The 125272-nt window shown below is 39.7% G+C and overlaps 1 protein-coding gene and 1 long non-coding RNA gene across 10 annotated transcripts in view; one reads left to right on the forward strand and one right to left on the reverse strand.

Moving 5' to 3' along the window:
* Positions 1-4993: 4993 nt before the first annotated feature.
* LOC122555352 (sodium/myo-inositol cotransporter-like) lies at positions 4994-96887 on the forward strand. Of its 7 annotated transcripts, none has more exons than XM_043701278.1 (4): positions 5733-6670; positions 10068-10107; positions 11995-12120; positions 14112-19005. In XM_043701278.1, exon 4 carries the CDS (start codon positions 14431-14433, stop codon positions 16549-16551), a length of 2121 nt encoding a protein of 706 aa, XP_043557213.1. In that variant the 5' UTR covers positions 5733-6670; positions 10068-10107; positions 11995-12120; positions 14112-14430; the 3' UTR covers positions 16552-19005. The 7 variants fall into 7 exon arrangements, with proteins under 7 accessions (XP_043557215.1, XP_043557217.1, XP_043557213.1 ...); XM_043701283.1 differs by lacking the exons at positions 5733-6670; positions 10068-10107 and adding exons at positions 66134-66267; positions 96606-96887 and having other exon boundaries at positions 10118-12120; positions 14112-16479; XM_043701277.1 differs by lacking the exons at positions 5733-6670; positions 10068-10107 and adding an exon at positions 13418-13549 and having other exon boundaries at positions 10114-12120.
* Positions 96888-118537: 21650 nt separating this feature from the next.
* Positions 118538-125272, reverse strand: part of LOC122555355 — a 19331-nt gene continuing 12596 nt past the window's right edge. For all 3 annotated transcript variants that reach the window (XR_006313240.1, XR_006313239.1, XR_006313241.1), the window contains exon 3: positions 118538-119542. This is a non-coding gene — a long non-coding RNA (uncharacterized LOC122555355). The remainder of the gene's footprint in view (positions 119543-125272) is intronic.

Consider the following 125272-nt stretch of genomic DNA (forward strand, 5'->3'; position numbering starts at 1 on the left):
GAATTTCTGGTTCTAAAGATATACATGCACTAGATACACACAAAGGAAAGGATCAGTGAATCAAGTTTCAGTTTGGTTAGAAACTATCTTACATCGACAGAAACACTAGATGATGTATCCAATTGCCTATTTTAGTGTGTGTAGAAAATTATCTTTGCAGCTTGTCTAATGTTCTACTCATTGTAAAAGTATAGTACATGTCCACTTGGTGATATTGAACCTATGACAAGATAAGAATCACTCTGTTAAGAAGATGGCAGTTTGTTAAAAACCCACCTACTGGTGGTGCAAAGTAGACATGAATACTATTAGCTTTCATTGTTAATGTTTAACTCATGAATATGTACTTGTGCAATAGAGATGTTTTAAGGTGGCCTACTTATAACAGATTTAAGATATTTGAAAAGAATTATGTACAAGTTAAGCAATGACTACTCTCTACCTCTGGGCCGGGAAGTATGGGTTCAACTGAACAGGTTGATTAGAAAATCTCTAAATATGAGGCATAGAGAGCATGATAAAGAAGTTTGCAGATGATCCAAAAAATTGTCATATCGTCAACAGTGAGGGGGAAGTCTGCAAATTGCAAAAACAAAATCAGTGGATTGGTCAAGTGGGCAGAATATGAATTTATTCTGGTGAAATGATATATAATGTATTTGGGAAGGACCAACAAACAAGAGAATACTCAGTAAGTTGTAAGATGTTGTAAGGTATAGAAGAACAAAAACGCCTTGGAGTGCAGACCTGCAGATCCCTTGAGTATGCAGGACAAATAGACAAGGTAAATAAGAAGCTGTTAGAGAATATTCTCCTTTATTAGCTGAGGTACAGAATATTACGACAATGAGTTATCCGTGAACATTTTAAGTACTAGTTAGGCCTGATCAAATTGGAGCTGAAAATGTGTTGCTGGAAAAGCGCAGCAGGTCAGGCAGCATCCAAGGAACAGGATTAGGAAACTGGAGAAATCTGAGTTCATCCCTTGTGGTTGGAGGGTTCCCAGGTAGAAGATGAGGCGCTCTTCCTCCAACGTGTTGCCATGGTCTGGCGATGGAGGAATCCAAGGACCTGCATGTCCTTGGTGGAGTGGGAAGGGGAGTTAAAGTGTTGGGTTGGTTGGTCCGGGTGTCCCAGAGGTGTTCTCTGAAACGTTCCGCAAGTAGGCATGATCTAATTAGTCAATGCATTACATATAAGATATATATACTAGAGTCTGTAAGAAGGAGATTAATTAATGCTAAGTAAGGATAATTTTAGCCATAAGGAAACTTCAGAAATGGTGTTTTCTTTGGAGCAGAGGAGGTTAGAGATGATTTGATTGTGATGTATTAAAATTATGATGAGCTCGGACAGAGTATGTAGAAAGAAACTATTTCCTTTCATACAGCTGCCAGTGATGAAGGAGCTTAGATTTAAAGTAACTAGAATTACAAGGGACTTGAGAACTATTTTCACCCATCACATGGCGAGGTCTGGAACTTGCTGTATGAAAGGATATTGAGGCAGAAACCATCATGTTTAATAACTACTTGAATATGCACTGGAAGTGCTGTATTTTATAAACTATAAAGCAAGAGGAGGATTGATAATTATTTTTAAATAGATATATTGCCTAGTATAAATACAATGGACAGAATAGCCTCCTTCTGCACCATAAATATTTATGATTATGTAAGATACATTTACAAAACCTTTATCAATATGAAATTGGAGTAATTATTAAATGTGTTTGCATTGTGATTTGTATCAATGGTAATATGGTTTATTTTTACTAAAAGCTGTTCAATCAGGTTAAAATGGATGAAATATGTCATAAATGACATACTCAATGAATGTAACTACTTTCCTTTATCTTCCTTGACCTGTTTGCAGCACTCAGCCCAGCTATTTTTCATAAAAGTGCTCATTCATTTTCTACCTTGGTACAACTGCATTTGCTTGGTTCCAGTCTTACTTATTAAACAATCTTAGCCTTTTGGGCTCACACCTTTACCCCTCAATCTGTGTCTCTTCGCTTAAGAGCTTCTTTGACCAACTTTTGGTTATGCCTTTAGATACTTTATCTTTTTGCCAGATTACAGTTGTATGGAGCTTCTTGAGATCTTTTTTAAATTAATAGGAGCTATCTAAATGTGTCATTATGTTATTGCCCTGGACTTACAATGCAATACTCCATAACCACCTGATGAAGGAGCGGCACTCCGAAAGCTAGTGCTTCTAATTAAACCTGTTGGACTATAACCTGGTGTTGTGTGATTTTTAACAATGCACAACAAGAGCACAAATCTGTCGGAAACTGGTCTCCATAAGTTTTTGTTTTGGTCTATAGTTGCTCTGGTATTGGTGTATATAAGATATCAGAAACTGGAAAATTTCCACCATATGACGTATTAACTGCCTCCAAAATCTCATTTGTTTTGGCAACGAAGGATTTCCAGAAATTAACTAATATCACTCATATAGCCAAATATTGGTATTTCACAAAATTTCATTATTGTGAGATTTCTATATTTTCTACATTTTAATAAATGTATCTAAAACAAGCACAATTATTACATTCATAGACTATGCTTGTTTATCCAGTTGAAGCTCATGTAGTGCCATTCTTACACCAAAAATGAGTAGATTTAAAAACAATGATGATACAGCAAAGCACAGCCAGCAGCAAAGCACATGTTTCACACTGTTACATCTTTGCATAAATAATATGAGGGTGATAAGAGCAAAGGAAACTATACAGTACTTTGAGCCTGATCCATAATTCATAAGACCATGGTTGATTGTCAACTTCAATTCCAGATTTCTACCCAACCTCAATCCCCCTTGATTCCCTCAGAGTTCAAAAAATCTATTGATTACAGCCTTAAACATATTCAATGTCTGAGTATTGACTGTCCTCGGGTTCTGGGTAAAGAAGATTCTTACATTTCAGTCCTAAATGGCCAACCATATATCTTGACAAAGTAATCTCTAGTTCTCGGGGTATTGTCCCAACTTTTCTGCTTCATTACTGACCTTCCCTTCATCATAAAATCAGAAGTCAAGATGTTGGATAATGGTCAACATAATTTAAAACTTCTCAGAAACTGAAGCAGTCATGCCCAAATGCAGCAATAACTGGCTAAGCTTGAACAGACAGGTTTCAAGTAACATTACCTAGCACTTGTATGGTGTGAATGACCATCTCCAACAAGAGGGAATCCAATCATCATCCCGTTTCATTCTAGCCATTACTGAATTCCCCTACATCAACATCTTTGGAATTACTACTGACCAGAACTGAACTAGCAGTATAAGTACTGTAGGTCAGAGGCTAGGAATCCTGCAGCCAGTAAGTCACCTGCTAACTCCTGAAAGCTTGTTCAACATCTGTAAGGAACAGGTCAGGAGTGTGATAAAGTACTTCTCACTTGCCTGGATGATGCAGATTCAGCAATATGAAGAGCCAGACAGGCCAAAGCAGCCTGCTTAATTGCTTTCATATCCACAAACATCTAGTCCTTCCATTACCGATGCCCCAAAGCAGCAATGTGCGTACCATCTACAAGATGCACCGCAGAAATTCACTAAAGATTCTTAGACAGCCTTCGACCCACCATCTGCAAGTTCTATCCCAAGCTATTTGTCTCCTTAACATTGAATGAACAGCAATTTAATTCCGTGTCACAGAGTCAAAATCCTGAAACTCCCTTTATCTACAATAAATAAGATGCAGTACCACATCTCAAGGGCAACTTTGATACGTTTGCTGTTCAAGAGAGAAAATGTCAAACTGATATTTCATTGCAAAGCATCTTTTGCAGTTATCAAGAATGAAAGGTAAGTATTGTGAATAATATCCTTTTAAACTAGCTTCAGGGATGGTCTTTGGTGCAACCTCCTTTGAAAGGAAAATGCATACTGGAAATGCAGTCTTCCAGTGAGATGTTAAAATAAGGTGATGTCTCTCAGGGGGATTGAAAAGATCCCATAGCACTGTTTCAAAGAAGAGCCAGTAAACTTTATTCAGCACCTTGCAAATATTTATTCCTCAATGAACATTTGATTCATTTTATTAGCAAGGATAAGGAAAAACATTAGAAAATCAAAGGTATGATTGTCAAAGTTAGCCAGGAGCAAAGGTGTGTCATTAAAATTGTAGGGCAAGTTGAGAGAACAATCAATAGAGTTAATTTAAAATAGGGACATGGCGTACAAAAGCAAGGAAATTATGATAAATCTGTTTAGATTTATTTAATCACAACTGGAGTATTGTGTCCAGTACTAGGCACCAGGCATTAAGAGTGATGCGAATTAGAGAAGACTTAGAAAAGGCAGCAGTTTCAGGGATGAGGAACTTGGGTTACATGGATAGATTGGAGAATGTGGGAATGTGCTCTTTAGAGAAAACAAGGCTGCGAGGAGATTTGATAGAACTATTAAAAATCTTAAGGAACCTGGACAGAGTAGATTATAAGAAACTGTTCCTATTAATGCAGGGATTAAGAAACAAAGGAAAGAGATCAGCGTAAGAAGTAATGGGCACGAGGAAAGGCTTTTTAAAAAGTCACTGAGGGTATAGGATCTGGAATGCACTATACAGATTGTGAGAGTGGCACTAGAAGATTCACATGTGGCTTTGAAAGGAGATTTGAATCATTAGGTGAAGAGACATTTGCAAGGCTGGGGAAAACCGGAAAATGGGACAAGATGAGTTGGGCGTGCAGAGAACTAGCTGAAAATGTGTTGCTGGAAAAGCGCAGCAGGTCAGGCAGCATCCAAGGAACAGGAGAATCGACGTTTCGGGCATAAGCCCTTCCTCAGGAACTAGCACACGCGACAACTGCAGAACCTCCTATGTTGTAACAGTGCATGATTCTGTAACATCACAAAGGCCGATTATGATGTTTGTGGAAGTTTTCTGTACATAACCGTTCTGTCATTACAATAGCGCAGTGACTACACATCAATAATAATTCATGAGCTGTAAATTTAAGGTCTTTGAGAACCTGGGTTGTTGGTAAAAGGTGTTACGTAAATGTAAGTCTTCCTTTCCTTCAGAAGAATTGCCATTTAATTGGGTTACTTGAGCTTGCCTGTGTTTGCACAAATAATGTTCGCCAAAAATCAATTTTCAAAGCGGGGAAAAGATCAGCAAAGAATGGCGCCTGCACCTTTAAGATTGTGCGAGTGCGTGCGCCTTTAAGAGGCAGCGGGCCCATAGTGCTCAGCTGGAGGGGGCAGGGACTGGAAGAAACTGCTTTAGAGGCGGGGAAACGGGAGGCCAAATCTACATATAAACGAACACGCGGGAGAATAATCGCTGCAGGATCATAACAACATGCCCAGATATGAGCTTGCATTGATTCTGAAGGCTATGCAGCGGGTGAGTGTTGACCAAAACAAAAACGAAAAGAAAGAACGAGTGAAATAAAACAGTCGCCATCTTCCCGCTTCATGGGCAAACCAGCGACGAGGTGGAAATCCCCATTAACCAGGCTGGCGTGAAACGACAGTGATTTCCTCCTCTACCATTACCTATTTTCTTTTAAAAAAAACAACAAAAATGTTTTAATTCACCTGGTGTCAGGATAGTGCGTTTTGTTCTCTTTTCTAACCAAAGAGTCGATTGGTTTTTTTTGAGGCCCGACTCTACCTTCGCGCCAGCGAGCGGTGCTGCGGGTTTGCTGATTTTTCTGGAGAGAGTCGCTGAGAGCGAGAGAAACGTTAGTTGAAGAAGCCAGGTGAGCTTCGGCTGTTTGGAGAATGAAAACTAAAGCTGACCACCGCACCTTTTTCAAATCAGTGCCCCCTACCTGGCCAAGTCTGGTTGTTAGGGTTTTGGAGACGCTTGGATGAAACACTGCCCCCCCCCCCCCGACAAGAAGTTTAGGACTGCTGCATACTTAACGGTTCTTTGGTTAACGGGATAAAATGAGAACTGTAGATGGGTATCTTTCTGCAATGCATTTAAACGCGTGAAATACTGACTTTAAGTTGACAATAGTTATTCAGTAATGTTAGACATTGAGTTAATCTGTTCGCGTTATCTTGTTATATCTTACAAATTTACCATCAAATCGTATTAACAATGAAGAGGGCAAAATCAACGGGATAATGATGCTTAGTCTTCTCTTAGTTTAACTAATGCCAACAGTTAATTTAGTTGTGCAATTATGTAGTGTAAGAAGTATTTAGTAATTAAATAAAGGTCTTTAAAACTATTTGGAATAATGTGTTGGGTCAACTACGCAATCTTACTTCCACAGCTCTAGCTTTCCCTGTTGTGATAAACTTTTGGTTTACAGTTGAGCTTTTATCTTGTTGCTGTGCAGAAGGTAGGTTAATTAGTGATTACCTATGGTGGAACCTTGATCTTTTTCATCTTGGCACAATCCATCCAATGTCTATAAATCATGAACGAGTTGAGTATCAGTGGGATTTTAAAACCAAAGAACAACAAATGAGTGTTTCACATTCATTTACAGTTTTAAAACCAACTTGACATTGATTTGAAGAATTTTAGCCTCCAATTTTAATCAGTAAAGTCTACAGTCCATGGTATGAATTGCATTTTGCAGCTAGTGACTGAAACTGCTAAATTATTTGGAAAGTTATGATGCTGGACACTTTCCAAAATAGATCTGCGAAACAAACTTCTAATCTGCAGTATATAGTAGTTATGAAGGTAAATTTGTCACTTTGCTACAAGCCTACTTTTACTCTAATTGTTTTGTATTAATCGCTTGGTAAGTCAATCTGACTTTTCACTATAAAACTTGGTTCCCTCATGCTGTCATGCGTTGGTACACCTGCCAAAAAAGCCTTTTGAGGTTCTAACTTTATTTGAGGTGATGATTTCAAAAAATGGTATTTTGACAGCACTAGAATCAATTCTTTGAGTAGGAATCTACTCTCCTTTACTTGCAATCTTTGAACAGGTGAGTGCTGCATTATTTGGCAAGTTTTTAAAACGGTTTATTCTGATCTTTAATATGGGCTGTAAGTTATTATTGTTGCATTAAATCTAGTCGGAAAAGAAAGCTACTTAATATTATATTCCTTTTATGTTAACATATTTGAATAGGAAATAAGTAGATCTGTTATCTCAAGGTTCACTGTTTGCATTTTAATGTACAGTAACCTCCCCAGTTCAGAATACTTGGGACCAGTTTATTTCTAGGTTTTGGAATTTTCTGGATTATAGAATATCACTGAAAAGAAGTCATGTGGTTGAAGTTTTTTGTCTTGCTATCATCGGGGCATATGAAAGATTATCAAATTTCGAACAAATACAGAAATTTACACTACAAAATGGTTGGCATGGTTGCTGAACGAAGTTAATCGTGTGTGAATCAGCAAACACTAGATATAACTACCTGAAACATTATAAAGTAATTATAGAAATATTTTCTATATAGATGTTAAATCTTCAATGTTCTGTTACTGCAGTAGTGTACTAAAATGATGTGGATGCTGAACATAACTGGTTTCTGAGCAGTACATTTCTGGACTGGAGGGATTACAGTTTTTTTTTAAAATAACTACCACATTCACGAGAGAACATTTTTGGTGCATCTGTTTTCCACTCAGCCAAGTCTCCTGCACAGTAAATATGTAATATTCCAGTTAAGATATTGAGCTTCAGAAATTAATTTTAAAACTAAGCAAAAATATTGCTCTTAACTTGGGCTGATCTGCGCTTCAGTTCCATTTAACCATCTTTTCACAATATTTCATCTAACAAAAAATCTGCCTGCTAATCTTAAAACTGTGTTTGTCCCAAGGTGGTAGTAGATTTTTTCTAATTTTTGTTCTTGAACACCCAACTCAATTTAAAGATCACTTCCTTGCTATTCTCCCTCAGTTTGGATGTATGTGGAGAAACGTAATCCTCTATTAAATCCTTTTAACATATTTTAAAATGTGTTGTTTGTCCCTCAGTCTTCAATACAAGTGAATATGTACCAAGTTAATGCAACATGCTCTTGTTTTTTTAACCAACTAAGCTCCTGTATTTACTGGAGTACTGCTGAAAGCATTATAAAGCCAAATAATAACTTCTTTACCACTGTCCTCTAATCACCATTTGGTCCAGGCAATCTCCCTTTTACTTTTCCTATACATGTACTGGCTTTTTATGGTTTGTGGTCCTTGGACTCCTAAAACTCTGGCCACCTACAATTCCTTGATTCTCATCATTTTAAGATATATTCTCGCTTTTGTTTTGTACTCTTGCTTCCAACTGTGATCCCTCCTTTTTAGTATAGGAAATTAGATTTGATATCAGTAAGTTTTATTTTTAGTAAGACTGTTAACAAGTGCTGAAAATTCCAATGCACAATAAAGTTGAGAGCTGGGTTGGAGTCAAAACTAGAATTCTTGGAATGGGATGGGAGGTGTGTTTACTGGTTTGTCTGTCACAATGCATGAGAATTTGATATGAATAATTCTCTGGATACCTGTCCAGCCTATGCATTCCATCTTGCTGAATATGGTGACAAGCCCCCAATTTTATAATGTAATCTTGTAAGTAGTTCAAAGAGAGATCCAATAAGTTGAGAACCTGTTTCTTTAATTTCCAAGGCTTAAAAACTGCATTGAAACTTGGGAATTACTAAAAGCAATAGTTCAATTAAAACATTCACGTAATTAATAAATTGCTGCTTTCATTAACTTCTCATAACAAACACAAAATTATTTCTAATTTGAACAGAACAATAATGCTATTTGTTTTCACAAGTAATGAGAATCTGGAAGAACACAACCTGGTCAGAATTAAAAATGGCACATATAATTTCAATTTCAATTATAATTCTGTTCTCTAGTAACTGTATTTCTGTTGGTTTAGGTTTTATAGAACTGGAGAGCATTTTGTAGAACCTAATAAATGTAAAAGCTTTTGTAGTATGTAGGATGAACTCTATGCTACATTTGTAGTATAAAGATATGTTATGGTTAACTATAAGGTACTGTCATTGAATATTTTGCTTGTTATCTTCTATGTTCTCCAACAGTATTTCTTGTGGCTTTCTTTATTATCTATCTTCACTAGCGTGAGTAACACTCACCTAGAGCCGTAGAAATAAATCCATTGAGACTGGATATGTATTTTTGCAAAATCGCTATTAGCTTAGGAACATTATTAAAGATTAACTAAATATTTCCTGGCATATGTGAGATGACTTTTTTTTTTAACTTCTACTACGGTACTGGTTCGTCATTCATTCTTGTTTGCTTCCTAGTTGTATTAGTGTTTTCTGACTTCCACGTCAGTAGAGCAGTGGGTTCTGGTAATTATGAAAGATATAGACAGTTATTGCTAAAGTGTTGTCATAGTTTGAATGGGCAAGGAATGCTTACTAATTAATTTTGAGTTATCAGGAAGACCTGCCTGGCAAGGGATTATTTATGAGAGGACAAAATACTTATGGAACTTTAACTTGGCTATTGCTTTATTGCATAAGTGTTGACATTCTGTCTGCAATATCTGCTGCAGTACTGCAGGTAGGTGAGCTTGGCACACTGCAACTGTGTGCAGTTTAACTGCATTTCCTAGAATGTGATAGAATATAATTGTTAAAGTATAACATTTCCAGACAGTGGGGATTTCAAGCTGGAAAAATAGTTCTCAAGTTTTCTAAAAAATTTTAGTTTTTAATTATTTGGCAGTCAGCTTTTTAAAATTGAGAAACCAATACTTAGGAACAAAGCTGATATTTTGTGATACGGTCAAAGTAGGAAACCGGTCAATCAAATTCCATAGTTATTTAAAGGAAACAGATTTTATAGGTGAGATGGCTGTAAAAAGGGTGGAATTGGGTGGATAAAAGTTGTAGTGATGGGAAGAAGTTGTAAAGTATCTAATAGATTTGGAAGCCTTTGGAACTGATAAAGTCCAGAATGCGTACAATGGACCTTTGGTTTAAATTTAAGAAGAATGTAGAGATAAATTAGAATATTTAAATTGTATATTTGGAATTTTTAAGTAATCATTGAAATGATAAGTCACCATCCATTGACCAACTAGAAATATTAAGTTAAGAAATTAGCACCTATTCTGATAATGAGCTTTTTTCTCATAGGCTGTCCGAGCATGTGCAAGAATTTCCTTTTCTGACCAAGGTATTTGAGTCTTTCAACAAATTTTGATTTATGGGAAAAGTGAGATGTTTAATATGGGCACCATAGTTCTTAGGATGACTTTTTGGATTATATTAAATCTTCTGTTTAGTTTGGTAAAGATGGAGAAGCCAAATAATGAAGTAAAAGCAAACTATTCAAAATAATTCTACGAAAGCACTTTTGAAGGACTGAGAAAAGTCTCTACTGTTTCATTGAAATAGATGGAAGAAATTTAAGTTATTTCTGAGCAGTTGTGTACTCTGTCTGAGATTATAACATCGCATCAGGAGTGGGGGGGGGGTAACTTTTGTGGTACAGTGGTATCATCTTGGTCAAAAGGTCTGGGTTCAATCCAGCTACCTCAGACATATCAAAGTGTCTGTACAAGAGAAGGTTGTCATTCAGCTTATTTTGTCCGTCTTTGTTCATCTCATTTCATTGCTCTTTATGATCATACGATCTTTATTTTTATTCGAATGCTGATCCAACTTCCTTTTGCACATTGCTGCTTCTACCATCCTTCCTCAATGTGTACTCTAATTTTAATTTTCATAGTAGTTCTTTGACCTTCTCATTCTTTTCTCACTTTTTATAAGTCTGTTTCTTCTGGTTACTGACCCTTTTACCAGTGGAAATCTTTTCTCCCCCAATAATTATTTTAATTTTAAAGACCCGTTCAAGTCTGTTTATCTGTCTGTTCTCTAAGGACAATAATCCCTGTTTCTCTACGTAATTGTATTTCTGTATCTTGGGTGCCATTCCAGCAAATCTCTTCACACTCTTCAAAGCTCTTGTGCTCCTCTTAAAGTGGTGCCCAAAATTGATCTCCGCACTCCAGTAAACTTTCTTAAAAAGAAAGATGAAATTGAAAAAGAGGTGACGGGACAGAAAGAAAAAGTGAAAACAAACTTTTACCTAATTTTGGAGTTTTTAAGAAAATCTCACGGAATGAGACTCCACATCTTCTTTTAAAAACAATTGCACATGAATGGAAAATGTTATCTATACTGGGTAAGTACCACAACTTTTTGAATGATGAATCCCTTGGCCAGATACCATTGTATCATTGTAGAAAAGCCAGGAAAAGCAGACTTGCTAACAGTCTAGAAAAAAGGTAGCCCAGTTACCTACGTTGTTATTAAGCAACTTGCACATGTGGATATGGAAGTGGCTGTCTGCGTTACTCCTTTTTATGCTGGTGAGTGCTAAGCCTCACTATTATTCGAATTGCAAAATATAGACAGCATTTTTTTGGTGTTGAGGAATGTGCAAAGGACCCTAAAAAGTTTGATAAACAGTGGAGGATGAAACAAACTTTCTAGTATCAAATCTGAATGTTTTCAAATTTTGCCAGTTTTGTGCAGATGTTGTTGATGTACTATTGGAATTTAATGCACAATTATTATTCATGTGTCTTGTATTAAAGAATTAGCAATATAAATTGCTGGAAACATGTGCAATAAAATGTACAGTGCAATAGCAGAATGTCATAATGTTTGTATACACTCCATAACTATGAACTGGAGATGTATGGTAGGGGAATGATTTATTGCCAACCATATAGCCATTTTGAAAAAAGAAATAATCTTATACAGCGATGTTCTCAGAGCCGAGATTGGCTACAGTTTGAAAATTTTGAACTAACGTTCCAAAGTACTGATAGCAATATATTTTAAGGAAACAAATGTAAATAGTGATTAGGGAGAAATTCTGAAATTTGGTGTGTAAATTACAATTTAATGCATGGTTCTATCCTTTAACTATAAGGGTGTGACTATAACTATGTAGAAAACTATAAAATAGAGCTATGATATGTTCGCTAGATTTGATGGTAGTATTGGATCATTTAGCCTTTTGAATGCAATTACTCCAGCACTTCTGTTAAAGGTGCATTGCTGTCAATGGTACTTACAGTGCAGCTGTAAGCTTAGGATACCTGCACCATTCATGTGCTTCACGTGAACCTCAAGTGCAAATCTTTTGGAAAACCCGTGGTTTCTCCTTTCTGCATACGTGAGTAGATATATCTTCTAACCATTTACTAGTACATTCAGTTATAGTAAACTTTTATTACAAATGCACTTTGAAATGTTGAGGTTTTTACATCTAAGTATCTACTATATAATTACCACAACATTTTTTTATTACCTCTTTAAAATATTTTGAAGCAACCTTAATTCATATAATCATCCTATTTGTAATTGGCTACATCATATTAAGATTATAGAGTTGATTCTTGACTTGGTGAATTCAAGATGTTCTGAACTGTACAGTTCCCAGATCGTTGGTCTCTGAGTCAGCTCTTTTTATTTCGGGTGAGGGTGATGCACTACAGTTGGCCTCCATGTTGTCAAGGTGGGGACAGGGAGGCAACCAACTGTTTTCTGATTGCTATCTAGGGTGTCATCTCTGCTGAATCAATTGCTGACTTCATCTTGCCTCCTATTGAACTTCCACATAATTTTTTTTTTAACATGGGATCATAAAATAATGATTATCAGGAATTGGAATTCTGGTTCATTGTTTTTCTTCTGCACCCTACCAAAGGTCAAGGACATTGAGGTTAACTGTAGTACCCAAACTGTTGGATAATTTATTATCTTGGCTAATTTATTGCAGCTCGGGGATTAAATGTTGACTGTTGCATCACAGTACAAATTTCCATTCCATTTCCCTGTTAGCAATCAATGAGCTTCCTTTTTTTTTGCCTCTCTACTACCGTGTTATAAATACATTGATCAGGGTGACATCTTTTCCCACTTTTTTTCTTCAGATTTCTACTTGACTCTTTTATTTGTAACCTTGTTTTCAGTTTTAAGATACAGCCACTTACCATATTTTTGACTTGTGTGTTAAACTTTGTTTTGCAGAGTCAGCCTAAATTTAAGTATTTTCTGGTGTCACAGATGTCAGCTGTACATGGCTTTCAATTATTTTTATCAAGATACTGAGTATTTAAACGTTTAATGCTTGTGAAAGGCCTTACAATGCTAAATATAAGCTTCTTACTTTTTGTGTGTTTTTTAAAAAATCTTTACTTCCTGAAATGCTCCAGAATTATTATGGGCTGAAAATCCATGGTCTTTTAGAGAGGCAAAACAGATTAATTACTTAATTTCCCCCACATATATTTGTCCAGTACCATATATTTTTCTTTCTGTTTTGAGCAGTTTCAGCAATTAATGTGTTCATAAGATCTTTTAAAATTTGTTTAGTGGTATGTATCCACCTGCCACCAATGAAACTTTCTTTTTTTATTATAAAGAAGGACTTTTTTTTTAATGTTACACTTTCTGACTTATCTTGTTAGTTTTCAAACGTCTGGCATCAAACTATCTTTTTGAATGGTTTGACTTTTTTTTTCCTATGCATTGAATATGGACTGCTTCACATGATTGCTCCATGCATGTCAATCTCTACAACTTTCCACTAAATCCACATGGTAAGTTCATCTGAATTTGGTGTTGAGGAATTGTATGGATCAAATTTGTTGCATTTAAAGAGCATGCTTCAGGAGCCAATGGTTTGCTGAAAATGCCTTTAACGTTTTCCCAAAACAAACTAATTATATTGGAGCTTTCATAGCCCAGGTTTGTGGTACTTGTGAGTATGGGATTGGTACCACTTAGTTTGTTTCGTATAAAAATAATATACCTTCAAATTGCCATCTATGTACTTCCATTTCTTTTGATTTTTTTCTATCTGATCTCACTTTAATTATGCCACTTGAGAATGCTTGCCCTCACATCCCCTGATTCATGTGCAAGGTTGGCTTATGGAGTTGATGGAGTTTGTGATCAGTAATATTGATCACAATTCTGCAGTCACCTCTTCTGCCTTTTTCTTATTATAATAGAAATCTGATCTTTTGACATGCTCACTAGCATATATTAATTTTTAGCGATTGAGAAAATTTGCATCATGTTTTTTTTTCAGAATTGAAGTTGATTTAAAAAGTGCAATTCTAATATCCTCTTTTGTCTTTTGTCTTTGCTGTCTTGCAGGAGTGTAACTCTAGGCCTTACTAGACCTGTCAGCAACAGCTAAGAAATTCAACACCAACAAATTAAGCTGTGACGGTCTTGAGGAATGCTACTAAAAAGAGCATGAGAAATAGTCAGAAGTGAAGTAAACAAGATAAATAGTATTTGGCATCCCAGTACCTGACAACTGGAATCCTACAGTTTCAACCAAGGCAGCAAACCAAAGGACAAATATTTATCACTCCATACAGTTTTTTTTTCCCTACTTCATTAGCAATCTTAACGTGCCTGGTCATTGGATATCTTATTCTGTTAATTGAATCTCAAACATTTTATAAAAATGTTTGGCTTTATGGAACCAGCTGATCTAGCTGTTGTAGCACTTTATTTTGTCCTTGTATTGTGCATTGGTTTTTTTGCAATGTGGAAGTCCAACAGAAGTACTGTGAGTGGATACTTTCTTGCAGGACGCACCATGACCTGGATAGCAATAGGTGCTTCGTTGTTTGTGAGCAATATTGGCAGTGAACACTTTATTGGGTTAGCAGGATCTGGAGCTGCCAGTGGATTTGCAGTAGGAGCTTGGGAGTTCAATGCAGTGTTGCTTTTACAGTTACTAGGTTGGGTTTTCATCCCTGTCTACATCAGGTCTGGTGTGTTCACCATGCCACAATACCTTTCAAAACGTTACGGTGGTAACAGAATAAAAGTCTATTTTGCTTTATTGTTTTTGACATTGTATGTTTTCACAAAGCTTTCTGTTGACCTGTACGCTGGTGCATTGTTTATCCGGGCCTCACTCGGCTGGGACCTATATCTCTCTATCATCATCTTGATTGGGTTGACTGCAGTGTTAACTGTTACAGGCGGACTTGTGGCCGTCATCTACACAGATGCCCTACAAGCAATTCTTATGATTGGTGGAGCTTTAACATTGATGGTTGTTGGAATGGTCAAGGTGGGAGGCTTTGAGGAATTGAAACAGAGATACATGTTGGCCTCACCAAATGTTACAACGGTTCTAGCCTCCTTCAACCTAAGTTCTACAAACACTTGCCGCATTCACCCAAAAGATGATGCTCTCAAGATGTTACGTGAGCCGACTGATGAGGATATTCCTTGGCCTGGCTTCCTGTTTGGTCAAACGCCAGTCTCGGCTTGGTATTGGTGTGCTGATCAAGTCATTGTGCAGCGTGTCTTGGCAGCAAAGAACATAGCTCATGCCAAAGGAGCTACCCTAATGGCTGGTTTTCTGAAACTCTTGCCCATGTTTATCATAGTCGTACCTGGTATGATTTCCAGAGTTCTCTTTACTGATGAGATTATTTGCATTAATCCAGAGCATTGTATGCAAGTATGTGGTAGCAGAGCAGGTTGCTCAAACATTGCCTATCCACGACTAGTATTGGGAATCTTGCCCGCAGGCCTTCGTGGCCTAATGATGTCAGTCATGATAGCAGCATTAATGAGTGATTTGGATTCTATATTCAATAGTGCCAGCACCATATTTACCCTGGATATTTACAAACATCTTCGAAAGGCTGCCAGCTCTCGTGAACTGATGATAGTAGGTCGTCTGTTTGTTGTCTTCATGGTAGCTGTAAGCATTGCCTGGGTTCCTGTAATTGTAGAGATGCAGGGAGGCCAAATGTATCTTTACATTCAAGAGGTTGCAAACTATCTCACTCCACCAGTTGCAGCCCTCTTCCTCCTTGGTATTTTCTGGAAGCGCTGCAATGAGAAGGGCGCTTTCTATGGAGGGTTGGTTGGATCCATTTTGGGAATTATACGCTTGATTCTTGCTTTTATTTATCAAGCACCAGACTGTGACCAAGTTGATACCAGACCAAGTTTTATCAGAAATATTCACTACATGTACGTGTCAACTTTTCTGTTTTGGACCACTGTCATTACAGCCATTGTAGTAAGTCTGCTGACCCCTGCTCTTCCCAGGACATTTACTTCTAGTACCATGTTCTGGGCATTAAAAGACTTGGACACTATAAAAAGCTCTCAAAAAGAAGAATGTGATAAATTAACAGATCAAACTATAACTGAATGCAATGGCCATACCACAAGTGCTCATAAAAAGGACACCGATGGAATCGAATTAGTTCTTTTAACACCCGAAAGCGATGATTCCAAATCTTTGAATTCGCCGGTCATCTCAGAGGGACAAACAGTGAATGATCATTACACAAATGGACAAACGGTTGTTGTGGACCCAGAAACCAAAGAGGAACCAGAACTGGAAAGAAACAAATTGTGGAAATTTTTTGACTGCCTTTGTGGACTAAAAAATTATGATGTGAAGAATCCAGTTGCAAGAGTTTCTGTAGAAGATGAAATGATTTGCATACAAATGCTACAAGAAAGTCAGAAGATTAAAGTATTGTTAAATATTGGACTTCTATTTGTATTATCTTGTGGCATATCCATGTACCTTTATTTCTCTTTGTAAAATCAGCCTGAAAATTTAAGTAATTTTTTTTGTTTTTGAAGTATTTTCTTTTAAATTTCCTTTTTTTGGCACAGGTAGATAACTTATTTATAAAGTTATGGTAAAAATGGTGAGGGAGGGAGGTTAGCTAAAAGTCCATTTCACTCTGCCCAGTCTGATCTCGTGATGCAGAACATATATGATAAAATTAGCCAAAGTGCCTTATATTAAGGTGGGGCAAACTACATTGTAGTTCTGGCTCTGGTGTTTAGCAGCTGCTGTTGGGAATGTGTATGTGAGTTTCTGAAGAGGACCAAGATTAAATTCAGTTATGAAGTCACTTTATGGTTCAATATATCTCCGTCCACAATTGAGGCTCACTGGTATCTTATGGGTAATCAGAGTGTCTCCTGACCAGTAAACTATGCTAAGTGTGTGAATCCGTGGCTGAAAAATAAATATTGTAACCTTTGGAATTAAGTACGTGGTCAACTTAATTTTGGGGTTTACAATTTGTCACTAAATATTTTTATGTAGTAGATGACTTTGTTTCTTTTCTGGCAATTATTCTGTGAACAATAAGCTACAATTGATTTTATTAAAAAAAATTCTATGAAATATTTATTTTAAAGTTATTTTTCTGCCCAAATACATCATCAAATGTGTAAATGGGAGAAGGGAAATTTTAATCTGTTGATCATAAAATGCTTATAAATGTCTGAGCACTTAAATATTTTTGCCCCAAAAGTAGTTGAATGGACTGAATTAATTACTACACTTAATATTTTATAAGAAGTAAGAGCACTTCAATTTTGCACTCCTAACTATTTTCCCTCATAATTATTGCCATCCTCAATTCACCTATTCCCACACTTGCTGCCCAGTAGTCTTTGGATGATGGTGACCTCCTTCCAGATCTCTTTCACAGAGTTAGCAGGCAAAAGGTGTGCAGCAGTGGTCTTGGAATAGGTTTTTTTTTCTTCACATCTCTAATCCACCCTGTGGGAGTTGAGTTGTGTTGAACATCTTGCACAATAGGATCAGGAATTTCCTGGAATGGGCAGGGAGGTTGAGCCAATTACTTTGTATTTAGCGGATGGATACCTGTTTTTCCAGTATATAATTGTGCTGTACATGTTTGTATATGTTAAATCAATTTGTTATAATTTCTGCACTCCAAGAAATTCATTGAGATATCATTGAGCATGTAGGCCAACACAAGGATCATAGTCTTAACATTTTAAATTATGAAAAGTTTTGCTAATGTGTAATAGTTATGATCAGCCTGTTAACCCTCGTAAAGTTAGTCCTGTTTTGGCCTAAATCAAATAAATATTGTTTCTTTATTAGGTAAGTGTCTGCTTTTGGTTGTATTCAGTGATAACTATATGCATTGCGGCAATTAAATTCTTTTAGCTTATGTGGAGCAAGTAGGGTTGGTGTGATAATTAAACTGTTATGTTAACATAATTGGCTCTTAACCCCTTCCCCAGCCCCATTCTATATTTGTACTCATGAAATTTTAAAAATTTGTAAAGCATAATGATTGGATGGAGGGGAATCAGACACGTACATGTTCCCAAGTTAATTTTAGGTGTCAGTATTCTCTGTACTAACCCTGAACTAATAAGATGCCTAAGTTTTTTTTTGAAAAATGTTAGCTGCTTCTTTACCATTCCAATATCCTTGTAGAGCTGTTTTTCTCCCACCACACTTGCTTTTTGGTTTGTGTGTGTGCTTATTTTCTCCTCAGTCATTTTGCTTTTAAAATTACAATTTTATTCTAAAGTTTGATTTTTGTATTCTTTTGAATGAGCTGTTTATATTGCATCAAAACACAAGTGCAGGTATTTGTAAGAAATTCTTTAAATAAAACAGTCATGAGGAGTGAACAATAATTTGTATGTAGACAAACTGATTTTATGTCTGTATGAAAAAAATTTGTGCCAAGCTCTCTTTCATGTAGCATGACATTCCTCCATTGATGTGAGTTAGTGTCTAGTTTCCTAATTACATATTCAAATCCAAACTACCCGCACTCTCAGTTGGGAAAGGAACCCACTGCAAGTGATCATCTTGATCTACTTCGCTTTTCTTTACGTGCTGTTGACCAATTGCAAAAGTTTAAACATATAAATGGAAACAAAAAAGTGCTCACCCAAGAACTAACTTTTAACTCAGTTGCAGAATGGTTTAACATTTCAAGACAGATGCTCTTAATTCCAAGTTTTAACTTGGGAAATGCTTAATAAATGCAGAGACAAAGTCTACAAATGAAGTATTTTTCCTTGAGCATTGTATGTAAATTGTTTTTTTTTTATATGTGGCCTATGTAATTTTTCGGAGAGGAATGCACAGCTCTGGAACTTTATGTATAGAGCCTGATATGATTTTGTGACGCATGAACATCTTGTACATTTTTACTGTACCTGTAATACTACATTTTCAAAGTGAAGAATCAGTTTATTTAAACAAGTCGTCATGCTTTTCACTGTTTAGTAGAATGGATGTTGCGTTAGTTAATACACTTTTATAGAGCACTGAAACAGACCCTTCAATCCAATTCGTCCATGCCAACCAGATATCCCACCCCAATCTAGTCCCACCTGCCAGCATCTGGCCCATATCCCTTCAAAGCCTTCCTATTCATATACCCATTCAGATGCCTTTTAAATGTTGCAATTGTATCAGCCTTCACCACATCCTCTGGCACCCCATTCCACACCTACACCCCCCTCTGCGTGAAATAATTGTCCCTTCGGTCTCCTTTTTTTAAAAAATATATTTTTACCCTAAACACATGTCCACTAGTTCTGACTCCCCCACCCTTGTCTCTTTACCCTATCCAAGCCCCTCATGATTTTATAAACCTCTACAAGGTCACCCCTCAGCCTCCGATGTTCCAGGGGAAACAGCCCCAGCCTATTCCACCACTCCCTATAGCACAAACTCTCCTACCCTGACAACATCCTTGTAAATGTTGTCTGTATCCTTTCAAGTTTTACCACATTCTTCCAAAAGGAAGGAGACCCTAATTGCGCACAGTATTCCAAAGTGGCCTAACCAATGTCCTGTACTCCGTACTCTGACCAATAAAGGAAAATGTACCAAACGCCGCCTTCACAATCCTATCTACCTGTTGACCGTATGTTCAAGGAGCTATGAACCTGCACTCCAAGGTCTTTGTTCAGCAACACTCCCAGGACCTTACCATGAAGTGTATAAGTCCTGCTAAGATTTGCTTTCCCAAAATGCAGCACCTCCCATTTATCTAAATTAAACTCCATCTGCCACTCCTCAGCCCATTGGCCCATCTGATCGAGATCCCATTGTAATCTGAGGTAACCTTCACTGTTCACTACACCTCCAATTTTGGTGTCATCTGCAAACTTACTAACTATAGCTCCAATGTTCATTTCCAAATCATTTATATAAATGAGGAAAAGTAGTGGACCCAGCACTGATCCTTGTGGCATTCCACTGGTCACAGGCCTCCATTTTGAAAAACAACCCTCTGTCTTCTACTTTCGAGCCAGTTCTGTATCTAAATGGCTAGTTCTCCCTGTATTGCCTGGGATCTAACTTTACTAACCAGTCTCCTGTGGGGAACTTTGTCGAGCACCTTACTGAAGTCAAAGTGTGGTGCTGGAAAAGCGCAGCAGGCCAGGCAGCATCCGAGAAGCAGAAGAATCGACGTTTCGGGCATAAGCCCTTCTTCAGGAATGAGAAGGGCTTATGCCCGAAACGTCGATTCTCCTGCTCCTCGGATGCTGCCTGGCCTGCTGCGCTTTTCCAGCACCACACTTTTCGACTCTGGTCTCCAGCATCTATAGTCCTCACTTTCTCCTAGAACACCTTGCTGAAGTCCAGATAAATCACGTCTACTGCTCTGCCCTTATCAATCCCCTTTGTTACTTAGAACATAGAACAGTACAGCACAGAACAGGCCCTTCAGCCCATGGTGTTGTGCCGACCATTGATCTGCATGTAAGGTAAACCTAATGTACGACCCCTCAAATTTTCTTCAAAGAACTCAATCAAGTTTGTGAGACATGATTTCCCATGCACAAAGCCATGCTGACAACCCTTAATCAGTCCTTGGCTTTCCAAATACATGTACATCCTGTTTCAGGATTCCCTCCAACAACTTGACCACCACCGACATCAGGCTCACTGGTATGTAGTTCCCTGGCTTGTCCTTACCACCTTTCTTAAACAGTGACACCATGTTAGCCAACCTCCAGTCTTCCAGCACCTCACCTGTGACAGTCGATGATACAAATATCTCAGCAAGGGGCCCAGCAATCATTTCCCGAGCTTCCTCCACAGTTCTCGGCACTTCCTCCTCTGTAATATGGATATTTTTCAAGATGTCACCATCTATTTCCCTACATTCTATATCTTCCATGTCCTTTTCCACAGTAAATACTGATGCAAAGTACTCATTTAGTATCTCCCCCCCACTTCCTGCGCCTCCACACAAAGGCTGCCTTGCTGACCTTTGAGGGGGCCCAATTCTCTCCCTAGTTACCCTTTTGCCCTTAATGTATTTGTAAAACCTATGGATTCTTCTTAACCCTATTTGTCAAAGCTATCTCATGTCCCCTTTTTGCCCTCCTGATTTCCCTCTTAAGTATACTCCTACTGCCTTTATACACAGCTAAGGATTTATTCAATCTATCCTGTTTATACCTGATATATGTTTCCTTTTTCTTAACCAAACCCTCAATTTCTCTAGTCATCCAGCATTCCCTACACCTAGCAGCCTTTCCTTTCACCATAACTGGAATGTACTGTCTCTGGACTCTCGTTATCTCATTTCTGAAGGCTTCCCAGTTTCCAGCTGTCCCTTTTTTTTCGTTATTGACTGCAATTTGCAAGTTTATAAATTTTATACCGTGTAACGTTTATCAAACAGTACTGAGTTTGTATTCCGCATCATAATTCATCGCATGGATCTAATTAGAATAGATAAATACAAGATGAAATCTGTTTTGATGTCTATTTATTGCTTATTTTCCTTTCTGTTTTTCCCTTTGTGTATCCTTACATTCTTGTCTAAATTTTAGACAAACCTGCAGTGTTCTTTTCATAAATTAGCTTTCCATTTTATTGAATAAGGACCAGTACTTGAAGTATTTATTGGCTGGAAAGTAATTCTGAAATTACTTTAGCCAGTGAATTGGAGGTATTGAATATTGATGTTTGTAGTCAAAGGTTTCGGGTGAAATTCTGCTACAGGTTTTTACAAATAAATTTAAGCTGATGATCTCTCTGTGGCATTGTGAAAGGAATTACCGTGTTAGTTTTCTGTCCTGATATCAGAAGAGCTATATACATGCCCTCACTTACTAAATTTGAAGTTGCTGTCCTATTGAAAGAATGGCATTTATAATAATATTGAGGAAAAATCCAAAGGAAAGCAAGAGGCAAGGGTTGTTCCAACAAATGGTTCTCAGAAAAAAAAAGGACTACTTTTTCAGAATTCAAATTGTAAAGGAGATTAGAAAATGTAGCACAATAAAGTGGTCAGTTGAAATGTTGGGACTGGACAAAGTTGCAAATTATTGTTTTCAGTAATGAATAGATCCTTTGAAATCTGTCAATTTTTGAATCTCTTGGTTCAACTACTTAATTGTGCTGCTTTGTGTGAGAAGTTTAATGTTGAAGCATTGTGCTAAAACTTTTTTTGGTATTTTTTATGGTCATTGATCCTGGCGCAATGCAGCGGTTACCTGAGAACATGTATGAAAGTATGCATGCTTTTGTTAAAGGGAATACAGAAAATGGGGCATTGAAAAATGAGCATTTTAAATTTATAGTTCAATTGTATAAATAGAATAAAACTTTAAAACAAAAGAAGGCTGTAAATCAGGGACAACAAGATATTTTTAGGAAAGAGTTTATAAACATGCAGATTTGAATTGCTTGTTCGTGAGTGCTTAAAGGATGCAGACCCAACTTATGTTTGGAATGAATGAATCAGCTTTAAATAGATCCTGTTTCATTCCTAATCATTTGTGGTGTCTGTTATTTCAGGTGGTTCGGATTTTAATATTCTATGTTGTACTTGTGTAGTTGAGTAGAGATAATTAACTTTTATCCACGATTTCAATTTTGCTTTAACAGATTACCAAAACTAATTTAAAATTTGGATAATCTTGTTTAGTTGTGATCTATCCAAGCTGATTAATCTTCATTAATCAGTTTGGATAGTTCGCAAATTGTAAAGTGAGTGAAGGATTTGAAGCTATCCTAATTGGCAGTACTGCCATGATAGAACCATAAAGCAAGACTTTCAAAAGATGTTGGATACATGGCTCAAGTTTGTAGTGATAGTGGATTGTTTCCCAGCTACCCGTAACCATGTCCGCCTCTGTCTTGCATCTTTCTAAACAAAACCACCCATTTTTTTTAAGTGTGACAAGAAAACAAACCACCTGTTACACAAGTGACATGACTTCTTATCAGAAATTATGCAATTAAAAACTGATTTGATCCCCTGACATAACATCATTAATATTGTAAACCTTACCAGGTCTGCTCCACTAGATTTGAAAATTGCAATAGAAAGTTGAAAACTTACATGTTGAAGTTGTAATAGGAATTTCTGTATTAATTATTCTTCACATACTGGATTTGTAAAAATTATCCAGGCACACATAACCAGTAAGTATTTCAGGCAACTCTAGAACATTGATGTTCTGATGAAGAGTCCTGACTTAAAATGTCGACTTTCCTGTTCCTCTGATGCTGTCGGACCTACTGTGCCTTTTCAGCTACACATTTTATCAACTCTAGAACATTCTCCTGATTCCTATTGGTGTTGAAAATACCAAGTGAATTCTTCAGACTTTTTTTGACAGCTGTTGCTAGCTATGCTTTGAAACTATATTTTGCTGTCACCTGTTTGGCCATTAATACCTGTATAGGAAATATAGGGTAGGGGATTCTGGTTCAAAATTTGTTCTTCAAAGTGAAATGAATTTGAAGGTTATAGACCAGGACCGTTCAATATTAATTTGTATCACAATGATTTGAAAATTCAAAACTTTGTTTAGTTTAATCTTGCAAATTGCTATAAAACATTTAGGTGGGGGTTTTTAAGTGCTTTGATTTGGAAATTAAGATGTATGTCTTTGATTCAGAAACATTTAACATTCAGTCAAATGTATACAAATGAGAATATTTGACAATGATAGTGAATGTTAGAGTCTAGATTATTGCTGAATTCATCTCTAACTTAGATGGATTTTTAAAGTTGACACTGTCTGACAGGATGTACCAAATAGAGATTTTTATTTTGAAACTATTCATTCAGCCTCCAACATCACGTGATTCCAGAATGGTGGGTGAAGCAGCTGGGACAAGGTTGTTTTAAAATCTTTGTTAACCCAACCAATCTACAGCTGCAGCAGAGTTAAACGTTGTAATTGAAAAGTCTTGCAGGGAATACAGTCTTCCTTGTCAAGTTCATCCAGATTTATTTGTTGAAGTTTTATGCATTTTATGTGTAGAAACATAATGCAGGGTTTGTTATGTCATTAGGAAGTGGTGGTTTGCTTTATAATATGGGAGTCATGTGATCAATGAAGAAGTTTAAAACACCAAGTTAGATGAAATGATGCAGTTTTATTCTTGCAGGATAATTAGAATGGAATTCAATTTGGTTTTAGATTTTTTTTGTCCATCTGTAAGAAGCCTATGATTATGTAATTCACAAATTATATAAGCCAATTAGCCTTAACCAAGGAAAATATTGTTTTTACCTGTGATTGTGTAACTTGTACTTTTTAAAGTATTTTATGTACTTAACAAAATAACTAATAAAAGTTGCAAAAGGAATATTTTGCTTGTCTAGTGATACTGTTCATTCTTCATTGGATTGCATGCCGTAAACAGTGTGGAAACAGCCATTTGGCTTCATCATCCGTGTCAGGTTTTGCTCCACACAATCCCTCCAATTGTTCCTTGTCTAAATTTACTGAGGTGATCATGTTTTCCAGCAGAAACAAAACTACTACTTTTCATTAAATTTCAGTATAATGTGTAATGACTCTAAATATCAACAAAAACAGAGCGGAAAAGCAGTGTAGTACGTTTTGTTATATAATATTTAAAGTTAATGTATTATATTACTTTACATTAGAAGTTTAAAACTTTTAAATACCTTGTGAAAACGATACATTATTCTCTCACATGTCCAATTCTTTATTTGAACCACTCATGGACTTTGACCAGGAGCCAGCAGAAGTACAGAGAAGTTCTTGAGCTGGTTGTTGCTGGATCCAAAGTCATTCTGCAGCACCAGGGAGATGTAGTTTAACTCACACCGCAGTTCAGCAGATGCATCACTGCTGGATTTATGGTTGGGCTGGGCTTTGAGTGAAACAGTACTGTTCTGAACAAGTTTGCTTTTGTATTAATTCATGGGATGAACTAAACATGCAACATTTTAACCAAGCTCAGCATGTGTGGCAGTGCATAATATTCTTGTTTGTGACTATGTACATGAGCCCATGATCCAGTAAGAGAGTGAACAAAGTAGGGGAAAAGGAAAACTAGATGCTGCCTGTGTCAGTGTTTAGGTCTTTGTAGTGCAGGGAACGGTCTTCGGTTAAGAAAAAAAGTGAAGTTTGACCTCCGATTTTGTAGTTTCTTCAACTCCATTTGGGTTTCTGACCCAGAATTTGGGCAAAAGTTATCTATTCATTTTCCTGAAATGTTTGTCTTGCATTGCTTTGAGCATTTATTTGCCATTTACACAAATGTGTGTCTGGCATCTCCTCTGTTAACCAGTTCAATATTCTTACAACTCTCTTGTGTAGAAAACATCTCTTTTCCTATTATTTGCTACTAGTTATGCCCTTCTCCACGAGAGAAAGCATTGTCATTGTATCCACTCTTTATCAAAGAGGTGTAATTTTAAAGACTACTTCATGCAAAGTTCATCACTCAAACCAGCCTTCCATTGATTCCATAAAGTCTTCCCGATGCCTCAAGAAAGCAGCCAACATAATCAAAGATCCCTCCCACTCAGGTTATACTCTCCACTCTCTCTCTGCCTTTGGGAAGAAGGTACAAAAGTTTGAAAACACAAATTCAAGAATAATGTCTTCCTGCTGTTACCATCCTTATGAATGGATCTCTCATAAAAACTAAGCTTTCTCTGTGCCTTCTCTGTAGTTGTAATATTCTGCATTCTGTTATTACCCTGATGTACATAAGGTTTGATTTGTCTGGAGAGCAAGCAAAACAATACTTTTCACTATTGGTACATGGGACAATAAATCAAATCTTCAGATGCGGTAGAAAATTAGATTGCAAAGGCTAGTCAGCAGTTCTGTTAATAACAGATGAATTTTGGAAGTACAAGTATGATTTTTAGTTTCTACACGATTTATTTAAATCATTGTGGTCATATGATCATGGAAACAATGTGTGCAGGGTAAACCAAGAATTTTTTTTTAAAAAACAGTGAGTGATGGTTGGTCCCATTTGGGGATTTGGCGCCATCAAATGTTGTTATTGACCATCAATTGAACAACTAGGATCTTTAATATACAAATTTAATGCAACATTGTTACTCATGAAAATGTCATTTCCAATGTTTGTTGCTCAAACAAGTTCTTTCCACAACATGTTTGGATTATTTTATGTAAAATTGAGGTATGCGGCAAATATACTAAATTTAGGTTATAAAACATTTAAAACCTTAGTTCCACTGTAGGATTGCTTAAACAGAAAATAAAGGTCAGATTAGAACTTGCCAGTACCTTGAATAATTTAATTTCTGATTTGTTAAAGCATATTTTCTCCTTAGTTCCATGGTTTTTCTGCTGTCATGACTGCTCTGGTAATTTCCTTCTCAGCAATGGATCTGCAAGGACTTCAGTTGTTAATTTTGTATTGGCAGTTTTGAAAATGCCAGGCTTTTTTAAAACCAAATATAAATTGCACAAGTGTGTTTATCATTTATCTACTTTAGTCCTTTTTTAGTTTCTCTTTTGCTGAAGTTCTTGAATGTCTTATTGCCTCTAATGTTTGTATAGATTCATGCTAAAAGATTTTGTCTCATTTCTGTCCCTGTTATTTTATTAAAATCATTTTAACAAAAGTTAAAATGGCATTCTGTTGTCTCTTGAATTTGATAAACATTGTTGTTCACCATTTGACAGGATTGCCTGCTTCCTCCTGTTGTCTCTTTCAGCTGGATTACTCTGACTTATTTTAATTTCTGCTAACTTTAGACAGAGAATTTTCAACAATGGTGGCTTGTCCGCCCATGATTGATGCTCTGTTATCTTCCTCATTATATTCTGCCCATGACTATATTATCCATTGTCATGGATCAGGTACCAGTGTATAGCAGCATCAATCACTTTTACTTTAGCTCTACTTTTAAAACTACAGCCACTTGTCAGTGCCCAATATCTAAACTTGAGTCAGCTAAAGATTCCTGTGATCAAACATTAGATTGTGGTGGGGAAGTCCTATTTCATCTTTAACTGAATTCAACTCTGCATTCATTCATCATAAAAAAAACTACACACTGCCTCCTTCCCACTCTTCTCAAGTAAAAAAAACTTGCACGGTGGATCCTCCATCTTTCCTGAACTTACACTTATTGAAACCCCGCACCAGTCTCTTTTGCTGATCAAAGTGCCTTTCCCTAATGCATCCACTGTAAAGTTCTAATCCTCTTTATGTTTCGATTCCTCCCTCCATTTTTTTTTTCTGGTCCTGCAATCTAGTTGAAACTCTCTATTCAACTCTAATCCTCTTGTGGTATCATAGCCCCTAATTTAATCACTGTTTGAACATACCTTCTACAATCGAAGTCCTGTGTTCTGCATCCACCCCCTTTTAAATTACTGCTTTTCATTTACCTTTTTTAAGACCCACTTTATTTTGACAAAACATTTGGTTGATGCTCCTAATTTCTTTGTTTCCTCATTCATTTTTGATTGACTTCTGACAGCTGTTGAAAATCTTGCTGTATTATTACCTAATATTTTGAATTTAATATTTGCATATTAGACATTAATTGCAATGGTTTGTGCATCTCAATTTGCCATTATTTTCAATGGCCCAGCCTGTTCAACTCCATAGCTTCTTTGCATTCTTGCAACCTGGTCCTGATTTCAGTTTTTGAATAAATTTTGATTCCTGAAGAGAGATTGAGGAAACTGGGCCTATATTTTCTACAGTTTTGAAGAGCAAGAAGTGATCTAATTGAAGCTTAAGTTTTTAGGATGTAGCTGGTTGGATGCAGATGGGATTTTTCCCTTGGTTGGTAAGTCTTGAGAGCCAGTGGATTACTCTCAGAATAAATAGTAGAAAATAGGGGCAGGAGTAGGCCATTTGGCTCTTCGGGTCTGATAGATCATTTAAGATTGAGGTGAGGAATTTGTTAACTTGGAAGGTGGTGTAACCTTTGAAGTCTCTACTCCAGCACCGTGTCAGTTTTTAATGCTTTAGCCTGCTGAAGACAGAAATTAATAGATTTCCCTCAGTGTCATTAACATCTAGAAGTAGGGGTAGTGCAGGGAACAGGCTTTGAGGGTAAATGGTCATTTGTGATCTAATTGAATGGCCGAGCAGGCGCTGAGCTATTTGACGACGACAGTTCCTCTATCTGCTTTCATTCTTAAGCATTACAGAGCTAACTCAGCTTCTTTAGTCTCATGATTGAGTTGTCTTGTGTTGCAGTTGTCCTTGGTATACCAATATCAACAGTACTAATAAGCCCATAATGGAGGTAAATCACAGGCCAGACTTCACCAAGATTGCTTCATTTTGTTTCAATCAATAAAGGAATGTATGCAAAATAATGGCAAATTGAGATGTATAAAGCATTCTAACTAATCACATTTAGCACACAAATATTCAATTTGTAACGCAAATATGTACCACAGCAAGGCACTCAACAGCAGCTAGAAGTTGAACAAAGTTGTGGTGATAAGTGCATAATTAGGAACATTGACCAAATCTTTAATCAAAAAAGGTGAGGCTGAAAAGGAAGAGAGGGAACTGGAGTGGCAGTAATTTAAGGAGGGAAGTATAGACTGCATGACTTGGAATGCAGAAGGTATGTTCAAATAATTATTTAATTGGGGGAAAGGATGTTAAAAAAAAAACGAACTGCATATGCTGGGACATCAAACAAAAACAGAAATTGCTGAAGAAAACTTAGGACTGGTTTCACCATTGGAAAGAAAGAGTTAAAACCTGTTTGGTACAAACAAGGGACACAAATACCTATGGAAAAATTACTGTCGAAATTGAAAGTTGCAACATTTTGTCCAAACACTGCCTAGTTTAAAAAATAAGCCAGAAATAGTGTCCAATTAACTAGGTTTTCAAAAGAAAATCTAAAATGGGGGAAAAAAACATGCTAATTTTATGTTGGATAATATTTCATCCTATTAACAACAGTTGTAGTATATACAATAGTTTGTGTGCAGTGCTTGTTTTTGTTTTTCATTCGACAGTGAAGCAGAGCAATGATTTCATAAGTGTCAGGTGGATAGAAGTGCAAGTGCACACAAAATCTGTCCTATTGTCTTTTTTCCTAAATCTTCTCTCTGCACAGTGGTAAAGGAGTTCTCAGACTGATCAGGCTTTGGCAGGTCACCACATTGAAAACTCCTTTCATGACCATAAACTATATTTTATGCCAGTTGAAAATCTAGTAAGACCCAATGGAAGGGGCCTTGTTTACTGCCATAGCCCATACATCAGGGCGATCACTTACACTTGCCAGATGCAGGTATTTCACTCCGTATCAATCCAGTTGTAGATGGCATGGAAATTGGCTGGGAGGCTAACAGTGAGGAAGAAGATCTTAGATTATAGAAGGATATACACCAATTGGGATATATATGTGGCAGACGAAATTTAATCCTGTGGGAGGTGATATATTTTGGAAGAAGTAATGACAAGGGAGTACTCTGTGAATGGTACACTAGGAAGCTTGGAGAAACTGAGATCTTTGAGTGCTTGTCCCCAAATCCCTGAAGGTGGCAGAATAATTAAATAAACATGTCCTGTATGCCACCTTCTCAGTTGAGGAGTAGATTTTAACCTCCCTGCTTTATGTTGGAGTTGTGCAGAATTTTGATTAGGCCATTGTTCATGTAGTGTGTGCAGTTCTGGTCACCACACTATAGGAAGGATGATGTTGCATTGGAGAGAAGGTGCTGAGGGGAATTTAATCTACAGACCCAGAAAATAACAACAGTGGCCTTTTGTGGAGTGATGTATTCTTTCTGTCCAATGTAAGAAATGAGAGTTTCCGTGTTATCGATGGTTATGTCTGCAGGAAGGTTGCAAATCCTTTTGGAACGGCATTTGAAGAATTTACAGGAGCTAGGGGGTGTGCTGGATGGCAGTTGCAGGAAGGGAGAAAAATCACAGATAGTCAGATAGATGGGTTACCTCTAGGAGAGGGGGGAAGATAGTGCAGGAGTCTCCTGTGGCTATCCCTATCTCAAACAATAATGCAGTTTTGGAAAATGTAGGAGTGATGGACTCTCAGGGGAACGTAGCACTGATAGCCAGATTTCTGGTACTGAGACTTGCTCAAATGTAATGAGGGGTACACCAGGTTCCAAGCAGTTGGTTATGATAGGAGACTCTCTGGTCAGAAGCACAGATGTTTCTGTGACCAACAACGAGACATCAGAATAGTGTGTTGTCTCCCTGGTGCCAGGGTCAAGAATATCTTGGTGAGAGTGCAAATATTCTCAAAGGGGAGAGGGACCAGCAGGAAATCATTGTACACATTGCAACTAAAGACATAGGAAGAGGAAAAAAAGCTGAGATTATGAGGAGTTAATTTTGGAAGTCAGGCAGGAATTTGAAAAGGAACTCCTTGAAGGTAGCAATATCTGGATTACTCCCAGTGCCATATGTCAGTGAGTATGGGAATAGAAGGATAGAGCAGATGAATGTGTGGCTGAGGAGCTGGTGCATGGCGGAAGGGTTCCCATTTTGGATCATTAGATGCCCAGTAGAAATGATCTGTGGAAGGAGAACGGATAGGACCTGAATTAGAGGGGAGCTAATATATTGGTGGAGAGATCTGCTAGAGCTACTTGGAAAGATAAAAACAAATGGGGGTGTGGAGGGAGGGAGGAGAGAGTGGTGCTAAAGTATCTATTTGAGACTGCTGAGGAAATCCCTGATGGACTCTACCTGTACCCTCTCTCGGTTTGTCCCAGAGATCGTACTCTGTGGTCGTCTGGAATATAAAAGTCTTACCGACAGTTTAGTTTAAATTATTACCTTTATTTACCCATGGCGTCAATGTCAGACTATAACATAGATACCTAGAAGCCAGGCTTCAGTTAAGGTCCTGAAACCTTTCGCAGAGTAGCGGTGCCAGTTCTTACACCTAAGAGCTCTCTCTGGCTACTCCCCTTATTTCTACAAACAAGCAGTCTTTATATAGAATTTGATTTTAAAATTATAAAAGCGCCACACATCCTTAATCAGATAAGCAGCAATAAAATGGCAAAACTTAACAGAGGAAAAGAAACTTATTGACAGGTCTGCGCACACTTGACTAATTAAGCTACATGTACATCAATGTGGGAAACCTCGATCCAGCCAGGCCAAATGGTCAATTGCTTTGGCTCGTACATCATGAGAGACTAGTCTAAAAATGGGAAAAAGGTCATGGGGTCACCTCACTCAGCTAACATGTTCAGTATCGTTGTCCTACAAAATGGTAGATTCCCAAAATGCAATTTAAATTCATAACATTCCCAGAAAGAGTTAATCGTTCTGCCAGCTTCTGTTCTCTCTTTCTTTCTCTCCTTCTCTCTCACTTTCTGTGCTTTGAACCCTTCAGTCAGTGAATGTAATTTACGGGAGAATATTTTTGCACTCTCACTCACACGAGCATCTTCCAACTTTTAACCTTTGTTTTCCTAGCCTGCAAGGGTAATGACACGTTCACTTCCCGGAACAGTTAAGATGCGGCAGCTGAGCTTCCTAAATTCAAATCTGCTCAATCTGGTACATATGAAAATGAATCAGGATTATGTATTAAGTGCATACTCCACTCATCTTAGGAAAATAACTTGTAATTTAGTATCAAGTATGAGTTGTTAAGAGTCTTTTATATAAACAACAATTTAGTTATCTGACATTTCACTGTGTGCCTCTGGTGTGAGAAGGAAGTACTGCCACACATTCCACAAGTGAACAAATGTTATCACCTTATTTACACCGATCCATTGACACTAAGAACAGATGTCCCCGATTCTTTGGAACAAACTCCGTAAGAGAGTAGCCCTATGGTCAAGTAAGAGTTGAGTGTAGTGCTGCAAAAGCAGAGCAGGTCAGGCAGCAGCCAACTTGAAGGCTTGGGACTGGGATAATGTGGGGGGGGGGGAATGAAGAAGCAGTTGAAATCCACATTTATCTCTTGTGTTTGCTGCGTCCCAAGGCAGAATATGAGGCATTCCTCCAGGTGTCGGGTGGTAACAGTTTGGGGTGGAAGAGGCCCAGGACCTACATATCCTTGACGGAGTGGGAGGGGGAGTTGAAGTGTTCAGCCACAGGGCGGGGGGTTTGGTGGTGCGGCTGTCTCAGAGATGTTCTCTGAAACAATCTGCAAGAAGGTGTCCTGTCTCCCCAGGAGATGTACAGGAGACCACACCGGGTGCAATGGATGCAGTAGATGACATTAGTAGAGGTCCTGCAGTGAGGATTTGATTAGAGGAAAAATTCTTTCACCAGAGGATGGTGGGATCTGGAATACGCTGCCTGGGAGGGTAGTTGAGCTGGGTAATCTCACAACCTTTAAAAAGTACATGGATTATCACTTGTGTCTAAACAATCAAGGCAATAGGCTTAATTATGGAAACTGGAACTAGTGTAGATTTAGCGTAGTTTTGGTGATACCAACTCAATGGGCTGAATAGCCTCTTCTGTACTGTGAATTCAACATAGGTTCTCCTGTTGCCACTCGATGGAACTATGTGGGAGTGGGATTTGAATCCTACAACCTTCTGGCTCGGTTGGCAAGGATGTCAACAAGCCAAAGGCTTGTTCTATTTTGCCGTTGAACAATGGAGTAGCTTAGCTTTTAATGCTTTGTGAGTGCAGAAAATGTGCATACCATTTTTGAATTTTCCTGTGTAAGCATTGTATTTACTGGCAAAAGGAGTTTGAAATAACAATTTAGTGGTGACCCCATTACTTTCAATGAGTTTGGATTGTCGTCTTGGCTTTTAGTTCTTCACCAGATCTTTTGCATTCTAATGATCTTGGGCCAGCATTGTTTTTGTTCCAAAAGCAAAATGCTACTGACTATCTGAAATACAAGCAAAAGAATGGGGGAGAAAAAGCAACAAGTCAGGCAGTGTCTGTGAAGAAAGAGCAGTCCTTTCATTACTAACAGAATTTCTGTTCTTTGAATATCAATTGAATAATTGTGCCTTAAATTTTTATTTTTGGTAATAGCTTGTAAGAGCTGACTTTTATTTTTATTTTGTTCGAGTTGGAGTGGGGAAAAAACTTTCAGCAAAGTACAATTCTGTGATGGTATTAGTTTCACAATTGGAATTTAATATTTTAGTTAAAAATCACACAACACCAGTTTATAGTCGAACAGGTTTATTTGGAAGCACTAGCTTTTGGAGCGCTGCTGATGAAGGAGCAGCGCTCCAAATGGGTGAGACTGTTACAGTTGAGAAAATAGGTGAGTCAAACAATCAGGGCAGGTAGGGACAAAGCAGGGAGCAATGTAGGACTGATAAATTAAATTGCAATTATTTCAATGCAAGAGGCCTAAAAGGAGGAGGCAGATGAACTCAAAAGCATGTTTATGAACATGGGACTGGGATATCATAGCAATTACAGAAATGTGGCTCAGGGGTGGACAGGACTGGCAGCTTAATGTTCCAGGATACAAATGCTACAGGAAGGACAGAAAGGGAGGCAAGAGAGGAGGGAGAGTGGCGTTTTTGATAAATGATATCATTACAGCTGTACTGATGGAGGATATTCCCTGAAATACATCAGGGAAGTTATTTGGGTGGAACTGAGAAATAAGAAAGGGATAACCACCTTATTGAGATTGTATTAAACACCCCCTAATAGCCTGTGGGAAATTGAGAAACAAATTTATAAGGAGATCTCCATTATTTGTAAGAATAATAGGGTGGTTATGGTAGAGGATTTTAACTTTCCAAACATAGACTGGGACTGCCATAGTCTTAAGAGTGTACAAGAAATGTTTCTGATTCAGTATGTGGATGTACCTACTCGAGAAAGTGCAAAACTTGACCTACTGTTAGGAAATAAGCAGGGCAGATGACTGAGGTGTCAGTGGAGGAGCACTTTGGGGCCAGCGATCATAATTCTATTAGTTTTAAAATAGTGATGGAAAAGGATAGACCAGATCTAAAAGATGAAGTTCTAAACTGGAGGAAGGCTAATTTCGATGGTATAAGGCAAGAACTTTCAAAAGCTGACTGGGGGCAGATGTTCGCAGGTAAAGGAAGCAGAAAATGAGAAGCCTTCAAAAATGAGATAACAAGAGTCCAGAGACAGTATATTCCTGTTAGGGCAAAAGGCAAGGCAGGTAGGTGTTGAGAATGCTGAATGTTTGCAGGTAAAGGGATGGCTGGAAAATGGGAAGCCTTCAGAAATGAGATAACGATAGTCCTGAGACAGTATGTTCCTGTTGGGGTGAAAGGAAAGACTGGTGTGTATAGGGAATGCTGGATGAGTAGAGAAATTGAGGGTTTGGTTAAGAAAAAGAAGATAAAATATGTCAGGTGTAGACAGGATAGATCAAATGAATCCTTAGAGTATAAAGGCAGTAGGCAGTACTTAAGAGGGAAGTCAGGAGGGCAAAAAGGGGACATGAGATAGCTTTGGCAAATAGAATCAAGGAGAATCCAAAGGGTTTTTACAATACATTAAGGACAAAAGGGTAACTAGGGAGAGAATACGGCCCTTCAAAGATCAGCAAGGCAGTCTTTGTGTGGAGCTGCAGGAGATGGGGGAAAGGCAGTCTTTGTGTGGAGCTGCAGGAGATGGGGGAGATGCTAAACGAGTATTTTGCATCAGTGTTTACTGTGGGAAAGGAAATAGATGGTGACATCATGGAAAATGTCCATATTACAGTGGAGGAAATGCTGGATGTCTTGAAACGCACTAAAGTGGATAAATCCCCAGAACCTGATCAGATGTACCCTAGAGCTCTGTGGGAAGCTACAGAAGTGATTGCTGCGGCCCCTGCTGAGATATTTGTATCATGGATAGTCACAGGTGAGATGCCAGAAGACTGGATGTTGGCTAACGTGGTGCCACTGTTTAAGAAAGGTGGTAAGGACAGGCCAGGGAACTATAGACCAGTGAGCCTGACATCAGTGGTGGGCAAGTTGTTGGAGGGAATCCTGAGGGACAGGATGTACATATATTTGGAAAGGCAAGGACTGATTAGGGGTAGTCAGCATGGCTTTGTGCATGGGAAATAATGTCTCACAAACTTGATTGAGACTTTTGAAGAAGTAACAAAGAGGATTGATGAGGGCAGAGCAGTGGACGTGATCTATTTGGACTTCGATAAGGTGTTCGTCCAGTTTCCCCACAGGAGACTGATTAGTAAGATCTCATGGAATACAGGGAGAAGTAGCCATTTGGATGCAAAACTGGCTCCAAGGTAGGAGACAGAGGGTAGTGGTGGAGGGTTGTTTTTCAGACTGGAAGCCTGTGACCAGTGGAGTGGCACAAGGATCAGTGCTGGGTCCACTACTTTTCGTCAATTATATAAATGATTTGGATGTGAGCATAAGAAGTATATTTAGTAAGTTTGCAGTTGACACCAAAATTGGATGTGTAGTAAACAGTGAAGAAGGTTACCTCTGATTATAATGGGTTCTTAATCAGATGGGCCAACGGGCTGAGAAATGGCAGATGGAATTTCATTCAGATAAATGCGAGGTGCTGCATTTTGGGAAAGCAAATCTTAGCAGGACTTATACACGTAATGGTAAGATCCTAGGAAATGTTGCTGAACAAAGAGACCTTGGAGTACGGGTTCATAGCTCCTTGAAAGTAGACTTGCAGGGAGATAGGATAGTGAAGAAGGCGTTTGGTATGTTTTCCTTTATTGGTCAGAGTATTGAGTACAAGAGTTGGGAGGTCATGTTGTGACTGTACAGGACATTCGTTAGGCCACTTTTGGAATATTGTGTGCAGTTCTGATCTTCCTATCGGAAAGATGTTGTGAAACTTGAAAGGTTTCAGAAAAGATTTACAAGGATGTTGCCAGGTTTGGAGAGTTTGAGCTATGTGGAGAGGTTGAATAGGCTGAGGCTGTGTCCCTGGAGCATTGGAGGCTTATAGACATTTATAAAATCATGAGGGCATTGGTTAAGATAAATAGACAAGGTCTTTTCCCTGGAATGGGGCATGTCCAGAACTAGAGAGCAAAGGTTCAGTGGGAGAGGGGAATGATATAAAAGGGATCTAAGGGGCAACTTTTTCATGCAGAGGGTGGTTTGTGTATGGAATGAGCTGCCAGAGGAAGTGGTGGAGGCTAGTACAATTGCAACATTTAAAAGGTATCTGGATGTGTATCTGAATAGGAAGGGTTTGGAGGCATATGGGCCAAGTGCTGGCAGGTGGGACTAGATTGGGTTGGGATATCTGGTCGGCATGGACAAGTTGGACCGAAGGGTCTGTTTCCGTGCTGTACATCTCTGACTCTGAATGAATAATCTCTAATGTATAAGTTAAGTCTTCTGGTAACTTATGTTTTTCATAACTTGTTTAAATTTGCCGTCTAATTAATGAGGTCCACATTGCATTATCATTGCATTTAATTTTGCATTTCTCAGATGCAGTTATATATTCAATGTGTAAATTGTTTAGTATTGTAACAATACAGATGAAATCTAGGTTAATGAGTTCTTATCCTGTCTCTCACATTTTAGTTGGTCATAAATTTGAATTGAACACTAGATGTAAATAAAAAATATCACACTTTTAATCATTCACGTTTCTCTGTATGTTTTTCACTTTGCTTAATTTCTTGGGTGATTTCATCTTTCATTTGTTACTACTAGACTTCTTTTGCTCAGAGTACATTACTCATGGGAAATAATTGGGTAGACATGAATGGGAAGTTTACTGAGTATTGGGAGACTGAGAAGAAAGTGAGGGCTGCAGATGCTGGAGATCAGAGCTGAAAATGTGTTGCTGAAGAAGGGCTTATGCCCGAAACGTCGATTCTCCTGCTCCTTGGATGCTGCCTGACCTGCTGCGCTTTTCCAGCAACACATTTTCAGCTATTGGGAGACTGAATAGAGCTAATGACCAGTAGTCTAAATGACAATGTGACATAGCCTCCAAGGATGTGTGCTTGGTTACTCACTGTACTTATAGAAGACTTGGGGAACTGGAATTGGTTTGAAGGCTTCGGATTCAAATTTTATGATGATACATTGACAGCATTGTGAGCAGTGTAAATGGAAACCTAACGAAGAATTATGTGAACGTAGCAATTGGATTTCAAAGTTGGCCAATGTGAGAATGTGCACTCTCCTACCTAAAGGGGTAGAACATGATATTTTCTAAGTGAGGATCTAGAAACAGTGGAGGTTTAATAAGATTTGGGATATAAGGAACACGTCATTTTCTCATGTTAATTGAAAAGGCTAATAGAATGTAAGAAAAATATGCAGTTTTACTACAGGTATGCACATTTCCGGCAGCAAATTCTGTGCAGCTAGGAATGTAGTAACCAGCTCCAATGGAGACAATTTAGCCATCTCCCTGACTGTTAATTGGTGTTAACACCATTAAACTTTCAAACATGAACAGATTTGATGCTAATATTGACCAGAAACTTAAGTGGGTTAGCCACCTAAATACCACAAGAGCAGGGCAGAGGTTGGGAATTCTGCTGGAAGTATCTTGCTACCTGACTCCACAAAAGCTACCCACCATTTTTACTAGTCAAGTATGTGGTAGAGTCCTCCCCACTTGCTTAGCTGAGTCCAGCTCCAACAATGATCACAGCAGATAAAGTGGCCTGCTGGATTTGCATCCTATCCACCATCCTAAATATTCACTCACTAGCACACAGTGATTGCAGTGCGTACCATACACGTGATGCACTGCAGCAATTTGCAAAGGCTCAGTTGAAAGCCATTTTTCAAACCGTGATTCCCACTCAAAACTGAGAACAGCAGGCATATTCGAGCAACATTATGTGCAAGTTCCCCTCAAAGCCACCCATCATCCTGACTTGGAGCTATATCATTATTCCTTCATTGTCGGTAGGTCAAAATCCTAGAAATTAGCACTGTTGCATCTCTGTATACCATATGGGCTACAGCAATTTAAGATCATTCACTACCACCTTCTCAAGGGTGGTTGGACTTGTGAATCAAATGCTGGCCTTGTCGGCAATGTCCACATCCAACCTTAAGATATGTTGGGACTATAGCATTATTATACTAGAATGACACTTGGAGTCTAAAGAATAAGTAATGAGAAATTACTCAAATTAGGAATGTATCCCTTGAAGTTTAACAGTGAGTGAGATTGGATGAAAGTTTAAGAGAAGGTGAACAGATTACAGTAAAATCACCATTGGTTGTAAAATTAATGACTCTGGCATAGTCTAAAAAGTAACTGGACCATTCCTAAATGAACTTAAGAAACACCTATATACACAGGGTGGTAAGTTTTGGAATTTTTCTTCCTCAGTGCAATTGATGCTGCACGAATTGTTAAATCTATGAGAAAGTGAGAATGGCAGATGCTGGGGATCAGAGTCAAAACGTGTGGTGTTAGAAAAGCATTGCAGGTCAGGCAGCATCCGAGGAGTAGGAGAGTCGACATTTCGTGTAAAACCCCTTCATTAGGAATGTAGGGGTTGGAAGGGGGCATCGAGCAAACAGCTACGTGGATGACACCTTTGTCATCACTAAACAAAATAAATTAGAGGAAACCTTCAAGACCATCAATAATACCCTTACTGGCATAAAATTCATTAAAGAAGAGGAAAACAACAACAAACTGCCATTCTTAGATGTCACTGTAGAGCGAACAGCCAATGGGCAACTTCAAACCAGAGTCTACAGGAAAACAACACATACGGACCAAATAATGAACTACAGAAGCAATCATCCCAACACCCACAAATGAAGCTGCATCAGAACATTATTTCAATGAGCCAACACACACTGCAGCACAGTGGAAGTACGCCTATACTGTGTATTGAAAAAGATTGGGAACCCAAGGAACACAGTATGCCAATTTCTCAGCACAACCCAACAAGAAGTCAAAACACGTCCAGAAACCCCAGGCACTCTCCCCTACATCAAAGACATCTTGGAAATGACTGCCAGACTACTCAGACTTCTTGGCATCATGGTAGCCCACAAACCCACCAACACACTAAAACAACAGTTAATGAACTTGAAAGACCCTATACAGACAACAAGCAAAACGAATGTCATTTATCAAATACCGTGCAAGGACTGTAACAAATACTACATTGGACAAACAGGCAGAAAACTAGCCACCAGGATGCCTGAACATCAACTAGCCACAAAACGACATGACCCTCTCTCACTAGTATCCTTACAATAGACAATAGGTCCAGGAGTAGGCCATTCTGCCCTTTGAGCCTGCACCACCATTCAATATGATCATGGCTGATCCTTACATACAGATAAGGAAGGACACACCACTTCAGCTGGGGCAACACATCCGTCTTAGGACAAGCCAGAGACATGCACGAGAATTCCTAAAATCATGGCATTCCAACTGGAACTCTATCAACAAACATATAAAGTTAGACCCCATCTACCACCCCCTGAGAAAAAGAACAGGAAATGATATCACCAAACCAAAGAAACACAAACATATAAATAGAAAGAAGGAATCTTGTACACTGCTTTGCCTGAGGCCCACTGAACATGTTATGGTGATGAAACATCTGGAAATGAATCTCCCGAGCTCAGCGAGCAAACCTACATCCATTTTCCTACAAAATATAAAGTAACTTAGTTAAATAGTCGAATTTTACATTTGGACTTTTCTGCATTTGCTACTAATATTGCACATCATTTTGCAACTCAAATCTCTGCAAGCTAACTGAGTATAAATGTTCTACAAATGATGGAAGGTGTGAATAAGGCACTATGTTCTTTATACTTATCATGCATTACAGCCACTGGAATTGTAAAATACAGTTGTTACTGAGCTTGAGTAACAGCCTAGTAGTCGTAGTAAATTGTGAAATTGAATTCAATAAATCTGGTAATTTGTGAGATGGTGCTATTATAAAATAAACGGCCCTGAAAGATACCGTTTTATTGTAAGAGCCTTGATAATGCACTTCAGAGAAGGGGCTTGACTATTTCTTTCTTGTCTGGCCTCAGTGGTTCACAAACATGTCAACCTCTATAATGAGCCAGTACATCAGTGCAAAAGTCAAGGCTGAAGCATTTGCAACTATCTTCAGCCAAGAGTAAAGAGTAGATGATTCATTTAGGCCATCTTGTGAGATTTCCAGAAGCTAGCATCCTAGCAGGATAAATCCAAATGACAAAATTACAAAGCCGTTAGTCTACTTTCAACCACATACCTGTGTTAAAAACCAAACCATGCACACCAGGATCTGTTGACTGACACTCGGTTTGAGTTCCACCAGGGACACTTGTTTCCAAACCTTAGCACAGCACTGCCCAAATGTCGGCAAAAGAGCTGAATTCCAGATGTGAGGTGGGAGTGACCACCCTAAACATCAAGGCAACTTACAACTGAGTGTGGCTTTTAGGAGCCTTAACAAAGTTGAAGTTGATGAAAATTTGGAAAATTTCACAAAGGGTTGGAGTTGATTGTAGTCATTGGAGGGCAGTCATCTTAGTTCCAGGATTTCCTCAGATTAGTTTCTAATTCTAACTATCTTCAGCTACTTTAACAATTACCCCCACCCTCTGTCTTGAGGACAGAAAAGGGGATGTCTGCTGACAATTACACAATGTTCAACACCATTCACAACTCCTCAGATACGGAGAAGCTTTCTAACGCAGCAAGATCTGGATAACATGTAGAGTTGGGCTAATTAGTGATGAGTGATGTTTGCACTGTACAAGTGCAGGCAGTGCCATTTACAACAAGAGAGAATCTAACCATTTCCCAGTCACGCTCAAAGGCATTACTATTGCATCCTTCTTCATCAATATCTTATTTGATATTGTTGACCAGAATCTTAGTTGAATGGTTGTGAGGGCAGGTCAAAGGCTAATATATCTGTGGCAAATAGCTCACCTCCTTTCTTCTCAATTTCTGTACGCTCTTACAAAGTAGAGGTCAGGACTGAGACAGAATGCTTTCTACTTGCTTGGAAAGGTGCAGTTCCAGCAAACCTCAAACTCACTACCAACAAGGATAAAGCAACTTGATGGATTGGCATCCCATCCATCACTATAAATATTCATTCCCTCCACAGCGGACATACTGAGATGGAATATTTGCAATGTGTACTATTTACAAGATGCATGCGGTAACTTGCCAAACCTCCTCCAACAGCACCTTCATAATTTGTGACCTGTTATCACCTGAAGGACAAGATCTTGTAGGTACGTAAGAACTCTGTTGCTTGCAAGATTCCCCCTCCAATTTTCAGGTTACAATCAGGTGGCGAAGATTGAATTGGCCGCGCTTTTTTTTTGACCTGCCCAGAAGATCGCAACAAAGGATCCGCCTGTCTAATTTTTACACTTAACAATTTTTATCAGTGAACAGCCAATTGCAAGGTTTACTTAAGAAGAGTAAGTAATTTTATAACCTGCTAACCCTGGAAAATGATAGGTGCAACATCAAACTTGCATCCTTTGTGAATGCAGTCACTTGGGTGACATGCACACATACAGAGTCAAAAGGCAATATTTGTTCAATATGAAGAAAGATAGAGTTTTTTGTCTTTGAACTGCAACATTTATACAGTAGTGAAGATTGCATTTTCTTTAAAGCTCTTGAGCTCCATGCTGCTTCTCCTGTTTTTGCAGGCAGTTGACCAGATTCTTTAAGGAAAAGCTTCAATTCTTCCCCTACGCTCTGGAAGCTCGCCAAGTCTCCTTTGATATATTGCTGTTGTTATTTTCCAAGAGACTTTTTTTTTGATAGGTGTGTCTGTGGCAGCCATGGTGTCACTGCTCTGTACACTACGTTTGTTGATGTCTTCCTGAAACAGTAACAGGTTTTGATGGCAGCTGTCTATCTTTTCTCTCTCATTTCTGTCACACACACTGATTCTTCTGTTGCTGTGTTTTAACCTTAAGGTCATTTTATGTGATTTAGTGATTTGCTATTGGGAACAATTCAGTTCAGACTGACTTTTGTTTCATGAAACCTAGCAAACTTGTGCTGTGGCCATTTTTAAGTCAGTGTTTTGGGTACTTTGGGTACTTTAAAGTTGTTTCAATCTGTTAAAAGTCCTGGATATCAGATCACACAATATAATTCATCAATTTGTATTCTACATTATTATGGTTCTTTTGAAGAGTATACACAGGGTAGATAGAGATAAGCTTTTCCCCAGGGTGAGGGAGTCAATAACAAGAGGATGGTAGGTGCCTGGAACATGTTGCCAGCGGAGGTGGTAGAGGCAGGCACAGTAGATTCATTTAAGGTGCGTCTGGACAGATGCAGGAGTAGGTGGAGAGCAGAGGGATACAGATGCTTAGGAATTGAGCGATAGGTTTAGACAGTGGATTTGGATCAGCTCAGGCTTGGAGGGCTGAAGGGCCTGTTCCTGGGCTGTAAATTTTTTTGTTCTTTTCAATGTATTAATTTCAAAGTATAGTATCACTGGGGAAACCAGCATTCATTGCATCCCGAATTACTGTTGTAATGGTCATAGTGAGCTGCCTTTCTGAGCTGATGCAACCTTGGAAGAGTAGGTACACCCACAATGCTGTTACAAAGTTTCATGATTTTAATTTGGGGATAGTGAAAGAACACTGATACATTTCCAAATCAGAATCGTTTGTGGCTTACAGGCAACTTGCAGTTGGTTGGGCTCCGTGTACCAGCTGCCTTTCTTCCAAGTAATAGAGGTTGGTGGTTTGGAAAGTGTTATTAAATGAACCTTGATGAGTTACTGCAGTGCATCTTTGTAGGTCGGTTGTGGTACACATTTCTGGCACTGTGCTTCCATGGCAGAGGGAGTGAATGTTTGTTTATGGTAGTGGATGGGGTGTTGTTGTCCTGTGTTCAGCTTGTTGAGTACAGCTGTACATGTTTATAGACAAGTGGGGAGTATTCCATTAAAATCTTGATTTGAAACTATATCCACATTGTAGTGAGTTCAATACCTGAAACTTCCTCCCTAACAGATCTCTGGGTATACTTACATCACATGGACTGCAGTGGGTCAAGAATTTGCTCACCTGCACCTTCTCAGGGACATTTGGTAATGGGATATAAATGCTGGCTTGTCAACAGCATTCACCTCCCCTGAAAATATATAGGAAATGTTACCCCAATATTCAGATAAATGAAATACAACGCGGGAAGGTATGCATCAGTTAATCTGAAATATGCAGCAGGAAAATGCTATATAGGGTACTATCATTTCTCATCTAACAGCCCATTGGCTATAAACAGTTCAATCAGATTTAAAGTCATGGGCCAGGCGTCATTAATCTGCAAGAATTCTTTGAGGAGGTAACAAATAGTGAACGAAGAGCTATTTGGCATTTTTATAAGGTTTCACTTTTTAAAAGGGTCAAGGTTTTTGGAACTAATGAACAATTAACTTTGCAGGTTCAGTGTTCACTTGGCAATGGGAATTAGGAAATATCATAGAAAAGTATTGGCTGAAGGCATTTGCTATTGACTCTTTACAGGATTTTAATCTATGTCCCTCTTGTTCATACCATTCATAAATGATTCAAAGTATTTTCACTGTTTATTAACATGGGTAAATTATGAAGCCATTGAATACTCAGCATTTAGTAAACCTGAACCAACATAGATAATGTGCTAAGGAAAGGGAGATAAACTTTAATATAGATAAGTATCATACTTATTAGAATATGGAACAACAAACATGATTAACAGAAGAAAATTCATTTAATGATGCTGCAGAAAAATAAGTGATTGTTAATTCAGTAATTTCAGGTGACTTTAACTTACTGCTCTATTACTGATATCAGGATATCAACATAAAACTGAAACATTTGTTAGTTATTGGTGAGTAATGCAAGCATGTAGAATATAAGAACATAAGAACTAGGAGCAGGAATAGGCCGTAAGGCCCTTCAAGCCAGCTCTGCCATTCAATAAGATCATGGCTTGTCTTTTCAGACTGAAAGCCACTTACCCGTGCTCTCACCGTATTCCTTAATTCCTTTATGGTTCAAAACAAAATCTACCTTAGCTTTATAAATGCTAACTGAAGTAGCATCAACTACTTCACTGGGCAAAAACTTCCATACATTAACAGCCCTCTGGGTGAAGAAGTTCCTTCTCAATTCAGTCCTAAATCTGCTCCCTCCAATCTTGAGGCCCTCTTGTTCTAGCTTCACCTGCCAGTGGAAACATCCTCTCTGCTTCTATCTTATCTATTCCCTCCATAATTCATGAGTTTTGAGAAGATTTGATGGAAAATTTGAGAAGAAGGAAACCTAAACACATAAATAGGAAGCAGGCCATGCCACCAGTCCTTCATCCAGAGGCTCACTGATAACGTTACCTAGTATGGTGCCAAAATGTCTGAAAACGAACCTTCCAGCTCAGTGAGCAAACCTGCATCCAGTCCCTTCATAATTTTATACATTTCTATAAGATCCCCCCTCATTGTTCTGAATTCCAATGAATATAATCCCAATCTACTCAGTCTCTCCTTATAAGCTAACCCCCTCAACTCTGGAATCAACCTAGTGAACCACCTCTGCACCCCCTCTAGTGCCAGTGCACCCTTTCTCAAGTAAAGAGACCAATACTGCAAACAGTGCTCCAGTTGTGGCCTCACCTGCAACATAACCTCTCTACTTTTAAACTCAATCCCTTTAGCAGTGAAGGACAAAATTCCATTTACCTTCCTAATTACTTGTTGTACCTGGAGACCAACCCTCTGTGATTCATGCACAAGGACACCTAGGTCCCTCTGCACAGCAGCATGCCGTACCTTTTTACCATTCAAGTAATAATCCTTTTTACTATTACTTCTACCAAAATGTATGACTTAACATTTATTCCATCTGCCACACCTTTGCTCACTCACTTACTCAATGTATCTATGATCCTCTGCAAAGTTTCACAATACTCTGCACACTTTGCTCTACCACTAATCTTAGTGTCATCTGCAAACTTTGACACACTACACATTGTCCCCAACTCAAATCATCTATATAAATTGTAAATAATTGTGGTCCCAACACCGATCCCTGAGACACACCACTAGTCGCTGATTGCCAGCCAGAATAGCACTCATTTATCCCTACTCTTTGCTTCCTTTTAGATAACTAATCCTCTACCTATGCTAATACTTTACCCCTAACACCATACATCTTTATCTTATGCAGTGGCCTCTTATGCGGCACTTTGTCTTTTGGAAATCTAGGTACACTACATCCACTGGATCCCCATTGTCCACTTTGGCTTGTAATGTCGTCATAGAATTTCAGAAGATTTGTCAAGCATGACCTGCCTTTCATAAACCCATGCTGCATCTGCCCAACGGGACAATTTCTTTGAAGATAACTTGCTATTTCTTCCTTGATAATAGACTCAAGCATCTTCCCCACTACAGAGGTTAAGTTAATCGGTCTATAATTCCTTATCTTTTGTCTACCTCCCTTTTTAAACAGTGGCGCCACATTTGCTGTTTTCCAATCAGCTGGGACTGCCCCAGAGTCCAGCGAAGTTTGGAAAATTACTGCCAGTGTGCCTCCTATTTCTCCCACTAGTACCCTGGGATGCATTCCATAAAGGCCAGGAGACTTATCAATCCTTAACTCCATTAGCTTGCTCAACACTAACTCTTCTGTAATAATGATTGTTTCCAGGTCTTCACCTACCTTTGTCTCTTTGTCAATCACTGGCATGTTATTAGTGTACTCCAATGTGAAGACCGATACAAAATACCTGTTCAATGCCTTGGCCATTTCATCATATCCCACAACTGAATGCCTCTTCTCATCCTCTAAAGTAACTTTAACCATTCTTTTTTGCTTTATATATTTATGGAAACTTTTGCTATATAAATTAGGGCAGAAATTGACTGTTTGGACCTTCATGCCAGTTTTTCTTCATTTTAACAAGCCTGTCTACTTTCTGTTGTCAGTCAAGAGTCCATTAAATCAGCCATGAAAATGTTCAGTCAGGCTGACCTCATACTCTCTGGGGAAGACCCTTCCACAGGCTCCCAATTCTCACAGAGAAAAAAATAAATCTACTTATCTCCCTCTTTAATAGGCAACCCTTTTTAAAAATCATATTCCATAGTTCCTATCTGTCCCATGAGGGAAAATCAGCATTCAACCTGTTAAATCCTCTCTGGATCTTATACATTTAAGTAAAATCACCACTCATTCTTCTAAAACCGAATGGATACAACCTGAAACAGTTAAGTCTATCCTTATGTGATAATTCCCGATCCTAGGAATAAGCTGAGTGAGACTTTTCCGAAATGCTATTCTTTCTTTCAACAAAGGAGACCAATACTACACTCAATATTCCGTATATGGTCTCACTAATGTGCTGTACAATTGTGGCAAAACTTGCTTACTTGTTTTTTGTAGGAGGATGGAATATACATCAACATTCCAAATCATCTGTGTTCTAATGTTTTGTAATTCGTGTCCCATGACATCCAGACTCCCCTCTGCCTCCAGGATTTACAACCTTTCTCTATTTAAATAACCTGCTGCTTTTCTGTTCTTCCTGCCAAAATGGATGAGTTCACATTTATCCCACATCAGGTCAGATTCCCTACAGTGTGGAAACAGGCCCTTTAGCCCAACCAATCCACACTGACCCTCCGAAGACTAACCCATCCAGACCCACTTCCCTCTGACTAATGCACTTAGCACTATGGGAGCACTGTGGGAGGAAATCAGAGGACCAGTGGAAACCCACGCAGACACAGGGAGAATGTGCAAACTCCATACAGACCGTCGCCCGAGGCTGGTATCGAATTTGGGGCCCTGGTGCTGTAAGGCAGCAGTGCTAACCACTGAGCGACCGTGCCACCCATCACAATCCATCATCCAATTTTTTTGATACTCACTTAACCAATTGAAATCTATTTTGTAAACTCTTTGTGTCCTTTTACTTTATTTTCTTACCTTTTATTTGTCATCTACATATGTAATAACCAGATATTTGTTCCCTTTATCCAAGTCCTTTATTTAGATAAATAACTGAGACCCATCCACTGATCCCTGTGCCACCCCATTAGCTATTTCTTCTTCACCTGAAAGTGACTCATTATCCCTACTGTTTGCTGCTTCTTAATTAATCAGTCAATGATAATATGTTGCCTTTTTACACCATGAGCTCTTATTTTGCATTGTAGCCCTTGTGGGACCTTGTCAGATACCTTTTGGAAATCTGTGTGGCCCACATCCACAGGTTCCTTTTTATCTGTGTTACTTGTTTATTTCCTTGAAAAACTTTCCTTCACGCAAATATTATTTCTTTATCATAAAACATAGCATACAAAAGTTGATACTAATTGTTCATAAAGGAACAACACAACTATTCAAACAGTTCTTTGGGCATGATGGTCCCCAAGTGAGAGGTGGGAAGTAATGTTAAGACAAAAATGAGTTACAGCCTGAAAGTAAATAAAACTTCCTGTGATCTTGAGTAGGTAAACCATTCAGGGCCATCCCTCCCTTGTACAGTTTAAGTTATTAAGAGATATGGGCCAAAACCAGGTATATGGAGTTAGGCTGTAAATCAGGCATGATCTGGTTGAATGGTGAACAGGCTTGAGGGGCAAAATGGCCTTCTCTTGTCCCTGTGTACAGTTGATAAAGGGTTAATTGTCATCGGGAGGCAGAAATGTAGAGTATTCAGATCAGCCTTGATCTTCAGCGGTGAAGCAAGGGTAAAACCTGCCAAAACCTGCTCCTCATTTATCTGTTTTAGTGCATTTAAATCTGCTAAAATCTTCTCGAGTTGAGAATCCAGGGCTACATTCCAGCATTGTAACTGTCTGGTGTTGATGGGGAATGGTGGATAATATCCTGATGAAATTCTTCGTGGGGCAGCTGATCACCTACAGTTGTAACATCAAGTGCAATAATCTGCTGGATTTTCAAGATGAATATTATTGATTTTTAGGTAGATGAATCTTCTCCCTCAATGCACTGAATAGTAGGTTATGCCTGGAGACTAACGACGTAAACAAATATGGAGATAACATGAGGAAGTGACATTGAAAATTAACTATGAACAAATTGAAAGGTAGAACCGTTTTGATGCACCGAATGTCTGACTTCTGTTCCTATATTCCTAGTAGAAGGCATGAGCTTGATGAGTGAAATGGCCTCTTCTTACACTGAAAAACAAGCATGTGCTTGTTGTCTGTTTAAAGCAAATTAAGCTGTCTTCATGGGTTTAATTTTGAGCCTGACAGTGATACTTTTGTTAACTGTTGAAGTCATTGTAGTATATTCGATGATATGAGTACAAGAAAAAGTAACTGGGATTTAAAAGGCAGGTTATTGGTCCCTGCCAGAAGAGTCAAATTGATCTTGACGCTGTGTATAGAAGATAAATTGCTGAGTATAGTATTGTTAAAGGCTGTACATTGGTTCAGTATGCAAGCTAGAAAATGATAAATTAATATGATGCTCTCCAAGGTCAACGTTGTAGAGTTCCACGGAGATCTGGATGGGAATAAAGAGAATTTAAAAATTGCAGATGTTAAATTCTCGTCCAGTTAAGATTGTGGCCAAGTTCCACAGCCAGTCACATTGTTTTGGAAATTTATAACATGTGGAGGTAAGTTTATTCCTTATTATGAAGAATCCTAAAATATATCTGCAGGACAGCTGGCCTGGAATTTTGCAATCTTAAAGGAGAGAATGTTTTTTTCTGAAGTAAAACTATTATTTCTAGGTGCTTGGAATAAGGATAGATTCTCATTGCTGGTTGAATATAGCTAACATCATTTTGAAATCCATCAGATATGAATGAAAAAATCCAGATTTTTAAAAATGTGGTAATGAGGAGAATATTTGAACGTTTTATGGCAAGTTAATTTCTAATTGAACATCACAAGGGCAATTAATACAGCCACAACAACAATCGGTGCCTTACCAATCCACTGGAATTCTGCAATGAGATATTCACCATATTCTCATTTGTTAATTTGCTTGGATATTCAACTGTTTGACAAATCTGTTCAAAAGCTAATTTGTGTATTTTAAATTGCCTATCTCTGGACTTGAGCTTGGCTTGACAGCTGAAGCTAGAAGATAAAGGGATACGATACTCTCCAGAGATCTGTTCTGAAGCCTGGCTTTAAACTATTTATGAATGTTACTGGATAACCAAGGCTGTAAGATTTGCTGAGAATGTCAAGTGGTGTCAAAATGCTGGAATTGCCTCCGTAATAGTATTGTGGCTCTACCTGCACCACTTAGTCTGCAGCTCATCATCACCTTCTTAAGGGCAATAGAGATAGACAATAAATGCTGGCACCCTCAGTGATGCTCATATCCAATGAATGAATTAAAATTCAGGACCATGGTTTTATTCTCATTGGTGGGGACTCTGATGTAGGTCTTTTTTGGAATAAAGAGCTATTGATTCATATGAGCTGCCAGATGAGTTGGTGGAGGTTGGTACAATTACAACATTTAAAAGGCATCTGGATTGATACATGAATAAGTAGAGTTTAGAGGGATATAGGCCAAATACTGGCAAATGGGTCTAGGTCAGATTGGGATGTCTGGTCGGTGCGGATGAGTTAGATCAAAGGGTCTGCTTCTGTGCTGTATGACTCTGTGACTCATCATTGAGAGATCATTTTGATCAATTTAGATTTGGGACTTTTTTTTATATTGATGCTCCAGCTTCTTTTGAGAAAATTGATTCTTACAGGTCCTAAGTGTTCTTTTTGCCATCTTCACATGTATGTCTTGCATCCAACATTTGTTGTCCATTTCTAATAGTCCTTAAGAAAGTGATAGTGAACCACTGCTGCAGTCCATCTAGTGTAGATGTACCCAGAGTGCTGTTAAGAAGTGAGTTCCAGGATTTTCAACTTGTAACAATGAATTCACATAGCATGAACTAGGGGAAGAATAGGGTGTTCAACACTCACTGGTGGTGATATAAATTCAAGTTACAATAATGTGTAGCTTGGGGAACACAAACACTTGCACAAACCCACCAGCTATCGTTCTCCTTGTAGGCGGTGGAGGTTGCAGGTTTGGAAGGTGCTCTCAAAGTTAGTTATTGCAGATAGTGGATTGCAGATAGTTATTGCAGATAGTGGATGGTACACATCACGGCCACTAAGTGTCGGTGGTAAGGGGATGGTGATGGTGATAATAGATAGAATGTCAAACAAGTAAGATGCTTTGTCTTTGATGCTGAGCTTCTTGCTTGGACATGAACACTCAAGGGGAGAGTATTCCACCCAAACTTGTGGGTTGTAGTTTGTGGACAGACTTTGTGGAGTCAGGTGGTAAGGTTTGCTCCAGGATTCCCAGCCTCTGACCTGCTCTTGTAGCCACGATATTTTGTCTGACTGGTTCAGTTCAATCTCTGGTCAATGGTAACTTCCAGAAAGCAGATTGTTATAGTAATGCCATTGAATATCAAAGAGTAATAACTAGGTTCTCTCTTTTTGAAGATGTCTGTTGCTTAACACTTGTTTGATTTGAATGTTACTTGCCACTTATCAGCCCAAGCAGCGATGTTGTTCCAGTCTTGCTGTATTGGATGTGTTTTGATGTTGTAACTTGAAACTGTTAGACAATTTGAAATACCGAGGCCATTATAAATGATCATCTGTCCAGATACCATACCCAGAAACAAAATCTGGGATAAAATCTCACTTGCCTTTACAGCACTAACTGCTTTAGGAAACACTACCAAACCTCTGTGGTAGGCAAGAGGGAGAGCTCCTCATAATGTAAATAATTGAAATGGGAAGCTGTTCTTTTTGTGAAGCCACAAAACTATACTGTAGGATATTGAAGAATTTATTTGGGAGACAATAATAATTTAAAAACAAGAATAGGAGAAAGCTATTTTGTTATTGTGCCTCTATCACTGCAAGCTGTCCACTTTCATTCCTTCCTGTACCCTTTCAATATTTTTCTTTGAGTACATATTTCATGTTCTGACAGAGATATGCACAAGAGCCACATGTGGTAACTCTCCATATTTTAATAACCTTTCTGCGGAAAGATATCTGCTGAATTTTCATGCTTCTAGTAATTCTAATTTTATTTCATCTCTTGCTGGCATTTCATCAACAGGAAGTTGCCTGGCTCTAGTATCTTTAAGGCAATGTTTGCAGGACTTTCTCAGATGTGCTGAGAGATAATGGCCTGGATGGTCTGATAGCTAGAGAATATTGTCCAACATAAACTGAAGTTGTGCGTTGGGCCTATGGGAAAACCCCGGTGCAGAAGATTCCCTGGGAAATGCCCAGGAAATCCAATTTTCTGATGTGCAGTTCCCTAGTTTCTGGAACCTCAGAGTCCATGAAAGTCAGAGGGTTCTGTCTTACTTAAGCTAATGAGGATGCAGGAATAAAAATCTGGTCTAACTCCCAGATAACTATCACACAGAACAATCCTTTCCCTTCTTCCCGATCGAACACTGCCAAACACCAACTATGCCCCTCTGCCATGGGCCCAATATTTCAAACCATTCACTTAGCTAAATACCACCCCTCCGCCGCCACCACCAACACGCCATACCAGAGCTGACAGCCCCAACCACGACCCTGACCTTCTCTCACTAACTGGATACATCAGTTCCACACGCATCTTTCTAACTTGCATAATTAAATCTCCATCTCTTGTTCAATGGTGTTTGAAATGTTACCATTGAAGCAGGAACAGCGATGTATGTTGGGGTGGAATGTTAGGCATTTTTGTGGCATAAGGGGCAGCGAACACTGAGGTAAGGGAGGGGTGATCTTTGTTGAGGTGTGAAAAAGGTGGTGACTGGGGTTTGAGGGAGGGGGATGATCAGGTGATCATTGTCAGGGTGGTAGAGGGGGTGAAGTGGATGATGTCATGGAACAAAGAAATGGCAACACTGGGCTAATGAACAGACATGCACACAGCCTTGGGACACTTAAACTTCGCAGAATGTGGCAGCTGCAGCTGTGGGCAAAAGGGGCATGTTGTGACATCTCAAACTATCCTACATTAAGAGGGGACTGTTGGATTTCAGACACACTCCGCATTTCTGAAGGATTGAAATTGCTGATAAGAAGTGCAAAGTTCAGTACTAACGCAAAAATGTAGGAGTGGAGTGGCAACCTGGTGGAGATTGGCCTGGACAATGTATGTCAAGGTAAGAGGGGATGGTCAGAAGTTTAGTGTCTCAATTGGTTTTTAAGGATAGTCAAAAGAGTGGAGGTGGAATGATGCAGGTGCTTAGATAGGATAGATAGAGGCTTAGATATTAGCTAGAACTTAGTGTGGGTCTGGGTGACTAAAGGCATATATCCTAGCTATCATTAATATGTCCTACCAAGGTAGGGAAGGGGTTGATGGGGATACATGAAAGACATAAGTTGGTTGGGGCAGTTGTAGCATTAGATGATAGTTAGAATTAGGTAGTGGTATGGCCATGATTTTTAGATTGTTTTTTAGAATTTTAGATTGGAGTTTTACTGGTTGCAAGGCTGCAAGAATGGTTGATACATGAGTAAGGAGATGGAGACAGCAGAGTTTTAGATGAGGTAAAGTTTACAGACAGTGGAATATGGCAGGCTGGCCAGAAGAATATGAGGACAACTGAAACTGAACAAGATGAAGAGATGGATGAACATTTCAGCAGGAATGAACTGAAAGTAGAAAAGGCGACATGTAATACTGAGGAAGAAAGAAAGGTGGCCTTTGTGATGGATTGAATGTGATGTCAAAATCACAGCTTGGGCCCAAAGGACTCCTCACGATTGTGGCAAGTCTGAGAAAGTAGTGAGTGGGGTGGGGGAGAGGAGAGTTGTTAGGGCTGGGGACAGTGCAGCCACCAGCACCAATCAATGTGCAGCTGGTATTTAGCTTTCATTGCATGAATGGTAAAGTAGCAGAGAAGTTTGCCCTTGCTTCCTAGAATTTACCTGCTTTCCATTTCCATTAGATTTTATGTCATGCTTTAAAAGCAATCTGATGCTTTGCAACAGATGTCATGTAAAAATATGGCTTCTGATTTTTAAGTGCTCCACTCTTGACAATTGATAATGTTGCTGGTCCTTGATGGCCACTTTAAATGAATACGTTCAGTGATAGGTGTGCATTTGACCTAAAATGAGGAAACCATGGGATGTACCTTAGTTCTGCTGAACAATAGGCAATGCTGGCAGAACTGCAAGTTCAGAATATTTATGCTAAAAGCAGAGAACCACTTGGGTGTAGAAGTACTTGACTTTCCAGTCTCTGTTTATCAGGTGACCACTGGTGAAGCTGTTTTCACCAAATAGACCTTCTCATTCATGTTAAAATTGACTTTGACACTCCAGATTTTTCAAAAATATATCACTTCCAGCATTATGGTTCTTTTGTAGCCAAGTAAAAGCACATGTTAACATTTACCACAGGAAATCATAAGATATAAGCTTTTAATATTAGCTCAGAATGAGGACTGCCAACGATCAACCACTAACCTCACTTGGGGCTTCTCTGACATAAATCTTTGCAAAAGAAGAGAAGAAATTTGTGTTTGAACCAAAGACAATAGATTTGAATGGGAATAGAGAAGAAATTTGAACAATAGAGAAGAAATTTGTACCTGAACCAAAGACAATAGACAGCAGAAAACTAGCCTTTTTTCCAATTATGAAAGTAAAATATGTGGAGAGACAAACAAAGTATCGTTTCAGGTTCAGTAACTTTTCATCAGAATTTTTCTATGTTCTGTCAAAGAAAAAAAGCTGACACTGTCAAATCTAGAGCTCCCTGGTATTCCTAGAAAATATTAGGAGGTCCCAAAAATATTTTATCAGCACATTAATAATAAGAAGAAAACAAAGGCAAGGGGATCAGACTTATTCAAGGTTCACAAGGTGTGTAGACACAGAAAATGTTGGCAGGGTTCTTAATGAGTACTTTGTTTTCCTCCTCAAAGGAAAAGGATGATAAGACCTTCAGATTCATGAGGATAAGTATGCATTAGTAGATACAAAAAGCATAATGTAAAGCAAACTATTGGAGGGACCGACATAGTTGAAGATGGATAAATCACCATGGCCAGATTAATTACAGTATATTGAAGGCTGTTAAAGGAATCCAAGCAGGGTATGACAGGTCTTTCTCCTATCCTTACTAGATACAAGTGAGGTACTGGAGGACTGGGGATCTGTGAGTCCTATGTTTACAAAGGGACAAGGGACAGGCCAAATAATTGTTCGCTGGTCCATCTGATTTTGGTGGTGGGGAATTATTAGAATGCATTCTGATAGACAAGACAAACTGCCATTTAGAAAGGCACAGATTTATCAGCGATGGCCCCCATGGTTTACTAAAGAAGGAACATGTATTACAAACATAATTGAAATTTTTGATGGAGTAACAAAGAGGATTGATGAAGGTAGTGCAGTGGATATTGTCTTCTGACTTCTAATAAGGGATTCGTAAAATTCCAATTGGCAGACTCATCGTAATGGTTAAAAACCCATAAGTCATGGAATGTGGCATTTGCATCACAATTGGTTGAATGATGTGAAGAAAGGGTAATTCTCATGATTGTCTAGGAATTCAAGCTCCACTATTCTTCGAGTCATTACAGATATGAACATTTGATTAAACCACTGAATTGCTCAATTTAGCCTGTCTAATTCAGGTTAAAAGAACACACTCATTAGGTTACTGTACAGAACAAGAAAATAACTGTTTATTGTGAGCAAATTGTTTGTAACCAATGACAAAAATCAAATATAAATTGCTAACGTCCAACCCTCCTCAGATTTCCTCCTTCATATACAAGCACATAACGCACACAAAGCATTGAAGTTAAGGACAGGAAAAAGGCAAAGAAATCCTGGAACAACCAATCCAGCACACAATTCAATGAGTTGTTTCCCTTTCAATTCTTGATGATACAAGGTTGTTGCACAGTGATGTTCAGTTTTTTCATTCAGTGGCTTTGAATTTTTCCATTTAAGTTTTTTTAAAGGTATTTTATTCATCCATTAGTAGGGAATTTGCAGAGAGAGCAGATTGCAGAAAGTGACAAGCCAACTAGTGGTTACTGGAGACTTTCTGGTCCATCACCACACAGGACAGAGCAAAAGATTTTTTTGACTGTTCCTTTTCACATTGTAGATTTTTTTTGTTGCAGTGGGCCCACTCAGGAGCCTAAAAAAATGTTGTTGTCAAACAGTTGTGCCCTATTCAGACCCAAAAGGTCTATTCTATCTGATTTTGCTATTACTGCTCTAGAAAAAGACACTTGTATGGGACTCTCGATGCAATTCAGTAAACATGGTTTTGAAAACTGTAGCCATCTCTTTACACAGTCTCCTTGTTTTAAAACAGTATCTTCCCTTTTTAGTTCCCACATTAGGTGTTTCCAGACTTTACTCATACAGATTCCACTTCACTCGAGCTAATATCTTTCCTAAACAAAAATAGAGACTGCTAGAAAAGCTCAGCAAATCTGGCAATATCTATGAAGAGAAACCAGAGTTAATGTTTCAGGTCCAGCGATCCTTCCTCAGAACTTCATTAATATCTTTCCTATTAATTTTCTTTTTAACCACTACCACCTTTTACTTTCTGTCTGTCCTTTCTAAAAACTGAAAATGGTTTAACTATGATAGTAATGAAAGTGGGCTCTCTTTACACCAGACTAGGACAAGAGGGCATAGCCTCAAGATTAGAGGGAGCAGATTTAGGACTGAATTGAGAAGGAACTTCTTCACTCAGAGGGTTGTAAATCTATGGTATTCCTTGCCCAGTGAAGTATTTGATGCTACTTCAGCAAATGTTTTTAAAACTAAGATTTTTTTTGAACAATAAAGCAATTAAGGGATACGGTGAGAGGACAGGTAAGCAGAGCTGAGTCCACTAAAAGATCAGCCATGATCTTACTGAATGGCAGAGCAGGCTCGAAGGGCCAGATGGCCTACTCCTGCTCCTAGTTCTCATGTTCTCTCAATTTTCAACTTCCATCATCTAATTTAAATACCATGAACCTTTCATGGGCTGGTATACTTCCCTTTTCTAAAAACAAAGGGAGAAGAATTGATTCAAGGTGGCTGGAGTGATCACCTGATCTCATTGAGCCAAGCTGTGAAATCACCAGTAGTCTCAGCTTGATTATTCATGTCTTTGGATTACTCGATACAGTGTAGGAGTAGTAAAGTCTGAATAGATTGATAATTACAACACAAAAGGAGCAATATCCTGCAAAATCAACCATTGAGCAGACGTGCCCTTTAGCCAGTTACTAAATCTCGTATCTGATTTAGAATATTGTAGCTTGGTGTGCAATTTACAAAGATGTTATCCTGGTTTACAGGGAGAGAAATGCTCATTGGTGTAACAAAATATACTGACAGATGCTTGTATGCAACTTGTATACCAATTTTTACGATTTGTGACAAAAATGGTCTGATATGCAGATGTGAACACAAGGGAAAAACAAAAACATTCTATTCTGAAACTGACCAGACACTTGAAATTGAGCCAGAGCATTTGAAGAAATTGTGGAGTCAACAATAACATAGTTAATGCTGCACTACTTGCCAAGTCAAGAATTGTTTATCAGTATTGTAGTTAATGTACTGTACACAAGATACCACTGCCAGCAGTGGTCTCCAAATACATCCACCAATAAATACTCCAGCTGTAAGCAGTTTGTAAGAAATCCAAACATGTTTCTGAAGAATTGATCTTTGATGTTATTATTACATAGTTTTACTTTTAAAACTTATTCTTTAGTTAATGAGAGACAGGCTTATCAAACCTCTGAATGTGTGGCTAGCAATGCAATATTGCTTATAGAATTTCAAAAATGTTCTGTTCTGCACTGTAGGAGGACATATTTTATGACCTTCATAATCTTTTTTGTTTAGTGTAGGGAGTGTAATCATACAACACTCATGACTCATTAGTTTATTTTTAACTGTAGTTACTGTGGGGGCTTTTGAGTATTTTTTTTTCCTGTATACTTCTATTTGAGAAATGCAGTGCCATAAAAAATCATAACACCAAAACCAATGTTTAATATTGTGCCACTCAAATCAGACAATGTGTGCTTTATGCTAAATACGACAATTCAGAATGAAAGGCAGGTCTGTCCGCTGGGGAATCTGGGCCACCGTTTTTGAAGCAAACAATTGGAATAAATGCTTATTTGAATTTCGAAAGCAGTATATGGAATTTTAAAAGTTGTATAATGTCCATCAGTCCCATGAAAACTATTAAGGCACCGCAATGATCAAGAGGTTTCAGAACAGGTGGAGGCCATTTGGCCCATTGTGTCTGTGCAGGCTCCCAGGAAGGGCTAATCAGGGCTTGTCCCACTCTCCCATCCTCTAACCATTCACTACATTTAAAAAATAAAATTCCTGATCTTTTTGTTTGTTTATTTAAGAATCGCCTTAAATCGGTGTCCTCTGGTTCTTTACGCTTCTGCTAATTCTCATCTATTGTCAAGATGTTTCATGGTTTTGAGTGCCTCAATCAAACCTCCAGAACTTGTCTTTTGGTGAAGTTGGGTTGGTGCTCCTGTCTTTGCATGTAACTGAAGTCTGTTATACCTACCTGAAACTATTCTTGTAATTTTTAAAATTATACCTTCTCAAAAGCCTTTCCAGAAGTGTGGAGTCAAGAATTGGATATAATTGAGGCCAAACCTGTTAATAAAGGTGCAAAATAACTCCCTTCCTTTTGTGGGTGTTTTCTAATTAAGTTGATCAGGATCTTATTAAACATCAGTGAAGTAGGTGAGACTTGAATCCAAGCCTCCTGATCTAGAGGTAGCTGCATTACCTCTGCACTCCAGAGCATATTATCCCTTGTCATTTGATTTATAAAACCCAAGATTCCATAAATCTTTTTAACAATTTCCTCTGTCTGCCTTGCTGTCTAAGAACAGACATTGACATATATCTTAAAATGGTGCCATTGAATCGTTTACATCCACCTGAGCAGGCAGATAAGTCTTTAGTTTCAGTTGTATCCTCTGACTGTACAGCACTCTCTCAGTGCTGCATGGAAGTGTCAGCTTTGATTTTTGTGCTCAACCCTTGAAGTGGGAATTGATCCCACAATCCAGAACTGAGTTTCAACTGAAGTAATGGAGATAATTTTCATGTCAGACATGAGAATCCTTGGTTCTGTTGCATCAAACTGTATGTTTGAAATTTATTTATTGTTTATTTATTTTACCACTTCACTTGATAATTTTTGACAATCTTGCAATATTCTGTTGCATTGCTCTTTCATCTGATCCACTTCACTAATTTTCTATTACCACCATCTTTATTATATTAGGATAGTTAACATCTCCTGCTCTGTGACTACTCCTTTTAGCTGTCTTTGCAATTTGCTGACAAACTTGTTGATTTATCTTTCTCACTATTTAGAGCTCACAACTTTATAAAAACTGACCATTGTTTTTTACCTCAGGCTAAATAACTTTTCACTAATATCTACTATTTCACTTCTATTTAAAATTATTACAAGTGACTTAAAAGCTGGCATGCCTCTTTTTTGTTGCTTTTCCATTGTTCCTGAATATTTGATAAGCTGGAATGTTAGTGCAACCACATCATATTCAGATTAAAGCAAATGAAAAGCAGAGGAAACTGGAGCAGGAGTGGACCATTTGCTTTCCTCAAGCCTCCTTAGTACCCAAAATCCAATTGTTCCCTGACTAAGATATGCTTGACGACAGACATCCGCAGCAATCCGAGATTGAGCATTCTAAAGTATTCACCATTCTTGGACGGAAGTAATTTCTCCTGCTGTCAGTCCTAAAAGACTGAGCCCTTTTCTGAGTTACCTTGTTTTAGACTTGCCAGCCAGGCGAATTATCTTCCTATTAACAACACTTCAAAAATCTTTTTTCTTCATTACAATTTAATCAGCTTGCAGTCTTCTGAACCTGAGGGAATATAAACCTAATCAACCTGATTTCTCATCCCAGGAATTAGTCCGTTGAACATTTCACTCCTCCTAAGGCAATAATATCTTTTCTAAAGTTTGATATATAATGTGGTACATTATAATCTGGGTATGGTGTGACAGAATTGCATTATAATTGTAGTAGGATTTTAGTCTTTATTGAACTCCATTTGCTAATTGTTTGCTATGCCAGTGTGTGAACTTTGTGATTCATATGCAATGCAAGAATAACCAGATCCTTGTGAATGCAAACATTTTGCAGTCTCTCTTTTTAGAAAATGTTTTGTTATTGAAGTAGACAAATCTACGTTTTTCCACATATTTCATCTGCTATCTTCTTTCCCACTTAACTATTTAAATCCTTTTACAGCTTCTTTACATCTTCTTAACAGCTGCTATACCCATCCAACTGGCACGATTTGTCAAAATTAGGTACTTGCACTCTCACTAAATCATTGATCTCTACAGTAAAGAGCTGAGGCCCAAGCACTGATCCTTGTAATACTGGTTATGAACTGCCAACCCAAAAAATTCCTATTTGTTTCACTCATGCGACAATTGTGTTTGAGTTGTTATCAATGGCTTTTGACTGATTTTATGCATGACTGAAATTTTAGTTTTTAAACAAGCCAGTACATGGATTATTCAAATCATCAAACACATCAGTTTAAATTACATCAAATTTTTCAGTTTTGACTTTGTGTTAGCAATCAAAGGACCAATATTCTTGCAGGGAGATTTGCTAGTGCTACTCAGAAGGCTTTAATTTTTTTTAGATTAGATTACTTACAGTGTGGAAACAGGCCCTTCGGCCCAACAAGTCCACACCGACCCGCTGAAGCACAACCCACCCAGACCCATTCCCCTACATTTACCCCTTCACCTAACCCTACGGGTAATTTAGCACGGCCAATTCACCTAACCTGCACATTTTTGGACTGTGGGAGGAAACCGGGGCACGCAGAGGAAACCCACGCAGGCACGGGGAGAACGTGCAAACTCCACACAGTCAGTCGCCTGAGGCGGGAATTGAACCCGGGTCTCTGGCGCTGTGAGGCAGCAGTGCTAACCACTGTGCCACCGTGCCGCCCATATAGTGGGGTTGTGATGGGGGGGGGGGGGTGTGGGGAGGCGGGCAGGCGTGGGAGAGGTGGGGGGCTGTGGGGTGGGCGGGCGGAGCGGAATCAAAGCGATAGTGATAAAAAACTGAGGATGGTATAGTAGATAAACAAAGCAAGCCTTATAGTCAAGGCAGACACTAGCTTGGCAGAGAATGAGATAAGACTGATAAATTAAACTGCATTTACTGCAATGCAAAAGGTCTGACAGGTAAGGCATGGTTAGAAATATGGGATTGGGGTATCACAGCTGCTACAGAAACGTGGTTCAAGGACAGACAGGACTGTTAGCTTAATGTTCTGGGATATAGATGCTATAGGAAGGATAGAAAGGGAGACGAGAGAGGAGGTGGGTGGCGTTTTTGGTTAGGGGTGACGTTACAGCTGTACTTGGGGAGGACATTCCTCGGAGATTGTCTGGTGAAGTTAAATGGGTGGATCTGGGAAGTAAGAAAGGGATGATCACCTCGTTGGGATTGTATTATAGGCCTCCCAGTTGTCAGCAGGAAATTGAGATGCAGGATTATTACGAGATCTCAGATATCTATACAAAAAAAGGGTCATACTATCTTCTTTACAGGTGCCAAGCAGTTTCTAATATTTTAGTTTGCAAAGCTTTAGTTAATCACTAAGAAGCTCTGACGCCATTTCCAAATTATTGCAAAACAGGTTATTGAGTACCTTTTTACTAAAACATCCAAGAGCACTCTCAAACACATGACACTGAGACACATGTTAAAGAGTTTTGGCAGCTGACCAAAATTTAAATTTGTTAGAAAGGTGGAAAGAAAGATAAAAGGATAGTGAGGTTTAGGGAGGGAATTTCAGAAGTTGTTGCTGAAAGTTAGGTTGCCATTGGTGGCTTACGAAACATTAGGGTACTGAAAACCCCAGAGTTGCAGAAGCACAGGTACTGTGAAGATTTTTGGGACTGGTTGAGGTTGCAGAGACAGGGAGGGGACAAAGCTACAAATGGTGAGAATTTTAAAGTTGAGGCATTGCTTGACAGGCTAGATCACTAGGCAGAAGAGGGTAAACTTGATTGTTACAAAATAGAACACAGCAGCAAAGTCTTGGGTGATCTGATACGAAGTGGAAAGATGTCCTGTGTTGTGCTAGAAAAGTCGAATTACTAAAGATAGTAAACACATGGATGAAGGTTTCAGAAGCAGATGAACTGAGGTAGGACAAAGTTGGGCATGTTAGGGAGGAGAAAACAGTCAGTCTTTGGTGACACAGATATGTAGTCACATTCACATCTCTATCAGTTATAACTGCACATTGTACAACAGTCTGGCTATGCCTCAGGCAATTGGCAACATTTACTGTGTTTAATTTCATTTTGGCCTCAAAGTAGAGGTGGTTGTTCTGTCCTTGCAAAGATTGGATAGAATATATTTTGATGCAGATGCTCTGCTTGCATAATTCCTGTTATGGAATTAACAAAAATCTTGCAGCATGCCAATTTCTCCACCCTAACCTAACACATATAAAAAAGTGGAATTATGATGTTTAATATCAAGCCAGAAATAGGACAGGGAGATGTTGGTGCTTTGTTTATTTTCTGTAACTGGTTTAGCGTAGTTCAGGATGCTGTAAAAGCTGTTTCTAGAGCAATCCTGGATGTGGAATGAAAGGAAGAAGGAGTGGAGGCCAAGCCTAGTAATTTAACTGTTGAGAGTAGGCCAATCATGTTGATAATATGCTATAGAGCACAGCTGCTTCTTCTGCCAGTTCTGAAGATTGTCCCTCAAGTGAGTGCACTATGTTACTGATTATGTGGTTGCTAGGAACCAAATAAAGAGTAGCTTTATTTGGGAATTAATATGAATTGTTTGATGGCTGTCGTAGTCATAGAGTCCTAAAGATGGAATCAGACCCTTTGATCCAACTCATCCAACCAGATATCCTAAACTGACATAGCCCCATTTGCCAGCACTTGGTCTATTTGCCTCTAAGCCTTTCTTACTCATGCACCCATCCAGGTGCTTTTTAAATGTCGTAATTGTACCCGTCTCATCCACTTCTTCTGGCAGCTCATTCCATATGTGCGCCACTCTCCATGTGAAAAAGCTGCCCCTCAGGTCCCTCTTATATCTTTCCACTCTCATCTTAAACCTTACCCCCTAATTCTGGACTTCCCTATCCTGGGAAAAAGACCTTGTCTAGTCACTCTATCCATGACCCTCATGGTTTTATAAACCTCTGTAAAGTTATCTCTCAGCCTCTGATACTCCAAGGAAAAAAGCCTCAGTCTGTTCAGCCTCTTCCCCCTGCAGTTCTGGCAACATTCTTGTAAATTTTTTCTGAACCCTTTCACGTTTCACAGCATCTTCCTTAGAGCAGGGAGACCAGAATTGTACACAGTATTCTAAAAGTGGCCTCACCACTATTCTGTATAGCGGAAACATGACGTCTCAACTCCCCTCATCCAATTTCCGAAAAGGTGAATCCAGAGGAAACTGGCTGGTACATATTGTAGCTCAGAGTTTCCTTTACACCAGTGAAAGCCATTGAGAAGTTTAGCTTGAGTTGAGAACATTGGCCAATTGTCAATGTTAAATTGCATTAATTTTCCACTTGCATAACTCATTAAAATCCTTCCCTCGCTTCCTAATTATTTCCTCATTACCTGTTTCAAAGCAAGCACAGAATTAATTTGTGCACAGGCGCTATTAAGAATACATGAATTAGGAACAATAGGATTTAAAGCACTAATCACTGATACTTCAGTGCATGGTCCTACCAAGGTCCTCTATAATTGCAGCAAGACATCCCTGCTCCTGTATTTGAATCCCCTTGCTATGAAGGTCAACATACCATTTACCTTCTTTACCAGCATGCTTACCTTCAGTGACTTGTGTTCGAGGACACCCAGGTTTCATTGTACATTCCACTCTCACGTTTATAGCCATTCAGACAATCTGCCTTCCCATTTTTGGTACCAAAGTGGTTATCTTATATCTATCCACATTATACTTCATTTGTCATGGATTTTCCCACTCACTCAATTTGTCCAAATCACACTGCAACATCTCTGCATCCTCCTCACTGCTTGTACTTCAGCCAACTTTGTGTTGTTTGCAGATTTGGAGATATCACATTTTGTTCTGCCATCTAAATCAGTAATACATTGTGAATAGCTGGAGTCTGAGTACAGACTGTGTGGTACCCCAGTAGTCACTGCTTGCCATTCAGAAAAAAACCCATTCACAGTCCTCCTATCTCTTAGTTTCCTGTCTGGTAACCATCTCAATACAGTCCCCTAACCCTATGCACTTTAATTTTACACACTAATTTCTTATTTGGGATTTTGTGCTTGCCAAATTCACTGGAATTCTTCAAGTTTGTAACTCAGAGTTGATCGGGGAGCTAGCAGATATGGTTTGTTTGGACTTACAGATGGCTTTTAGAAAAAGTTTCCTTTCATAAACCCATTCAGCCTGTGTCCAATCCTGTCATTTTCTAAATGCTCAGCTATTAATTATTTTATAATGTACTCTAACATATTCCCCACTATTGACATCAGACTGACTGGGCTATAATTTCTATTTTTCTTTCTGCCTCCCTCCTTTTATAGAGGAGTCACATTAGCTACCCTCCAATCTGTAGGAGCTAGAGTTCCAGAGTCCATAGAATCTTTGAAGGTGACCACCATTGCATCTGCTATTTCTAAAAGAACAAGAACAAAGAAGATTTACAGTCCAGGAACAGGCCCTTCGGCCCTCCAAACCTGAGCCGATCCAAATTTACTGTCTAAACCTGTTGCCCAATTCCTAAGCATCTGTATCCCTCTGCTCCCCACCCACTTATGCATCTGTCCAGAAGCATCTTAAATGAATCTACCGTGCCTGCCTGTACTACCTCAGCTGGCAACACGTTCCAGGTGCCTACCACTCTCTGGTTCTAGGGTCACTTCCTTAAACACTCTACAATATAGATTATTGGGCCCAGGGGACTTTTTGGCCTTCAATCCCTTCCACTCCCTCAACACCATTTCCCTACTAATATTAATTTCCTTCAGTTCCTTCATCTCCATAAGCCCTGTGTTCTCCAATGTATCTGGTAGATTATTTGTATCTTCCTTTGTGAACACAGAAACAAAGTATGTATATAGTTGATCAGCTATTTCTTTGCTCCCCATTATACTCTCCCCTGTTTCTCACAGTAAGGGACCTAGATTTGCCTTCACCAATCCTTTTCTCTTCACATGCCTTCACATTTACTGCCAGTTTTTATGTTCCCTGCAAGCTTACTCTTGTACTCTATTTTCCTTTTTTTAAATCAATCTATTTGTCCTTTTCTGAATTCTAAACTCCACATACTCCTCAGATTTGTTGTTTTGTTGTGACCAGTTTGTGTGTCTCTTCTTTGAATATACTCTGTCTTTAATTTCATTTGTGAGCCATGGTTTGGCCCGTTTTACTTTTGCATCACTCAGGAATGAACAATTGTTGCAGTTCGCCCATATATCAATATGTGTCATAACTAATGGATGTTCACACTCCCCCTCCAGAATGTCCTGTAACTGCTCCGAGATATCCTTGACCCCAGCACCAGGGTTGCAACATACCATCCCAGCATCTAGTCTGCAGGAACAGAAACTCCTGTCTGTTCTCCTTATAATTGAATCCCTGTGACTGTATTATTCTTCTCCTGTGCAGCAAATTTGGCTGTTGCTGTTTTCCGCTGAGAGACCATTCCTCTCAACAGTATCAAAAAACAGTATATCTTTTGCAGGGGAATCCACAGGGTGTTCCTGCTCTGCTTGCTTAATTCTCTTGCTGTGCCTGCTGGTTACCCATTCCCTTCTTGCCTCTGGAGTTTGAGCCCACGGTGTGTCCATTTCTCTGTATGCACCATTCACAGCACTCTCCATCTCACAGATGCTCCACAGTTGCTACTCCATCTCCAAACGCACTGTCCCTTGAGCTACAGTTGGAGACACCTCCTGCACACATGCAAGCCCTGGAAATGTTCCTGGCTTCTAGAAAGAGCATACCAATGCTTTGATCTCTCCTGCCATGCAGCAAAAGCACACGATCTGTAGACAGGGCAAAAGTGAGGACTGCAGATGCTGGAAATCAGAGTCTACATTAGAGTGATGCTGGAAAAGCACAGCCGGTTAGGCAGCATCCAAGGAGCAGGAAAATCAACATTTCCTGCTCCTTGGATGCTGCCTGACCGGCTGTGCTTTACCAGCACCACTGTAATGCACGATCTGTAGACAGTCAGTCCATGTGACATTTTATAAATTCTTTCTTTGGAAATAGAACTAGTCTGACTCAAGTGTGAGGCAGACTCTAACCTCACACCTCTAATGCATTGTTTGAGCTGAGATGTCACCTGTTTTTATAAAAGCTTAACTTATGTTGGGACTGTGACTTGAAAGAAGTTCTGGGAATCACATATTAATCAAGCAAAACCTGCATCCCCATTCTAAGTGGTTAAAGACTTAACGGCAATCTAAGTTTTTTTCAATGCATCACATGAGTTGTATGACACTTTGATCTTTTACTATAAATTCTGTGTCCTTAGTTTCCTGCCCCACTGGCAACCTGACAAAGGAACAGTGCTCCAAAAGCTTGTACTTCCAAATAAACCTGTTGGACTATAATCTGGTGTTGTGTGATTTTTTTTTAACACAATAAAAATGAGCAAGGAGCATTTCTTGGTATAGAATTTGGTTTGTTGTGAGAACACGTGTACTGAAATAATCTTTGCAATGCCTTTAAAGCAGTTAAATTCTCCAGTGACATCACGAGGGATAGCTTTTCCTTCAACTTACAGGAGGTAAGTCATTTATCTAGAGGTGACCAGCAGATGATTTTTTTCCACATTGTAAATGGACATAAAAATGGTCAAATAACTTCATAGGTTCTGAATCTAGGTTCATAGTGTTTGGAATTTTCTTCCAAATATAAAATCCTTCCTTTTATGGGTGTTCTTGACTCTTGCAAAAACAAATTACTGAGTGAGAAATGTCTGGGGTTTTGAAATATGAAGTGGCGTTTTAGGTAGTGCAACTGTTGAACTCAAAAATCATTTTAATCTTTTTGCTGTAACCTTTTCTTGTCTTCCCCTCTATCCATGTGTCCTGTTCCCCTCCCCTATGGCCGCACCTCCATCCCATTATTTCTTTAACAGACTGAGACAGCTTCTGCCATACGTCGTACAGTGGAGGCATTACTGGAGCATGGAGCTGTGGTGAGGAATCTGGAGAGTTTGGGAGAACGGACACTGCCATACAAAATGTCCAAACACAATCAGCGACACAGCACTGGCGGGTATGTCTAATTTAGAAAAATGTAAGATTTGGAGATGGCTAAAAATGCTACTATATTTTGGGAGGTTTTCCCCTAACTATTCTGTGGAGTTACTGTCATTGATCACTTGAGCAGTAAACATACACAACTCATATGTCTCATGCCCCACAGTAAATCCTTATCTGTTCAGCAGTTATCTAAATGTATTGAAACACGAAGGTGAATGAATTCTTGTCTCTGAACTGCTTTTCTTTTATTATTGGGCATCACTAGCCAGAGGGCAGCTAACAGTTAAGTGCATTATGGTGGGTCTGGAGTCACATATAGGATGGCAAATTTTCTTCCCTAAAGGATATTGGTGAATTCAGATTTTACCATCTGCCATGGTGGGATTTGAGCCTCTGTTCCCAGAATTTAGCCCGGTGTTCAGTGACTTCACCGCCTACACCACTGCATCCCATGCTCTATCTCCAATTTCAGAACACCGATGTATATGCATTCTTTGGAAGTCTAAACCAAAAAGCATATTTGCTTATCATTGAGTCATTAAATAAGCAGCACTGAGTACAAACTGTACACTCATTGTAATTGTATCATTTTCTTTTTTCCTTGAACTGTCAAAACAAAGCAGATGTTTCTCTAGCATTAATACGCAATATAAATTCAATCCTTGAAAGGCAATTGCTCTCTTTTTCATGCTATTGGCTTCAATCACTGCCACAAATTCCATTTCCTACCTGCCAACTCCATCCCTCTGCCGAGTACCTGTCTCAGGCTGAACCAGACTTTTTGCAAATTGATTGTTTCACTTGACATAACACCTGAATTCAGATAAAGAGTCAATGCAATTGAAATGTTCGCTTTGCTTTCTTCCCGCAGATGCTGCCAGAGGTGCTGAGTTTCTCTAGCAATTTCTGTTTTCCTTCCACCTTTCCGCTTTTCTTTCCTCCTTTAACCTGCTCCTTAAAATCTATTCCTTTGATATTCTGCACTAATATTTCCTTATATGAATGGGCCAGTGCCAAATTTTGTTTACTAGCTCTCTCTTGAAGCACACTGGAACATCTGCTTTAAAAATACAGTTTTTTTAAGTGCACGTGGTTGTTGAATAGTGCAGTGGCTTTCATATATTATGTTATTTGCTTCAGTGAGGGATATTAGGACTGTTAACATCGGATGTCAGTTCTTGGATCCAAAATAACAATTCACATGCAGATTTGAGTTCTTTCTAATCTGTGCACGAGTGTTTCTTTTCCTCAGCCTCAGGAAAACATCTGGTACTGTATTGACATTCACAGTTTGACAATACATCATTCTGGCTTCTGAGTGAAATTACCTTTTTAGTGCCATATTGTCAAGTCTCCTGCTTTGGACCCTTATCTTCAACTGGACACTCTTTTTTTTGATTCGCATTTGACTTTCATTCCGTCAATCTGGATTGGATTCAAGGTTAGGCATTATGGGAAAGGTGTAATGATCATCAGTGGTCTATCGGTCCCTGGATGACATTATTGCCTGTGAACACTGATTTGAATTCCACCATACCACTGGTGTATGTTATTAATTGATATGGATTTGAAAACTGGACTCAGTAAAACTTTCAGTGATTGACATAAGAACCAGCTGTTTTGTTTTGGGAAAGAAATCTACCATCCTTAATTGATTTGGCCTGCATGTGATTCCAGACCCATAGCAATATGGTTGATTCTTAGCTGTCTTCTGATATGGAATGTAACTCTGTTATACCAAGCCACTACAGAATAGCCTATAGGCTAACATTTGGATAGTTGTGATGAAACAATGTGGCTCATTACTGCCTTCTGAAAGGGCAGTTAGGGATGGGCAACAAATGTGATAGCACACTCAGTTTCTGTTTTCTCTTTATGCTCCTGTACACCTATATTTATTCAACTGATTAGAAATGTTTGTGCTAGGTGCTAATACTTGCACCCTGCCATCTCTCTATTTGTAAAAATTATACACTGAATTTGTGTATTAAATATTTTGAGGTTTGAATTCCAAATCTTTCACAATAAACCACAGAAAGTTATTTATGGATTTTTCCTGGTTGAAATGTTTATGAAAATAAGCATAAAATTTATCTTAGAGTCAAAGCAAAGTGCCAGAGTTGGAAACCGGTGTTGTGAATTGAACGCATGATATTTTTGTTTTTATGTATATGCCCAAGCTGCTGAATAGAACAAAATTGGTTATTATGAAAAAAAACTGTGGTAAATAGCTTCTCTCTGCACATGTTCAAGAAATACCTATGATAGATTGTACAAGGTGATGTGCAGTGACCTTCATTTTTTTCACCTTCAGAAACTAGGCAATTGCAAAGCTTGATAAGAAGTTAAACCAGTTCCTAGTCAGGGTACAAAGTAATATCTTTTTAAGAGGCTCTTTAAATTTTCTATTCTTTGATCTTTGGGGGTTGTTTTATTTTTCAGGGTGCTTATGCATTCTCACTAATTCGTTTATTAGGTGATACAGTTTGGTTACATGGTATGTGCCTTACACAGAAACTGGAATAGAAGAACTGATTAATATCCTCGAGAATTATCAACCTTCAGTAAGCATAAAGCCATAAGACACAAGTACAGGTCATTCTGCTATAACGCATGTTTCGTTAGAACATAGAACATTACATTCCTGATGCCCAAAACATCAAATCTCCTGCTCCTCACTTTCTCCTAACTTTATAGAGTAGTACAGGCCCTTCGGCCCTGAATGTTGCGACGACCTGTGAAGCCAATTTGAAGTCTATCTTAACTACACTATTCGATTTTAATCCATATGTTTATCCAATGACCATTTAAATGCCCTTAAAGTTGGTGAGTCTACTACTGTTCCAGGCAAGGCATTCCACACCCTTACTACTCTCTGAGTAAAGAACCCATCTCTGACATCTGTCCTATATCTATCATCCCTCAATTTAAACATATGTCCCCTCATGCTAGCCATCACCATCCAAGGAAAAATGCTCTCACTGTACACCCTATCTAATCCTCTGATCATTTTGTATGTCTCTATCAAGTCACCTCTTAATCTTCTTCTCTCTAACGAAAACAGCCTCAAGTCCCTCAGTCATTCCTCGTAAGACTTTCCCTGCATACTAGGCAACATCCTAGAAAATCTCCTCTGCACCCTTTCCAAAGCTTCCACATCCTTCCTATAATACGGCGACCAGCACTGTCTGCAATACTCCAAGTGTGGCTGCACCAGAGTTTTGTACAGCTGCAGCATGGCCTAATGGTTCCGAAACTCAATCCCTCTACCAATAAAAGCTAACACACCATGCGCCTTCTTAACAGCCCTATCAACCTGGGTGGCAACTTTCAGGGATCTGTGTACATTGATACCAAGATCCCTCTGCTCATCCACACTCCCGAGAATCTTACCATTAGCCCAGTACTCTGTATTCCTGTTGCTCCTTCCAAAGTGAATCATCTCACACATCTCCACATTAAACTCTATTTGCTACCTCTCAGACCAGCTCTGCAGCTTATCTATGTCCCTCTGTAACCTACAACATCCTTCGGCACTGTCCACAACTCCACCGACTTTAGTGTAATCCACAAATTTACTAACCCATCCTTCTACGCCCTCATCAAGGTCATTTATAAAAATGACAAACAGCAGTGGCCCCGAGAAAAATCCTTGCGGTACACTATGAGTAACTGAACTCCAGGATGAACATTTCCCATCCATCACCACCCTCTGTCTTCTTTCAGCTAGCCAATTTCTGATCCAAACTGGTAAATCACCCTCAATCCCATGCATCTGTGTTTTCTGCAATAGCCTACCATGGGGAACCTTATCAACTGCCTTACTGAAATCTATATACACCACATCAACTGCTTTACCCTCAATCACCTATTTGGTCACCTTCTCAATGAACTCAATAAGGTTTGTGAGGCACAAACAACCCTTCACAAAACCGTGTTAACTATCCCTAATCAAATTATTCCTTTATAGATGATTATAAATCCTATCTCTTGCAATCCTTTCCAACACTTTACCCATAACTGAAGAAAGGCTCACCAGTCTATAATCACAAGAGTTGTCTCTACTCCTCATCTTGAACAAGGGTACATTTGCTATCCTCTAGTCTTCTGGCACTATTCCTGTAGACAATGATGACATAAAGGTCAAAGCCAAAGGCTCTGCAATCTCCTTCCTGACTTCCCAGAGATTCCTAGGATAAATCCCATCTGGCCCAGGGGACTTATCTATTTTCTCAGAATTGCTAACACCACCTCCTTATGAACCTCAATCCAGTCCAGTCTAATAGCTTGTATCTCAATATTCTCCTCGACAACGTTGTCTTTTTCCTGTGTGAATACTGATGACAAACATGCATTTAGCACCTCTTCTATCTCTTTGGACTCCATGCGCAACTTCCCATTACTGTCCTTGACTGGCCCTTGATCCTACCTGCCAAAGATTTCCTTGATCCTACCTGCCAAAGATTTCTCATATCCCCTCCTGGCTCTTAGCTCTCTCTTTAGGTCCTTCCTGGCTAACTTGTAACTCTCAAGAGCCCTAGCTAAGCCTTCAGACCTCATCTTTACATTAACCTCATTCTTCCTCTTGATAAGCGATTCAACATTTTTAGTAAACCATGGTTCCCTCACTCAACCACTTCCTCCCTGCCTGACATACTTATCAAGGACACACAGTAACTGTTTCTTGAACAAGCTCCACATTTCACTGTGCCCATCCCCTGCAGTTTCCTTTCCTACCCTATGCATTCTAAATCCTGCCTAATCGCCTCATAATTGCCTTTTTCCCAGCTATAACTCTTGCCTTACTGTATATACCTATCCCTTTCCATCGCTAAAGTAAACATAACTGAATTGTGGCACTATCACCAAAGTGCTCACCTACCTCCAAATCTAACACCTGGCTGGGTTCATTACCAAGTATCATATCCAATGTGGCTTCGTCTCTTGTTGGCCCATCTAAATACTATATCAGGAAATCCTCCTGCACACATTGGACAAAAACTGACCAATCTAAAGTATATGAACTGTAGTGTTTCCATTCAATATTTGGAAAGTTAAAGTCTCCCATATCAACTACCCTGTTACTTTCGCTCTTATCCAGAATCATCTTTGCAATCCTTACCTCTACAAAACTGAAACTTCTCAGAGGCCTATAGAAAACTCCCAAGAAGGTGGCCTCTCCTTACCTGTTTCTAACCTTAGCCCATACTACCTCAGTAGACGAGTCCTCATCAAACATCTTTTCTGCCACTGTAATACTGTCCTTGACTAACAATGCCACACATCCCCCTCTTACCACCTTCCCTGATCTTACCAAAACATCTAAATCCCAGAACCTGCAAAAACCAATCCTGTCCCTGCTCTATCCCTGTCTCCGAAATGGCCACAACATCGAAGTCCCAGGTACCAACTCATGCTGCAAGTTCACCAACTTATTCCGGATGCTCCTGGCACATTTCAAACCACCTTCCTGCCTGCTAGTACACTCCTGCAATCTTGAAACCTTATTCATGACCTCACTACTCTCAGTCTCCTGGACACTGGAACTACAGTTTAGGTTCCCATCCCCCTGCTGAATTGGTTTAAACCCTCCCGAAGAGCATTAGCAAATATCCCCCCAGGATATTGGTGCTCCTCTGGTTCAGGTTAGACGATCCTGTTTGTAGAGGTCCCACCTACCCCACAATGAGCCCCAATTGTCCAGGTATCTGAATCTCTCCCTCCTGTACCATCCCTATAGCCAATGTTCAACTGCTCTCTCTCCCTATTCCCCGCCTCGCTAGCACGAGGCACGGGTAACAAACCAGAATGACAACTCTGTTTGTTCAACTCTAAGCTTCCATTCTGGCTCCTTGAATTTATGCCTTACATTCCCATCCATTCAGGACAGTGGGATTGGATGTAGGGTATTTGAATGCTCCTCCTGTACAATGTGGGAGGTAAGGGTCACCACTAGTGTCCCCACTGACTTCAACTTCAGGAAGCACACCCAACTCCAGTTCCTCGGAAACTGTGTTAGAGCACTGGAGCTGGAGATAGATGAACTTTGGATCATTCAGGAGGCTGAGGGGGGTAACACAAATTTGTTGTTGTGCAATTGACCAGTTGGGGATACTGTTTCTAAAGCTCAGACTTTTAAAAGGTGTGTTGGCTGTAACACAATTACATCGTCAACACTTTAAGCGATCTTTCCAAAGTGCAATTTTTCTGTAATGCAGGGTTGCACAGTGCAACCATCACGTTATAGAAGATCTACTACTAAATCATTAATTTTCTCAACACCAAAGCACCTAATTAGCACAGGACAACAGACATAAGGTCACAACAGTGGTCACTTTTTCAAAATAACTGAAGAAGGGTTGTACCCGAAACATTGACTTTTCCACCTCCTGATGTTGCCTGGCTTGCTGTGTTCTTCCAGGCTCCTGCTTGTCTACTTCAGGCTCCAGCTTCTTTGTCTTTTTTCAAAATAACTAACAGAGTCTAAAAAGCCATTGCCAGAAACATACCTTCTACAAACTGATGAGGACATACCTAATCTGTTTCCATTGCCTATGCATAAAGCTGGAAGAATTTAACTCACTGTTTTACCACAGGTCAGATTTCAATCAAAGATTTAAAGTTAACAATTAGTGTCGTACTCATTATAATAACATACGCTACATTTTTCCCTGTGTTGATGTGCCTGCACATATACACCCTTAAGCTATAGAATCACAGCATCCCTATGTGTGGAGACAGGGGCTTTGGCCCATCGAGTCCATACCAACCCTCCAAAGAGCATCCCACCCAGACCCAGACCCCTACCCTATACCTGTAACCCTGCATTTAACATGGCTATTCCATCTAGCCTACACATCCCTCGACACAATGGTTAATTTAGCATGGCAAATCCACATAACGTGCACATCTTTGGACAGTGGGAGGAAACTAGAAGAAACCCACATGGGCAAGAGGAGAACGTGCAAACTCCACATGGATAGCAATCTGAGAGAAGAATTGAACCTGGATCCCCTGCACTGTGAGCAGCAGTGCTAACCACTGAGCTATCGTGCCACCAGTAGATTTTATATTTATTTGAAAGGGGTTTAGTGCCATGGTCAGCACGTCCTCCCTTAACCAATATCATATGAGCAAAGCATTCGATCACATAACGAGTTTATTGGATCTTATTGTGTGAAAATTGGCCATGTGCCTCTTTCCAAAGATAATTAACTAGCTGTGAAGCACTATGGGTTCCATCGGAGACATGAAAGGTGCATGAAACTTTGTACTTTAATTACTTCCAAATACTCAGATGTTTTCTGAATTCTTTTTGGCTAAGGGTTACCTCGTTCTCAGCATTTTTGATTGTACTGTTGAAATGGACACAACATTTCATGGAACATGGTTTGACATTAAAAACAGTCCAATCTAATTGAATAATATGGTAAAGTTACGGACATAGAAAGTCGACATTAAATGGATCAGTGTAGCCAACAAGGGGGAGTCTACAAAATGTGCATTTTGGGAGCAGGCATCAAGGAATCTGCAAATCTGCCAATACATTTAATGGATTATTATGAGCAACAACAGCATCTTGCATTTATTTAGAATCCCTGGTGTAAAATAGCGCCTTAGTGTTCCCAGTGATTGAAACAATCTCTCGGGATGTCAAAACAAGTTACCATATGGAAGAGATCACTGACTCACCCTTAATTTCTTCAGTATCTCACGGGTAGCGTAAGGTTCAAATGTTGTACCAGATGTGTACAATGCAGAAGTCTGTAATTGTTCCTTTCATTTTTACTTATTGGAACTTCAAGTTGTAACCGAATATAGTGTCACAATTCACTGGGCTTGTTCTGAAATGAAAAGATTTTAAGATAACATAAAATTCCCCAATTTACCTGATTTTTAGACCCACGTTGAAAGAAAGCAAGGACAAGGTGTCTGTACTTAGTAAGAGTTACTACTTATTGCAAGTACAGTAAACTCTAGGAACAAGTAAACAGTTATTAACCATCAGCATATAAACTACAAATTAGAAAAACTCTAATCCCCTTATAAGATTTCCCCTTCCATTCATAAACACAGATAGACAAGCAGACAGGGAAAAATGGAAGGAAAGTTAGAAGGCAGTTCATGGTTCCTATTCATGGGTTGCTGAGCTGATTCCGATAACCCTTGTACTGGTCTGAATATTGTTTTTCGGTCGTCTTACTCCAGCTGCTTCCAGAAGGTTTTCAGGAGACAAGGGAGATGCTTGCTTGTAGAAGATCTCTGAGGAGAAAGTGAGGTCTGCAGATGCTGGAGATCAGAGATGGAAATGTGTTGCTGGAAAAGCGCAGCAGGTCAGGCAGCATCTAGGGAACAGGAGAATCAACGTTTCGGGCATTAGCCCTTCTTCAGGGCTAATGCCCGAAACGTCGATTCTCCTGTTCCCTAGATGCTGCCTGACCTGCTGCGCTTTTCCAGCAACACATTTCCATCTCTGTAGAAGATCTCTGACTTATCAATCAAAGGTCACAGATTAGATTAGATGATTAGATTCCCTGCAGTGTGGAAACGGGTCCTTTGGGACCAACACGTCCACACTGACCTTCCAAAGAGTAACCCACCCAGAACCATTCCCCTCTGACTAATACACCTAACACTACGGGCAATTTAGAATGGCCAATTCACCTGACCTGCACATCTTTGGACTGTGGGAGGAAACCGGAGCATCCAGAGAAAACCCATGCAGACACGGGGAGAATGTGCAAACTCCACACAGACAGTCGCCCGAGGCTGGAATCGAACCTGGGACCCTGGTGCTGTAAGGCAGCAATACTAACCACTGAGCTACCGTGCTGCCCCTATTACAATAAAATTGCTGAATGAAAGACAAACTGGGTTTTCTTCAGGTTTAAAATGGATTTTAACTGCAGAGAACAGAGAGACGTCCTGTTCTGGAGGACGCTCCTCTCTACCTTGTTCCCTGTCCCAAACTGTGAACCTAACATCCAACCACATGGTTGTTGACAGGCAAAAAGCTTTTGTTATTGATAGCAGGTCATCAGTCTATAGATCAATCGACTTCTTGTTGCCACCCAGCTGCAACCCCTTTGTTCCAGTTCATCTGCAACGCAAATTTTAATTCCTGCTTGTTCATACAGCTGGTTACATAATGATTATCATAAGTTGCTTTTCAAAGCATGCAGCAATCCTTTAAACTTGGTTTTAAAGTAGGTTTTTTTCACTGTCCACAATTTTAAAAAGCACAAAATCAAAAAGGCAGTCTTTAGCATAGCTTCTTTTTTTATTTGACAATTTTGGGACTGAATTCATTAAGATTTCTGTAGTTCTTAAAATGGGTGTTCTTCACTGATGGGTGTGCCTGAAACAAGACCCTTACAAAGCTATATACCCCAAGGGATTGTGCACTCTGGTGAAATTGATCCTTTGGATATAGATTGAACCTGGGATTGAAAGCAGAAACTCTTCAAGAGCATGCTGCCTTTCTCTCAGCATAAGGGAATTTTTGTAGAATTGTAGAATTTTACAGTCAAGAAGGAGGTAATTCAACCCATCATGTTTGTACCAGCTTCCAATAGAGCTACCTAGCTAGACCCACTCTTTGGTCATAATTCCATAGCTCTCTAAATTCATCACTTACAAATATATATTGATTGCTGTGGATATGAAATCATGTAGGGGTATTTAATTAAGAATTTGTTGAGGGTAGAAGTTAGGATGATTCAGCTCAGCATCCTTGTGATTGTGAGTAATGTTACATTGAATAGTAGAAATGAACAGGATTGTGTACAGGCAAGTTGATTCTTCTAAATTAGATTTGAAGCATTTCTTTATGGGCTGTGAATAATACAGCCCTGGGTCCATTTATTAACCATCCATAGCTTACCTGCAAATAAGATGCGTTGTCTTCCTGAATCACTGTAGTTTCTGTGTTGATGCTGGACATGGTATTCTACCATGGTCATCATGGAAGAGTGGTAATTATACATCTGTGATGCTGGTGTGAGAATCTAAGGCAGAGTAGTATTTGGGTCCTAACCCTGTAGCAGTGGGACTATGGTTGGGATCCTGGAGAGAACCCAGTTCCAAGATTTCCGTTCAATGAGAAACTTAGCATAGAACATAGAACAATACAGCATAGAACAGGCCCTTCGGCCCTCAATGTTGCGCCGACCTGTGAACTATTCTCAGCTCATCCCCCTGCACTATCCCATCATCATCCATGTGCTTATCCAAGGGTTGTTTAAATTTCCCTAATGTGGCTGAGTTAACTACATTGGCAGGTAGGGCATTCCACGCCCTTACACTCTCTGAGTAAAAAGCAGCCCGAATAGTTGGGCTGGCTAATCAGTGTCTGTGATTTGATGATGGTTGGCAGCTATCACTCTGGTAGTAGTGAGAGTTCTGTCAAAGAGCCTGGGACACAGGAGGAAGGAACACAAAGAAAGCGAGAGAAGGCTGATGGTATGCAAGATTTGTCTTTAACCTAAACTTTCCAGGACAGCATGAGAGACTACTGTAACAGAAAGCCTGTGTCTCAAGAGGCTCTATGTCTCACCACTCTTCCATGTAAAGGTCAGATTGCCTTTAGCTTATTCACCCCTGGAGTAATTGAAATAACTGATGAAAATGCCTGATAATTGTCTTCCTGCTGCATGGTTCCCAATATTGCAGTCAATTTGCCTCTAGATAAAGTAACTGGATTGGAACCAGGAATACTTGGCAAACTGGCCCCATACCTTCTCTCTCCGATACCACCATTCCCTTGGTATGTAACATGAGTTCAAATAGCACAACAGTATTTTTGCAGTTATGACAGTCTACAATTTCTTTCTCTTGGTTTCACCTCTGCTTTTCCTAAATTTTAAGGTCTGCAGTGCCATTTGGTATTTTGCCAAAGTAGTCAATTGTTGTATTGAGCCAATTTGGATGTTGTCAAGCTATTCATAATTGAGTCCAATATTGTTCTGGCAACCAAAACTATGCACTTCTGATATAAGCCACTGAGTATCAATCAAGAACCTTAGCTGGTTTTGGTTTTCCTCCCCTGGTTCATAGTTAAAGACTTTGGCTTGTTGAATGAGAGAAATGCCAGCAGTGTAGTGTTTCCAGCAATACTGCCTCTGTCTTGGGATAGATTTTATGTCCAAGCAGCCTGTAGAGACTGTTATATTTTAAACATTTACAGTAACTGCTATGAGTAAGATCAGAACCTTATTTTACAGTCAAAAAGTGTGGCGCTGGAAAAGCACAGCCGGTGAGGCAGCATCTGAGGCACAGGAGAGTCTACAATTCAAGCATAAGTTCTTCATCAGGAATGTGGTGGGCCCTGGGGGGAGTAGGGGTGGGGGCTGAGTGATAAATGGGATGGGGGAGTGGGGCTGGGCGGAAGGTAGCTAGGAATGCGATAGGTGGATGAAGGTGGGGATGATGGTGACAGGTCTGAGAGGAGGGTGGAGTGGATAGGTGGGAAGGAATATTGACAGGTAAGACAGTTCAAGAGGGTGGTACTGAGTTGGAGGTTGGATCTGGGATAAGGCAGGGAGAGGGGAGGGGAGAAAAGTTGTGAAATTGGCATTGATTCCGTGTGGTTGGAGGTTCACGAGGCGGAAGTTGAGGTGTTCTTCCAGTCGTCGGGTGGCTCAGATTTGGCAGTGGAGAAGGCCCAGGCCTTGTATGTCCTTGGTGGGGTGGAAGGGAGCGTTGAAGTGATCGGCCACAGGGTGGTGGGATTGTCTAGTGTGTGTCCCAGGGATGTTCTCTGAAATGTTTCTGTCTCCAAAATGTAGAGGAGACCACGTTGAGAGCAACGGACACAGTAGATGAGGTGTTTGGAGTTGCAAGAAAGTCTCTGCCGGATGTGAAAGGATCCTTTGGGACTTTGGATGCAGGTGAGGGGGGCGGAGTGGGCGCAAGTTTTACACCTCTTGCAGTGGCAGGAGAAGGTGCTGAGAGTGGAGGGTGGTTTGGCGGGGGGGGGTGCATGGACTTAATGAGGGAGTCACAAATGGGACTGCTGATAGTGGTTGGGAGATAAATATATCTCTGGTGGTGGAAATGGCAGACGATGATGTATTGTATCTGGAGGTTGGTGGGATGGAAGGTGAGGACCAGGGGGATTCTGTCCTTGTTGCAGTTGGAGGGGTAAGGTTCAAGGGCGGACGCACATGAAGTGGAGGAGATGCACTGGATGTCATTGTTGAACAAGTGGGAGGGAAAATTGAAGTCCTTTAAGTAGGAGGCCATCTGGGATGTCCTGGATTGGAATTGGTCTTCCTGGGGGTAGAAGCAGAGGAATTGGGAGTAAGGGATCACATTTTTACAGGAGATGGGGCTGTGAGGAGGTGTAGTCCAGGTGGCTGTGGGAGTCGGTGGGTTTGGAATAGATGTCCAATGTCATGACTGCCTGCTCCTGCCCTTCCGAACTTATCTCTGTTTATGATCAAAACGTCGACTCTCCTGCTCCTCAGATGCTGCCTGACCGGCTGTGCTTTTCTAACACCACACATTTTGACTCTGGTCTCCAGCATCTGCAGTCCTCTCTTTCTCCTTATTTTACAGTACTGTACGTGAAGACAGATTTTCGCCTCACTTCCAATCAGAATAATTAGATTTTCTATTTTTTTTAACATTTATATGAGAGGCATGATTTACCTTGCTTTCCTCCAACTACAGGGACTCATGTTATGATCAGGCACCCATACTACTACATGTACACTTCTTGTTTTCACATATTTTTTAAAATTGTAGAACAGTTACTCAAGTTATGCAAAATTTTATGAAAAATGTTATCCTTATAAGTTTGAGTTTGGCTAGATATTGAGAGATTTAGCCAAGTCTATCAAATTCCATATCAAACAAAGAATTTTGGAAAGAATTATTAGGTCTGTGCAGAGGGAAACAGAGAAAAAAAGCAGTTTTTCATCCCCCAATGGAGGTACAGATTCAGTGGCAAAATGCTAAACATAGTTTTGTTTTCATTGGAAAAGCAATGTTACTGTACCATTGTGACCCCACTTCATTTCATGTTGCCTTTGGGTAGATGGGCAGGCCTTTGGTGCAAAATGCATATGGTTCCCGTCCATTGGCGGAGTCCCCAATATTAGGGCTCCAGGAAAATTGTGTTTGCTCCCAGACACTATTTTGATGTGCTTGTATGGGATTTTAAAACCCTTTTAAAAAAAAACCATATTGACTTTGTGGCAACTGCATGGAACCTGCTGAGGATTCAGAAACATTCTTATAGGTGTGTAAAAGTTTTTTGACCTCTTCAAACATCACCATTACATGGTATGCTATGATATAGATGTATTTTAGAGAGATGATTTATCATGGGGATCTGTCCTGCAAAGGTAAATTCAACCTTACATTGACCAACGTTGTGGTATTGTTATCCAGTGTTACAATACTTTTCCAATTGTCAGAAATGGTATGATGCATTAAAGAATTTTTTTTTAAAAAAGGCTAATGAACCTTGCTATAGTACTTTCTGTTGGGATTTAGATTGACTGGCAGTGCTGACTGTTCAAAAAGAAATCCTTGCATTTGAAAATTTAAAACAAAATCTCTGGACTTGCTTCCCTCCATTGATTGATTGATAATGAAATGAAAATGAGCCAGGACTCTGTTCTCAGTTTCAGGAAATGTAGCTCTAAGGTTTTGATATGACAACGGTAGCCATTTTGAAGGCTTGGGAGAATTTCAAAATGAAAATTAAGTTCTGTTCAGCAGGTCATGTATTGATCCAAGAAACTATTTGAAACTTTGAGAGCCTGTACTAACAGAATATGCATTAGATGTGGTTTCTTGTTTGTTTGTAAACCTATAGACACTTAAAGGATTGTAATTTTAATTTACACTGGAGTAATTCTGTGTTCTAGGATCAATGATGAGGTGTGGAGGTGGCATGGGGGTGCCATAAACATTTTGAGGGAACATATGGGGAACATTGAGAGGTTGAGGGAGCAGATGTTGAGGCATATATCACTTAAGAAAAGCATAAAAATTAGTGCAAGTTGCTCCCGTGTCAAGATATGCCGCAATTCTTTCACACAACTCATTATGGCTCATGTTGCTCAGATTCATATGCAATTTCACCCATTGTATTTTAAAAGAAAGTTCCATTTGGTTGAACCCCATCCTCTGTCCTAAATCCTACACTCAACATTTCACTGAACTGGATTTATCTGATTGAAAAAAGTACTTTGAAACAAATTGCTTCAACTATGCTTGAGAGACATTTTGCACTAATAGTTTTGCAGTTGTAAAGGCATTTATTACAGAAATGTCACTGTGAAGGAGAAGTCATCTCTACAGTCTGTATTTCCTCGCATAAAAGTGATCAACATCAGTCTACTCTTTCTTGTATGATCATGTGATGTAATGCTTGAGTACAACCCCAGTTTCAGTAGCACATAGAACATAGAACAATACAGCACAGAACAGGCCCTTCGGCCCACGATGTTGTGCCGAACACTTGTCCTAGCTTAAGCACCTATCCATGTACCTATCCAATTGCCGCTTAAAGGTCACCAATGATTCTGACTCTGCCACTCCCACAGGCAGCGCATTCCATGCCCAATACTCTCTGGGTAAAGAACCTACCCCTGACATCCCCCCTATCCCTTGCACCCTTCACCTTAAATTTATGTCCCCTTGTAATACTCTGTTGGACCCGGGGAAAAAGTCTCTGACTGTCCACTCTATCTATTCCCCTGATCATCTTATAAACCTCTATCAAATCACCCCTCATCCTTCGCCGTTCCAATGAGAAAAGGCCTAGCACTCTCAACCTATCCTCGTACGACCTATTCTCCATTCCAGGCAACATCCTGGTAAATCTTCCCTGCACCCTCTCGTGTCTGCGTGGGTTTCCTCCGGGTGCTCCGGTTTCCTCCCACAGTCCAAAGATGTGCAGGTCAGGTGAATTGGCCATGCAAAATTGCCCGTAGTGTTAGGTAAGGGGTAAATGTTGGGGAATGGGTCTGGGTGGGTTGCTCTTCAGAGGGTCGGTGTGGACTTGTTGGGCCGAAGGGCCTGTTTCCACACTGTAATCTAATCTAATCTAATCTAAATCTAAAATGAGGCGACCAGAACTGCACACAGTACTCCAAATGTGGCCTTACCAAGGTCCTATACAGCTGCAACATCACCTCACGACTCTTGAATTCAATCCCTCTGCTAGTGAACGCATAGGCCTTCTTACAAGCTCTATCCACCTGAGTGACAACTTTCAAAGAGCTATGAACATCGACTCCAAGATCCCTCTGCTCCTCCACCTTACTAAGAACCCTACCGTTAACCCTGTATTCCGCATTCTTATTTGTCCTTCCAAAATGGACAACCTCACACTTGCTAGGGTTGAACTCCATCTGCCACTCCTCAGCCGAGCTCTGCATCATATCTAAGCCCCTTTGCAGCCGACAACAGCCCTCCTCACTATCCACAACTCCACCAATCTTCGTATCCATGTTTCCGGTTTCCACTTAACTTTCAATACCAAGAAGAATTTTTGCATGAAAATATTTAGAAACAGGCAAAGGCTATTAACCCAAGTCTTATCATGAGTGATAGATCTACTGTAATTTTTCTGCCTTGCACTATTTCTTGAAATCTCTTCCCTTTTCAGCATTAAGTCTTGAGACCTTTTAGACTGGGCACTTCAATGGCTTTTATGGATAACTGAGTCCACAACTCTCGTTGCCCTTTTGTTGAGAAGGTGTTTCTGGCTGACATTCTTAATTTTTAACAGGCATTGCTGTTATTCAAATCTAGAACCATTTTGGTTAGTGCACCACGGTTCTGTAAATGTCACTTTGGTCATGAGCTTGTTAATTGCCACGTTAACATGCTGCAGTCCTCTTCTTTTGCTTTAACTGACATTTATTTTGTGACTTTTACACCCTTGAGACATCATAAATTGCTTTGTAGCCAATAATTTAACTGTGCATTACACTCACTGTTACATAGGTAGTCAAGTTAACAGGATTGAACAAAACAAAGTCCAGCTATGCCATAAGTAACCAGTGCATGCATTTTTACTGGGGCTGGTTGAGGCAGTGAACTTTGTTTTCTTGGGGAAAAAATGTCATGCAATCTTTTACATCCATTGAAGGAGAAGGTTTAATATCTCAAACTGGAAGAATAGTTTCAACAATATAAGTCTTCCTAAATGTTTTCAAAAGAGTGATAAATTGTACTGTCAGCAATTGACAGCAAATGCTGATGTGGAAAGAATTTATTAATTAGTTAAGGTCCTCTACACTCCACATGTACACAAACACAAAAATACACACACCCATTCTGGTAGAGTTCTGATATTTAAATGACAGCTTTCCGCACTGACTTCAGCCTCGGTTCTTATTTCTGAAACAGTCTGGCAAGTTGCATACATTTAATTTTACTGCAGCTGGAGTGGAACTGGAGTTGAGGACAATGTTGGTCACAAGTATCTCAGCACAGGAGGAGCAGAGGAACATGTGAGAATGCATTAGTTGAAATAAGAAGAGAAAAATTATATTTCTAAACAGTAATCAACATGAAAAGGCAGGGCCTTGTAAAAGTGGAAGCTTTGCAATGTTGACTTGTCTCTTAAAAGGAGAGTCCTTTTTTAAAGTAGAATTTTGGGAAGTTTCGTCTTGTTTGTCTTTTACACAAGTGTACATGCACCTTTGCCAAGTTATTCATTATCCATGAGCAAACAGCTAAAGTCTCAAACCTACAACTCTGTCCCCTTGCATAATGTTTCTTGACAGCCCGAGACGATCCTGTACACGGCCCCTCTCATTTCCTGTTTATTGCTCAGTTTTCCAATCAGTGATCCTTAATCTGCAGTCAGTTGATCTCTCACCTCTGTTTTAAAATAACTGCTGCAAGTAGAACTTTACGAGGATCCCCAGAGTAAGAGGCAGCAACTTCCTGTTTGAACAGTCCTATTTTAAACCTGCGCTGGAGTGGGCATTTTGTAGCTGAGTGCCACCACAGCTCCTTGTGTGGAAGGTTTATCCTCATGGTTCGTAGCACCAGTCTGTCAAGTCTGCAGCCCAGATTTCAATCCAAACCAATCCATTGTGCCAGTTGTAAAGCACAATATGCACTATGTTTTGGGCACTCTCGACCTATAGGAGTTGGATATGGATCCACAAATTTATCATTTGGTCTTGAGCTGATAATCGTATTGATCAATAGCTGTGTGGTGAGGCAATCAGAGGGAGTTTTTGGGCTAAGGCAGATTGTTGAGAAGTAATAGAGAAATAAATTCTGCATTTTATAAATTCTCCATTATTCCCATCATAGTTCTAAAAAACTACAGATGTATATTTTTTCATTTTTGATAACATGATAACCACAGTCCAGTGTTACTGTCTATTCTTTGATGTTTGAGTAACTGCAGTGCTAACCCTCTCATTTCTCAAATTTTACTACTCACTTGTCTTCTCCTTTGTTTAGTCGATTAGATGAATGTTATTGTATAAACAGTGCTGCTGTCTTCAGCAAAGAACTGGTTTGGGCAGGTAGGGTCTGGACAATTGATTTCTGAGGAAGGGTCACTGGACCTGAAACATCTTCACAGCTACTGCCAGACCTGTTGAGCTTTTCCAGCAACTTCTGTTTTTGTTTCTGATTCACAGCATCTGCAGGTTTTTTGTATTTTGCATTTGAATTAGTTTATGTCGCTTTATGACTGCATTTCTAATGATAGTTATCTCCTCCACACAGCTTGAATAATTCCGCAAAAACAATTTCCTACTGTTCATGTTTTGTTTTAGCAATCCAATTGTTAGAACTGGACATCTTTCACTTTATCAAACCGTGTATTTGATGATGAAAACTTGCCTGGAGTAGGATGGTCTTATATTCTGTTAGAATCTAATTCCCATTGTTTTTATTACAAAGACATTTTTTTACATCTAATGTCGTCCTTTCCCAATGAGGGACTTGCCCACCGATTGGAAAACTAGTGGAGAACTGTCAGCTCCTTGGTGAAGGCCCAACTGAATCAAATGCTCTACGGAAACTTTAGTAACCACCATTGGGTCTTCTCCAGGATTGAACTACCTGACAGAGGTCATCTTCCCTACTTTAGCTGAGAGTAGTCAGCTAAAGAAAAGCTGGTAGCTTGTCATGCGATTAGTGGAAGCAGTGACTTCTGGTAATAGTGTGCCTGGCAGAAACTTAGGCTTGCTGAGGGATTCCAGTCCACAATGATTGAAGGCGAGGTGGGGTTTGCTGGCAAGGGTGGATCATTGTGGGTCAGTGACAAAGCTGGTGGAGTGTCTTTCATTGACCTTCCCCTGCCCAATGCAGTGTCTTTTGGGAGGAGCAGCCACCCCCAGAAAATCTTCTGGGGCCATAGGAAAGTTATGGTACCTGCATTTAATCCCAAGCCACCACCAAGTTGCAGTGAGGTCAGACATAGTGGCATCAACTGGTTCATTCATGAACGTAATTGACATCCTGGTGCTGGAAATCAGAAGCCCTGTGAGACCGCATTCCCTTCCTTCTCGGATTATGGGACTGACATAAGACCTCGCCTATGATTAGTACGCCTGGCCATCATGTTTCTTGCCATGAGAGGCTGAATTATCTCCAACCCCAGATTGCTGCTTTGTTTTATAACTTAAATATGGATTTCAACTGGACTGAACATTCCTGGGAGTTGTGATTGCTGTTATGTGACTGGTGTATTGGCATTGTAGTTGACTACAGGTAAACAAAACTGAGATCTAATTATAGATTTTAAATATTGCAAGCAGTTTTACTCCTGTTTGTTTTTAAAATCGTGATTCTGATATGCGGTGTTCCTGAGTTATTTGTTTGTGTCTGAAGTTGATTGAAATTTTGACTTGAACTTTCTCTGTGAATTAGTTGCGCAATCTTTGGACTATGGTTTCATGAATGCTGCCAACTGTCTAAATGTGGAACAATATCAGTTGTATGCTGCAGACTTCTGAAAGACTTCTATACTTAAAGAGGCATTGTTGTTTGTTGGAACAGTAACTGCAAACAGATCAGAGTTTTGAAAAAAAGCTATACTTAAAAGGATATAGATTCGTTGATTGAATTGATAAGTGAAGTTTTGAATATTCACACATTCTCAAATTGATTGTATAACAATGCTTGAAAGAAGTCAAATGGGAATTGTGTTTGTGGGCAGGCTGCAGCTGGATCCTGTTCCGGTTACAATTTGACTGTTTACCGAGCAGTTAGTCACAGATATCAGCAGCTTTTACTACTGCATACGTCATTCTAACAGGTCTGGCATCTGACTTCAGTAAGATTGTACCAGTTCGCACCAGGAGATTAATTTACTGATCTTGTGGAAAATAACTTGGCCTACAGTTCCTATTCATAAGGGCATATAGGGTTAAAGGCAGTAGAGAAGATTTATTTAAACTGACATTTAAATTGTCTATGTCTTATGGTTCATTTATGTGATTCTAAAACTTCGGAATCATATAGCATTTTGTGAGGATCACTATTTTTAATTACTTTAGGATATTTTTCCAGAATCTTACTCACAAATTGATTGTTCACTATCTTACAGAAGATGAAGCTCCAAACTGCAAGTATGTAACAGACATTCTCCCTGCTGAGAAATTTTATTTAAGAAAACATATCTTTGATTTAATGAGCATCCAGTTTAGTTTTGAAATGCTATGGCCCTTAGTGTTAATTTTAACTGTAAAATTCCAAATTTTCTTAGCTGACATCTAAGCATATCTTGAAAAGTGATGTGCGGGTTTATTATGTATATAACTTACTGTTTTGAATGCAAAAGACACATGATATTTTGGGTTGAATGTTTTGAAAGGTTTCCTGTGATGAAACTGGAAAGACATTATCTTAGATTAGTCAGTTGGCATTGTTCAAATGGAGCGTGATTTAAAAGGTTTCAACGGATTACAGTGTCATGATTTACAAGTGTGCCAGAGGGAATACAGCTGGTAGTACCAATGGATACTAAAGCAGAAAGTGCTCATAATAATTCAGATTGTAGGATTCCCATGTTTTATTACAATATATATAGATGGTTAGGGTGGAATTATAATGTGAAATGGAGTTTCTTGTGTCAGAATTTATTAGAAATATTAACACTTCAAGAAAGAGGGAGACCGAAAGCAAGAAGCTTTGCCATTGGGAGAATGCTGAAATCATTGTTAATCATTAGATGCAGGACATTTAGAAAATCTTAATATATTCAACCATGTGGTTAACTGAAAGGGAGATGATGCTTCTGAAATTTAAAAGATGTTTGAGGCCCTATCAAGGAGGATGATAAAAGGGTGCCTGTAGATGTCGTGTATTTGGATTTCTGAAAGATGTTTATTAAGATGCTGCATAAATGGTTATTGTACATGGTAAAAGCTCAGGAATGGAGGTCATATATTGCATAGATAGAGAATCGACTAACTAACAGGAAACCTTTGCCTCTGATCACTTGTGATGTACATCACATCATGTGATAACAACCACTCTAACTCACATGGAGACCCCACTATGAGAGATATCTGTGTTGATGGCAGGTACACATTAGCCATGCAATTGTAATTCCTAGGAGAATGTGACCATCTTCTGGTCCCCTTCCTGCATTCTACTTGAAGAGCTTGTGGGAAATGGAACCGGCTGGGAGAAAAACTACAAAGTCTTCATTGTGCAGGTGTTCATATTTTAATTCATGGTGACAGAACCTCAATGTTAATGTTCCAAATTATTTAGGTAGTGCATTGGAAATCAAGCCCCACTGTTCCTGAATCATCACAAAAGTTAAAGATTTCATAAAGTATGGAAAGGTCCACAACATACCTGACTTATTACCTTAAAGGGATGGAAAGCACAGACCAGGTATCTGTGTTGGACACGAATCACTATTTATTACAAGTAACTAGACTTTACCTTCATGTAAACAGTTATAGACCACTGGCATATACTACAATTAATAGAAACACTAATTCCCTCATAAGCTCCCTCTTCCACACACACAGCAAACAAGTAGACAGATGGGAAAGACTGGAAAGAGTTCGGTAGTCACTATTGCCAGATACCATTGCTCAGATGACCTTTATGACTCTTCTGAGCAGCACATTGCTTCAGCTGTCTTTCTCTGTTTTCATCCACTGGCTAGTGAAAGATGCAAGGTGTTTGGTTGCTTTATAAAAGTCTCTGATTAATCTGTTAAAAGTCACATGCACACAACAATTGTTGCTAGAAAGATAAGTCAGTTTTCTTCAGGTTTGCAACGAGTTTTGACTGCAGCGAACAGGAAGACCGCTCCTGAGTTACGGAAGAATTAAATACCACTCTCTTACTCTTTAACTTGTTACTTGATTTACGTTATTTAGTTACCTGACAACCAATCAAACCGTTGTTGGCAGATAAGATGATCTCTGTCATTGATAACTGGTCACTAATTCATAGGGGATTATGGTTGGCACAGACTGATTGGACTGAAGGGTCTGTTTCTGTGCTGTATGACTCTATGACTGTATACCAATCAACTTTTTGCTGGAGATTATACTTGTGCTTCCAGGCAAGAAACCTTGATGGAGGAGGTGGAGAGCCACAGTGCAGCCTTCCCATATTGTGCTTCATTCTTGTGCTTGCTCAAGTCTCAGAAGCCAATGTAGAATGCATGAATCTGATCCCTCCCTGTATTCTTTTAAATCGAATTCCCCCAATCTATCTGATTTCTCTCTCTCTCTCTCTCTCTGTGTCTCAGTCATTCCTCACTTTCTGACATTACAAATGTACAAATTAACAGTATGAGTAGGACATTAGGCCCATTGATCCTACTCTGTTATTTGATTGGAATGCTGCTGTCCTTGCTGTAACCTCAACTCCACTTTCCTTCTCAAACCCTATTCATTTTGATTCCACTGTTGGTGAAAAATCTATCTACCTCTGCTTTAAAGATTTTGCTTAATGATTCAGATACCTTCAAGCATGAAGGAGTTAACCCAAAAGGTGGTAGAGGAAGAAAAGGGATTATGTTAATACCAAGCCTTTAGAACAGTTAAGACTAATTGTTTCCTGCTTCAGCGTCTATTACTGTCTATTGGTAAGATCTACTTGTTTGCATTCAATCAAATGGAGAAAGTGAGGTCTGCAGATGCTGGAGATCAAAGTTGAAATTTTATTCCTGGAACAGCACAGCAGGTCAGGCAGCATCCAGGGAACAGGAGATTCGACGTTTCGGGCACAGGCCCTTCTTCAGGAATGAGCAGAGAGTGTTCAGCAGGAGAAGATAAAAGGTAGGGAGGAGGGACTTGGAGGAGGGGCGTTGGAAATGTGATAGGTGGAAAGAGGTCAAGGTGAGGGTGATAGGTCGGAGTAGGATGGAGGCGGAGAGGTCAAGAAGAAGACTTTAATGTCTTTTTAAATGGCCATTGGATAAACATATGGATGATAATGCAACAATGCAGGTTAGTTCAGCTTCAGGCTGGTTTCACAGGTCAGCACAACATTGAGGGTCAGAGAGCCTGGACTGTGCTGTAATGTTCTGTGTTCTTTGAAAGCAAGATAATATTTCGAGTCTGGCGATTCTTCATCAGAACTGTTAACAGCTCAGGAAAGGTGGTAATATATTGAAGTGACGTTTGTGGGAAGGGGTTGGTCTTGCACAAGGTGACTTACTTGCCGATTTACTTCCTCCAACCTCAGTATCCAAGGCCTCAGGCACACCTTCCAGGTGAAGCAGCAGCTTACCTGCACTTCTCTCAACTCATTTATTTCATTCACTGCTCAGAATGTGGTCTCCTGTATATCGGGGGAGATGAAACACAGATTTGATGACCGCTTTGCTGAACACCTACACTCTGTCTGTAAAACATGACCCAGAGTTTCCCACTGCCTCCACTTCAACACACCACTGTGTTCCTACACCAACATTTCTGTCCCAGATCTGTTGCAGTGTTCCTTAACGCAAGTTCAAAGAACAACACTTCATTTTCCACTTGGGGATTCTGTTTCTGTTCTTCTCATTCCTGAAGAAGGGCCTGTGCCCGAAACGTCGAATCTCCTGTTCCCTGGATGCTGCCTGACCTGCTGTGCTGTTCCAGCAATAAAGTTTCAACTGCATTCAATCAAATGTCAATTTGTTTTAGAAAAAAAGTGTTTGTCACAACGTGAAACATAGCAACAGGAGCAGACCATTCAGCCCCTCAAGTCTGTTCCATCATTCAATAAGATCGATGCTGGTCTGTGGCCTAATTTCATATGCCAGCCTTTGGCCGATATCCCTTAACAAAATATTATCAATCTCAGATTTAAAATTAACAATCAATCCAGTATCCACTGCTGTTATCAGAAAAGAGTTGCAAAAATCTATCACCCTTTGTGTGTAGAAGTTCCACCTAACTTCTCTCCTGAATAATCTGGCCTTAATTCTCAGACTCTGCCTTTGTATAGGTAATTTAACAATGGATACAAATGAATCCTAAGCAGCTTTCTCGCTGTCAGCTGTGTACTGCTCCTTTTACACTGTAGAAGAGCTGTGCTTCCTTGGGAATTTATCTTTATTTTCCCCTCTCCACTTTAGTTTGAGAGAACAGTAAAATTTATTTGTACTTTGTTGCTCCACGAATGTTAGCTCTCTGTCCATTTTCTGACATTTATGAAATTTGTCTTTCTGTACTTTTTTTTGTTAGCACCAACCTGGAAGGACATGGTATGTCCAGGAAATTGTGATAACTCAGATGGTATTGCTGATATAGAAAAGACTTACATCACATGTTGAACTATAAGGCTGCTTCTGCTCCTGCTCATGTTCCTGTAGCAAACTGCATAACCAACATTAATTTGGTTTGACACAGTGGTCAAGTTGGCTGCATGGTTAATCTTGAACTTGGCACTAAGATAGCAAACTGAGAAACAGGATATTGCAACATCCTTGAGTCACTGGCCTGCCTCCATGTTGAGAAGTCACTCCAAATGTAGTGCTTTGCTGTATTTGATAGTTTTATACCATCAATGTCATGGGTCAAATTTGGATCACAGCATGTGACTTTTGTCAACATTGTCTTTCCACTGGGATCTGATAATAGTCATGATTTGGAGGTGCCAGTGTTGGACTGGGGTATACAAAATTAAAAATCATCCACTTTAAGCCGGTGGTTAGTGGTGTCGATAGTAGTCATGATTTGGAGATGCCGGGGTTGGTGGGGGGGGGGGGAACACAGGGGGCTAACACCTTCAACATATTATCTGACTGACACCAATTGTTACAGTTAACCTGAGAATGTAACTTTTTTTTAAAAAAAGGTTTTGTGATTTACAAATGAAAGAAGTGAAACTATCTTGATATTCTAACAGATGAAAGACTCTACAAACAATCAAGGTATTTTTCAATGTATAATTTCAGTTACATCACACTGTAAACTTTTGCTATAAATTCTGTGCCTTACAATTGTGTCATCCACAACCACCTAACGAAGGAGTGGCACTCCAAAAGCTAGTGCTTCCAATTAAACCTGTTGGACTATAACCTGGTGTTGTGTGATTTTTACCTTTGTACACTGGGATCTGGGCTGACTGTAAATTTGACTCTGATATTGTGCTTTTGATCAGGTACTCCTCCTAGTCAATCAAGGCATTTCATAGTTTGCTCTAGAGTGATTTGGAATACCTTGATTTCAGGCCTAAGCATCTAACTTAACATACACGCCAGCTTCATGTTGGGACCAACAGAGAAAATTGCTTCATTTTGCTGCTCACTGTAGTGAGGTTTTGACAATTTGTTGCAATGTAAAAATAAGCAAATCATTTGAATTCAACTATTTGTTATCGTTTATAGAAATCCCCTGTATAGTGCCTGCTGCCTCATGTACTGAATGTTTTTCTCAGTATGCACTGTTTTTATACTATTAACCAGTCAAAATGATCTTAAGTTCCAGACAACCTCTGGGTAAAGTTCTGTAACCATTACGATTGCCTTTCTGAATCCATCCATTGGAAGAGTAACTGTGTCCGTGCCTTCCATATTGTAATCACCTGAAGTGCCCTAGTTAAATAACTGATTCAGTATTTTCCACATTGCTGGTATTCGCTGGTTAGGAGATTAGCATTCTTCAAATTCAGTTTCCTGTTATTTTGTTCCTGAATTTCCCAGTGAATCATAGTCCTAATGGATTATTAACAGCATATTTTTGAATCATATGGAGTTTACAATATTGCTGATAAAATGTGCGGAGGAGTTTCAAATCATTAATTCAATCCAAGATTCCTTTAAGAAGGGGATAATTTGCTGTTTACAAAAGCATCATCAACCTTGGTCAGTTTCACAGGGAAAGTTTCATTTGCATCCTCAGTAGTTTTTGGAATGTACTAGTTTTTGAAGAGATAGGGGAAGAAAGAAGTTTCAGACCATGTGCTCCACATCTTGCCCTCACTTCTCTTGGCCAAAGCTATTGCCCTCTCTCACAGGCTAGAATAACATGCTGTGCATTCTCATGTTCCCACCAACAGCCTCTCATCATGCTGCAGCTTCCTCCTTCCCAGTTCATGCAAGCAATCTTTGCCCCAAATCTCTAGTTCACATTGGTACCCATCTCTCCATGCCCTCACATCTACTTCATGCAGGCACCCACCTCATGTTCCTCACTTCTCTAGCTCACAGTGGCACCATTCTCAACCCTCTAGTTTACGTTCACACCCACCTCCTGATCCTCACCCCTCTGGTTTACACTAGTACCCATCTCCCAATCCCCACCTCCCTGGTTTACATTGGTACCAATTCTCGCCACTCTGATTTACATTCACACCTACCTCCTTATCCTCACCCTTCTGGTTTATACTGACACCACCTCCTGATCCTCACCCCCCTGGTTTACATTGGCATCAATTCTCACCCCTGTGGTCTAGGCTGGAAAGCGTCTCCCTATACCTACCCATCTTTGTTGCACTGGTGTCTATCTCCAGCCCAAGCCCTCTGGCCCTGCAATTAGTTCACATTTGGCAAGCACCTAATATTCCCTTCCAATTCACAAGATCTTTCTTTCTCGCTCTCTGTCATTCAGCTTTCCCCTTGCACTTTGTACTGACATCCTACGCAGAAAATTTATCACATGGGATGAGACCATTTGGCCCATCATGTTGTGCCGGGCCATGTCGCTTTCCTTTAATTGGGCCCACCTATTGCTGCTGCTGTTCAAGTCATAGAGGCTTACAGCATGGAAACAGACCTTTGGTCCAACCAGTCCATCATCATCCCAAACTAGACTAGTCCCACCTGCCTGCTCCTGGCCCGTATTCTTTCCTATTCATGTATCTATCCAAATGTATTTTAAACATTGTAATTGTACCTACATCCACCACTTTCTCAGGAAATTCATTCCACATGTTGACCACCCTCTATGTTAAAAAAAAATTGCCTCATGTCTTTTTTTAAATCTCTCTCCTCTCACCTTAAAAATGTGTCTCCTGGTCTTGAAATTGCCCATGCTAGGGAAAAGACAACTACCATTAACTCTACATATGCCTTCCCTTATTTTATAAACTTCTGTCAGATTGGCTTTTAACCCCCTACATTTCAGTGAGAAGAGTTCCAGCCTTTCTTTATCACGTAAACCAGAGGAGCACCTGAAATTGTAAAACCATCTTGTATTCGAGCCATTGTCTCTAATTGTTGCTCTTGACAATTGTGCCCCATCTCTGCCATCCTGGTTATTGAAAGCTAGCAGTCTCTACGGCTTTGCGAGCTACTTAAATCTGCTTGTGCGTGTGTGGGCTGAAGGTCTGTGTTCGGATTGGTCAGGGGAGGTGTAATTTTTTTGAAGACTGAATATGATTCTGTTCTGAATGTTTACTACATGTAGCTTGTGGAAATAGCTGTGTGGAAGAGTACCACATGTAAGTTTATCAGCAAAGGCTTTGCAACTCTCCTTTTTTAAAGCCTTTAGTTTATTTCTCAACACTGTGGATCAGAGTGGAAAAATCCATTTAATATTGTTATCAAGGCCAGCGAAATTACTCATTAGGCAAATGAGTTTAACGCAGGAAATACATTTCATGAAACATGTGACAGGTGACAGTGATTACACCTTTGTAAATATTAAGCAGTAAATGTATAATTTCTGGTTCAGCCTGGATTTCCATTATCCTTTTCATTTTCATGTTTGTAAACCATATCTTTAATTGCTATGTGGAAAGCTAATTTATGCAGCATGCCTGTCTCCTTGTAACTAATTACTTTAACTGGAAGCAACTGTACAGCTATATAATTACATGTATGTAATTACAATGATCTCTCCACTACCCTCGTCCCCAGTAAAAACAGGAACAGTAATGTAACCCGTAGAGGAGCCTTATTTCCCAATATGTGATCTTGCTATGATGTTCATTGAGTGTATTGGCAGGAGTTATTCTGCTTGGGTAAACCAATGACCTTTTTTCATTTCTTCTCAGAATCGCAGAATTATTGTTGTGTAGAAGGAGGTTATTTGGCCCATCATGCCTCCACTGGCTTGGTTATCTATTGCCAATTTCCTGCCTTTTTGCTATATTTCTGTGCACTGTTACTATCCAGAAAATAGTCCAATGCCCCTTTAAATGCCTCAGTTGAGCCTGCCTCCACTACATTTCTTGGCAGTGCAGTCCATACCCTAACTACTGACTGTGTTATTCTTGTTTCTTTCGCAAATGGAAACATCTTTGCCCTAACTATTCAGTTGAGCCCACTCGTAGTTTCGAGAGCCTTAATCTGATCTCCTCTCAGCTGCCTTCCTTGGAGGGAGTTCAGTCCCATCTTCTCCAGTGCACCCTCTTAACTTGAAGATTCTCATTCCAGGAACTGTTGTTGTAAATCACTTCTGTACTCCCTGTAATGCATTCATATCTTTCCTATAATATGGTGCCCACACAACTCCAGCTCAGGTCTAACAAGTGTCTTTTCCAAGTTTTCAGTGGAATTTATTTAATTTGTCAATGACTGTTTTGCTGGGTACTTTTACAAAACATTTAGTCACCTCCTAAACTGTGAATTGTGCCAGGAATTGATGCAAAGTTGTCCTCTCACTTGAGACCAGCTTCCCTCAGGTCTTGCCTGTGACATGCTTCAAACTGGACCTTGAGTTTTATTTCAATAAAACTCACGCATAGTAGGGCATCCTTGGAAAAGCATGTTGGCCAACGTGTTCTCAAAAGTGGCTGGCTGGATGCTGACTTGGAGCTACAACCTTGACAGCAGAGATACACTGGCTAGCAAAGGCCCATAGTACTGTTACGTATGACCCGTCTGTAATAGTGAGATTCATTAAAAAAGAATGCTGGAAGTATCTAGTTGTCCCTTTTAAGAAACATTGTCTAGGCATCCTGTAGATTTAGATCAACTGAGTTATGACCATGGATCAACAACCTATGGACATATCAAACTTTTAATTCTTGCACATCTCAGAAGGTGTATTGCTTGCCCATTTACTTCCTTCCTCCTAACTCTCCAAGGCCCCAGACATACCTTCCAGGTGAAGCAGTGATTTTCCTGTACTCAATCCAGTCTACTGCATTCACTGTTCACAATATAGTCTCCTCTATGTTGGGGAGATAAAGTGCACTCTGGGTGACCACTTTGCAAGATACAGATGTTCCGTCCTTAAAAATGACGCCAAGTTTCCTGATGCCTGCCATTTCAATACCCCACCATGTTCTTGTGTCAGCATTTCTGTCTTGGGCCTGTCCCAGTGTGTCTCAGCACAAACTCAAACAACTACATCTCATTTTCTGCTTGAGGACCCTATAGCCTCAACATCAAGCTCAATAACTTTAAAGCCTGATTCCAACCTTCCTTGTTATTTTTTGCGCAATCCTGTTGACATGCCCTAACTATTCAGTTGAGCTTTCAGCACAGTCACCCATTCTCACATACTCTCAGACCCATTAGCAGACTATATCGATTGCTTTCAGTACAGCTCACCCGTTTTCTCACTCTTACCTCTGTTTATCACTTATTCAACTTTTCTTCTGCCCGTTCCTGCTCTCTGTAACCTTTGTTTATGCACCCCTTTCATATGTCTCTTCTCTGGGCTCCATCTCCACCCATCTGCTCATCTTTCCCCCTTACCCGAGTTCTGCTTCAGCATAAATATCACCTTTCCCTAGCTGCTAACACTCTGAGGAAGAGTCACTGGACACAATACATTCATTCTGCTTTCTTCCCATAGATGCTACCAGACAAACGGAGTTTTGCCAGTTATTTCTTTGTCTTCTGTCTCATTTAGTCCTCTTTGACTTTCTTTGATTTCTTTTTTTGTTTTACATTTTTCTATTTCAGTTAATCCACTTCCATTTCAATGATTTGGTGATGCCGGTGTTGGACAGGGGTGGACAAAATTAAGAATCACACAACACCAGGTTATAGTCCAACTGGTTTAATTGGAAGCACGCTAGCTTTCGGAGCGGCGCTCCTTCATCAGGTGGCGCTCCAAAAGCTAGTGTGCTTCCGATTAAACCTGTTGGAATATAACCTGGTGTTGTGTGATTTTTAACTCCATTTCAATGCTTATTATTATAGTTCTACTTCCACAGGACCTCTATCTGATCCCCTCCCTCCTGTCTTATTGAGAAGAGTTCGATCTTTCCTGGTCACTGCACTTGATTGTCCTATGTTCTTTTTATGATCTTCATTTCTTTCCCAAAGTCAGGCACCCATAGTTTTCTACAATTACCTAATCAATTGTGCATATAGGTTTAGTATTACCTTTTTCCACTTGTGAAATGAAATCCCTGCTCCTTTTGAGGTTTTGTAATGTAGTACGCATTTCGTCTCACTCTGGAGTGGCAATAGTAGGGGTCTTTCTACTCTTTCTCCATCACGTCCTCCCTCCTACACACACGCACACACACACACGCACCCGCATCTCCCCCCTCTTCCCTCCCGTGAACAAAGACATGGCCTATTTGTCAGTCTCTCTGTGCAGTGATAGCTCCTATGAATGCCCGTAAAATGCTCACAGATGGGACGGTGGATCGTAATTGGTTGCCTGGTTCACGAGGCCATTGCTAATGTTCTACCACTGGTAACATATGGTGCTGAGAAGGAGATAAGGTCCTTCCCTGACATCTTCCATCATCATTATGGCGATAGCCTAATGATATTATCACTGCACTGCTCATCCAGAGATCCCAGGTTCAAATCCTGCCACAGCAGATGGTGAAATTTAAATTCAATATGCCATTTTGCCAATCCTCCTGGTACCTATCCTGTTTCCAGCAAACTGGTATAAAAAAAGTGGATTCAAAAGTTCAAAATTAAATGATTATGGGTGAAGAGAGAAATATCATGGAAAGAATTTTTATCGCCGTATTTGTAGTCACTAGAAATAAAAGGTTATTTTTCTGAGTTTATTTGTATTTTGTTTATTTCAGATATTTCCTGCTGGACTTTGATGCCCCTCCAACCATTATCCCAACCATGTTGGACCATTTAGGACGTGACATCGATGTAATCAGGCCCACAATCCTGAAACACTGCACTCCAGAAACTGATGAAAACTGCCCTGGGCTGCTCCAACCCGACTATGAAGCAAAATTTCAATCCAAAAGGAAGTGATCTCATGTCAATTATTTATTTAAAGGAACATAAAACCAAAGCACTGTGTTGAAAGCTGATAGAAGGCTACTTTAATAAAGATGAGAAGACTTAAATTACTGGTGTGTTCTTTTTTTGTTTTTGTCTGCTGGAACATTTTAAATTTTAAACTGTATTTCTTCTGTTTGAACTGTATGTTTTCATTCAGGTCAGCCTACATTTCCATGGTGCCGGAAAAGAATAGCAGTCAGGTGGCATCCGAGGAGCAGGCAAATTGACGTTTTGGGCAAAAGCCCTGATGAAGGGCTTTTGCCCGAAACGTCAATTTTCCTGCTCCTCAGATGCTGCCTGACTTGCTGTGCTTTTCCAGCACCACACTAATCTAAACTCTGGATTCCAGCATCTGCAGTCCTCACTTTTGCCTACATTTTCATGGGATCATACTTACTCAAAATTGCATTTATGTAGCTTGTCTAGCTGAGTGGATGTGTGTTGGAGTGCCATAAGAAGGCAAGACTGTATCTCAGCTGAACCTGATTCTTTAGCCACCCGCTATCCACCCAATTTAATATGTGAAGTTAAGCAAAAATGTTGTCCCCAAATATTAACAGTTCTACATGATGTCGGGATCTCCTAGAACAATCATCTTCCCAATAATATGGAAGAGATGGCCTGTATCTACAAAAAGCATTGCATATCCACCCAGACCAGTACTGTTTTTTTTTTAATCACCATGGTAATGAAAGCAGTTACTAATGATATCATCAAACAACATCCACTCAATGGTAATCTCGCTCAGTTGCAGTTTTTCCACTGAACACTCATCCTTGAACTGTGATGAAGGGAGGTGGGTTTGGGTCAATGCATCATTTTCTAATAGTTTGAGTCATAGTTAATGATATAAAGGAACGGGGGCTGTTTTTGGAGATCACTTTCTCAGCGTGTTACAGTTCACTTGGGCAAGGTATTAAGTCTGACCATCACTTAATGGTGTGAAGGTCATTGAGGGAACGCCTTAAAATCATGCAAGAGGCTGTTTGCTGAAAACATGAATGTTCATTCCATCTGATAATGAACCAGCCTCTGCCAATTCACAACCCCCGAAGCTTGGATAATGTCCAGGCTTGAGCTAACAACTAGCTGGTTCTACTTGCCCTATGTGTTGGTTAAACAGTGACTATCTGCAACAAGAAATTATCCATTCATCACCCTGAAGTCACCTGAGGGAAAACTCAGCTGGATCAGCCAAAAGAAGGATGTGAATGCATTGGAGCGAGTGCAGCAGTGTTTACAAGAATGGGTCCAGGGATGAGGATTTCAACTTAGAGAGTAAATGAAGAGGTTGGGACTATTCTCCTTGGAAAGAAGAAGGCTAAGAGGAGATCTGAAAGAGATTTTCTAAACCACGAACTGGCTGGACAGAGTAGGTAGGGAGAGTTGTTCTTGCTTGTAAAGTCGACAAGGACTAGAAGACATAGATTTTAAAGTCATTGGCCAGAGAAGTGAGGGTGAAGTGAGTAAAAACATTTTCTCAGCAAGTACTGAGGAAATGGAATGAACTACTTGGAAATGTGGAAGCATTTAAGGGGGCTTTGGATAATTATTTGTAAAAGAGACATATAAGTGTATGGGGGAGGACTCAGGAGGTAGACACTATATAACAATGCTCAATTAACAAGCTAATGCATGCACAAAGGGTTGAATGCCCTCCTAAGTGCACCTTAGCCATTCTGTGATATTTTTGTGTAAAATATCAGGAAAGAGGCTGAGTATTCTGATAACTGATGGATAACCTTCTGAGTTACCATCTACAAAGCTCAGGCCTGTGATAGAATATACTGCAACTTCACCAACGTACAAGAATTTTGGTAGCATCCAGGACAGATTGATATGTGAACTCTGAGCTCCACAGCTGGTGTACATTTATGAGGTACAATGCGCAATGTAACAATTCATTTCTCTATTCTTCAGGATGACAAAAATGGCAAGTATTTGGGCACATTAATGCAACCAAGTCAGGTGCAAACTTACACTAAATATTGTCAAACCTTACCAGGGTTGCACATTGGAAATTGAGCTCAGCTTTTCCCCACAGGTGGTCAGGAAGGCTAATGGAATATTAGCCCTTGTTTGAAATGGATTGCAGTATGAGAGTAGGGAAGTCTTACTGCATTCGCATAAAGTGCTGCTAAGCCCACATCTGGAGTGCCGTGAGCAGTCTGAGAATTAAACAAGCCCTAAAATGTGGAAGCAGGCCATTCGACCCATTGAGTCCAGATCAACCTTCCAAAAATTATCCTTTTCCCCCAACTGATTCCTGTAACCCTGTATTTCTCATGGTGAATCCACCTAACCTGCACACCTTTGGAGAAAGTGAGGGCTGCAGATGCTCAGGGTCAGAGTGGAAAAGTGTGGTGCTGAAAAAGCACAACAGGTCAGGCAACATCCCAAGAGCAGGGCAATAGATGTTTCGGGCATAAGCCCTTCATCAGGAATGTGGGGAGCAGGCGGGGTTGTGGGATGAAGGGGATAAGAGATAAATAGGAGGGTGGGTTGGGGGTGAGGTAGCTGGGAAGGTGATAGGTAGATGCAAGTGGAGAGCGATGGTGATAAGTCAGAGGGGAGGGTGGAACAGATAGGTGGGAAAGAAAATGGACAAGTAGGACAATTCAAGAGAGTAATGCCAAGTTGGAGGGTTGGATCTGGGATGAAGTAGTGGGAGGGGAAATGAGAAAATACAGCCTACAACCACATAGTCATAGAACCCTGCACCGCACAGTTCTACTTCTTTGATTGGCGGAACTGGTCCTCGCCCTCAACAACTTCTCCTTCGAATCCTCTCACTCCCTTCAAACCTGAGGAGTAACCATGGGCACCCACATGGGCTCCAGTTATGCCTACCTCTTTGTAAGATACATGGAACTGTCCATCTTCCACAGTTACACTGGCACCATTCCCCACCTTTTCCTTGGTGACTGATGACTGTATCGGTGCTACCTTGTGCTCCCATGAGGAAGTTGAACAATTCATCAACTTCACAAACACCTTCCACCCTGACCTCAAATGCACCTGGACCATCTCGGACACCTCCCTCCCCTTCCTGTACTTCTCCATCTCCATCTTTGGTGGCCAACTCAATAGTGACATCTACTTCAGACCCACCAACACCCACAGCTACCTGGATTCTACCTTCTCCCCCCACTTCCTTAAAAATGTTATCCTTTATTCTCAATTCCTCTGCCTCTGCAGCATCTGTATCCAGGAGGACTAATTCCACTCCAGGACATCCCAGATGGCCTCCTACGACAAGGCCTGCAATTTCTCCTCCCATGTGGTCAACAATGCCCTCCAGTGATCTCCTCCACTTCCCACACCTCCACCCTTGAACCCCATCCCTCCAACCACAACAAGGATAGAACCACCCCAGGTCCTCACCTTCCACCCACCAACCTCTGGATACAATGCATTATCCTTCGCCATTTCCACCACCTACAAGACCCCACCACCAGAGATATATTTCCCTCCCCACCTCTATCAGCATTCTGCAGAGACAATTCTCTCTGCAACTCCCTCATTAGGTCGACACTCCCCACCAACTCACCCTCCATAGGGAGAACATGCAAACTCTACGTAGATAGTGACCCAAAGGTGGAATCAAACCCAGGTTCCTGGTACTGTTAGGCAGCAATACCAACCACTGTGCCATCCTTGTTGATCACCTTAGTAAAGGAAAGATATTATTTCTTTGGAGACAATTTAGAGAAGGTTCACAAAATGATCCCCAGTATGGGGGGATTTTCTTATGAACAAAGGCTGAACAGGTCAAGACTCTACTCAATGAAACTTAGAAGAATGAGAAGTGATCTCATTGAAATATATGGGATTCTTAACGGGGTTGACAGGGGAAATGCTGAGGATGTTTCCCCTCATGGGAGACTCTGGGGCCCGAGGGAATAATCTCAGAATAAATGGGTGCCAATTCATGACTGAGATGAGGAGGAATTTCTCTCTGAGAGTTGAGAGTCTTTGGAGCTGTTTCCCACAAGAGCTGTGAGAGCAGCGTATTGTGTACAATTTAAGGCTGAGATACATAAAGTTGATCAATGTGGGAATCAAGGGTTACGGGGAGAAGGCATGAAAGTGGAATGTCAGATCAGCCATGATCCTATTGAATGCCGGAGCAGGCGGGAAAGGCTGATTGACCTACTCCTCTTCCTATTTCATATGGTCTTGCGACCATCAATAAAGTTGCTACCACTCCACAGCCCTATCAACTACTTGTTGATGACCGAATCCAATAAAGTATACACTACCTAGTGCCAGTTTGTCTGTAACTAGATTTTCCCTCATTGATTGAATAAACAACACATTAAGTGTCAGGTCACTTGCTTTTAAACAGTGCAGTGATCCTTCAACAATCCTCCACTTTTAAGCAGTCATTTCTCTATTTCAGCTCACAATCAAAACAAATACAGAAAAATAAAAAGATACAGTCTATACACTAGAGTCATAGAATCATCGGCTTGTACAGCATGGAAACAGACCCTTCAGTCCAACCCGTCCATGCCGACCAAATACCCTAACCTAATCTAGTCCCACCTGCCAGCACCCGGCCCATATCCCTCCAAACCCTTCCAAATCATATACACATCCAGAAGTCTTTTAAATGTTGTAATTGCACTAGCCGACACCACTTCCTGTTGCAGCTCATTCCATACATGTACCACCCTCTGCGTGAAAAGAAATGCCCCTTAGGTCTCTTTTACATCTTTCCCCTCTCACTCTGAACCTATGCCCTCTAGTTCTGGACTCCCCCACCCCAGGGAAAAGACCTTGTCTATTTATTCTATCCATATCCCTCATGATTTTATAAACCTCTTGAAGCTCACCCCTGAGCAGCTGATGCTCCAGGGAAAACAGCCCCAGCCTATTCAGCTTCTCCCTATAGCTCAAATCCTCCAACTCTGGCAACATCCTTGTAAATCTTTTCTGAACCCTTTCAAGTTTTACAACATCCTTCCAATCGGAAGGAGACCAGAATTGCATGCAATATTTCAAAGTGGCCTAACCAATGTCCTGTACAGCCGCAACATGACCTCCTAACTCAACTCCTCAATTCTCTGTCCAATCAAGGATAGCATACAAAACACCCTTTTCACTATCCTATCTATCTGCAACTCCACTTTCAAGGAACTATGAACCTGCACTCCAAGATCTCTTTGTTCAGAAACATACCCCAGCACCTTACCATTAAGTGTATAAATCCTACTTTGATTTACCTTTCCGAAGTGCAACACCTCACATTTATCTAAATTAATCTCCATCTGCCACTCCTCAGCCCATTGGCCCATCTGATCAAGATCCCACTATACTCTGAGGTAGCCTTCTTTGCTTTCCACTATACCTCCAGTTTTGGTGACATCTGCAAACTTACTAACAAACCTATGTTCACATCCAAATGATGTAAAGCAGTGGACCCAGCACCGATTCTTGTGGCACACAGGCCTCCAGTCTGAAAAGCAACCCTCCATAATCATCCTCTGTCTTCCACCTTCAAGCCAGTCTGTATCCAAATGACTAGTTCTCCCTATATTCCACGACATTTAAACTTGCTAACCAGTCTCCCATGGGGAACCTTGTCGAACACCTTACTGAAGTCCATATAGATCACGCCCGCTGCTTTGCCCTCATCAATCCTCTTTGTTACTTCTTCAAAAACTCAATCAAGTTCATAAGACAGGATTTCCCATGCACAAAGCCATGTTGACTATCCCTGATCAGTCCTTGCCTTTCCAAATGCATGTACATCCTGTCCCTCAGGATTTCCCCAAACAACTTGTCCACCACTGATGTCAGGCTCACTGGTCTATAGTTCTCTGGCTTTTCCTTACCACCTTTCTTAAATAGTGGCATCACTTTAGCCAACCTCCAGTCTTCTGGCATCTCATCTGTGACTATTGATGATGCAAATATCTCAGCAAAGGACCCAGCAATCACTTCCTTACCTTCCCACAGAGTTCTAGGGTACACTTCCTGGGGATTTATCCACTTCTATGCATTTTAGATGTCCAGCACTTCCTCCTCTGTAATATGGACATTTTTCAAGATATCACCATCTATTTCCACACATTCTATATCTTCCATGCCCTTTTCCACAGTAAACACTGATGCAAAATACTCCTTTGGTTCCACACAAAGGCTACCTTGCTGATCTTTGAGGGGCCCTATTCTCTCCCTAGTTACTCTTTTGTCCTTACTATATTTGTAAAATCCCAGTGGATTCTCCTTAACCCTATTTGCAAAAGTTATCTCATGTCCTCTTGTTGCCTTCCTGACTTCCCCCTTGAGACTACACCTACTTGCCTTTATACTCTTCTAAGGATTCACTTGATCTTTGCTGTCTATACCTGACATACGCTTCCTTCTTTTTCTGAACCAATTTATCTAGTCATTCAGCATTCTCAACACCTTGCCTTTCACCCTAATAGGAATATACTGTCTCTGGACTCTTGTTATCTCATTTTTGAAGGCTTCTCATTTTCTGCTTCCTTTATCTGCGAACATCTGCCCCCAATCAACTTTTGAAAGTTCTTGCCTAATACCATCAAAATTGACCTTCCTTCTGTTTAGAATCTCAAGTTTTAGATCTTGTCTATCTTTTTCCATCACTATTTAAAAACTAATAGAATTATGGTCACTGGCCCCAAAATGGTCCCCCACTGACACCTCAGTCACCTGCCCTGCCTTATTTCCCAGTGGGTACATCCACGTACTCACTCACAAAATTTCCTTGTGCACACTTAACAAATTCCTCTCCATCTAAACCCTTAATACTATGGCAGTCCCAGTCTATGTTTGGAAAGTTAAAATCCCCTATTATAACCACCCTATTATTCTTACAGATAACTGAGACCTCCTTACCAATTTGTTTCTCAATTTCCTGCTGAGGGGGGTCTATAATACAATCCCAATAAGGTGATCATCCCTTTCCTACTTCTCAGTTCCACGCAAATAACTTCCCTGAATGTATTCCCAGGAATATTCTCCCTGAGTACAGTTGTAATCAAAAACGTTACTCCCCCTTCTCTCATGCCTCTCCCCCCGCTTTCTATCCTTTCTATAGCATTTGCATCCTGGAACATTAAGCTGCCAGTCCTGTCCATCCCTGAGCCATGTTTCTGTCATTGCTATGATATCCCAGTCCCATGTTCCTTACCATGCCCTGAGTTTATCTGCCTTCCCTGTTAGGCCTCTTGCATTGAAGTAACTGCGGTTTAATTTATCAGTCCTATCTTGTTCTCTGCTTTGTTCCTGCCCTGCTCTGACTGTTTGACTCAGTCCTTTTCCCAACTGTACCAGTCTCAGATTGATCTTTCTTGTCATTATCTCCCTGAGATCCCCCCACCCTACCCCATCTTACTAGTTTAGATCTTCCTGAGCAGCTCTAGCAAATCTCCTTGCCAGTATATTAGTCCCCTTCCAATTCAGGTATAACCCTGCCTTCTTGTACAGATCTCTTCTACCCCAGAAGAGATTCAAATGATCCAAAAATGTGAACCCTTCTCCCATACGCCAGCTCCTCAGCCACACATTCATCTGCTCTATCCTCCTATTCCTACCCTCGCTAGGTCATAGCACTGGGAGTAATCCAGATATTATTACCCTCAAGGACCTCCTTTTTAAATTCCTGCCTAACTTTCCATATTCTCCCTTGAGAATCCCATCCTTTTCCCTTCCTATATCATTAGTTCCAATGTGTACAACAACCTCCTGGTGGTCTCTCTCCCTTTTGAGAACATTCTGCACCCTCTCTAAGATATCCTTAATCCTGGAATCAGGGAAGCAATACACGATTCTGATTTCTTGCTGCAGCCATAGCAACGTCTGTCTGTGCCTCTGACTAGAGAGTTCCCTATCACAATTGATTGCTTGGAACTCAATGTACCCCTTATTACATTAGAGCCATTCCCAGTACCAGAAACTTGGTTGTTCATGCTACATTCCCCTGAGAGTTCCTTACCCCCTACATTTTTAAACAGCATACATATTTGAAATCGGGATAGCCACAGAAGACTCCTGTACTACCTGCCTACCTTTCCTATCTTTCCTGGAGTTAATCCCTCTACCTATCTGTATCTGCAGCTTTTCTGCCTTCCTGTAACTGCCATCCATCACACTCTCTAGTGCCTGTAAATTCCTCATTGCCTCTAACTGCCGATCCAACCAATCATGTGATCTGATAGGATTCACAACCAAAGACATTTCCTGCAGACATAATAATCAGTAACATGGAAACTTTCGCTAATGTCCCACATCCAAAAGGAAGATGCACGTCACTCTGTTAAAGGCCATCTTTGCTACTTAGCGATTTACAGACCTAGAAAATAATACTGTCCTATTGCTCTAAAAAAAATGCTTCAGGCTAATTTAATAATTATGGATTATATTTTTAAAAATGAACCAAGAGACAGATCTCAATAAACATATAATCAAGTAAGAACCCACTCTACTCACTATTGTAGATTTACAACAAGACAACACTTTAAAAACTATGCAACTTATCTGTTCCTGTGCTGTGAGGACTCCCAGCAAGCTTCCTCCAAGGTCAGCTGTGAATTTTGCTGTTTGTTACTTTTTCCTCAATGTACTCTGATGTCTAGAGGTATTTGAACTCAAGCAGCAAAGACAGTAACTGAGCAGATTCACTGCTGTATCAGACAGCAGTATAGGTTTCTTTCTCTGACCATGTAGTCAATGCCTTTGTCTGTCTTCATCTTTTTGAAAGTGCTGTTGTTCTGATCTTTTGTCCCCCAAAGTTCCAAAACAAGGCAACAGCAAATAAAACAGTAAGTGTTGCTTGTGGGATTCGAGGAAATCACCTCCAACACCTAAAATAACATCAAAAAAGGAGCATCTCTTATAGCCACACTTTTTCCAGTCTTCCATCTGGGATTACCCTGAATGCGTATACTCCTTGGAGATATTCTAAATTAGGTGGCAGAAATTGATACACAGCGCACTGAAATTGCAACCAGGGATTTTATTGTTGCCCATCCAAGTTATTGTAGCTGCTCACTTTTGAAATACAATCATTGATAATAAAGGAAAAGATGGTAGGAAATTTTCAGTATTGCAAGACTCTTCAAACAGAATGGGATAATTACCTGATGATCTGTTTTTAGGTGTTGGTTGATGAATATACATTGTCCAGAGCATAGTGGGAAATCCCCATCTCTTCAAATAGTGTCATGTGAACTTTAGTGCCAGCCTAGCAGGACGGCCAAGGCTTTAGTTTCTAATCCATCCAAAAGACAGCACCTAATGCAATTTATGACATAGGAATATCAGTTTGGATTTTGTGCACAAGCCTCTCGAATTGACATTAAACCCATAACCCAGACTTGGAGTTAAAGTTGTTACCACTAAGCCATAGCTCAATTATTTCAATGTTATCTTTTTGAAAATACTTTGTGAAAAGCAAATATTAGATTTGGCAGTTTCTTCACCTTCCGAGTCTTTGGAGCAAATCTAAGTCTTTCCTTTTATGAATTTTACCCATCTAGGTAAGAAAAACAAACAGAAAGATAACTCAACGGGCTCACGATATGCTAGTTCCAGATTGATCCCTGAATTGTTTTCCCAGCCTTTTGTTACTCGGTTGTATTCAAGACAATCTCATGGGTACTAATGTCCCCGAGTAATGGAGAGAAATGTTATCTTAACTAGGTTCATCAATGTCACTGACAGCCAGTATTCACAGATAGCAGTCTGCATATACTGAAGCTGTGTGCACACCAGAGTGTGCTCAACTGTGTGCTTCTGCCGTTGAATAGCTTAATAAAACCTACTGCTGAAATCTTCACATGAAGAATGGCCAATTTGGCAATGGCACAAGACACCTAGAAATGTGCATCAGTGAGCAGGAGGCAGGAGCAAAGCAATTCCCATGACATTTTTGAAATAATCTCGCAATGGGGTTTGTCCCTTGTAGTCTGAGAAACAACTTGAATAAAACCATTCATTTCTCTACTATTGGCTCTGAGGAGGAGATTATCACCTGACAAAACTTCTAGGAATACTGTATCCTATAAGAAGAACACTTCTTTTTTCTACCAAGCTGTACCTTGTGTTTTGTTTGCTCACAGTGAACCAAATCTCAGTTTTGGCAAGATACCATGTGATCTGGTCCAAGTTGGATTATGTTCTTTTTCTTTTCTTGGCACATGTTGTTTGTCAAGGCGCCATGATGGCTGTGGAGAGATTATTGTGATATGGTTTGTTGTTATATGAATGTCTGACCTCAGCAGGTTGCTCACCTAAAGTTGAAACTTACAATACATTTTCTGGGGCTGCTCATTGTTGCAATCCAAAGAGGATGACAGCTTTATCAAGAAAATCTATGGTTTGCTTTCACTGTGGCAGAACAAGTCCAGTCTGCCAACCTCATAGCTTTTATTTTCCAAAGCAATTAAATGTTGTTGAGCTACTATAACCATACTGCTGGACAGACACCTCCAAACCAGCTGACTGGAGAGTGGACGTAGCATCACGAGTAATATTACTTCCCGACCTTGATATGATTCTTTTGATATGTCTGCCATTACTATCCAAAGGAACATTGAGACTGAATTCCATTCTTCTACCTTTTCCTATACCTATCCAAGTTGATTCTATTTAAATAATCATTAAATTGCCTTTTCGAATGCCTCAATTGAACCTACATTCACCACATTTCCAGGCAATTCACTTCATTTCCTAATTGCTCATTGCATTTCTCACATCACACACTTCCTTTTTAAGCAGATCACCTTAAATCTGTAGCCTTTCATTCTTGATCCATTTATAAGCAGAAGTAGTTTCTCCTTACCTACTCCACCCATTCCCTCATTATTTTGAAATTTCTGTCAGAATTTACCACTATTTACCCAGCTCCCTTTGCTCCTGTACCCCTTACCACCCAATAACCCACTTTACCGCTTGTCTATGTCTTTTAGAAGTTCTATTCTGTCTTCCTCACAGTTTACAACACTTTCAGGTTTTGTGTCATTCAAAACTCTAAAATTGTCAACTGTACAGCAGGATCTAGATCATTAATATATATCAGGAAAGGTGAGGGTTGCAATGCCTACCTCTGGGGAACTCTGTTGCAAATCTTCCTCCAACCTGAAAAATATCCATTGCCCATTACTCACTGTTTCCTACTACTCAGCTAATTTTATATCCATGTTGTTACTGTCCATTTTGTTCCATAAGTTGGAATGTTTGTTACAGGGCTGTTGTGTGGCATTGTATTGAATGCCTTGTGGAAGTCCATGTATGGTTATATCAGCTCTTCTCTGATACCTTTTTCTTCAAGAACTCCAGCAAGTTATGACCAAGTTTCCCAAACTAATCCAGTCCCATTTGCCTGCATTTGACCCAAGTCCCTCTAACTCATTCCTATTTGTGCACTTTTAAATGTTGTAACTGGACCTGCATCTATCACTTCCTCCGACAACTCATTCCATGACCTCCTCTCATGGAGTGTTTCCTCTCAGCTCCCTTCTCCTCTTTCCCTAAATATATGCCCTCTAGTTTTGAACTCCCCCACCCTAAGGAAAAGACCTTTGCTATTCATCTTATCTATGAACCTCATGATTTTACAAACTTACCCCTCGGCCTATGATGCTCCAGTGAGAAAAGTCCCAGCCTATCCATTTATCTCTCCACCCCCAAGGTTCTCACCCTCATTCCTGATGAAGGGCTTGGGCCTGGAACTTCGATTTTCCTGCTCATTGGATGTTTCCTGACCTGCTGTGCTTTTCCAGCAACACACTTTCCACTCTGATCTTCAGCATCTGCAGATTCACTGTCTCCCAGCCTATCCAGCCTATCTTCATAACACAAACCCTCCAATCCTCGTAACAGAGTCTGTTTATGTGCTGTGGGACTCTATAACTCTATAAGTTAATTATGCACAATTTCTGCTTTAGAAATCTTCTGAATCAACTCACATTTTTCCATGTTACTACTAATTCTACCCCAAATAATTGTTTCTAGAAGCTTCCCCACCACTGAAGATAAACTGGTCAGTTTACAAATGTTGTGCTTATCCTTCCAACTTTTATGAATGTTTATAATTCTCCAGATTCCTGGTACCTCCCTTAAGTCTAAGGAAGACTGAAAGATTATAGCCAGCACCCCTGCAATTTTCACTCTAACATCCTTCATTATCCTTGGATACTCCTCATCTGGTTCCTGGTGCTGTGTCAACTTCAATTACCAGCAGTCAATCCAACATTTCTTCCTTATACAATTTTGAGCCATTCTCATGACAGAGTTTTCTCCTCTGTCACCATTCCCTCAGTAGATCCACTTCCTTGGTAAAGATAGTTTCAATATTTCAATTACTGACTTATGCCTTCATGTGTACATCAGTCCCTAATTGACACTACTCCTTTTTACCACTTATTTACTACTTACATATCCAAATTAGGTCTTGGGATTCTCTTCACGTTGGCTGACAGTCTTTTCTCATAATTCCTCTTCTCTGATTTTTTAAAAACTCCTTTCTGGACCTTTTCCATCCCTCTTGGGTGACAATTTTATATTCTGACATCTGTCATAAGCACATTTTTATTCTTTGTCTTAATTTCTGTCTCCTTTGTCATCCAGGGACATCAGGATTTGTTTGTCTGACCTTTCCCTTTTGAGAAACTATTATTTGGCTATATCCTAACCATTTCCTATTTGCAGGTAGCCCATTGCTCAGTTTTAGTATCTACTGTGAACTTTTCATTCCTGTTTGTCCTGCCCAATTTTGTTCTTCTCTTCCCCTCTCTGCCAGTTCATTTTTCTTACACTGGATTGACCATTGACATACTCCACCATCATCCTAAAAGTTATGATATATTGGTCGCTATTTCTCAAAAGATTCTCCACTGACACTTGATCCACCTGACCCATACCATTTCCAAGAACTGAGTCCAACAATGCCTTAATTCTTGTTGGACTGGACACATCTTGCTGTAGGAAATTCTTTTGAACACAATCTTGGAATACTTGCTCCTCACTGCCCCTTACACTATCAGTATTTAGATTTGAATTAAAAATCCTCCATTATAACTGCAATATAATGTTGGCACCTGTCTATAACCTCCCTGCAGTCTTTTCCTGTACATCTTTACCACTAGTTGTTGATCTATAGACTACTTTCAGCAATGTGATAATTGTCTTTTTGTTCTTTTGCTCGATCTAAATTGATTTGCCTTTATTCCTGTTGTTTGTCAGTTAAATTCAAATGTAGCTAATCCTTTAAAAATAATATTATTCCTAACTTACAGCAACTTAAAGACTGTTCATAGTAGTGCTGTTTTACCAACTAATGAACATATAGAGAAAGGCTAATAGGAAAAACAAATCACCTTTTCCCAGCCTCACCAAAGTCCACACTCAGCACAATTTACTTCTTGCAGTAAAACTTACCTAAAGCTTTTGCCCTATGCATCAAATTCCCACTGTGAATCAAATTCCCAGATGTCCTCACTTGGCCTCTGTCTCTCTCAAGAGAAGTCTCCCCTTGTTTTGACCATGCACAAGAATGTACGTTTCCACCTAATAAGAGTTGGTGTATTCACTGAGTCTCTTTAAGATTGTTAAGAACAAGGCCTCTTGGTGAGAGGCCAGCTCTTCCCTATGCATGGTCACAATAATCTTTTGTTTTAGTTCCAATGTGGGAATGATTTACATTGCACCATGAATTAAATTTTGCACTTTGGAGTTTTGCCCCAAACCTTCAATCCCTGGAATAAAGCTTTCCTTCACAGGGTGATTATGTTTTAGGCATTGGGATTTAACATCTGTCTTTAATCTAGGATGTGTACCTTTGTCGATTGCCAGTGTTGCAATGTATTTGGCTGCATAATAGATAATGGGTTGCTATCTGCTGGATCTTTTTGTTGTGGCCCAATTCTCCCCCTCATGAGATTAATGATTTAGTTCATTTCAACTGTGATTATAAAATGTATTGTGACAAAATCCCTGCCTTTGATGATAACGAATTGGTTTTGAATTTTTCTAATTAATGTATTGCCCCTCAAATTACATAATACCAAAACTTCACAAAATTTTGAAATACAGTACTGTATTTCAGGTTTTACTTACATAAAGACCAACAGCTGGGTGAACGTTTGTCCACTGAAAACACTTTTTCTTCTTTCTTTAAACTAATCAAGCTTCCAAACTTGAAGGGTTTGTAGCCAGCAACTAATATCAAGAGAACAATAAACACTTTGGGGCACATAAGCTTTTATACTTGGTCTGTTGCTTATTATAGTGGTAATAGACTGTAGGCTATTTCTTTTTAACTTTCCTGATATTTTACAACATAATTCCAGTTTTCTGGCATCAGTAATCTTATTGTACTTAGAAATAAGAGCTTTTCACTTTGATCCACAACACTGACAGCTGCAAGGGTTTTGCAAAGTTCCTTTAAACATTTGTTATAGGTGATAAAATATAGCTTGAAAAAACTTTTTTTTGACATATAATCAAAAACAGTTATCCTAATTTGGAGGCTTACTACTGAAGAAGTTCACCTTATTCCACCACGATATCCTTTCTCAAAAACATTGAACTTCTGTGTCTCTCCATTGCCTTGATCAAATTGACCATCCTTCATGTTGAGCTTCAATAGCTGGTTTTAGGCAGTTCTACTGCAATGCCAGCACAATGATCAGTCTGCAACCACAGGGGTTTGTGTGTTTCATAGCAGTGGATCACTGGAGAGGATTCAGGAATGGGAATATGTTTCTCCTAGCTCACTACCCAACATCATCAGGGCTCTTCGGCCTTTTGCTTTTCAAATTCTGCCCTGGTTGAGATTAGTTAGCAAAGAGATTTTTTTTTAAAAAAGGTGTCACACTTAGTCTGGAAAAGTTTGACAGTAGAGGAATTTGTGTGATTTATATTGTGATTGGATTCAGTCAAGTAGCAGCAATTAAATGAGCTGTAGGAAATCTGGTTTCAAAGGCAAAATAAATTTGAAATAAGGAAGTAGTGCACACTGGAGACAATTTAAAGGGACCATTGACCTGGCAGGGATAAACTTAACCCATAATATGCCAATAACAGCATCATCTTGACCCAGTATGTAATGCTTACCTGTTTTAACGAAAAGAGCCAGCAGTGGAGGGAGGTCTGCTCAGATAAATGAAATAGCCCATAGGGTGGAGTGGTGGGAAGATTCTGGAACAAGCGAGGCCTCTCCGAGGTTCCAATATGATGCTGAATAGTTACATGTATGATGCTGAATTGTTACATATATGTGCTCATGTAATCACAAAACGAGGACTTCCATCTTCTCTCCTACAATAGCAGAAGAGAATACAACCTCAATATCTAATCAACCCTAATCCACCTTGCTCCCTACATCCCAGAATCTGAATGACTGGATTAGTGAGGGGATCAGCAGGCATTCCTTCACAGCCATCAGGTCCTCTACACCAGCAGTCCCAATCAGTAAAGCCTTTGTAATTGCATTTTCCCAGTATGATACTAACATCGGAATGTTCCTATGGTATTCGAGGACTACATGTAACCTAGTCTTCTGAAAGGTGAGCAGTGAGTGCTGACAATGTGAAGGAGATGGGTGTGTGCAGGCAATGTCTCAGAGTTATGGTCCATCCATGAGGTCTGGCCAAATATCAGGAAAGTTAAAAAGAAATAGCCTACAGTCTATTACCACTATAATAAGCAACAGGTGACTATGGACTCCAGCCCTAATGGAGATATCGGGTGGGTCAGCAGTAGGGACTGAAGGGGTTAATATAGCACAATCATGTCTAGGTTTAAGCTGTGGGGAGAAGGCTAACTCTGATTTATCAGCTTAGTACAGCTCAAACATGTCTGGGCATGCACAGAGAATGGCTGAACTCTGACTAGAAAAGGAAAACGTATCAAGCATCTTGTCCAAATTTGGATTAACCTCTTGTATAATTCATGGATCATGTAAATGTTACAATAAATCTTATTTTGCTGCTGTAAAACACACTGTAACTGTTGTTGTAGGAGTCAGAGTTGCATTGTCGTTCAGCCCAATGGCTCCCCTGCATTTGCTTCAACAAACAAGACCATTAAGAGATATATAGAATGTCCAGACCCCCCACACTGCACAACACCTCTGCTACCTGTCCACTATTGCCCAAGTGGTCTCACTGCTCTTGTCTCGAGGGCAATCAGGGGAATGGGACATAAATACTGGCCATCCTGCAGTGCCCAGGTCCCATGAATGAAGTTAAATAAGAACCATTCATCTCGTTTCATTTTTTATTTATTTAATCACAACCAGAGGATTATAAGCAGTAAGGTCTTTTCCTGCTGCTACCCCTTTACCTCTGGTATCCCCTGGAGGGATTACATTAGATTAGATTACCTACAGTGTGGAAACATGCCCTTCGGCCCAACAAGTCCACACTGACCCTCCGAAGAGCAACCCACCCAGACCCATTCCCCTACATTCACCCCTGACTAATGCACCCAGCACTACAGGCAATTTAGCATGGCCAATTCACCTACCTTGCACATCTTTGAACTGTGGGAGGAAACCACAGCACTTGGAGGAAACCCAAGCAGACATGGGGAGAATGTGCAAACTCCACACAGACAGTTGCCCGAGTCAGGAATTGAACCCAGGTCCCTGGCGCTATGAGGCAGCAGTGCTAACCACCAAGCCACCGTGCCACCCATAATGCCACACAATTTCATTAATAAAGGTCTTCTGAAGAATGAGAAAGGACACCCTGAAAAACAACAAGTAACCCTTGAGAAAATCTCAGAAACTGAGAAATTTTCCCTTGGAGTGGGGGCTGGGGTGTGGAGAAACAAATGTTTTGATCCCCTGATTTTATCAAAAGATTTTGTATTATTAGCAGTTCTAACAGTTTTACCAAATAGAACATTAAACTCCCTTCCTCTCTCAAAATGTGAGTGGCCTACTGTTTATTAACAGCATTTTCAGTTTGTCATTGGGATTTTCCTCAGTTCTTCATGTGTAATGTTCACTAGACATTTATTGGGCACTTTCATGTTCATGGGAAGATTGCGGTTCGTAATGCAATAGCCTTTTAAAATGCTTGAGTTTTAAAATATTTTGACGGAATTGGGGAAGTTGGAATGAATTCAACTTTTTCAAGCTCTTTGAACATGGGAGTACCACCAGAAGGTCAGAAAGACACTAATGTTCCATTTTGGTCAGAAACACGATCCTGGGAATCTCAATGTTTTAGCATTATTTATAGTGCGGGGGCAGGGGTGGAGAAGCTAGGGAAGGATTTTAAGTGCAAAAATAGCAGCGCATGGGGTAGGAAAGAATCCAAGTTCATCAAATTGGACCAAGCACTAGGGAATTGGAAAGTGTCTCAGTCATCTTTCACCTTCAGAACTTGAATTTGTATCCAGCCCAAATGTAAATCTCAGTCTATTAGCTATGACGGTGCAAATTACAAAGAAGTCAGAACTGGGTCAGTCCAGGACAAGCAGGCAAATGACAGAAAATCTTTCAAACCTGAGACTGAGTGAGACATGCCTCTCAGAAAATTCACCGCATGGATACGAATGAAGGGAAACCATTCATATTAATGTAGTTGTTGGAATTTTTGTGAGTTGACTACAGTATACTGCACAATAATGGAGTGAGGTGGCAGAGGTTTTACCCTGTGGTTGCATTACGACTTCAGACTAGCTCAGTTGGTTGGACATCCCTCACTTGAGGCCAAGTGATCCTAGCGTTAAACTCAATGCTAGTTTTCTCTCCCTCTCTCTCTAAACAGAGAACAGCTTCTGGGACTGTGGCAAATCTTATTTTAAAAAATATTTGTGGATTCAGCATAGGATATTAAAATTATTTCATTCTGCAGCACTAAAACCTCAAAAAAATCTGATTAGCATAAAAAAGAAACAGAAATGAGCCAAGGCAATAAATATGGGCTAAAATCCATTTAATGAAAAGGAAAACAATCCTGACCAAAGAACCATAATTATTTGGGGAATGTAGCAGCTTCAAAATGGTAGAACGACTGCTGCAAATCTTGTTTTTTTTTGTCTGAAGGCATTTAATAAATTGTCTCAAAGGAGAGTTTTTAAATAGAACACAAAGCTTTTGAAATAAAGCATGAAATTGTAAATTGGACATATAATAAGGAACAGAGGGTTGATGGTGTAGCCTACTGATAGTTCAAAACTGAAATAAAATACAAGAAACACAGTGCAGGTCAGTCCTCATCTGAAGGCAGAGCAAATGATTCAACAGTTCAGACTTTGTGAGAAATGAAAAAGAGATTGAATGATGAGCTGACATTTTAATGGAGTCATAACAAGGAGGAGGGGTGGGAGTGCAGAATGGCCTTTTAGTCGACTGGCCTTTATTGTGCTTGCAAGATAAACAGAAGACAAAAAGTTACATTTGCTTCAGGAAAGTTTAAAGAAACTTAATAAAGAAAGAAAAGAAACACTTGCAGGCAGTGGAAGGTGGGTGGATAGAATTGATAAAAGCACAAAACTGCTTAAATGGGAGGCTGGGAGTGGAGTGGGGATTCGGTTCTTCCTAAGTAAACCTGTTTAAGACCAAGGGTTTAATGTGCAGTATAGAACAAATAGACAAGCTTAGTAAGGTTACTGCAGACAATAAGCATTGAATTTTCCCATCTGGTGAACAATGTTGGCAATGGAAAGTCATTAAAATCAGTCACGGGGCGAATCCAGCTTGCCTTTCTTTGGCTCTACATTGGACAACAGTGCTCAATGTCTCAGGGTATACCCCATGGCCAGCAGCCTCCTGTACCCTCCCTCCCCCCTACTCCCATCCACAGAGGTAGGTATCAGACCCACCACATTTCTGTCCCACATTTAGAATAGAGTTCTGGATCTTGGTGCACATTAACACCTATCAATGTAATGCTTGCTGTTGGGTCTTTTTGGGCAAAGGAACAGGTACCCATCTCACAGATTCATCCAGGGCCCATCACATGTACCTCACTTGCTCTCTTTTTTAAAAACTATTGTTATTGAAAAATCTTTCTTTATAACATTAGCAAATTACAAAAATATGAAAATATAATACCATAACATCAAAAGCAATAAAAAAAACAATAAACCTACTCAATACTACTCTATAAAATAAATCAAAACTACACTTATTACAAATCAATAAGTGAATAAGTAATGTTGCGCATTGTTACAAGACCATAGCTCTCAATCTTCAAGAGCATCAATTATTAAACTCGCTTGTTCTCTCAGTGCTCACTCATTGTGCACCTACTTGGATGCTCATTACATCCTCACCTTGCCTTGCCTTTTTGAGCTTTGCTACCTCCTTCAGAACTGACAGACTGACAGTACCTCTGCTGTGCCTTGCCTTTTAGCACAGACGCAAAGCCAGAGAGCTTGTCAGCAATGACAAATCAGGGGAAGGACACGTTGCTGTAAAGCTCCACGTTACATCAATCTCAGAACTACAGTATATGGGCAAAAGCTTATTATTAGATATTCTGTAGGTCAAGACTGTGTAGAGATTTAAACATGGTAAAAGATATTAGTTTTAAGGGAATACGATGCAAATACTGCTCAATGACGTTTGGGGTGTTGATGAGTAAGATTTAGAACAAGACTAAACTGAAGAAGAATTTTGGAAGAGCTGGAGTTTGCAAGAGATGGAGGATGGGAGACTAACTGTATTATAGAAATTGAGTTTGGAGAGGCTTAAGGTGAAAAGTGTTTTAGTGGTAGAAAGGCCAAGGGAAAGTAAATGATTTATTTTTGGTAGAGACATTATTGTGTATAAAGCTCAATCCGTGGTCCACAAAATAATAAGGTTGGTAACTTTGCTTTTCTAATATAGTTCATATATTTGGCATTTTGAAATTTTGACTAAGACAATTCCTAGATCCTATGATAATCTCAGACTCAGGTGGACAGATATAGACTTCCTCAAGTCGTTCAGTTCCTGGGTTTGGAACTTTAACCCATAAAGTTCTGATTCACCCATAAGCAACATAGCAATAATATGAAACAAAGAACCATGGATGCTGGAACTCAGAAAGAGAAACAGAAACTGCCGAAGGAATTCAGCAGGCCTGGCAATATCTGTGGAGAACAGCTGAGATAATGGTTCGTGTCCAGTTAGCTTGTTCTGAAGAAGCATCACTGGATTTTAAACATTAACTCAATTTTCTATCCACAGGTGCTGCCAGACTTGCTGCTTTTGTCCAGTGACATAAAGAGAACTTGTTACGAAATAAGCCATTCCTATATTAGCATCTATTGTTGTTGATATTCAGTTAAGGTAACCTCACTTTTAGAAATTAGGGGAGAGAGCCTGGGGAATGGACCTTGTGTGGAATTTGGCTGATTTATTTGCTAAAGATGAAAATTAATTGAGACGGTCAATAACTACTGTCTTCACATCACAATACAAAGAAGCAAAAAGAAGAAACAGATATCAATATTATAATCAGTTTCTGAGGATATTGGGGAAGAATCCCAGACCTCATTGTATGATCTCTCACTCCTGATCAGTCAATACAGTGATTTGAAATTCTGAATGGAAGAGAAATGTGATTTAACAAGTGTTTCAATTTGTTTCTTTGGTCTTTCTGTCTTTAGTAAGGCTAAGGAGCCGTCTTCCCTTTCCAAAGTGGTCCTGATGAACTACGTCTGAGCTAATGTTGTTGTTTACTAAATCACAGCCTCTGTGGAGGGAGAATTAGAGTTAATTTTGCAAGTTGGTAACCTGACAGAGTTTCAGAGGATTCAGGGAAGATTTATGAGAATTATCCTGGAGATGGAAGGCATCAATTCAGCGGATGAATTGGGAAAATTGGGACTGTTCTGCTTAGAAAAGGGCAGTTTAGGAGTAGATGTAATAGAGATGTTCAAAGAGAGAGCAGATAGTGAGAAACTTCTCATTGATGGAAGTGACAACAAGAGGACATTGATTTCAGGCGATTGGCACAAGAAGGAACACTATGAAGAAAAATGTTTTACACAGAAAGTGGAATGCAATGAATATGGATAAAGCACAGGAGTAAAATTAGTTGATAGGTCTTTTAGCAAACTATCACAGACACAATGGACTGAATGCTTTCAACCTATCCTGTAATTATTCAATAATTCCAGTCTGATTTTCCCTAGCTATTGTGAATAGCTAAATAAACAACACAGCTACATAAATCTCTGTGTATGACAAAGGGAACAACACTTTAGCATTCATTGAAGGTTTGTAGTAGGCATTAAGAATAAGCTAAAGCTCTTGTTTAATACTCAGGGCAGGGGGTTGAGTCTAGGTGGGATGCTCCTCAGAGGGTCAGAGTGGACTTAATGAGTCAAATGGCCTGCTTCCACACTGTAGTGATTCTATGATTCTATAAATCTTCCCTTTAATAAGTAACGTCACTACAATATGTTTAAGCTTATCATTTTCTAGAACACCTTCAATTCCAGATTTTTGTTATCTTTATCTCAAATCTTGAATGACTGCACAATTCTTCCAGATATTGTTACCTCTTCGAGGTATAAACAAATCAAAGTAGTGCACCCATTTATAATATGTAGCAAAATCTATGAAATACAATTTTGAAATTTGGCTCTGTCATTTGCCATGGCAATATACTGTGAATAATACCACGAAGACAATAAACTAATATTTTTGCAGAAATATTATTAAAAGTTGCTGAGTTATTGCTTTGTCTTTTCTTTGATGTTTAATAAATACAGAAGAAAATTCTGACTACTTCCATTATGTTAAAATAGTTTCCCATGGGGTTTTATTATCAGTAATTTTCCACTGGAGGGTACAGGGCTTACAAACCTTAAGTCTTTGCACATTCTATGAATAGCCAGTGAGTTTGCCAAGTCTTCCTGTCAAAAATGTTGCACACTCTGATGTTTGCTAAGAGCTGTGCTAACATGAATCTGTTCAGCTGAAGAATCCAGGGTTCTGAATACACCCAAGTCTCAGCCTTCTCATATAAGCACAGGTTTCTTGACAGAAATAAAATATTTAAAGGTGTTTCAATCACAAACATGATATTGTGTAGGTAAACATTTTCATTTGTGGATTTTTAATGTTTTAAAGCATTAATACACTATTGCATTTCTCGGCTAATTCAAGATGGCAGTTGAAGTAATTTTCAGAAGTTGTTTTTCCACTTCGATTGCTGGCTGGCATTGACAATCCATATTTAGCAGGTTTCGTTTCTGCTTCCTACATGTTGATTCTGTTCATGTTCAATTGTGATATTTTGTTGTTTTCTTAATAGGGAAATTGAATTAAACAGATGGAAGTGCGAGCATGAAATGTGCGTATGACTGATGTTAGACATGACATGTAGCATGCATTAGATAAACTGTTTAGTTAACAATAGATAAATGGAAAAAAAGTTTAGTGAATTTCTGAAAAATAATGAATAAGCTTCAAATTCTGACAAGCTTTATTAACAATCTAGAAAGTACTGCAGCAAGGGAGGGGTAGGCAATGTTCTACTTTCACCCTGTTCAATTAATGCAAGAAATACTGAAGCATTCAAAAGAAAACTAAACAGATCTCTAATGGAGCCATAAATAGACATCACAATCACATCCAAAAAGCATTGAGAGTAACAAAAATTCAAGCCAAAAATGTCCAAGATGCATGGATTCATAGTTAATGGCAGCATAACCTTATAATTACAAGAAGAACTGGAAATGTTGGAAATTCAAAACTCTGAAAATGCTGGAGTACATTCAGCAGGTCAGTCTGCATCTGTGGAGAGTACAAACAAACATTTCAGGTATAGATCTCTCTTGAGAACTTATGTAAAGATGAATAACTTCTAAACTGTGCTTGGCCCACAAAAGCAAAGCTGAGACGGTGTAGTCAATGCCTCCTGAAGAATTTCCAAGTTCAATAATGCCGAGAAGGAATCTGACCACATACAGAAAAAACATAACTTAATGAACATGCAAACATATGAACTGGGAGCAGGAATAGGTCTTTTGAATTTGCTCTGCCATTTAATAAGATCACAACTGATCTGACGACTCCACATGTTGGGCTTGCTCACTGCCTTTCGTCCCTATGCTTAACAAAACAAATCTATCTTGCACTGCCTTTTTAGTATTCAAAGACACTGCTTTCTACCCATGAAAATAAGAGCTTTCCAAAGACTCACAACATTTGGTGAAAAAAAAATCTTCTTACCTTTGTTGTAAACGAGTGACCCTTTAGACTTAAAACAGTGAGCCATGATTCTAGAATCTCCCACAAGGATCCTTTCAACATCCACCCAGCAAATGCCCCTCAGGAACATGTTTATGTGTTTGAATTTCTATTCCAGGTTATATAGTCAATGAATGCTTGATGAAGGTTTCTGGTGTATTATTATTTCTAAACCTGGGTTCAAGTATGGATGAAAGAATGTAAAGTTTTAAGTTTGATTTGTACTTTTATATTGTGTGAGTTAGGAAAGGGATGAGCTGATTTTAGTTCCGTTTTTGTGAGTGGTGCCACGCTTTCTGAAGTTTTGTTTACATGTGTATCGATGCGGTTTTTAAAACTCTTGTGGTTATTTGTCCTTCCGTCTTCACAATAAGGAAGGGCTGCAAGTGAGCTATGCCAGAAGCAGACAGTGATAGAATTCAGCTCTTTTATAAAAACAGAACCATCCAGGTGGTCAGTGATTGGCGGATTTCTTTTCATGTAAAAAAGTCTATACTGGCAGCAGTACAGTTTAGCAATCTTTAGAACAGTCAATGCAGAAAAGAAGAACTCCTGATGGTGAATGACTTAAGAAGCGAAGAGCTCCAGAAACAGAAGGCTGCAAAAAGGAATTGAAAACCATGTAAGAAATAACTTAAGTGTAGTCGCAATTTGTTTTAAGGTACTTAGGATGAGACAATGACTAAAAGGAGATCATGGAGTGAATGTGGAAGTTTGTCAGAAAGAAATAATGCAACAGAACAATGAACTTTACACTTTAAAGTGACCTTTCTCTGGTATTTGAGTGTCTGTAAGGATGGTGTTGTGGGTAATGCGGTTGACTTCTTATTTTTGATATTAGTAAGAAGGCCATTTCAATTAATTCTTAAAGGATATAATACCTCATTTTTTTCCCTTTTGTGTGTAACTTTAATGTTCCTTTGTTAGAAGAACATGAGCAGCTTCTTGTCAATATGTTCAGTGACTGAACATCATGTTAATCAAATTGCAGAAATAAAACTAATGGTCAACCAAGCCAGATCTAACTCTGGAATCTGACTTGTTCATATTATCACAAGCTGCTGTCAAAACAATATGTTCTTGTGTCTCAGATCTGAAAAATAGAGCTCAGCAGCAAGTAATATGTTATGAATGAAGTGATTCCTACAAGCATCCAAGATTATTTCAGGTTACTTATTCAGAACCAGAGTTTAAAAGTCTCAAATGATGTGTGGATCACAGACTATGAGGAAACACATAAATACTCAACTATGTAACCATACCAATGATACAGACACCAGTGATGTAAATTAATGGTGGTAAAAGGGAATAGACAGTTTACATTGACAATTCTCCAAACATTGACAAGATATTTTCCAGGAATTTAAATTATGTGTTACTTCAACAGAACTACAAAAGAGCTTCCAATGTCAGTATCTGCCTGCAGAACTACAGGCCTAGTAAGAGACCACCAGTGTTAAAGGGAAATTACAGGCCTGGAGATAATGACAAAAAAAATTACCTTTACATGGGACATTTCATGCAGCAATTTAACAGTACCCAGAAATGATAAAGGTCCTTGAAACATTGATAAGTATTATGGCACATTCCTGCTTGGCATTCCTGCTCGGGTGCTCCGGTTTCCTCCCACAGTCCAAAAGATGTGCAGGTAAGGTGAATTGGCCATGCTAAATTGCCCGTAGTGTGAGGTAAGGGGTAAATGTAGGGGTATGGGTGGGTTGCGCTTCAGCGGGGCGGTGTGGACTTGTTGGGCTGAAGGGCCTGTTTCCATACTGTAAGTAATCTAATCTAATCATTTAGAAATGCAATCTTAGAAGGCAAATAGGATAAAATACTGTACAATGTGCAAATTGTACAAAAATGAGTGTGTACTACAACATTTACTCAACTATCTTTTTCCTCATGTATGACGATGATCATCTCTGTTTGTATTCTTTGATGGCAAGTTGATATTGGTCGGTGCTGCCCCTCTCTAATAGCTGAGTAGCTTACCAGGCGGAATCAGAGGGCAGTAATGTTATAGGTCTGGAGTAGCATGAAGGCCAGGCCAGGTAAGAGCAGCCAATTTACTTCCCAAAAGAACCTTAGTGTACACAAATTAGTTTTTACAGCAATTGATGATAATTTCATTGTCATCTTTACTGAGACTAGCTTTCAAATCCATATTTTTAAAAATATTGAATTTATATTCCAGCAATTGCAATAGTGGGATATGAGCACATGTCCCCAGTGCATTAACCTCGCTCTCTGTTCTAGTGACAGGATAATTACACCACCATTTGGTCCCACAGCAGCAGATCCTAAAAGGATTCCAACTGTTCTTGAAAGGCTATGACCTGCATGGCATTCTGAAGAGATAAGCAAAATACTATGCAACATGTTACTCTGAGAAACAGTGGCATCATGCAAACTGACTGCAACCATTGCCATTTTATTAAGAGCTGGAGCTGTTTGTCCACTGATTATTGGAATGTCTAATAATGGAAATCATCAAATCCTAAAGAGGCCATGATTGAAATGAGACAAAAAAGAAATTACTAGAGAAGCTCAGCAGATCTTGACAGCATCTGTGGAGAGAAAACAGAGTTATGGTATAATGGTAGCATCACTTCTTAAGAAGGGTTACTGGACCCAAAATGTTGACTCTGTTTTCTCTCCACAGATGCTGGCAGATTTGCTGAGTTTCTCCAACAATTCCTATTTTTGTTTCAGGTTTCCAGCATCCAAAGTTCTTTGATTTATATTAGGAGTAAGCTTGTGTCTCAGTGCCAAAAATCTGAAACTGGTTTGTATCTAATCTGCCTTATCTAATCATAAAGCTTTCAGTCTGTGATTCACAGAAGGAGGAAGCACCGACTTAGCCCAGTCATTTCAAGACTATGGACCTAATGCTGGAAAGTGGGGATAGCGGAGATTTGGTGTTATTTTGGCAGTACAGACCTCATGGGCCGAAGGGCCTCATCTACACTGTATGATTTCATGATGTTGCGGGTTCCATTGTCACATATTCATTGTAATGGAGAAAGGCATTCCATGTTAGTTTTGCAAATAAAAACATTTCTATGACACACGTCAATTGTCAGATATTTTCCCAGACAACAAGTAAATGTTGTTTTATTTGAGCTTCCATTTTTGTCTTTCCCATGTATTTCTACTGGAGTACTACATTTCTGATATTAACAACTATCTATACAAAATCAGTACATATTAATATGAATATATACATACAGAGAGAGAAAGTTACTCTGCTAAATCCACTGGGGCTAAAGGTGAATGCAAACATGTTAACTAACAGGCCTTGCAGCTGGTCGTGCAGCTGTGTATAGTGTTCATTGAGAATAAACAAAGGAACTCATCCGAATAGAAGAATAACACACCACTTATTATTTTTATAACTTTGGTCTCCCTGATTTACGATCAATTTTACTTTGGTTTGAACTGGTAATATTCCAAAGCACCGTTTTTATTTTGTCTAATTGTGTTGGATTTATAACAATGTACCATTGTGTTGCAAGAAAGCCAGCTGTTCAGAAGAAAACAGAGTGTTACTTTCTGATAACCTATGTAAATTCAATCTGTTCCAGACAATAGCTGCAGATGGATAGCAAGCTTGCATTAAGCAAACAATGGAACAGCAATCGATTAAAATTCAATCTTTGGCTTTCTCTGTTACTTACTGTGGACGCAGTGGGCTGGGTTTTCTGGACATAAGGAGGACCAATGCATCGGCAAGCTTTATAACAATTGGAATACTAGTGCTGCTGAGGCAAAAACTTCCAAGATTGATTGAGCACAATGGCTACAAGGAAAGGCTGAGGGAATGGGCAGTCATCTCCATACCCATTCCTTTCTTCGCTCTTTTTGTTTTGTGATCACTGTCTCCTAAGGGTTCCTTCACCTTAAGCTCCCTTATCAAATCTAAATATTGCACCACACTAAATCCAGCACTGCCTGTTCCCTGGTGGGCTCCACCACAAGCTGCTCCAAAAAGCCATCTTGTAGACATCCCACAAATTCCTTTCCTTGCAATCCACTACCAACCAGAATTTCCCAGTCCACCTGAATATTGAAATCCACCATGATCACTGTAACTTTGTAATTGTACCAAACTCCACCACTTCCTCAGGATGGGGTTGGAGGCGCGGGGTGGGGGCAGATGTGGGCCGGGTTGGACGGGGTTAGAGGCGGGTGAGAACGGACATGGGGTTGGGAAGGACATTGAGTGGGGGCAGACGGGGGTGGGGAGAGCAGGGGCTTGCGCGAGGTTTGCTACTGCCTAGTCTCCTGAATGGGAACACACTTAGCAAGTGTTCGCTGTGTCAATCCCATTGAACTGATTGGGGGTGGGGGGCTGGGGGAGGTTTTAGCAATGCTGCAGGTCCTTTGCACACAAGTGTGTGTCTGCTCAGAAATACACCCTGAGACAGAGAGGGGAAAGATAGGCAGAGCGAGGAAAAACAAAACTTCAGAAATCTCCGAGCCCCAGTGGAGAGGCATTGAATCAATTAACCTAATAATCAATTATCTGAACAAAATACTGCCAGTTCATCTTGTTCGGATAATTGAGGTTCCTCTGTATTCAACTTGATCACAGAAGGAGTTACATAGTTGCTTGTCCTCTTCGATCATGTCACAGATGCTGGTCCTCCCTTGTTATCAGTTTACAATTTCAGCAACATGGGATGGAAAATATCATGAAGCTGCAGGGCAAGTCTAACCATGAGTGAACAATATGCATTTCACTGCTATGGCAATTTTTAGCTAATTGTTATTTTTCCTATAGCTAGAATCAGAATGAAGAGGGAGGAATGGTCATGCGCACTGCTGTTTTGATACAATTCATATAAAAATGTATGACGAAGCCTGTATTTTCCTAAAGTATAAACTGTTGGATGGCATTGGACCATGTAGTTCAGGTGTCTGAAAGACTTGTGAAAGATTCAGCTTGAATAAGTTTCTTTTCTTATTGTTCATAAGTTGCTAAGGTCAATTATTTATTGTACCCATTAAATTAAAATAGGTTACTTTTCAGTGTCTGGATTAGTGGTGCTGGAAGAGCACAGCAATTCAGGCAGCATCCGAGGACAGGCAAAATCGACGTTTCGGGCAAAAGCCCTTCATCAGGAATAAAGGCAGAGAGCCTGAAGCGTGGAGAGATAAGCTAGAGGAGGGTGGGGGTGGGGAGAGAGTAGCATAGAGTACAATAGGTGAGTGGGGGAGGAGATGAAGGTGATAGGTCAGAGAGGAGGGTGGAGTGGATAGGTGGAAAAGAAG

The sequence above is a fragment of the Chiloscyllium plagiosum genome, chromosome 12 (genome assembly GCF_004010195.1).
Source record: "Chiloscyllium plagiosum isolate BGI_BamShark_2017 chromosome 12, ASM401019v2, whole genome shotgun sequence".
Lineage (NCBI taxonomy): Eukaryota > Metazoa > Chordata > Chondrichthyes > Orectolobiformes > Hemiscylliidae > Chiloscyllium > Chiloscyllium plagiosum.

Excerpts from the sequence above, each read along its gene's own strand:
- LOC122555352 (XM_043701283.1), top strand. The coding sequence starts at position 14,431 with ATGTTTGGCTTTATGGAACCAGCTGATCTAGCTGTTGTAGCACTTTAT. Across the intron at positions 16,480-66,133 it reads AAGAAAGTCAGAAGATTAAA|ACAGCTTCTGCCATACGTCG; the intron begins GTATTGTTAAAT and ends TAACAGACTGAG. Across the intron at positions 66,268-96,605 it reads CAGCGACACAGCACTGGCGG|ATATTTCCTGCTGGACTTTG; the intron begins GTATGTCTAATT and ends TGTTTATTTCAG.